General features: G+C 49.4%; 4 protein-coding genes across 5 annotated transcripts; 2 read left to right on the forward strand and 2 right to left on the reverse strand.

Annotated features, from left to right (window-relative positions):
* Positions 1 to 9,981: 9,981 nt before the first annotated feature.
* On the reverse strand, positions 9,982 to 15,436 carry inka2 (inka box actin regulator 2). The gene is given in 3 exon segments (XM_007899444.2): positions 9,982 to 10,341; positions 10,344 to 11,211; positions 15,206 to 15,436. Coding segments are annotated over 3 exon segments (1,161 nt in total). The 5' UTR covers positions 15,257 to 15,436; the 3' UTR covers positions 9,982 to 10,099.
* A 2,930-nt stretch (positions 15,437 to 18,366) lies between these two features.
* Positions 18,367 to 25,045, forward strand: ddx20 (DEAD (Asp-Glu-Ala-Asp) box polypeptide 20). Its single transcript, XM_042342228.1, has 11 exons — positions 18,367 to 18,580; positions 19,316 to 19,410; positions 19,657 to 19,825; positions 20,036 to 20,150; positions 20,489 to 20,631; positions 21,150 to 21,288; positions 21,677 to 21,735; positions 22,085 to 22,167; positions 22,770 to 22,875; positions 22,985 to 23,086; positions 23,609 to 25,045. Exons 1-11 carry the CDS (start codon positions 18,385 to 18,387, stop codon positions 24,913 to 24,915), a joined length of 2,514 nt encoding a protein of 837 aa, XP_042198162.1. The 5' UTR covers positions 18,367 to 18,384; the 3' UTR covers positions 24,916 to 25,045.
* A 1,151-nt stretch (positions 25,046 to 26,196) lies between these two features.
* LOC121850445 (gonadotropin-releasing hormone receptor-like) lies at positions 26,197 to 28,155 on the forward strand. The gene is made up of 2 exons (XM_042342237.1): positions 26,197 to 27,282; positions 28,012 to 28,155. The coding sequence occupies exons 1-2, from the start codon at positions 26,197 to 26,199 to the stop codon at positions 28,153 to 28,155; spliced, it is 1,230 nt and encodes a 409-aa protein (XP_042198171.1).
* Positions 28,156 to 36,221: 8,066 nt separating this feature from the next.
* Positions 36,222 to 70,521, reverse strand: kcnd3 (potassium voltage-gated channel, Shal-related subfamily, member 3). Of its 2 annotated transcripts, none has more exons than XM_042342137.1 (8): positions 70,404 to 70,521; positions 66,746 to 67,938; positions 40,965 to 41,127; positions 40,253 to 40,354; positions 39,712 to 39,810; positions 38,570 to 38,629; positions 37,874 to 38,118; positions 36,222 to 36,423 (listed from the first exon to the last, which is right to left on the reverse strand). In XM_042342137.1, the coding sequence occupies exons 2-8, from the start codon at positions 67,855 to 67,857 to the stop codon at positions 36,222 to 36,224; spliced, it is 1,983 nt and encodes a 660-aa protein (XP_042198071.1). In that variant the 5' UTR covers positions 67,858 to 67,938; positions 70,404 to 70,521. The 2 variants fall into 2 exon arrangements, with proteins under 2 accessions (XP_042198071.1, XP_042198070.1); XM_042342136.1 differs by lacking the exon at positions 70,404 to 70,521 and adding an exon at positions 69,336 to 69,411.
* Positions 70,522 to 118,494: the final 47,973 nt, after the last annotated feature.

The raw sequence follows: 118,494 nt of genomic DNA on the forward strand, positions 1-118,494 counted from the left end.
ATCATTATTATTTTTTTAAGGGATTATTACCCCCGGAAAGTGAAGTGCCAATCAATTAGAACCCAGGTCCACTCGCTTGCGAGGCTTCTGCCCTTGTCTTGGCCAGATAAATTGTTCATTTAAAGCTGTTGTGATGTATTGCTGTGTGGTGTGCCTCATTTCCCCCCCCCTCCCCCCGAGACTTAAAATAATTTAGCCGGAAACGAGGACAGGATCAGTCTTCCGTCAGTACTCGGGTGTTGCCGGTAGGTGGCGAAGTTCCATAGCAGTAATAATAATGCAGTGGCTTCATTCGCTCAGTGGAGGGCGAGCACATTGATTTCCAGGGATCTATCTCGCACTACGGTATTTTTATAGCATCTGCACTACAAATGATGCCCCGCAGCCAATCTGCAGCGGTGGGTCCTGTTAAGCGCTTCGAGACGTCTCAACAGCGTGATAAGGTGTGGGCTGTACCAACGTAAAGCGTTAGTTTGTTGACCCTTCTCTTCGACAACGCCTTCCGTCAACCCCCTACCCCCTACCCCTGCCCCCCACCACCTCCTGATCCCAACCCCACCCCCCACCCCAACAATAAACGTGGCCACAACGACTTGTGCTCCCACGGCCAGCGGCCCTCGCGCAGGGCAGCGTCCCAGAGCCCTCGCCAGTGGCGGAGCACGGCACCGAGCCTTGGGGCGAGGAAGGTCTTGGGTGCGATCTAAAGATGGCGGAAAGAAGGGGCAAGACGGAGGGATAGAGGGAGTGCGTTTCCAGAGTTTTGTGCAGGTCACTCACTCACTCACTCACTCACTCACTCACTCACTCACTCACTCTCTTGCTTGGTCTCATATCGAGCAAAAGCATCTCTAACACGTTGCCTGACTGAGCCAAACTGATTTAGACTAATCCAGCTGCGGTTCTGGGACTGTACAGATAAATTAATTGGACGCTAACTGAGCAGAAAATGTAACAAATTATATTTTTCCCTCCACTGGCAACCTGACACTTTGATATGAGCGCAGGAGTAATCTTGCTATTAAAAACATCAAAGGGATTTAAATTTGAAGCGTGTGGAGGGGGGGAAGGAAGGGGAGGACGTGTCATTGTAAATTAGCTGATGTTTTTTAAAGACCAGACCAGATCCATTGGCTGAAGATTTAGCCTCACTGTCGAGACTTACTGGGAATGTGAAGGATTTTATTGGAATGAAAGCGGAATTGATGCCAATTCAATTCCCCTCGGTACGGTACGTGGAAGCTTTTGTTAGTGTCTGAGCCGCTCCAGGGAAAAGGGATATGGGCTGTTCAAGACCCGTGCGAGAGGATTAGGTTTCACGAGCAGAAGGTTTGACTGCGGATACTGATACTGGTGTGTGGCTCTCTGCACTGTTCTGCACTGGGAGAAGACTCCCAATCTCCAAGTCGTTGCGGAATTAGTTCATTGGCGTTAGGGACAATAATAATAATAATAATAATAATCCTTGCATTTGCCTTATCACGTCATTGAGACGTGGAGTGACTGTGTGACTGGGTGCCATTGCTGCCATTGGTCTCAGGCTGGGATGGGGGTGTGGGGGGGTAATCGCCAGGGTTCCTGCGCCTGAGATTTGGGGACGATTCGCCCCTTTCCTGGGTTGGAGAAGTGAATTGAAGTGGGGGGTGGGGTGGGGGGGGGAGAGTAGATCTTTTCCTCTCCAGGACGCGAACTTGTGCGGAGGGCGATTCATAAATGGAAGTTGTTGAGTCCAGTGTGTCACGAGTAAGAATGTTACAGAAAAGAGGGGGACAGGAGGGGTGGGTTATATCCACAGTTTTCGCCCGAAATAATAATAATATACGGTCATCTCACTTCACAGTATATTCTGTGATCGCTTTGAGGATGTGATCAAATACAAGGATTGCTATTGTGTCTAACTTTAAAATTGAATGTCATGGGAGTAAGTCAGTCACCCGCGAGAGGGTGCAGTTCCACGCAGACTGACCTGACTGATCCTGTGTGTGACAGAGCAGCAGCTGGGCTGGGATGAAGAGCAAGTTCAGGATCCATCCCAGGCTGTACAGCTTTACACAGGAGGGAATAGAATAAGCAGCTGTTACGCGTTGCCAGGCCACTGGACTCGTTTAGGTAAACCGCTCGATGCCGTAATGGAGAGGAGATCGAACGGGATCGAAGGGTCTTGTGATATTAATAATCCTTTGCGGAGAAATTCATTTGATAATAGTGATTTGTCACGTCTCCCGAGACATCGCAAAACACTCGCAGAATAGACTGCAAATTTAATTAATTGACTTGTGTATTTTTGGGGGCGAAACGCGGCAACCAATTGCGCACAGCAGTGTCGCACAATTTTTTTTGAAGGGATTATTATTGCCCCTGAAAAACATCCCCCCAATTTGACTAACAACCAGGTTCCTACTGACTGCTGTAAGCAGAGGCGTGTGTGTGGAGTAAGGAAACTTGCCTAAGGTTTCGCCCCGACCGGAAATCGAACCCGGGTCCTCTCACTTGTGAGGCGAGGGCTCTAACCCCTGAGCTACAGCGCTCCACAAAGGTTTCAAATGCTGAGAGTTTTCCTGAGGACACTCAGTGTTATCTCAGCCTCCTGGTCCCTAGTCTGCCCAGCTCTCGATTCATGTGCTAAGTATCTCACTTTGGTGTTCGTTATAATGCACATTTCTGTGTGATTTGCACGTCTGTGTGTGTGTGTGTGTGAGAGTGGGGAGGAAAAACAACTCATTTCTAATCTCATGAATACCTGGAGAGTTAAGAGTTGAGCATCAAACCCCCGAAAAACAGCGAAGCAGCAAAAGAGACGCGGAGAAAATAGACCGAACTATTCTCTGGGGAGCGTCAGCTGGTGGGTGGTGTTTCTCACTTATAATGAGCGAACCACAATCGTATGCATTTCGTAAAACCTGCTAAAGTTCTCTCGCAACAGCGCACTGTCTCTGCAGCGTTCAGCCTTCGTCTCTTCTCTGAATTGCTGCGCTGCCGCATTTCGCTCACAAAAGCCACAGTCGCTCCACTTTACAGTGTATCCCGTGAAGTGCTTTGAGACGTCTCAACGACGTGATCAGGCGCTGTGTCAAATCCAGGATTATTATTGTTAATCGGCATCAAACTACGCCATTGTGAAACGCTCTGAGATGCTTCCCCGTGTGAAGGGTCCTACATACGCACAAGTTGCATTCACTGCAGGATGGCTTGTCTTGTTTGCTACTGTGCTGAGTGTGCGTGTGCGTGTGTCAATGCTGAGGCTGAGGCTTTTAACCGCTCTCAGCTTGCGGTGTTTCAAGGAAGTTGCTGACAGTAATTCACGCTCTACTCCTCTGCCTGTCAGGCACGATCTGCGTGCAGTTTCTCAGCGCAGGCCATGAGCGAAGGGAAGGGCGGGGGGAAAAAAATTCAGCTTAAAGTCTGGGCAGGCGACAAATGCTGAGCGGTTGAAATGGCTTAAGTGCGGCTCTGAGTAACATTAAAAGCCTCAGCACATGTGTGAACGCACACGTACACAGCACACACACAGCGCACACACATACACATATACACAGCACACACACATATAGCACACACACACACAGCACAGGAGTTGGCGATGTGCCAGTCTCTGCCTCTCTCAAGCACTAAGCACAGAGAGGCTGGTGCTAAGGGGCAGACGGGGCAACTGTTTGAGGCTGGCATGTAGGGGTGTCTGGTGCGCGGCAGCTGATCAGACTTCATCTCCGACATTTCCAATTCCCAAAATAAAATGTCTTTGAGACGTCTCAAAGCGCTTCACAGGTTACACTGTAAAGTGAATTCACTGTATATTTTGTGGGCGAAATATGGCAGCCAATTGCGCACAGCAGTGTCTTACGTCGCTTTGACATGAAAGTCACTGTGTCAAATGTGAGGATTATTATCTATACCATCTCTTCCCCTCCATCCTCTCTACCCCCCACCCCCACCACTCACCCACCCCTTTCCTCGACTCCAGAACATGAGTCTTCAAACAGACAGCTGAATGCTGAGAAGCAGCTGAGTTTGGGGAGTGGAGAGAGGGGCAGAGATCAATCCGGGCTGCTCGTGAACCTCAAATGACTGAGCTGCGCAGAGGTTTCTGGAGGTCGGGGTCACCTCTGATCTCTGCCCTTTGTGTGACTGAATGACCAAGTCAGAGCTATTTTGAGATGGGCTGGGATGGGGGATGGTGGGGGGGGACCCTGTGGGAGGTCCCGAATTTCTTGCCGGCTCACTGTGTGGGGTGGGATGTGGGGGAGTCTAACATGCGGTGATTTCTAGCAGGATTCCTTCATAAGAAAACCAGAAGTCTGTGCGTCACACCTGCTCTGTAAAAGCGTTGGGAGATGGAACCGAATGGCCTCTTTCTGTGCTGTAAGATTCCGGGAGTTAAAGCATTGAATCATAGAATATTACAGCACAGAAGGAGGCCATTCGGCCCATGGCCTCGCGGGTTCTCGCGGGTCATTGGGAGGTGCTCCTGATTACTGGCAGGAATTCCTTTTCCATCACCCACCACACACAGACACACACACACACACAACTTTGCATGACTTTGATTCCTTATGGAAAATCCCTCATACCCAACCCCAATATTCCCATTCTCCCATTTCCCAAGGTTTTTCCTGCATCAAGCTGATTTCTCTCTGGCGAGTTTGTAGACTGTTTTCCCGAACTTTATTGTGGTGACAATAAACACCTCCCAACACTACTTGCAGGTAATTACTCTCTAGCGCAGTAATAATAATAATAATGATAATCCTTGCATTTGATACAGCGCTTTTCACGTTTTCTCGACGTCCCAAAGCGCTTCACAGAACACACTGTAAAGTGAATTGACTGTATGTTTGTGGGCGAACGCGGCAGCCAATTGCGCACAGCAATGTCCCACAAAGAGTCGTAGATTGAAAATGACCAATTTATTATTGTTTTGTGTTTTGGAGGGATTATTATTATCAGTGACTGAAGATATAGGCAAACACGACAGCCATCTTACCCACAGCAAGGTCCGGTACACGGTACCTACCAGGATCCCAGCAGTGGGGACAAGAGAAGATATTCACTCCTGTGAACACAGGCGAGATCCTTGTCTCGTTACCCGGCCTCCCAGGTTTCCCAGGAGCCGGGACAGGAAGGGATTATTTTGGGACATTCCCAAGAATCCTGAGAGGTTGGGAAACGGTATTGATGGCATCAGGAACCGGCAGTGCCCAGTGACCCTCATACCAGGCGACTCAACAGCTCAACCCTAATAATAGTCCTTGCATTTGATACGCATCGCTGAAATGTCTCAAAGCGCCTTGCGGCGTATCCCTGCCAAGTGTAGTGACTGTGTATTTATAGGCGAACGTAGAGTGCTGTAGCTCAGTGGTTAGAGCCCTCGCCTCACAAGCGAGAGGAGCCGGGTTTGATCCCCGGACGGGTCAGGGCGAAACATTGGCCAAGTTTCCTTACTCCACACACACACGCCTCTGTTTACCAGCAGTGAGTAGGAACCCGGTCATTAGTTGATTGGGGACATCACTTTTCTGTGGGTAATAATCCCTCCAAAAGAAAACATTTGGACACTCAGTCCACGACTGTTTGTGGGACACTTCTGCGCACAATTGGCTGTTGCGTTTCGCCCACAGAATATACTGTAAAGGGCATTTACGTCACATTTCTGATGGCAAATTCAGACAATGCTCTTTTGTTGCCGTTTGGCTTCAGTGCGGCTCAGGTCCTTTGTCCTGTCAGAGATTTGCACCTGATAAATGTTTCAGACTGACTACACTGGGATTAAACACGGAGTCAGCACAAATATCCCACTGCGCTCTCTCTCTCTCTCTCTCTCTGTCTGTCTGTGTCCCGGAGCTTTCACTGGCTATTCTGTACCAATGAACCATTAACCCTGTAGCTCCTGGAGCTGTGTATTTGACACAATCCACGCCTCCCTCCCTTTCCTCTCCCTCTCTCTCTCTTTTCCTTCTCTCCCTCTCTCTCACCCGCTCTTTCCCAATCCGGCCCCGGATTTTTGTTTCCCCGTTTGGGAATTTTCTCTGTTACTTATTTTAAACGTTGTTTTGCTGTGGTTTGCTTAGCGACCGAATGGTTCCTCCCAGATAATCGTTTGTCCATCAGGAGCTTGTGTGTGTGTGTGTGTGTGTGTGTGTGTGGCTGATCCCATGGATCTGATGTTAATAATAATTACAATCCCCGCACTTGGTAAAGACTGTTCTGAGTCGCTGCCGCGTGTGAGCAATGCTATAACGATGCAAGTTGTTCTTGTTGTTGTTGTTATAAGTACCTTTTCACGTTGTGGGAACGTCTCAAAAGCGCTTCGTGGGATTCACTGTAAAGTGTAGTGACTGGGCGTCGTGTAGGCAAACGAGGCGAGTTGCACTCAGACTTGTTTCAACAGCCGAGCAGTTTGCAGGGAGTCAGTCGGGGGCTGGGACGAGGTGGCTCGGAGCCCGGGCTGATATCAAAGGCCAATTACTCTGCAGCTGCTGCTCAGAGGGGGAAACGCAGCCTGAATCTGCTCAGGGAACATCGTCGGCTACAGCCACACAGTCGCAGTGACAGCCCCAGACACCCACAGCCAGCAGCTGCCGTCCTCGTCTGAGACATCTTACACTGAGTGCATTTACAGTGACAGCAAGTCTGTCCACAATACCTCTCTCTCTCCCTCTCTCTCGCGCGCACTCTCTCTCTTTCTCTTTCAGTCTCTTTCTCTCGGGGTCTCTGTCTCTCGTCTCTCTTGTCTGTATCTCCCTCTCTTTCTCTCCTCTCTCTGGGTCCCACCCTCTTGTTTGTCTCTCTCTGTCTCTTGGACTCTCTCTTTCTGTCTGTCTCTGTGACTCTCTCTTTCACTCTCTCTGTTTCCTTCTCTCCCTCAGGCGAGCTGGACCCCTCCCTCCATGTTGACCCATCCCACGTACAAACACCTTAAATATGGAATTAATTATTTCAGTGAAGCATTGAAGGGAACAACGGGGAGGATTCCAGCCGAGATATAATTAATTTTGAGCGTGACTGACATTTTCTTCTAATTAATAATGTCTGCCGTTAGTTACCCTGAGGAGAGCGTTCAATCTGATGAAATCCAAGTCTCTCTCTTCATCAGCAGGTGTGAAATCTAAATCCTGCATCTCTGACTGTGCGGAGACTAAAGCCACATCTCCCTGACATCCGTCTCCTCAAATATTCAGTCAGGAGAAAGCAAGAACAAACGAGGTTCCTGTTAGAAAATAATATCTGGGGGAGACAGTGTGTAGTTTGGGGCGCGACATGTCAAGCGACTGTCAGGATGGTGGAAAGCCATCAAGATGGACCTCGGTCTTCAGGCGCCAAATTCTTATGTCCTTAATAATTTAGGGACATAAATTTCACACAGCAGCGTCCCCACAAACAGCCATGGACTGAGGGACCAAATTATTATTATTATTATCCTCGGAAAGTGATCCACCAATCAACTAACAACCGGGTTCCTACTCACTACTGGGTCTGTGTGTGTGTGTGTGGAGTAAGGAAACTTGCCCAACATTTCTCCCTGACCTGCCCGGGAATCGAAACGCAGATACTCTGGCTTGTGAGGCGAGGGCTCCACCCACTACACTACGGGAGTCCACGAATGGACGAACATTTGACGGGTGACAATGAAGGTGCTACAGTGGTCCTGGGCTCGGGCTTTAATTGGGTTTCCCGCGGAGCGCTTTTAGTCAGACGCCGATCAGCCCGTCTGTCTCCGACCTGCAACTTGACACTGAGTCTCCACAGCACCTCCCGGGAAAGCCAGCCCCAGCCATTCTGACACTGCGTTTATTAAAAGCAAATAATTACTGCAATGTCAGTGTGAGATTAATTGGAGGATTTTACTGGGGACAGACTCTGACATCTCACAGCCATCTCACACACACGCGCACACACGCACACACGCACACACACACGCGGACACACACACAGCTCCCCATCCCTGTGTAAGGACCGACCCGTTGTCCATCTTATTGCTGGTCAGACTCAAGGTTATTCATCACATGAGGCCACAGTAGGTTATTGATGGGGGTGGGAGATGGGGGGGTGGGAGAGGTGTTGCAACTGACCAAATTATTATTATTATTATTATCATTTTGAATTGATTATTATCCCAGGAAAGCGATCTGCCAATCGACTAACAACCGGGTTCCTATTTACTGCTCAGTAAACAAGAGGCGAGTGTGTGTGGAGTAAGGAAAGGTTTCGACCTGTCCCGTCGCAGCCGGGAATCAAACCTGGGTCCTCTCGCTTGTGAGGTGAGGGCTCTAACACTGAGCTCCAGGGTTTGCTGTCGACTGGAGGAGGCAGCTGTCGGGGTGATGAGTGGGGGCTCGAGTCCCTCCTGGGGGGGGAGAGAGAGGGGCCAGTTGGCTTTCTCCGCCGGAGCTCCATCAAAGCGTAAAGTGAGCAGTGGAGATGACAGCTGGGGGAAGTGGAGTTAAAGAGGCATGTGGTGTGGATTGTCTTACACTGAAGCTCCGCAGTTGAGCAGTCAGAACCCCCCCTCCCAACTCTTCCCCCCGTCACTCCACACAGTAAATATATCCCTGACCCCTGACTGTGGGGGAGGAGGAAGGGTCCAGGTCACTGGTCACTCGTGGTTTGAGTTTGGTCCAGAACGGAGTTCAGGGGTTTTGCTCTCAAATGGTTACGGCCGTTGGGATATCTTTCCTTTGTCCAACCAGTGAGGTGAAGTGCTCAATAACCATCATCGTAACAATAATCATAATGATAATAATCCTTGCATTTGATACGGCGTCTTATCATGCCTTTGAGGCATCTCAAAGCGCTACACTGACAAGTGTAGTGACTGTATATTTGGAGGGCGAACCGCCCACACATCCAATGGTCTTAATAAAAATAATATTAAACCTATTATTGATAATCATAATAATGATCATAATAATAATAATGCTGGTGACTAGGTGCCACTAAGGCTTGGATGGTTGAAACTTGTAGAGTGTAGGAGGAAGGAAAGAGTGAGGAAGGGAGGGAGGGAGGTGAGGAGTCCTGTAGAGTGTAGGAGTGATTCAGAATCCTTTAAGTCCTGGGAAAGAATGAGTTAAAGGAGGAGGTGAGTTTTGACGACAAAGAATAGAGGTCGAGAGGAATCGATGGCGTGTTCGGGAGAAACGAGTGGAAAATTCCAGGGCCGTAGGAATTGTTGCCACAAACAAGTCAGTCACCTGTTGGTTGAACAAAACAGGGCAGTGTTAGCCAGAGACAGCCACAGGAAAAGGCGAGAGAGGGAGGGAGAAAGATGGGGAGAAGGAGAGAAGAGGGAGAAAGATGGGGAGAAGGAGAGAAAGAGAGAGAGGGAGAGGGAGGGAGCATCCCATTCCCTTTGAGCTGGATTTGAAGATAGGACCTGATGTTTTAGCTTCAGTGACCTTATCGCTCAGTCCTTCTCATTCTAGGCAAAGTCAAGTGGTTGTATGACTGAGGTGTCAATCAAGTCCACCCCCCACCCAGTCTCCTGTCCCCCCTTGATAGCAATTGCCTGGGAGGCTCCTTGGGACCTTTCAGTCTTTGTATCAAAATGTAAGGATTTTTATTCACAAAAAAAACCCAAAACGAATGTCAAAAGAACGTTTTCTTATTTACAAATGAGACCTTGTCTCACTGTGACACAGTGACATTTATTCACGTTGACGTTCCTCACTCCTCATACACAACAACTCAACACCAGGGTGGAAACACTTCACCACTGAACACTTCACAACACAACTACAGACGTCTAAAACACCCCCAAACTCTTCACAAATTGTTCCTCGTTGTATTTACAGTCAAACAATGACATTGACGCACCTTTTGCGCCTAAGAAAAAAAACTGTAGCATTGAATTGCCAACTCGAACCGACACAATGGGATCATTTCCAACGACCGGTACATTATATAGAGAGCCTTTAGTCACTTGTTTAGACCAAGGTAACCCTGGTATTGTGCACATGTGTGTGGGTTAATCCCATTCTAGTGTGTGTGTGTGTGTGTGCGGAGGGGAGGGGAAGTGTGTGGAGTGGGGAGAGAGGGGAGGGAGTCACTGGACAATGAAAGAGAAATTAAGTGCATAAAAAAAAAGAGTTTGAGCCTTTGCCTGTGACTGTCACACCCAGACCACAGTGCTGTAGTCAAAGGAAGAACGTTTGACATCAATGGGCGACATCAATTTGTCTGCGCACTCGATGGGCTGAAGTTTCTGGTCTGGTCCTGACGTCCTGCCGCAGCCGAGGATCTCAGCCCCCCGGCCTGGCTGAGCGCTGCCCCCCCTCAGGGCAAAGTAGAAAGTCATTTTGGGGACGGAAGCCTTCTTGGAACGTTTGGTGATGACGGTTCCTCCCTCCTCCCCGGCTTGTCCTTCAACAGCTTGTCCTTATCTGACCTGACGCTCCTCAAGAGCTTCTTGAAGATGTTAGTGGTCAGACTGAGCTTCTTCTGCAGATCCTGGGACCTGCTGAGGGCCGGGACAGTGTTGGCTTGTCCTGCTCTCCCACCAACACCCCCTCCTCCTCCTCCTCCTTGCTGGGAAGAGGAAGGATGTCTCTTCTCCATCTCGGGCAAGTCCAACCAGTTGCCGACCAAGTCAGCGAAGACATTGTCCCCCAGGATCAGTGGCTGTCTGGTTCTGCTTTGGGACAGCAGAGAAGAAGTCCAGTCATTGGAGTCCTCCTCCTGACCTTGGGTTGACCTGATCCTCAGACCGCTCTCCACTGGGAAGCTCCGAGTTGCGGAGGTGGGAACACGAGCCTGCGGTTCTCTGCCCAAGTCCCCCTCGGATGGAGATAGTTTATCTCTTGGAGGAATTATATAATCCTGTGAGGCCGGGGGAGTTACTAAAGGTTGGACCTCCCGAGACGATGATTGCTTGAAATACTCTCCTAACCATTCACTGATAGTCTGAGGACCTCCTGTGTTGGTCAAGTGGGTGTTGGAGTGACCGATTATGTTCCTGGGTTTCCAGCCTTGCCTCTCCAGCTTGGCTCCCATCCCCGGGCTCCTCTTGGGCTCTTGTTGGTCTCTTCCATTGCTGGATGGTTGGTGTTGGGTGATGATGGATGGAGCCTGGCTCTGGCTCTGGCTCTGGGTCTGGCTCTGGTTGTTTGAGATTTCCAGCTGCTCTAAAGCTGTCTGGACCTGGAGAAGTTTAAGTTCCTGCAGAGCTCCCATCATACAGTTCATCTGCTGCTGTAGCCCGTCACCAGCTTCTTTCATAGATTGCTGTTAATTGCACACGTTACACCATCAGTCAGTCGCTGATTATAATAATAATCCTCGCATTTGACCCAGCGCCGTATCACGTCTCCGAGACGCCTCAAAGCGCTTCACAGGACACACTGTAAGGTGGAGCGACTGTGAATTTTGTGGGCGAAACCCGGCCGCCAATTGCGCCCAGCGACGTCCCCACAAACAGCCGTGGATTGAGTGACCAAATTATTATTTTTTGAAGAGTTTGTAGAAGACTGTAGCTACTCATTTCACTTAATAACCTGCTCTTTGAACTGTCCCCGGCCATGCGCTGGGCTCTGCACATTACTTTACACCCTGAAAAAATATACTGCCCCATATTGTACAGCAAATATTTTACTTTGAAAACACAAATAACAGCATGAATATTATTATTATTATTTTAGAAAAGAGGGATGCTGACAAGCTGAATGCAAATTATAATAAATAATGATAATAATCCTTGCATTTGATACAGCGCCTTATCGTGCCTTCGAGACGTCTCAAAGCGCTTCACGGAATATACTGTCAAGTGAATCGACTGTATTTTTGGAGCGAAATTCATCTGATAATTCCTCTCGGTTTTTCTTCAATCAAATAATTATCTGGTGTGTTAAAAAAGCATATTTATTGCTTATACAGTAATCGATATGGACTCAATACGGTAACATCAAATAAACCTTTCAGGCATTGCAAAATAAATACACACACACACACACACAAAATCAGACCACAACAACAGCTCCATCCCTCTCCCCTCCCGCCCCCAGTTATAATCTTACCTTTGTTTTAATGACAATAGAATTCTGCTCTAAACATTATTTTTTTTTGCTCCTCGGTGTTATTTAAAAGAAATCTTTCCCTCCCCCTGTTAGAGCTTCCACACAAATGTGCTGCAGATTGGCGACAAAGGAACACCCATCAAATAAGCGACTCCAATGAGCTGCTCAGACACGAGCTGTGGATTTTAATGAGATGGTGTGACTGACAACTCATGTCTTACCCATCAAAGGGGGTGGGTGTGGGGGGGGGGGGGGGGTGTGGTGGGGGGGGGGGGGTGGGGTGTGGGGGGGGTGGGGTAGGGGGGTGTGTGGGGGGGGGTGGGGTGGGGGTGTGTGTGGGGGGTGTGGGGTGGGGGGTGTGGTGGTGGGGGGGTTGTGTGTGTGGGGGGGGGTGTGGTGGGGTGGGTGGGTGTGGGGGGGGTGTGGTGGGGGGGGTGTGTGGGTGGGGGGGGGGGGGTGGTGTGGGGGGTGTGTGGGGGGGGGTGTGGTGGTGGGGGGGTGTGGTGGGGTGTGTGTGTGTGTGTGGGGGGGTGGGACTGAATTCACTTCATCCCAAACCCAAACCATTTGGAACAAGAGGGACAAACCCCCCCCACCCCCACACCCCCCCCCACCCCCCACCCCCCCACACCCCCCCAATCCACTCACGATAGCCCTTTAATAAGCATTAACACTGCACCAGGACTGGGACAGCGCTGCGCCGCTCTGTCAGAGACTGACTGAGGATATGGACCGGAATGAGCTGATGATTTCTTATTTATCAGAGCGGCACTGCCCGCGGTGTGCAACTCACTGCGCTGTCGGTGTACATTGAGGTTGGAATCAGCTGTCACTCACTCTCACACTCACTCACACTCACTCACTCACTCTCACACTCACACTCACTCACACACTCACACTCACTCACTCTCACACTCACTCACACTCACTCTCTCACACTCACACTCACTCACACACTCACACTCACTCTCACACTCACTCTCACTCACACTCACTCTCACTCTCACTCACTCACACTCACTCACTCACACACTCACTCACTCTCACACTCACACTCACTCACACTCACTCACTCACTCTCACACTCACTCACACTCACTCTCTCACACTCACTCACACTCACTCACTCACACACTCACACTCACTCACACACTCACACACACTCACTCACACACTCACACTCACTCACTCACACTCACTCTCACACTCACTCACACACTCACTCACACACTCTCACACTCACTCACACACTCACTCACTCTCACACTCACACTCTCTCACACTCACTCTCACACTCACTCACTCACACTCACTCACACTCACTCACTCTCACACTCACTCACACACTCACACTCACTCACACACTCACTCACTCACATACTCACACACTCACACTCACACACACACACACACACACAGACACACACACTCACAGACACACTCACACACACACACACTCACTCACACACACACTCACCCTCACACACACACTCACACACACACAGAGGGTGTATATCAAATAGACTGTATGCATTGTGTATGAGTGTATATGAGAGTAAGTGCACAGTATATAAAGGGAGAGTGTGTGAGAGAGAGTGTGAGGGTATGTATGTGTGTGTGTGTGTATGTATGTGTGTGTGTGTGTGTGTGTGTATGTATGTGTGTGTGTGTGTGTGTGTATGTATGTGTGTGTGTATGTATGTGTGTGTATGTGTCAGTATGTATGTGTGTGTGTGTATGTATGTGTATGTGTGTGTATGTATGTGTATGTATGTATGTGTGTGTGTGTGTGTATGTATGTGTGTGTGTGTATGTATGTGTGTGTGTGTGGGACGGGGGGTGTGAGGATGTGTATTAAGAGGAGAGAATGTTTGTGGGGTTTCTGTGCTGAAGCGGTTCTGGTGTCTTTGGTATCTTTTGTTCAGACTTTACTGAACTGTGTAAAGGCACTGATTATTAACACGTTTCTGCACTCACAGACAATGCACTCAACCGGACAGCAAACTCTGGGCTATTTATATCATTTATATTCACATCCCTCAGAGGAAACACAGCGCAACTGTGATTATACTCTGTGTGTGTGGGGGGGGGGCATGTATGTTTGTGTGAGTATGTGTGTGTGGGGGGGGGGGGCATGTATGTTTGTGTGAGTATGTGTGTGTGTGTGTGGGGGGGGCATGTATGTTTGTGTGTGTGTATGTGTGTGTGTGGGGGTGTGGGGGGCATGTATGTTTGTGTGTGTGTATGTGTGTGTGTGTGTGGGGGCATGTATGTTTGTGTGTGTATGTGTGTGTGTGTGGGGGGGCATGTATGTTTGTGTGTGTGTATGTGTGTGTGTGTGTGGGGGGGCATGTATGTTTGTGTGTGTATGTGTGTGTGGTGTGTGTTTGTAGTGTATGTGGTGTATGTAGTATGTGCCCTTTATGTTTTGCATTGACTGATGTTAATAAGAGGTAATAAGCTTTTTTGTTGGAGGGGGAAACGGGATAAGGATAAAGTGCTCACAAGCGAATTTCTGTCATCACAAGCGATTCGCAAACGTGTTCGGTGGGGAGGTGGGGGGTGCGGGGGGAGAGCAAATGATGCAAAAAGGCTCGGCTGGAGGGGAGTGAAAAACAAATGTGAATTTTATTTCTTTTTTAAATTTTTCAAAAAAGATTAAAATATAAGATTTTTCCCAATTTGAGTCACTCACAGATACACACACACACTCTCCCCTTTATATATAACGTGTGTGTGTGTGTGTGTATTTGGTGCAAAAAAAAACTCCCCCTAAAAACACATCACTTTGCTCGGAAATGCCCCCTCTTCCCCCCCCTCCACACACACACACACACCCATTGAACTTGGAAAGTGATTGATTAAATAAAAAAAGATAAAGGAATAATAATAAAACTTTTTTTTTATTCAAATAAACCAATCTCTCCCCCACCCACTCCTCCACACACACACACACACACACACACACATAAATAGATGCAGAGAGGTTTACATGGATTTTTTCAGGAAATGCAAAAGGCTTTTTTTTTGAAATACAATAAAAATAAAATGATATAAAAACAAAATTCAAATAACACAAAGCGACACAGTCCTACCAACTCGCATTTGAAAAAAAAATACAATTTCATTTGTGAAAAAAAAATGAAGCAAAAATCAAATCAAATGACGATGCCGATGAAGGCAAAAGAAAAAAAAGTCTTACTTACCAATTCCTGCCTCAAGCGACGAAGGCTGTTGTCCATGTTCCTCCTCTCCATCACTGCGGATTGTGTCCACAGGAAAAGTTAAACCGTGTGAGTGGGTTTTAATGAGAGTGTGTGAGAGTGGGAAGGTGGGAATGGGGAGGAAATAACATGGTCCACGTGTACATGTGCCAGACTGTGGGGATGGAGTGAGTGTGAGTGAGTGAGGGAGTGTGAGTCAGGGTGAAGAGGGCTGGAGTCCTGACATCCAATGAGCAGCTCTCCTCTCTTAGCCCGAGTTATGAATAGAAACAGCCTGAGATCAAATTTCCTTACCCTCAGCATTGTCCTATTGATTCCCTTTTCCCCTCAGATATTTCCTCTCTGTTTTATCCTTCTGATGCCTTTCCCCTCCCTCCGGGCGGTAATGCGATCCGTCTCCTTCTGGGGTTTATTTTATTTTTTTTTAAAAGAAAAAGACATTTTTTTTTCTAACTTTCCAGGACCACTTTTTGATCGCCTGTCCGTTTGCCGTTCCAGTGCTCGGTCGGGCGAGGGAGGTGAAATGTTTAATGGAGCGCGGGTTGTAAGGCTTTTGTGGTTTGCTTTGACGCAAGTCGTCTTCGTGTTATAATGTGCTTTTGGATCACGACCGAACGACTTTCCTCTTTCGACCGTGCTTACAGTCACCTCCATCTCTCTCCCTGGCTCGGCATCAAGCTCCACTACTGTTAAGCGCTCCTAGACCCTGCCCCGTGTGAAGGGCACTGTGTAAATACAAGTTGTCACAAGATCCCATCTTTTTTTTGTGTGCCAAAGCATCCTCGAAATTTCTTTGGGGTATAAATAAAAATGCCAACTCGTGACATTTCACATGAATGGCACATTACATCTTGACGGTGGGTCTCAGCGTAATTGAAAACATTTTAATAATAAATGAAGCCATGTAAACATCCCAGCTTCTTTAAGCATGAAGAAAACAGAGAGCAGGGAAAAGTCACTCAGCGCACTACACCCACTCCTCGCCCACACCACATAGGTCATCAGTCACTGCGCCCGTTCTATCTCTTGGGAAGATGTCCTTATCCCAAAATGTGATCCAAAATACTAACTCCAAAATAGTCTTCCTCTAGCCCCAAATCTCACGCCCGAATTGGCTGTTGCGTTCGCCTGCAAAACACAGTCACTACACGTTACAGCATATCCTCTTCGGAGCTTCTTTGAGACATTGTGATGACGTGACAAGGCGCTACATCAGATACAAGGATTATTGTTAGGATTATTATCCCGACTTCCCCAATTGCTTATTGACTATTGAGGACTTTTGCGTGAATTAGTATGAAGGAAATTATCACAATTTTGCTCGCAAAACTGTTCCGAAGACTTGGCACTGTCCTCTTGTGGCCAATTCAGGTTTAGCAGCAACATCAAAGCTTACTCTGAAACACAGAATTGGGTTTGAGGCAGAGAACTTCAGTGCAGGACATAATATCAGGTTTAGGCTAGATTGGAAACAGCAGGGAGCTGTGTTGTGATACCCCTACAGTTAAAAAATAATAGTAATTTGGTCACTCAATCCACGACTGTTTGTTGGACGTCGCTGTGTGGAATTGGCTGCTGCGTTTCGCCCACAAAATACACAGTCAATTCACCTTACAGTAAATTCAGTGAAGCGTTTTGAAATACCTTGAAGATGTGTAAGATGCTGTATCAAATGCAAGGATTATTATTATAACAACATCTTGTACTTATATAACATGGGACTTTTAGTATCGGCTAATGTTTCTAGCTGCTTTATGGAGTGGAAAGACATTGCCTACAGCAAAGCAGGAGAGAAAATGCCAGCAATCATTAAGGTGATTTGATGGGCACAGAAACAGAACACAGATATACTTTATATCTGGCTGAAATAGAATATTCTTGAGCAATGTGTTAAAAGAAAATGTAATAATAATAGTCCTTGCATTTGTTATAACGCCTCATCACGTCTTCGAGATGCTTCACAGAATTCACTGTAAAGTGAATTGACTGTATATTTTGTGGGCAAAATACCCAGAAGATATGTTAAAACGCAGAAAGAAAGGGAGACAGAGAGAGAAGGAGATTGATAGACTGATCCACAGAAGAGAAAGATTTATCATCCAGCGACACTGTGCCAGTTACCAAACACATTCCTGACATTAAAATGATTCCTGCGTGCTATGCTGCCACACCTCACTGGTCCGATAATGAACCGCGCGTCAAACCAGACGATTATTGATTGAGCTTTGTGTGTGATAATGGGCAGAGCCGCCGGTCTTCAAACTCTTATGACGAATGAATTCTCTGTTCGGCAAAGGAATCATATCAGCCCTTGAAATGGGAGAATAAATCACCCCATTCATCACGCAAATGGACACCTCGCAAATTCTAGGTAACCCATCACTTTTTCTCTGCATGTCTGGTTAGCCTCTGACCTGTGTCGTTATCGACAAGGCAAATACGCACAAGAGCGTGTAATAAAGCATCCTCTCGGCTGAGTTGCAGATTCATCCCAGGGAGATGTGAAGAGACTGCTCATTGTGCTTCACTCGCACAGAACTCTGGGTGTCACTTGAGGCATTTTATAATAATACTACTAATAATAATCTTTACATTTGATACAGTGCCTTATCACATCTTTGAGACGTCGCCAAGCGCTTCACGGAATATACTGTCAAGTGAATTTGTCGGTGTACTTTCTGGGCAAAATCTCTATCCACATAATAATAATAATAATAGCAATCGTCGCATTCGATATAGCGCATTTCACCAAAGTGGGCAAACAAAACTGCGTCTTCAAAACCAAACAGGCAAGTGGTTTCGGGCTTGTGGCTGCACAGTGTCTCGGCCTCGGGGTAGAGATGCAGGATGCTCCCCTGGACCAGGTCTCGTCACCATGGTAACTGTAGCCCCCCCCTCTCCCTCCCTCCCTCCCGTTATCCTCTCGCGAGAACCTGCCGGGCTGTCCGCGATTTCGTCTCGAAGCGGCTCCTTTACCAAGATGGCGCCCGTCTAAAGCTGCGCGCAGGGAGCCGGAGCTCCTTCAGCAAGATGGCGCCCGGGAACCTCTTTACCAAAATGGCGCGGACCTCCGGCCGAAGCTCCTTTGCCAAGATGGCGCCCGGCGCCTATATAATGCTGCGCGCGCGCGCGTGCGCGGGCTTTGAAGCGCCTTTACCAAGATGGCGCTGGCCACCCGCAAGGCCGCTCACCGCATCGACGAGAGGCCTCGCACCGGGGATGTGCTGCTGAGCGAGAGCGTGGACTTCGCGGCCCTGCTCCTGTCGCAGCCCGTGCTGGGGGGGCTGCGGGACGCCGGGTTCGAGCGGCCGTCGCCCATCCAACTCAAGGCCATCCCCCTGGGGAGGTGCGGGCTAGGTGAGGCCGAGGCCTGAGGCCTAGCGGGTATCTGTGTGCTGGAGCCGAGCATCTCCCCCCCGCCCCCCCCCCATTAGGCCCCTCGTCTCGGGGGAGCGACATGTGTCACCCCAGACCCTGTTACTGGAGATCCCTGTTGTGTTGGGTGTGAGGAGGTGTGGGGGGGGTTTGGGGGTCGATGACTGTGTTTGTTTCTCGTGGTGACCCCGAGTCTGGTTTTATTTTACGATGTTATTGTCTTTTCGTTCCTTTTATTTTGTGGCCGAGCTCAGGGCCGCGGCAGCGAACTCGTCCCCCCCCCCCTCCTCCCCGCCCCCACCCCCCAAAAAAATACCCAATTTTGTCAAGTCAGTCGCTGCCCCTTCGGGCCCAAGCGTTTCGAAACTCAAGCCCCCACCTGTCGGTCCCGCTCAGCCGGACTCCCGAGGACCTCCTGGTGCGCTTTGGAAAAATCTCCCGCCTGTCCCGACTGAGAGTCTATCGGTCGGTCACTTCGCGGTCTGTTTGTGGGGATAATTCACAGCTGCGCTCGTGCGAGTTCGCTGTTCTTTTTTACAGCGAGGATTCCCTATTAAAAGCCATCGCGGTTGCCTCCACCCACCCCCCCCACCACCCCGTCCTCGCCCACCCCCTGACCCCGGGCTGGAAGCTGTACTTGCGGGGAAGTTGCGGTTGGATCGGGTGGACAAGACGGTGCTCGGCTGTAGTTTCTTACGCATTCAAATCTCTCCTCAGATCTGATCGTGCAGGCGAAATCTGGGACTGGGAAAACCTGTGTGTTTTCAGCCATTGCCCTGGACTCGCTCATTCTAGAAAACCCAGCAACGCAGGTTAGTTTCAGCAACAGCTGTCTCTTTGGCATTCATTTGTTGTCATTTTTTTGTTCTTGGGTTTGTCGTGTTTGTTATGTGAGAGCAAACGACTGCAAAGCAAAGCAAGAACAACAACAAGAACAACAACAAGTGCCCTGTGCAAACCCTGTGCAGTTTTCTCCCTGATCTCGACCCACTCCTCTTTCAGCTTTGGTTTCTGGTCGTTGGTGCTGTTGCTGCGTTAGTGACTTGTGTCTCTTGCAGGTCCTGGTCCTCGCCCCAACCCGAGAAATCGCCGTGCAGATCCATTCCGTCATTACTGCCATCGGCATAAAAATCGAGGGACTGGAGTGCCATGTGTTTATCGGGGGGACGCCGCTAACCCTGGACAAAATGCGCTTGAAGAAATGCCACATTGCTGTGGGGTCCCCGGGTAAGTGGAGCGAAAAGGGGCTTAGAATCAAACGCAAGAAAGACTTTCCAACAAAAACCCATTGAGAAAACCAGATTTGCTCATGTTCAGGAGGTCACCGACCTCCAGGTCCTAAAGGTGGGGGTTCAAGCTCTGCTTCTGTGCTTTGAGTTCACATCTAAGTTGATCCACCAATTTAATTCTCTCTTTCTCTCTCTCTCTCTCTCACAGGTAGGATCAAGCAGCTGATTGAGATCGGTTACCTGCTGACGGCTGGCATCCGCCTGTTTGTACTGGACGAAGCGGACAAACTGCTGGAGGAGGGCAGCTTCCAGGAGCAGATCAAGTGAGTCTCGCCCTGGAGCAATCCGTGTCCTAGCACCACCTACAGCAGCATCTGAATCGAGTCGAACTTGCTCAAAATTTCATTCCACTGAATTAAACTGCCCCATAAAACTGCCATCACACTGTGTGCTCATTGGCAGTGCTGGTGAGAAGGACTAAAACACAGAATCAATTCACTTTACAATATATCCTGTGAAGCGCTTTGAGACGTCTCAACGATGTGTTAAGGCGCTGTAGTCTTTCTAAATATACACATAGAAAGTCCAGCATATAAACTACACGTCAATTCAATGGGTCTTTCTTGCATTTGATTTTAAGCCGCTTTTCTTTTCGCTTCAGTTGGATTTACTCCTCGTTGCCTGTGAACAAACAGATGTTGGCCTTGTCAGCCACGTACCCTGAGTGTCTGGCCCAGCATTTAACCAGGTACATGAGGGATCCTACTTTCATCCGCCTCAATCCGACTGATCCAGCCCTTATAGGTGAGTTCATACCCGCCTGGCAATCATGTGGTGTTTAAACAACAAAAACTTGCAGGGAGCGCTTAACAGTGGGGGAGCCTGACACTGAGCCGGGGGGAGGTGACCGCAAGCTCGGTAGAAGAGGAAGGTCTTCAGGGGTGACCTGAAGATGGGGAGGGAGGGGGCAAGGCAGAGGGAATGAGCGAGAGTGTTCCAGACTTTCAGGGCATAGCAGCAGAACACTCAAACTAGAGAATATAGTTTGCTTTGCACGTAGCAGAAGATTGTGAACAATTGGACTACAGTGAAAGGAGCAAGAGATGGGGGGGTGGCTGATTGGTCTTTAGGGAGGCAAAACTTTGGGGAAAGAGTCCCAGGAGACTGAGGTATTGGGTAAAGGTTTGATGTCCAGCTCAGGGAATGGGAACAGACAGAGTGAGACATAGTCTTTAAACCCCAGTCAGACGAGGTAGGTACTTGGGAGAGCTTTGCGAATGGGTCGGAGCGAGAGACAGTGATGCTCTTCATTTTTCTGACAGGCTTGAAGCAGTTTTACAAGATTGTAAATTCCTATCCACTTCCCCACAAGATCTTTGAGGAGAAAGTGCAACATTTACTGGAACTGTTCAGCAAAGTCCCCTTCAACCAGGCATTGGTCTTCTCCAATCTGCACAGCAGGTACCAGTCGGTGTGCTTCGTGTTGCTGTCTGCACGCACTTCCCGTGAGGTTGGGATAGAAACAAAACTACATTTTTATAACTTTAATGCCATTGAAATGTCTCGCAGTGCTTCACAGTAAGTGCTGTTAATTAGGTGAACGCAGCAGCTGTTTGGCGCCCACAGCAAGGTCCCACACACACTACACACACCGTGAGGAGTGAGGATTGTGTGGCCACTGGGAGAAACTCTTCCTCCTTTTCCGATAGTGTCTTAGAATATTCGCCAACATTTATTCTTTTTAATATTATTGATTTTTTAAAAACAATCTCTGATTACAGTGTTTTTGAGTTTGTTTAGTAAATGTATCGGAATTGCTTGAGACGAGAGTGAATTCCTGTTTCCGCAGAGCCCAGCACCTGGCAGACATTCTCACCTCCAAAGGCCTCCCCGCTGTCTGTATCTCAGGTACGTACACATCCCTCTCTGTGTGCTGCCCTGTCGGGGTTAGTAACGTTGGTTACTTGAACGCAACTGAACAAGGGTTCACGATTTAAAGAGAGTATACACCGTCACTGTTTTACAGTGAATTCGTGTGAAACGCATCAGGTCCCTACGTGTGAAAGGCTCTATCATTATTTACGCGTTTCGCCACCAAAATACACACTTTACAGCGTATCCTGTGAAACGCTTTGTGCCGTCTACAACACGGTGATAAGGCGCTATGACCAGATACACGGATTATTATTATCTGTAATTTTACACAATTTTATTCTCTGTCCTTTTGATCCCTGACCTGAGTTTCCCGCTCCCTCAGGCAGCATGAACCAGAACCAAAGGCTTGAAGCCATGGCCAAACTCAAGCAGTTCCAGTGCCGAGTGCTCATCTCCACCGACCTGGTGAGTTTATCTTCCTGCGCTCCCACTATCCCGGCCGAGCTCGGTGGGCAAACCTTTACTTGTCCTGACCCCGCGCCCGAGTTAGCTAAGTCTGTGCTTCCCCCCCCCACCCCCACGCACCCCACCCTCCACTCCCCCACCAATCCCTTGCTTTTCATTGGTTGCTGAGTTTCCCCGACACAACACACAGTCGGTCCACTTTACAGCGTATCCTGTGAAGCGCTTTGAGACGTCTCAACGACGTGATCAGGCGCCGTGTCAGATGCCGGGATTATTATTATTATTTAGCTGCAGCTCCTAGTTGGGGGGGCGGGGGGGGCGGTTGGTGACAAAGGACACTCTCGTCCCTCTAGTGGTAACACTTCGCTATTGCAACTTATTGTGCACGGATCTGTTCCCGCGTAATCAACGCAGTGTTGGGGCGGGTGTCTGGGGGCTGTGGCTGAGGCCGTAGCCGTCTGCTGCCACTTTTACCTACAAAAGATTCGCAGTCGCTGCCCCTGACGGCAATTACTGCGTCAAGACATTCCGATCCCGCATCGTGCAGGGATTAAGGCGCAGGTGCACGTTGTTGTGTCTGTTCTGACCTGTGTCTCGTTCAGACGTCCAGAGGAATCGACGCAGAAAAGGTGAACTTGGTAATCAACCTGGACATCCCTCAGGACTGGGAGACGTACATGCACAGGATTGGGAGAGCCGGCCGCTTCGGTAACTTAACACTTGTCTTTTAAATCTAAATCCTGTTCCCCCAACAGCTTTGCTTCCCTTCCCCAGTCCTCTTGCACTCTATAAGAACTTGGCCTTGATCTCTGTGCAGGTACACACGGTCTGGCTGTGACTTACTGCTGCCGTGGGGAGGAGGAGAACGAATTGGGGCTGATCGCCCAGCGTTGCTGCCTCCAGCTCGTGCGTTTGCCAGGTCAGTGACGGCGGACGTGAATTATAGTGCCGTCTCCGGCATGAGATAGTTACATACAGCACCGATCAACCGTAGGGAAGGGGAGAGAGAGAGAGACACATGTTCACACAAGGACAGACATGCACTTACACCTGAACCTGATATTGCCAACGTGTCCTTGTCCCAATAGTGTAGATGGCGCCTTATTACACAGTTGAGGCTTCTCAAAGCGCTTCACAGAATATACTGGTGAATTAATTGACTGTATATTTTGGGGCGAAATAGATATTCAGGATTTCTATATGGATTTAAAAACGAGTCGTCACCAAACCAAAGCCAGACAATAAATAACCTGAATATTCATCAATCCTTGTCTGCAGAGAGAGAGAGAGAGATGGACAGGGATGGGAAGTCACTGCACATTAGGGGGTGTGTCCCCCCCCCCCCACAAATGAAAGCTGTGCCGGGGGGTGGGTTAGGGAAGGATTCTGTTTGGTCCATGTTCCGCTGCCTTTTTCACCGTTGTTCTTGTGTGCGCATCAGATCCCATTCCCTCGGGATTATTGGACGAGGCGATGGATTGGGACACGGAGATGTTGAAGGTGCCGAGCGGGGAGGGTTTGCCGGGCGCTGACGCCTCGGGGTTCGCTCTTGCCAAGGCCGAGCCCGCTTTGCCGGTGAAGCACCGCGAGTCGCCCGTGGGGCGTCCTCAACCCAACAGCAGCACCAGCACCGCGGCCAAACCTCCAGCCAAGTGGCCCCCAAGACCCAGGAAGGTGCCGGCAGCCGAGGCCGGGAGGGGACGGCGACAGGCGGGAGCTCTCGTCCCCGATCACATCCGGGAGAAAGTGGGGAGCGCTCTGGCCGCGAGGGGCCTGGTGAGCGGGGGGCGATCCCGACCGGAGGCGGGGGAGTTGTCCCAGATCTCGGCGGAGGAAAGGGCAGCTCTGCAGGAAGCCCTGCCCAAGGTCCCGCCCCTCACCGCCTTCAAAATGGCTGCCAGCCGCAGGGGGAGGGAGGAGAGCTTCATCGAGATCGTGGAGGATTACGAGCGCTTCCTGCGGGAGCGGATCCAGCGGCCGGTGGAACTGGTCAAGCAGTGGAGGGGCCCGGGCCGGGGGGGCGAGACCGAGGAGGGGGAGGTGGAGATCCTGGAGCTGATGGGCCGGGAGGAGAATGAGGCCTTGTTTCTGAGCCGCGGCGACGCCCTGAGGCTCTACGCCCCCCGCAAGCGGGTGAGACCCCAGGGGTCCGGCTGTGACCCTTCCAGTGACTCCGAGTCCGACTCCGCGAGCAGCCGGTCCAGCGGGCGAGAGGCGTCGCCCGAGGAGGAGGAGGAGGAGACTCCGCCAATTCCACCTGCTCCCAGCCAGCGGCAGCTCACAGCCAAGCTGAGGCCCGGGAAGGCCGGCGTTGCTGGGAGACCCAGCCGGGAGCCCCCTCCCTGTGCCCCTCCCCCTCCCCGTACCCCACCCCCTGCCCCCGCTCGGCTCAGAGCCGCCGAGGAGAGCAGGGGCGACACCCGGTCTCCCCCCGACTCCCTCTCAGAGCCTCGTGGCGAGGGAGCCGAGGGCGAGGGGTCCCTGCGCGGGGGCCGGAAAACCAGGAGCGAAGGCTGGGCCGGAGCGGAGATTCCCGGGGCCGAGCGGCACAGGCAGCGACCGGCGCCCGGTCCTCACAGCGACCGGCACCAGCGGCCGCCCACGGGCCGGGGGGGGCACAGCGAGTACTGGAGAAGCTATTACCAGGCCTGGCACCAGCACTGCACGGGCTCGAGAGCAGCCAGCGACGGATGGCTCAGAGCCTATCAGATGAACTCGGTGTATCTGACTGAGCTGCTCAAGCCCTGACGTCGGTTGTCTGACGTGTGGGGGAGGAGGGGGTGGGGTGGGGGGGGGGGGATCAGGGAAAGAGCGTGAATTCTCTTTTTTTTGTTCATTTCGAGATAAACTGTTGCAATAAAAGATCCGATGTCTTTCATGTCTTTCTCTGCCCTCGCTAAGAATCTCGACCACCTCTTCGGCCTTCGGACACCCCTTCCCTTCCCCCTTTACCCCCCCCCTCCCCACCTTCCACCCCCCCCACCCCCACCCCCAAGCTCAGTGTCAAGCTACTTTACTCTAAAGCGGTCTGTTGACTGCTACCCACGCGAAGGGTGCTATGTAAATGCAAGTAGTTTGAGGTGTGGTCCATGGAATGAGACGTTTCAACCAGCACCGAAGAGCAACGTCACACACACACACGTGCGTACACACGCACACGCAACCACACACGCGAGCTAACCCAAATTATCGCATGTTTTAATTTCATTCTGGCTTGAAAAGAGATGCTTTTGTTTTGCAGTTTGGTTATTTCTGACCACCCTTCGACCCTCCCGGTCCTTACTGCCCGCCCGGCCGCCCACTTAGGCGTTGTTCAACAGCTACCCGGCTTGAGGGGCGCTTTGCCAAAAAATATCGACCCCAATTAATCAGGAATAAAATTAACAATGATATTAATAATCCTTGCGTGTGAGATAGCGGCTTATCGCATCATTAAGATGCCTCAAAGTGCTTCACAGAACATGCTGTGAAGTGGAGTGACTGGCTTGGGAGCGGAATGCGGCGGCAATTGCACACAGCAGTGTCTGTCCCACACGCCGTGATGGAGTGAGTGACTGAATTAGACGGCAAATCATTTTGCTTCCGAGATTTGTCAGAAGGGAGGGGCTGTTACGCCACTCCACACTGAATATTAAGGACCTGTGATTTTTTTCCTTACCCTCCCTCTTCTCTCCCAACCTCCCCCCCCCCCCGCCACACACACACACACGGTTTCTTTAACTCCTCCAATGTCAGTGTGTGTTCAGATTTCCACGCTTCACTAGCCAGTAGCTATCTCCTGCGGAGGAAGAGAAGAGGGAAGGGTTAAAGTTGCTCTGTGAGCGATCATTACAGAGAGTAAGTGGTTACGTGACTGAGTGAGTGAGCTCTCGGCAACGAGAGGAAGGAGAGAAATGTAGCGTTCAGCATCAGAACGCTTTCACCCAGCGAATCTCGGGCGGGAACAGGACTAGGGGGAGAGAGTGTGTGTGAGAGCGGCCAGAGAGCGAGAGAGAGAGAGAGATCAGGTCCGGGACTCAACTCGGAATGATGGACCACATGGATTTATTCCCTAACAACAACACCGCCCCTGAAGTTTATATTCCTCTTCGAGCGGCGATCCTGGCAGGGAACAGCCTGGTGCTGGCCTGCACGTTTGCTGTCGGTGTCTTTGGCAACGCGGTGGTGGGTTGGGTGGTCTACAGCAACAGGCACCTGCAGACCCCGTACAACGCCCTGCTCCTCAACCTGGCCGCCAATGACCTGCTCAAGTGCCTGCTGGACATCCCCCTGTTCCTGGTGGCCAGCGTGTGGGGCAACAGCAGAGCTGACCTGGGGGAAGCCCTGTGTCTTGCACAGCCTTTCACTTACTCTCTCAGTAGCTGTGTCCAACTGCTTACCTTGGTGGTGATCAGTGTTGAGCGCTACCAAGCCATCGCCTTTCCTTTCCAAATGGCCAAGAGGAGGCTGAGGGTCAAGGTGTGGATCCCCATTGTGTGGTCCCTGGGACTGGCCTTGTCCACCTTGTCCGTGACCTGCACCAAGAGGACTCCGGTGTACGTGAGGTGCAGGCATCTCCCCATCGACCCTCACAGCTACTTCGATCCCTTCGGCTCCTATATCCTGATGCCTGTTTGGGTGGCCAGCTTGAGTCTTATCGTCGGCCATTACCTGAGGATCTATGGGCTGGTGAGACAGCACAGGAATAAGGTGTTTGACTGTGGCATCATGCCCTCTTTGCCATCACCCAAGGAGCAAGATGGGCCGGGGGCGGCCTGGCAAATAGTGAGTGATCGACACGTCAAGGCAGCCACTCGTGGGGTGATGCAACTGCCAGCCAACCGCAGCCAACTGCTCCAGCTGGAGAGAGAGACCGTGTCGGGTCTGGAGAAGCCCCAGTCTCCCTCGCTGGATGGCTGCCTGCCCTTGTCCCCCCAGGCTGGCCCATCGGACCCTCCTGACATAGTGGGCGCCGTGTGCCTCATCACGGCCAGGTCTCGAGAGAACGCCAGGAAGAGGGTTGAAGGAAAACTAGGCAAACGGTTTGGCTACATTATCCTGACCTTTCTGATCTTCTGGGTCCCCCTCATCACCATTTTACTCTTGAACGTGTTCCTGCAGAATGACTTTTCTTTGGTAAGTTCTCAGCCCGACTAGTGACCAGTTATCCATGTCCAGTGTGTCCACAAAGTCCTGTTACACCCACCCACACATACCCTGACCAACACCTGAAACATGTGAAAGAATGTGTTAATACTTAATTGTATTCAGTACAAGTGTTCAGAGGATTGGTGTGTGTGTGTGTGAGCGGCATTCATCATAATAATTATAATCCTTGAATTTAATACAGCGCCTGATCCCTCGTTCCCTCTCTCTCGCTCACGCTCTCCCTCCCTCCCTCATTGTGGATGAAGCATCTTCGAGACGTCTCAAAGCGCTTCACAGAATATATACTGTAAAGTGAATTAACTGTATATTTCGTGGGCGAAACACGGCAGCCAATTGCGCACAGCAGCGTTAAAACAGCCGCGGATTGAGTGACCAAATTATTATTTTTGTTAAATTAGTAATTTTTTGTTGAGAGGGATTATTCATGTATGGTTCCTGGTCTGAACCATCGGAACAGTCAGAGAGAGGGAGGGGAGATCGAACCTGTTTGCATTCTCTTCGAGGAAACATTTGCGTTCGAGGGAAGGTTCGGTTGCTATGGGAATGAAAGAAAGCTTCAAAATAAAGGCGAGAGAGAGAGAAAGAGAGAGAAGGCGAGAGAGAAAAAGAGAGAGAGAGAAAGAAAAGCCTCTTGTAATGTAGTGGCAGGAGATCTCTGCTCTAACAGAACCCTTTGTTTCTCTTCTTCCCTTCCAGGACCCGTTGCTCTTGGAGTTGGAGACTTTGGCCGTGGCCCTGACCTGTGTCCCTGCGGCTGTCAATCCCTTCGTTTACACGGTGGTCAACCAGCATTTTCACGCTGAGATCCAGCAAATTGTCACCAGGGTCAGACAGCACTGACGGGGACTGTTCAGCCGAGTCTGAGCTCCACTGCAATGGGAATCCTCTCACCCTCCCTTCCCCCCTCCCTCCCATCCCTCCCTCCAATCCCTTCTTCCCCCTCTCTCTCCCTCCCTCCCTCCAATCCCTCTCGCCTCGCTCCCTCTCTCCCTTCACGTTCACCCTCAAACTACACTCAAGTGCCTCTTACTGTAAAGGGCGTCTGCATTACCTAACGCTCTGTACCATTGGCTGTCACACACAGGACAGCGCTTGATCTGCTGACTGTCATATGAAGGGCACACGCACACGCACATGGACTATATGTTGTGTGAGCTCACAGTCCACGCTGACGCTCGAGTGTGTATGTGCGTGTGGTGTGTATGTTCGCGCGTGTGTGGGGAAGGACATGGACGCTGCAGTGTCTGAGGTGCCTTCCTTCTTCGCCCACAAAACACACAGTCACTACACTTTACGGTATATCCCGTGAAGCGCTTTGAGACGTCTGAGGACGTGATAAGGCGCCCTATCAAATGCAAGGGTTATTATTATGTTATTATGAGGCGTTAACCCCAGATACCGTCTCGACAGTGTGTGTGTGTGTGTGGAACATACCTGTGACGCTGCTGGAAAAGAGAAGAGAGTTTCTCCCAGTGTTCTGGACAGCATTCCGTGGGGCAAATTCCCGGCTCTCGTTTATCTGCAAAAAAACAATCACTGACGAGAGAAATTTCGATCAGGCGCGCTGAAGCCGTTCGATGTTGAGGTGCAATAAAAAATACCATAAGTTTATTTTTCATTTCTTCGTGAGATGAATTTATTGCGTCGCATTTTTTACACTCGAAGTCCGTTCCGTGAAGCGCTTTGAGACGTCTCAGTTATGTGATCGGGCCCTATGTCGAATGCAAGTATTAACATTATTATTAATATTAGCGCCTTATTCAAAATGCTTCACAGAATATACTGTAAAGTGAAGTGACTGTATATTTCGTGGGGAAATGCTGAGTAGACAGAGGCGTGTGTGCGGAGTAAGGAAACCTGCCAAACCTTTTGCCCTCCTGGGGAATCAAACCCAGTCCTCTCGCTTGCGAGGCGATTGCTCTAACCACTGAGCTACAGGACGCCACATAACCCTGTAACCGTGAATTAGGGCAAAGTAAAGTGGCCTTTGCTTTTCACCGCGAGATTCTGCAATTCTGTTTATATAACGAAATGTGGGGCAGAGCTGTTTTACTGTAATGAAAGCTGGTTATGTTCCAGATATTAGATATAACAGCCTATAATTACTCATGGATTCTAACACAATTTTTTTTTTAACGTGCGGTTTCTTGTGATAAAAAAAATCTTTTGGGAGCTGGTGGTGGTGGTGGGGGGGGGAGGTGGAGGGGAGACGAGGGAGGGGGGCAAAAAGCACCATCTGGTTGCTGCGTTTGAATTGACGTCTATACATAGCCTTCCCCCTCCCACTCCTGGGAGGGGGGGGGTCTGACTGTCTGCTTGACACACCTGTCACTCGCAGGGCTTCGAGCAAACACAACCCACGCACCTCGTCCACCGATTACTTTTGACGATCAAGTGGGGAAATGACAAATACGGATCTGAACCATTCAGAGCCTCTTGTTGTTGGCCCTGAACACGTTGCCAGCTCTGTGGGAGTCTGGTTCCAGTCTGTTGCTGGGTTCCGCCCGGTATAGAGTATCTGGGGCACTGTTTGCCTACGCAAAAGCCTTTTTGGAGGCAGAGAGGGAAGGAGGGAAGAGGGAGAGGGTTTCTCTCTCTCTCTCTCTCTCCGGTATCCTGACCGACAATCTTCCAGATAAAATTGGTCGTTCACTCAATGGCTGAGAGCGGGATGTTGCTGTGCATCGGCTGCCCACGTTTCGCCCACACAAACCGCACAGTCACCGCAGTTTACAGTTCAAGCCTCGAAGACGTGATAAGGCGCTGTATCAAATGCAAGGATTATTATTATTATTATTATAAATTGACAGATTCGGAGCAGCTTTGTGCTGGGGTGTGGGTTGAGATTGTGTTCCACAGCATCCCCTAACAGCCAACACTTAAACTGGGCTAAATTGAAGAAATGCTCACCTCTCCATTAAATCATCCGGGTTGCTCACTCCGCTGTCTAGCGTTTGAGCCAGAATATGTTTGTAAATATGTGTTGATTTAATTATAATCGTATTGTATTAATTATAATGGCACCAAGAACGTAAGCACTATTCGTTTAATTTATTACCGATGCAAACGGTTAGTCCATCTTCTCGTAACATTGATTTGTTACATGAGTTAACATGAGTTAATGTCCAATCATGTCCCAGGAATGTTATTAATTGAATCATTTTAATTAAACTTCTTTCACAGTATTATTAATAAAGCTTCCGTTCTATTGTGTTAACGTGTATTTATTGATGATATTTCTAAGGTACGTTTATAACATGTTATGTATGTCTATTTATGAAGCACATCTATTTAATTACACATCATTCAATTAAATTAATGGGAACTCAAGCCAGTGACTTGATTATGTTCCACTGCCTCATTATAATTAAATGCAGTTCAGTGTGTGTCTAGTAGAGGACCTGGTAATGAGGGTGATGAGATCAGCTCGTGTCCTCACTGCCTCTCGAGTGGGTCAGAAAGGACAACAGTGATGGGAGGCAGTCAACTCGCGCTGTTATCGAGAGGTTCTGACACCAAAACCAGGGATGCCTGGAACTGGTTGGGAACTGAAACCGACCCTGTGAGGGGAGGACGGTCGGGCGGACGTTCTTGAGCAATGCGATCAGATGGGCCGAAGGGCCTTCTTCAGAACCAACCTTGTTGTCTTGCGAAGAGAATGAAATGGCATCATTCAGGACATGGCACAGGCTAGAGGGAGAGAGAGAGAGAGAGAGAGGGCAGGAGAGAGTCTGTAAACCAACGACAACTTGCATTTAGTGAGCGCCTTTCGTGCTGAAGCAACTCCTTAGAAGTGCTGTAATAAATAATAATCTTTGCCTTTGATACAGTGCCTTATCAGGTCTTAATGACGACTAAAAGCGCCTCAAAGGATACACTGGAAAGTGAATTGACTGTATTTTGTGGGCGAAACGCGGCAGCCAATTGCGCACAGAGGCGTCCCACAAGGCTTACGAGGCGAGTGCTCTAACCACTGCTCTACAGATCTCCTCTATACCATGGGGTTAGCACTGGAGGGTGGCTGGACATGGACATGTACATCTCAAAGATGTGATAAGCCGCTATATCAAATCCATTAGAATCCATTAGCATTTACAGCACAGAAACAGGCCATTCGGCCCGACTGGTCTAGGCCAGTGTTTGTGCTCAGATGAGCCTCCTCCTGCCCTTCCTCAACTAAGCCTTTAAGCATAACCTTCTGTTCCTTTCTCCCTCATGTACCTCTCCAGCTTCCCCTTAAATATACACATAAATGCAAGGATTATTATTTATTATTATAGACACCGACTGTGGTGAAAGGTGACAGGATGATGGCCGACAAGCCTTGGTCTTTACTGGGCTTTAACGTTCCATCCTCACCTCACAAAGCTGATTGCTATGAGGAATCGCCCTTTCAAAGAGGCGGAATCACCCCAAGAAGGTTAATCAGCCATTAAATGCCTGATTTGAATCATGACACAAAGTTCACCAGAGTAATCAGCAATCAATGGTCCTCTCTGGCTGACTCGTTTACTATGTGATATTTACATAATTCACTAAAAACAGCACATAGGTTCAGAGAATCGGAGAATCTTCCGGCACAAAAGGAGGCCATTCGGCCCTTGGTGCCTGTGCCGGCTCTTTGAAAGAGCTCGCAACGAGTCCCACTCCCCCGCCTGCTCTTACCCCATATCCCTGCACATTTTTCCTTTTTAAGTCCCTGTCCAATTCCCTTTTGAAAGGGTATTTAGTAGGTACTTAAAATCTGGGTTTTAAACACTGAAATGACGCAGTGAGTGTGTGGGAGTGAGTGTGTGAGTGAGTGAGTGTGTGAGAGTGAGTGTGTGAATGTGCGTGTGTGAGTGTGTGTGAGAGTGAGTGTGTGTGAATGTGTGTGTGAGTGAGTGAGTGGTGTGTGTGGAGGAGGGAGGGGGAGAGATGGGGTATCCCTTCCCGCTCGAGTTTGTAGGTATTCCGAAGACATTTGCGTGAGGACTCAGGATATCTCAGGACGATCCTGAAACCATTTGCCAAACGAGGAAAAGTGTGCAGGGCTATGGGGTGAGAGTGGGCGGGGGGTGGGGAGTGGGACTCGTTGGTAGCACTTTCAAAGAGAGCCGACACAGGCACGAGGGGTCAAATGGCCTCCTTCTGTGCTGTAAGATTCCATGTTTTTGAATTCTATGTTTCCCGGCGCCTCGGGACGTCCTCCCGACCTGAAAGACGCCGTACAAATGTAATTTGGTTGTTGCTGCTGTTGCTTTGCAGTAACTCTGCCCCTGTTGACACAGTACACGGCGAGCAATGTGAGCTCCCCCTCGGCATCCTGTTAATTCCTGCTCTTGAAGCCACCATCAGCAGGCTGACCTTGCCTTGTCCTACTTCACGCACTGCAATTATCTTCCTTTCCACAGGTACTTTACCTTGAAGTGCCCAATAGACAACAGTGAAAGACCATGCTGTGATGCCACATTCATCCGGTAGAGGGTGCGGCGGAGCCAGCAGAGCCCCGTCGCACCCTCCACACCCAACCTCCCCCCAAGACATTAACTCTGCAAATGAACAATAATAATAATTATCCTGGCCATTTGATACAGGATTTTATCACGTCTTCGAGACGCCTCAAAGGGCTCCACAGAATAGACTGTAAAGCGAATTCATTGACTATTTCTGTGGGCGGAACACGGCAAAGATTTTCGGGTTTTGATTGGCAGAGATTCTCACTTCAACCGGGATTTCTCGTTTAGGAACCTGGGAGCTTCACTGCAACGCGATTTATTTTCAATCTATACTCCACAAGAACATCGACCCACTCCTAATTCCCCCAACTCCCCGTATCTCTGCCAATTTAATCCAATTCTGTTCAAAGTGCTCTCGAAGTAGAAATAGCACCACGGAATCTTAAAGCTCAGAGGGAGGCCATTCGGCCCATCATGATTGATCTACCAACCAGTCCCACCCCCAGTCTTACCTGATAGCCCTGCACAATTTTTCCTTTTTAAGCACCTGTCCAATTCCCTGGAATCTGCTTCCACCCTTTCAGACAGTGCGTTCCAGACCATAGCAACTCTCCGTATATCTTTTTTTACCTTCGTCTGGTCTCCCCTCTGGTTCGTTTGCCGAGCATCTTAAATCTGTGTCCGCTGGTTACCGCCCGCAAAATATACACTCAAGTCAATTTACAGTGTATCCTGTGAAGCGCTTTGAAATGTCTCGAAGACGTGATGAGGCGCTGTATAAAATACAAGGATTATTATGATTATTACCGACCCACACACCCACCAGAGTAAAACCGTCTCTCTTCCTGTCCAAATGAAGGAGCGAGTTTTGCACATTGATGGCGTGTGAATTTCACCCAATAGTGTGAAACTCCCCCCTGTCCCCCCGAGGAGCCAGGCCGGGCTGTGCTGTCATCAGCAGTGAGCGTGTGTTGTTGCGAGCAATTGGTCCAGTGTTTGGCTGTCGGTGAATTAATCCCAGTGGCCACCAGGTGACGGGCTAGACCATGAGTTGATGACGAGACGTACTTACAGTTCAGTTTGCGGCTCCTTCAGTAACAAGTCTCTGCTTCACTTTAACGCCAAGTCCTCTCACAATCTCCAAATCGCTTCAACAGGTCTGCTATCGCGATGATCAAACAGGCAGCACCAACTGTCTGGAGTTTACGCAATTCTCACAGAAATCTCCCTCCGACACAGGCACAATCACAAGATTGGTTCAGATGAATAATAATAATAATAATAATAATAGTAATAAATTACATTTGTCTAGCGCCTTCACATCGGGAGGAAATCCCAAGGTGCTGGAAGAAGACTCTTTGCCTCATCTGATCTCATCCCTGCAGAATCCCCACCTGACCATCCACCCATCGCAGCATCGAGCAGTTTCTTAAATGAGTCTCATGTTCCGGCTTCAGTCGCCCGCCCTTCCAGGCAACGTGTTTCAGCTGTTAACTACTCTCTTTCTCTGCGGAAAGAAATACTTCCTGGTTTCTGTTCCTCACACCTATGGACATGTGACCTGGACACAGGGGAACAGCAGGAGGCCATTCAGCCCCTCGAGCCTGTTCTGTAAAATCATAACCTCTTGTCCCGTTGTCTTGGTTGCACTTGACAGGACAGTATTGTCCGGGTTTATTTTCTCAATCCCGTTGACCATCTCAAGAACCGGTGCCTCAATAACCGTAACAAACAGGTACTTATGACACTCTGTGACATTGAAAATATCTGACTACTATGAGGTTTATTAAGCTCTCTGAGTGCAGTGTGAATACAGAGACGTTCTGACACATGATAATACAAGTGTAGGCACTTTTCCAAATGCCGCTTTTCCCCGTTGAGTTGCCATCAGGTGGAACTCAGAATGTCCTTTCTCCACCCTTTCCCAGCCCGGGGTCCCTCCCAGCGGGAGAAGATCCCGTTAATTCATCAGGAAAAATAATAAATAAACGACGGAAGTTAATAAAGTAACGAACGAACGAACGAAGGAACGAAATAAAAAGAAAAAACACGGTTAAAACGCACAAAGTTCAGAGTAAAATCACAGGACGCGAAGCGGTGCTATCTCAAGTCTAGGCACATTTCACAGATAAATGGTACAATAACGTGGGGGTGTTGGCCGTCGTCGTGTTCAAATACAGGGACTGTGCACGTCAGCCCGTCAGCGCAGTGTTCAGCGGGTGCAGTCATAGAAGCAGAGGCATTACACTGAGCCACAGCCTCCCAACATCTGGTCATGTTCAAGGGGGAAACACGGGAGTCGGAGAGGGCGGGGGAGGGAGGGGGGGAGGGAGAGAGAGAGAGAGCGAGAGAGTGTGGAGGAGGGGGGAGGGAGAGGGTGTGGAGGAGGGGGAGGAGGGGAGAGGGAGGGAAAGGGGGAAGGAGACGGGGGGAGAATAATGAAGACAGGTTTTAGGGTGTCACGGGGGAAGGGAGGGGAGGGGCAGGGTGTAGGGCTGTCAAAGTGGTGGGTGGTGGGTGGTGGAGGGGATTGAGGGGGGGGGGTAGGGGTGTTAAGGAGGGGCAGAGCATGTAAAACAAAACCCAGTCTCAGAATGAAGCTCAAGCCACTGTCTGTTCGTCCGTCCGTTAAATAAAAGGCAGCGGAGATGCCCCCGCTTCCCCCGAGGGGCGGAGAGTGTAACACCCCCTCTTTCCCCCTCCCCTCCCCCCCACCCCCACTTCCCCGTGTAACGAGCTAAAAGCAAACGTGTTCGAAAATCACATGACGATAACATGTTGCGTGTGGGGACTTTTTTATCCCCCCTGTGCGTGTGCGTGTGTTTCTTTTTCCGTTAAAAAATATTCTTCCAGCGAAGAAACTATCAAGTGCTCCTTCCTCTTCTCTTCTTCTCTCTCTTCTCCTCTCTCTCTCTCTCTCTCTCTCTCCATTGGCAGATCTTCAGTTCAACATAAAATATTATCCTTCACTGAGAGAGACGTCGCTGCTGGAGTGGGTCACTGTCAAGCCCTCCCCCCCCACCCCATGTTTGGTCCTGTCTTTGAGTGGTGGTGGTGGGGGGAGTGGTGGTGGGGGAGTGGCAGGTTGTGGTTTGTGTGGGGGGGTTGGGGGGGGTTGGGGGACGGCTATTTTTACCGTCTCAGTCATCGGTCGAGACTGACGGATCCTCGAATGATCTCAACGTTGGGTCTCGACGGAGTAAAAAATGGAGGAGGAATATAGTGGAGAAAAGGGTATCGTTTGTCGTTCGTTCTCCCCTCACCCCCACCCCCAGTCGCTCACCTCCATCGCCTGGGGCACAGTCCCTATGCTCTCGCCCCCACACTCACCCCACCCCCACCACCCCACCCCGATCAATTAACCAATCGATCAATCGTTCAATCGATCGCCCGCAGAACGGAACAGACCAGTACAGACCCCTTCATCGCCTTCCCACGTGACTGTGGGCACCGGCTAATCGGTTGGTCTCACAACGCGGAGACCTTGACCACGTTGCATGTGGCGATGATGGACGGCTGTCCCGGGCCGAGCGGGCGGGGTCCTCCCTCTGGGGCGGGGCCGGGGCCCTGCGGGGTGGGCATGGCCATGCTGACGATCGCGGTGGTGACCTGCGAACTCCTGCAGTTTGTCCGCGACCCATCGTCTGGTTTGTCGTTCAGGCTCGACTGGCTGGGAACAGAGAGTAACACACCCTCAGCGTGACACAGCAATAACAGTAATTATAACAACAATAGTAACAATAACAGTAATAATAAAAATAATAGTAATAACAATAATAGCAATAATTGTAATAAAAATAGTAATAGTAACAATAGTAATAGCAGTAATAGTAATCCTTGCATTTGAGACAGCGCCTTATCACAGCGCTGAGACGTCTCAAAGCGCTTCACAGAATATACTTTAAAGTGTAGTGACTGTGTGTTTTGTGGGCAAAACGCGGCAGCCAATTGTGCACAGCAGTGTCCCCACAAACAGCTGGGGTTGAGTGGTCAAATTTATTTTAAAGGGATTATTACCCCCAGAAAGTGATCCACCAATCGACAGACAACCGGGTTCCGACTGACTGCTGGTAAACAGAGGCGTGTGTGTGTGTCTGTGTGTGTCTGTATGTGTGTGTGTGTGTGTGTGTGTCTGTGTGTGTGTGTCTGCGTGTGTCTGTGTGTCTGTGTGTGTGTGTGTGGAGAGGAGAGTAAGGGAACTTGCCTAAGGTCTCGCCCTGTCCTGCCCGGGAATCGAATCCGCTTGTGACACTCGGTGAGGGCACTACCCCCTGAGCTACGGGGGAATCCGCGCTATATTTTAGAAAGATAAGGGGTCGGGGAGTTGTCAGAAGGGATAAGGATCGCGGAGCTGTCACCGTGGGGAGAGCTCAGTCAGTGCATTAGCTGAACAGCACAATACTCATTAATGTTTGATGTTTCCTCGTTAATAATTGGCAGCACAGTTACTCTGCACCAAACACCCATAATTGTTCATTAACTGCACAATGCCAATGGTTGGTGGTGTGGGGGGGGTGTTGGTGGTGGGGGGGGTGTTGGTGGTGTGGGGGGCTGTTGGTGGTGTGGGGGGGGGTTGGTGGTGTGAGGGTGGTGTTGGTGGTGTGGGGGGGTGTTGGTGGTGGGGGGGGTGTTGGTGGTGTGGGGGGGTGTTGGTGGTGTGGGGGGGTGTTGGTGGTGTGGGGGGGTGTTGGTGGTGTGGGGGGGTGTTGGTGGTGTGGGGGGGTGTTGGTGGTGGTGGATGGTGGGGGTGGGGGCGCAGGAGGGAATCAGGTTAAATGATCATCTCAAATATTAACTTATCAATATTTTATTAACAACATTAACAATTTCCCGTGAGCCAAACCGTCGCCGGATCTGTTTGTTCCACCATTTGGTGTTCTCTGTCATGGGGGGCGGGGGGGGGGGGCGGTTGGTGAGGTGGGGGGATGGGGGGAGGATGACCATAGGTACGGTTTGCGGAGGAGGGTCTTGAGATGGGTCTTGAAAGGAGGCAAGAGAGGGGGGGGGGTGCGCGTGTTTGTGCGGTTGTATGTGTGTGTGTGTGTGGTTGTGTGTGTGTGTGCGCGCGGTTGTGTGTGTGTGCGCCTGTGTTTGTGTGCGCTGGTGTGTGCGCGTGTTACCTGGTGATGGAGGAGGCCTGTTCCCCGATGTGGATGGTGCTGAGCTCCTGCATGCTGTGTAGATGGGCCGTGCACACACTGGCATTGGGCAGGTGGGACGTTCTCTTGTTGCCCCGGCGGCTACAGCAGACGCTGCCCTGCGCGGACCCCGAGGACATGGACGGGCTTCGGGACGTGGGGCAGTTCCTCAGCGATCCCTCGAGGCAGTTCCCCTCCAACGTCTGATCGTCCCCGAACTCGTGGTTCTGAGGAGGAAAGAAAATACCAATAATAATCCTCGCACTTGACACAGCGTCTCATCGCGGCTTCCAGACCTCTCAAAGCTCTTCACGGCATATACTGAGAAGTGTAGTGACTGTGCGTTTTGCCGGCGAAACGCGGCAGCCAATTGTGCCCACGAACAGCCGTGGGTTGAAGTGAACAATTTTTTTTTTTTCCGTGGGGGAAGGGATTATTAGCCCCTGAAAGCGATCAGTCAATCAACTAACAACCAGGTTTCTACTCATCGCTGAGTAAGCAGAGGAGTGAGGAGTAAGGAAACTCGCCCGACGTGCAGACACACACCAGCGCACTGACCCAGACACGCGCACGCACACGCACACACACACACAACTACATATACGCACACACACACAGCATATACACACACGCACGCACACACACGCAGAGTCAGCTCGTAAAGAAAGAGGGAAATACCTTAATGGAGCTTGACGTTCGAATGGTTAAGAGCGGATCATCCAAGAGGTAAGCCAATCCCTGAAAGAAACGGCGAAATACACTTACAGAAAAACGACGACGACGACTGCCGTTGACAAAGCAACTTCACCCGGAATAACATCCCTCTGGTACAGACGGGCAGACGGGAGCTCGGGGGAGTTTGAGTGAAATTAACGTGCGCTTAGTACCAAAAGCTAATTTAATTTAGAGCGCTCGCCTCGCAAGCGAGAGGACCCGGGTTCGATTGCCGGGCAGAGCAAAACATTAGGCAGATTTCCTTACCCCCCCCCACCCCCCCCACACACACACACACGCCCCTGTGAAGCGCTTTGAGATGTCTCAAAGACGTGATAAGGAGCTGTATTAAACGCCAGGATTATTATTATTATTATAAAGCTTCCACTCTCAGTCGCAGAGAGCCCTGACTTCCCTGTCTGCCCTGCTTTTAATATCTTACAAAAACCTAAGAATAGAAGATAATAAACTGAATCAGGAACCATTTAGTCAGGGAGGGAAGGGCCCTTCTCCCTTGAGAACATTTCCAGGCCATTTTATAGCAGCTCTGAAATTCTTTGTTCAGAGAAAACAGACCTTAATAGGCTTGAGGGAGAGAGAAAACAGCCTCACACAGGAAATTGTTGGTCCTCGTGAAATAAAGAGGTCAAAGCACCTGATGATCAACGTCGTATTTTTGCGGTTGAAACTTTTTTATAATAATAATAATCCTTTCATCCGATACAGCACCTGATCACTTTGTTGAGACGTCACGAAGCGCTTCGCAGGATGTAATGTAACGTGGAGTGACTGTGTGTACTTCGCGGGCGAAAGGCGGGCAGCCAATTGTGCCCAGCGCCGTCCCCACAAACACTGGTGGGTTGAGTGATCAAATTATTATTATTTTTGGAGGGATTATTACCCCCCTGGAAAAGCGATCCGCCAATCAACTAACAACCGGGTTCCTACTTACAGCTCGATAAACAGAGGCGTGTGTGTGTGTGCGTGTGTGCGTGTGTGTGTGTGCGTGTGTGTGTGTGCGTGCGTGTGTGCGCGTGGAGTGAGGAAACCTGCCTAAGGTTTTACCCGGCCGGCCGGGAATCGAACCCGGGTCCTCAGGGACGTACCGTGGTTCTTTCTAAGCAGTGCAGTAAGTGGTGGTGTTGTCTGGCGATGTTGGAGCCCGGCTTGTTCATGTTCTGCTGCTGTTCCTTATCACCGCAATCCTGCAGCCGCGAGAAGGAAAAATCAAATCCCGTTCGTTCATTCGTTCAACGGCCCCGAGGACGATTCCTCTTTATTTTATGAATTCAATTAAAATAAATTTCGCGGGAGCCCCTTCCCCCACCTCCTCCCCCCCACCGCCCCCCCACCACCACCCCCACCAACCCCCACCCCACCACAGATTAATCATTAGAATCCTCGCCATCGTCACGGTACTCGAGACGTCTGCAAGCTCTAGCACAGGGTTTACTGTCAAGCCGTAGTGACCGAGTGTTGTGTAGGTTAAGCCAATTTGCACGCAGACAGGACCTCGGTTTAACGTTTCACCCGAAAAGGACGGCAGCTCTGACATCACAGCGCTCTCCCCCCAGCACTGAACTGGAACGTCAACCGAGACTGAGAGGCGAGGGAGGGAGGGAGACCAAAGCGTAAAGGAGAACTCACCGTGAGGTCCAGTGCCTCGTTCATCAGGCCGTTGCGTTTGACCTGTAGGTAGGCATTAGAGTTGCCGGTCTTTGCTATCTTGATGCGGGCCAACCTGGCTTTCTGGGGTCAAAAAATGAAAGACCTTCCCTTTAATAATAATAATAATAATAATCCTTGTATTTGACCCGGCGCCTTATCGTGCCGTCGAGACGTCTCAAAGCGCTTCACAGGATACACCGTAAAGTGTAGTGACTAAGCGGCAGCCAATTGTGCCCAGCGATGTCCCACAAACAGCCGTGGATTGAGGGACCAATTTCTATCTGGGGGATTGTTGGCCAGGACACCGGAGAGAGAGAGAGAGAGAGAGAGAGAAAGAAACTCCTTTCTCTTTTCAAACAGTCCAAGAGATCTTTAATGTCCACCTGAACAGGCAGACAGGACCTCTGACAATGCAGCACTGCCCCCCAGCACTGCACTGGGCTAAGAGCAGGTAGAATTCGAGCTCTCACGTCTCTGAGGCCGGGATAGGATCAGGAGGAGGCCATTCAGCCCCTTGAGCCTGTTCCGCCACTCTTTTAGACCATGACTGATCTGTACCTTACCCGCCTTTGCCCCATAATTCCCTGATCCCCTGAGCTGACAAACATCTCTCCACCTCAGGCTGGACAATGTGAATGGATAACCCTCAGGGCCCCTTGGAGCAAGTGACCGGGCAGTGACGGAGACTCACCTTCTGTGCCCGACGTTTATCTGCCCGTTGGTTCTGATGGTAAATGCGGCTGAAGTTGGAGACGATGACGGGGACGGGAAGAGCGATCACCAGGACCCCACTCAGCGAGCAGATAGACCCGAAGATCTTACCAGCGATGGTCTTAGGTACCATATCCCCATAGCTGGGAGAGTGAGAGGGGACATCAACATCATCATCATCATAATCCTTACAGTTGATATAGCGCCTTATCACGGAACCGAACCCAGGTCCCCTCCAACCAATACGCTGCAGGACCCCATAATAATAATTTCGCCCACAAAACACGCAGTCACTTCACTTTACGGTACGTTCTGCGAAGCGCTTTGAAACATCTCAAAGACATAATAAGGATATACTGTAAAGCGCGGGAGGGAGGGAGGGAGGGAGGGAGGGGGGGGGAGAGGGAGGGAGGGATGGAGGGAGGGGGGAGGTGACCGAAAGTACGATCAAAAAGGAAGGTCTTTAAGGGGGGGAATTTGAAAGTGGGAGGGGAGGGGGCAAGGCAAGGCGGTGGGATTGAGGGAGAGAGTTCCGGACTTTCGGGGCGTAGGGGCTGAAACCTGGTGCAGGTGAAACCGTCAACAACCCGTCTTCTGGGCTCTAGGAATCGTGATACAACACCGATTGAATACTGAGCAGCCAGTAATGAGTCACCGTGACTCTAATCCTCCATGCAATTCAATTAACCTTTACACACAGCAGCGGTTGGGAGCCAGTAGGGGGGAGAGAGGGTGAGGGGGAGGGGGGGGGGGTGGGGAGAGCGGAGTTGGGGGGGGGGAGAAATGATTCTCGGCCCCTCACACTCACACACACATACACAGGAAAAAAATAACTACTTCAAAACAAATTCTGTCATCAATTACTCAGAGGCTCCCTCCCTCCCCTCCTCCCCGCGCCCCCACTCGAAATCCCACCAGGTCTTAGTCAACCTGTCAGACTATTCCGCCCACAAAACACACAGCCACTCCACTTTGCAGTGTATCCTGTCAAGCGCTTTGAGAGAGACGTATCGACAAAGTGATTAGGCGCGTATCTAATGCTTGGATTATTATTATTAATATTATTATTATTATTATTATTATTATTATTATTATTGAGTGAGGAACGGGAGGTTGGATAAAGTCAGAGAGAGAAAAAAAAACCTAAGCGGAGGAACGGCAAGCACTTTCCTTCACAAAGACCAGTATAGTCCCTGTAAATCTAATCAAAGCCGACACGAAAGCTGGTAAATATTAACCAGATTACAGACCTCGGATCCTGACATTGTGAACACTTGACATTTGGATGAACAGGCGCAGGGGAAAAAAAGGTCATCACTAAATCCTCGCGAGTTGCTGGGCGATGAGAATTTGCATATTAATAAGGAAATTATTATGCAAATATCCAAATTATCTCCACTTTCGCTTCATTTGTCGGCTTCGTTCCCTCTCTCTCTCTCTCGCTCTCTCTCAAGACTGTGTCCGTCACAGTGTATCACAGTCAAAGAGTAGCCGAGACATCAACTTGGCTTTAAGTCGAGATGGTGAGAGAGACTTGGAGTCAGGCGCTCTGAGACGCTACCCCACGTGAGGAATGCTATGTAAGTGTGAGCTGTTGTTGTTGCTGTTGACGATGAACCCATTAGAATCATCCTCGTAATCGATGCAGCGCCTTGTCCACATTGTTGAAGGCGTCTCACAGGGCTTCACGGGATAGACTGCAAAGTATTTAGTGGCTATAACGCGGCAGCCAATTAACTGCGCGCAAGAGTGTCCCACAAACAGTCGTGAAATTGAGCGACCAAATTATTATTTTGTTTCTTTTTTTTCTTTTTCTTTTTCTTTTACCCCCGGAAAAGCCATCCGCCAATTGGGTTCCTACGTACTGCTGGGTAAACGGAGTACGTGTGGGCGTGTGAGCGGGGAGTAAGGAAACTTGCCTAAGGTTGCTCCCTGTTCCGGCCGGGAATCAAACCCGGGTCCTCTGGCTGGTGAGGCGAGGGCTCCAACCACTGAGCTACTTGGACGTATTGACTGGTGGGGGTCGTGGTGAGAGCCTAAGGGCTGCGTTCATTTACCAACACAACCAATTCCTCATTTCACGCCAGCTTCACCAGGGCGGCCATTGGCGTAACAGACTTAACAACAAAGTATTTTAAGAAACTCAATAGCAAACAATCTCGGGTCCTGGCGGGAGGCCAAACCCTCCTTTCAATTCACTTAAATGTTGACCCTTCGCCTCAATCACCATCTTTCCAAGAACCGTTGGGACACGTACCAGGAAACGTCTGGCTTCTCGGTACAGGGAGCGCGGAGGGTGAGGATTAGCCTCAGCCCTGGTCGTTGGTGGGGTGGGGGGGAGGTGGGGATCAGCAGAGAGCACAGATGGGCAGAGAGCTAACTCCACGTTTCACCCCACTTCATTCGCCCTTGTGTCGCTCGGGACATTTCAAAGGCCGGACGGTGTGCTCACCTGAACAGCGGAGGCGTTGGGGAGTGGGGTTCGATTCCCGGGCGGGCGGGGGCGAAATGTTGGTCAAGTTTCCTTACCCCACACGGGGGTGGGATGGGGTGGGGTGGGGTGGAGTTCCAGGGGGGATGCGTGTGTTTTGTGCAGCTGTAACTCGAGCAGAAGTGGGCTGCTAAAGTAGGCCAGGCTGTCTGGCGAGCGAGTGAGTGAGCGAGAGAGAGAGAGAAAGGGAGAGAGCATCAGGCAATTCTCCTGGGTTCAGGCTGTGTCCTACATCCTGTGCCGCTGCCTGGTAAGTGACTGTGTTATCCACGCATTGCAGATCTACATGCAGGTCACAGGAGGCAGGTTAGACTGAGAGGAGACACTGTCAGAAGCCCCCGCTCTCCAAACACAGAGAGAGAGAGAGAAAAAGCCAGAGCAAGAGAGAGAGAGAGAGATAAAGAGAGAGAGAGAGAGAGGAGGGGGTAGGGGGTGGGGGGAGCTTGTCCATAACTAGGGGGGTACAATCGCGGACAACACGCACTGACACAGGAGACCAGTTCGATGAGAAAATACTACTAGTAATAATCCTTGTGTTTGCCCCGGGATCTTGTCTTTTAATTACACTGACGTTAATTCCCCCCCCACCCCACCCGCCCCCCGAAACAGTAACTCAAACCCCCCCACCCGGCTCTACTCTAGCCTCCTCGCTATTTATCCCTCTCAATAGAGTCCGGCACCATCAGGACTGGCTCCGCACACAGAGCAAAGTGCTCCTTCTGTACGAGGCAGGTACTGATAGATGCTCCACCAGCCCAAGCCCCGTGCCCTGTGTCTCTGACTCTCCTCACTCCCCTCGACCAAGCTGCCTGGCATCTAACCTCCCGCACTCCCTCCCCAACGCTCGCCCAGGGTTACCCGCTTGGGGTGTCGGCCTGGCTCTGGGGCTCAGTCGGTCGCGCTCTCGCCCCCTCCCTCATCGGGACTTTTAAACTCACACAGTCAAGGCTGATGGCTCTACGCCGTCCGAGACGCAACCTGTTAAAAGGGTGCTATGTAAATCCAAGTTGTTGTTGTTGTCATCGTCGTCGTGCTATGACTCTTTCGAACCTCCTCTTTAATTCAACGCTTCACAGAACGTGAGAAGTGGAGTGACTGTGATTTGTGGGCGAAATCTTAACCGTTGGGTGTCCCAAACGGAAGGGGGGGGGAGGTCATGGAGAGGGACGGGGGTTTAAAGGAAGTTTGAGAGAACTATTCACAACAGAACACGTCACAGTCTCAGAGTAAGTCAGGCCCTACATTAATCCCTAAATACTATCTCCCTCAAGTTAAATACCTGACCTTTCCCCTTTAATCAGTCTCCTGAAAGACCCTCATCATCTCCATGTCAAGAAAAGGAATTCAAGGGGATCTTGTCTTTTAATTACACTGACGTTAATCCCTCTCCCTCAGACTCGGAAATAATTTGTTTCCCTGCTTAATGAGAATCAGTATTCATGAAGTAAGTCTTCCATTCAGAAACCCCCGGGTCTGAGTGGAATTTAGAGAGAGAGAGAGAGAGACTGAGACAAAGAGAGTAACTGCAAGGGAGACACACTGAGGCTGAGACACAGACACTGGGAGTGGGTGGGTGGGGGTGGAGGGTAGGGGGAGTGGGGTTGGAATAAAGAGGGGTGGCGGGTAAGGGAGTGGGAGATGTGGGCCAAAGGCACGATCAAAGAGGTAGGACTTGAGATGTTCCTCTCGCAGTGTCTGACCCCAGCAGTGTGCAGGGCTCCCAGGCGCTATCCTGTGTGACGGGCGCAGCTGCTGCTGCTGCTGTTGTTGAATTAAAGCTCCCGTCTTTAAAATCTGGAACGCTCTCCCTCTATCCCTCCCTCCGCCTTCCTTCCACATCTTCATATCACGCCTGAAGACCTCCCTCTTCCACCAGTGCCTACGGTCACCCCTCCCTCCCTCCCAGCTTGGCATCTTGCTCCGCCACTGTCAAGCGCTCTGGGACGCTGTCCTGTGTGAGGGGGCGCAGTATAAATGCACGCTGTTGTCGCTGTTGCTGTGATGATCTGGCTGTTGTGGACCTTCTGGCTATCGGTGCTTGGGTCAGGTTTATTCCCCGCGATTGGGTACCCGGTCACAGTTACCATGTTGATGGCCAGCGCACTGTGATTATCGGTTCCCTTGGTGGGGGGGTGGCGGTTGCGGGGAGGGAAATTCCTTCCCTTTAGACCCCGATGTCTCTCTGCACTCAAAACATCTCACATCCCATTCTCTCGCTTTAGTTCGAACCAGAACAACAAATTCCATTTATGTAATGTAACGCCTCTCACGTCGGGAGGACGTCCCCGGGCACTTAAGGGAGGCAGCAAAGCCAAGAGGAGATTTTGGGGCCAAATTTGTTGTCCGGCTCTCGGAAATAAATATATACGCTCTGTCTGACTGCCATCTCTAAGTGATGCCATAACTCTGGGGACAGGGGTATGGGGGGAGGGGGGGGGAAGAGAGGGATAAGAGACTCAAAGAGACTTAATAAAAGAGTCATAATAATAATAATAATAATCCTTGCATTTGATACAGGACCTTATCACATCTTCGAGACGTCTCAAAGCGCTTCACAGGATACATTGACAAGTGCACTGACTGGGTACAAAAAGAAAGTGTGTGGAGGGGGGTTGGGGGGGGGGGGTGAGGGGGAGAGCGTTTGCGTAATTATTTGTATCCCACTCTCCATCCTTTGTTTAAACATTAATCAGAAAATAATGAAGCATCGCATTCCAATTACAGCACTGATGTACTGCAATCTGCAAAGTTAACTGTTCACACCTCAGAGCTGCTCTGTGGCTAAAGGTCCACAGTGTGGACTTCTCCTCGTTGTAACCGCAGGGTTTGATCTTTAGTGTTCAGTAGCTTTCAGCTGACAGTGCAGTCTGACTCTCCCGCGCTGTGCTGGGGTGGGGGGGGGGGCCGGGGTGGGGCGGGAGGGGGGGGGGGGGCGGGGGGGGAGAGAGCACTGCATTGTCGGAAGGAATGAGACGTTAAAACTGAGCTTCTTTCCTCAAGTGCCCGTTCAGGAGGACATTAAAATCCTGCTACTTGAAAAGAGAAACGAGTTTCTCTCTTTCTCTCTCTCTCTCTCTCTCTCTCGCTCTGTTTCTCTCTGTCTCTCTCTCTCGCTCCCGGCGTTCCTGTCCGACAATCTCCCGAATAAAATCATCACTCGCTTTCGTGGCTTGTTTTGTGGGTCACGTTTCTGGGCGCAAATTGGCTGCCGCGTCTGGCTACGAAATACGGAGTCACTGCACTTTCCCACAGCGTAGCCCAGTGGTCAGCACTTTGAGATGTCCCAAATGTAAGGATTAATATAGTCATTAGGACTCTGTTGCTGACCTAAGCACTGACTGTTGGTCGGTCACTTGGCTTCCTGAACAGAGACCAAAATAAAGATTGAGATGAGATTGAGGTCAGGCTGTTTATCATCCTCAGGAAACGAAAGCCTGTCATTTCATTACATCCTCTTCCAATCATTTTTGGGTGATTAGTTCATCCGTAAAGTCATATTGTTACAGGGGTCGGAGGGCTTTGCTTCAGTTCCTCACTTACTTACTTACTTACACTTAAGTAGGATGTGAAGGTTAAGGTCCCACCAGTGTTGCCAGGGCACAAAAAACACAGCCAAGCCCACAGCAACTGGGCTCAGAGAAGGAGCAAATGTCACAGGAAAGATTTAGCTTTTATATACACACACAATAATAATAATAATAATCCTTGCATTCGATAAAGCGCCGATTCTCACCCCCAAATATACAGTCAATTGACTTTACAGTATATTCTGTGTTGAGAAGTTTTGATGACGTGATAAGGCGCTATATCAAATACAAGGATTATTATTATTATTATTTACTTAATCTCCCGTTCGAGGCAGTGCAACTGGTGATCAGAGTCTGAACACAGTCGAGGAAAGTGGGGTTTGGGTTGAGTAGAAGAGAAATACTTTAAACTTTTATTTTATGAGCTGCTGGAAACCCAAGGTTAATTAAAGGGTTTAATATTTATGGCGTAAATCGGGGACAGAGAATGGAAGGCCGACCGTTCCAGAGTTTTAATTAGGCGAAGCTTTTAATCATTCACTTAATTAAAATACATTTAAAGCCAATTCATTTCTGCCGGTGAGATCAATAATGGCTTTATAGGAGACTGGGGAAGAAAAATTCTATTCTCTTGAAAGCCAGCGCTGTTTCCTTAGCCAGATTCACACAGTAACGTGTTCCGATTGTTTAAACAGGAAAAGCACAAGTCATGTCAGGGTCTAATTTCCTCCACGTTCCTCCTTCAAAACAACACATGCTCTGGGCTCCCCCCAAGCCTTGGCTCTTGACTAATACTTTCTGGAAATAGGTAAACAGGAAGTTTTCCTCGAGGGAGAGAGAGAGAGAGAGAGAGAGAGAGAGAGAGCATTCCATTCCAACAATCTGTCTCTAGGATTTCTACGTGTAGGTGGGATGCCTGGAATTCTCAGTTTGTTTGGATGTTCCTTAAGCAACGTTGATGGGTTTCCGCATGTGTCAGACCCCCCACCAAAACAAAATTCCCTTCTCACTCACCCCTCTGTTCCCTTCTCCCTCGTCTCCCCCACAAAACACACAGTCACGACACTTTACAGTGTAACCTGTGAAGCGCTTTGAGACATCTCGAAGACGTGATCAGGCGGATTGTTATTATTATGGCTTCCAGACTTTGATACTCACAACCCTCCCCTCGTATCAGACACAACGTCCTCTGAGATGGCGGAGGAGGATGTGAAAGTCACGACTGATTACTATTCCGTCCCCGAGCCCGGCTGAAGAGCAGGAAACACGAGATGGGCAATTGATCTGAACTATTGTCCTGCATGACACAAGATCTGTGCGTCTCTCTCTCGCCAATGTCTGACGAGTTTGGCTCTCAGCTGCCGAGTGGACGGATGAATCCAACTGCGAACGTCCATCAGATTAGCCCTGCACCTTTGTTGGGGATGTAATTTTAATAGGCAGAGCCAAGAGCGTCCACTGAAAACCTACTCAGACTGCTGAGCTGCCCATTTCCTCTGCCAAGATATCACAGGCCCTTCTTTGTTCGGGAGATGGAAGAGTTAACAAGCTCGTCCGGGAATCAAAAACTTAATTAAAACTATCAGGAGGAGGGTGTGTATGTGTGTGCGTGCGTGTGTAGTGGGTGTGTGACACTGTATGTGTGTGTGTGTGTGTGTGAGAGAGAGTTTCCTAAGCTGTGTGTATATCGTACACAGTTTTGCGTTCAGCCCGGTGCTCCAGAGAGTTGTTGTCGTTGGCTCAGTCGGTTACACTCCCGGCTCCCAGCCCCACCACCGGTAGTCGGGCCTTCAGCCTCTCTGCCCCCATCCTTTGGGAACCTCATCCCACAGCCCCTTTGCCTTCCTCCCTCCCTTCAAGGCTTTCCTATTTTTCCTCCATCAATAATAATAATCCTTGCATTTGGTCCTGCGCCTCATCGCGTCGTTGAGACGTCTCTAAGCGCCTCACACTGTCTAGTGAATGGACGGCATCCCATTATCAGCAGAGGGAAAATGGTCGTGAATTTACAACACCAACAACAACTTGCATTTACCCAGCGACCCCTCAGGCAGCGTCCCAGTCGGTTTGACGGTGGGGGAGGTGACCGGAGGCCACGGGGCGAAGAGGAAGGTCTTCAGGCGTGACCTGAAGATGGGGAAGGAGGGGGTTAAGGCGGAGGGACAGAGAGGAATAGAGTGTTCCAGAGTTTCGGGGCGTAGTGGCTGAAAGCGCGGCCGCGATGGTGGAAAGGAGGGCACGAGGGATGAGCAGGAGCACAGAGTCTCTCGAGGAGCCGTTTGGATCTTAAAACAACAAGTGTGTGTGTGTGTGTGTGGGGGTGGGGTGGGGTGGTGGGGTGGGGAGGTGTCTGATCCCAAAAGCACAGTAAAGCACTTCAAAGAGAGGTGTCAATAATTGATGGAGTGCACAAAGCCAAGCTCGCTGGCAAAATAACTGGCAGATCACTTTCACAAGTGATTTGCTTACAGTGCACTGACAGATGAGGCTGAACTGATGGACAGACTCTGGGTCGGAGACCAGAGAGGCAAACAACAGCTAACTCCCAGCCTGGAACACAGTCAGGTTTGCCCACACAGTCTCTCTGCCTACGACGGAAAAAAAGGCTCAACTTGCAAGACGGCAGAAACAATAACAATAACAAGAACAGCAACAACAACAACAAGAGCGACGACAACGACGGCGACAACACCAACAACAACAACGTCTCAGTCTTGGGGAACAAAGCTTCCTGATGTTAAGCTTGAACCTCAAAAACCTTCTGAACTGGGAGGTGAGAGCGTTATTGGCTGAGCCGGGCTGATCGATCTGAAATATTAAAGCAAAAATGGTCTCTCAGGCTGAGACTTTCAGGGTCTCAGGAGGATGGGGTGGGGGGCAGGGAGAGCAGAAACACTGACTGGCCCCGAGACCTCAGCTAAACCCACAGCTTGAACTATGTTTTGACTCATTTCTTCCCGGAAAGCAAAACGGATTTCACTTAAGTCCAAATCCGTGGATACAAGGGATTTCAGCTTCAGTCAGCTCAGCGCTCTCCAGAAAGTACAACTGAAAGTGCCTCTGATGGTTTATTATATGATTGTATTATTGTTTTCAGTGCAGAAATAATAATAATAGTAATAATAATCCTTACATTTGATACAGCACCTTATCGAGCCATCTCAAAGCGCTTCATAGAATATACTTAGTGAATTGACTGTGTATTTTGTGGGTGAAACGCGGCAACCAATTGCGCACAGCAGTGTCCCCACAAACAGCCGTGGATTGAGTGACCAAATTATTATTTCTTTTAATCTATTTTTGTTATGAAGGGATTATTACCCCCCGGAGGGAAAGCAATCCGCCAATCGACTAACAACCATGTTCCTACTTACTGCTAAGTACAGAGAGGTGTGTGCGTGGAGTAAGGAAACTCGCCCAACATTTCGCCCTGACCCAGGAATCGAACCCAAGTCCACTCGCTTGCGAGGCGACGGCTCCAGCCACTGAACTACAGGACCAGTTATAAAGGACTCCTCGGGTTTGACCAACTGTGGGGATAATGCGTCTAACGTCTCATTTGTTCTGGTTTTGGGGAAATCTAATTCCTGCCGCGCTGGCGATTAACAGACATGACCTGACCATTAACTGTGTGCATAAGGTGTGCTATAAATAGCCATCTGCCGGTCCCCTGGGTGAGGTGAGTGGGGGAAGGGGGAGGTTAACAACGAGGTTAGCATCTGTTGAGAGCCTCTGACAGGACCACGCTGTCTGCTGGCAGGAGCATCATCATCATCATGGCTCTCAGCCATGGGGCTGAAGATGATGCCATTGGCCGCCATATTGCCATGGAGATGGTTGCCACGGTGACATCATCACATCCCAGCACTGGTGGGTACCACACGTCAAACTCCTTACAGCCACGGGAGCGAGATTGGAGAGAGAGAGCGAGAGAGAGAGAGAGAGAGAGAGAGAGAGGGGGGACACTGGTTGCTGGGTAACCACCTCAAAAAAAAATAATAATAATAATAATTTGGTCACTTAATCCACGGCAGTTTGTGGGGACTCTGCTGTGCACAATTGGCTGCCGCGTTTCGCCCGCAAGAGATACGGTCAGTTCCCTTCACAGTATATTCTGTGAAGCGCTTTGAGACGTCTCGAAGATGCTTCATCCACAGTCAGGGAGGGAGGGAGAGAGTGAGCGAGAGAGAGGGAACGAGGGAGGCGGGGGATGTGCAAGGGTGGGGAGCGAGTGAGAGAGAGAGAACGAGGGAGGGAAGGAGGGAGTAAAGGAATGTGGGAGGTGGGGAGCGAGGGAGGGAGGTGGGGCGTGAGCGAGGGTTAATGAGCACTCAGTTAGATTCAGTTAGACAATGAACAGTCAGTCTTCAGAGCTGATGAATCAGAGTATCATCATCGCTGGCTTCTTAGTCATGCTGTTAAGTACTCAGGGCTAATAGAACACGGCTCCCTTCTTACCCAGCTCCTCCGACCCCCTCAATCAATAGAAAAACATTCAACGTTAAAAGGAAAATTACGACTTGAGTCAAGAGCGTCTCTTAATTGTCTGATGAGATAGTAATACATGCACTTCACCACTGACCCTGCTCATCACTGCGCATCCCTGGCGATGGGGTGTCAGCACTGATCGTAGGAACATAGGAACAGGAGGAGGCCATTCAGCCCCTCGAGCCTGATCCGCCCTTCTATAAGATCATGGACGATCTGACCCCCATCGCCTTTGCGAAGCGCTTTGAGACGTTATTCCTAATATAAATGCAAGTTGCTGTTATTGTCATTGTACCACGGCTTCCTCCTGCTCCTATCATCCCAATCCTGAAGGATTATTTTGTTTTTATTGTGCCGAGAAAAACGCAAAGCACTGAGTTTATAACTTAACAGGAACTCCAGCAGAGAAGCTCACATGAGCTGGGCTTTACTGTGAAGGCGTGTGAGTGCGTGGAGGTCTTATCTATTATTCATCCGTGCTTTTTATACGTGAAGGGAAATTAATTCTATCGTTGACATTCAGAGCAGCTTTACTGCAACGCATTCTCTTTCAATATCCTCAACTCTCCCATTTTACCTCCTACTTGAGTTTTTGCTCCTTTCATCCACCCTTCAGTTGTGCTGACCTGAGAGACAGATTTATGAGTTTTGGTATCACACGTTTAATAGCTGACAATTCATTCACATCTGCGGCTCTGTGATTTGTGTGCGCTCTTGCCTCGGCGTCACCTCCCGTGCCGGTTACAATACACGTTGGATCAAAGCAGAATGCTTCTCTTTTCTGGCGTTACTGCGCGATTCACCCACAAAACCCACAGTCAATTCGCTTTGCAGTGTGTCCTGCGAAGCGCTTTGAGACGTCTCGAATTTGCGGAATTTCTATCCCCCACTCTCTCCCTCCCTCCCTCCCTCCCCTCTCTCTCTTTTCCCTCTTGGCCTTCTCCCTCCTTATTGCTGGAATGTTATCGAGGAGAGAGAGAGAGAGAGAGAGAATGAGTCTCAGCGGGTACCATTTGATCGCTGAGCTCTGATTTCAGATGTGAGATTGAGTGTTGATCATCACCAGTACAGCCTGGAGTTCACTAGTCCGGGGCCTAAGTAGATAATTTGTGGTTTTCATTATCATTGTCTATGAATAACAAGCGGCAGCTGAACATCGCAGAGCCGTCAGGAGAAATAATAACCATATTTGCACAATTTTACTTTAATCTTATAGAATAATATTTCGCTTTGATTTACAGCCGTTTATTAGAAAACGCAAGGATGATCATAAGCTAAAGCTATTTACCCCTAAAATTCATATTGAAGAATGTAATAAAAGCCTAACTGGCTTAGCGATAATCAGTGATTAATCTTTATAGAGTCTTTAAACGGAGCCGAGCTTTAAAACACGTGGAAACGGTTGTGTGTGTGTGTTTGTCGGACGCACAGGAACGCTTGCCAGTCTCTCCGTGTTCAACCTCCACACAAGCTACTCAGATCCCCAAGCCTCCAGTGGGGGAGCGAGCCCCAGCACAGACACGATGGGGATTAGTATCATTATTATTTTTTAAACCTATTATTATTTTGAAGGGATTATTACCCCCTGGAAAAGTGATCCGCCAATCAACCAACAACCGGGTTCCTACCAATTGCTGGGTGAACAGAAGCGCGTTCTCTGAAGCGTAAGGAAACTTGCCCAATGTTTCGCCCGGCCTGACTCGGCCGGGAATCGAACCCAGGTTCCTCTCGAGCGCTCTGTCCACCAGGACTCCGTGGAGCCGATGAACAGGGTTTGCGTTTGAATGGCTTTGAATGTCAACCTGCGATGAGCGGGGTCTCGGAGAAGCATGACGGAGAGCAGCGATGGCTTGCGTGTCACTCTCAATGTTACTGCTGCGAGCGATCGAGTCAGCCCTCAAAACCCGTCTCACTCTCCTCTCCTCTCCTCTCCTCACAGCTCCTCAGTCTGTGTCCTTCCAATTTTAGGATTTCATTATTATTAGTATCGCCTGCGGAAGGCATCAGTGAAACATGGGCAGAAATAGCTCGCGGGAGAGACAGCTAACACATGATAATTGAGAGTTCCCATCGCTGGGGCAGGTCCTCGGAGCAGGAACACCAGCTGTGACCGTACAAAGGAACCCGGTGTTTAATACCAGCAAGGCGCCACCTCCAGCGTACGTCTCACCGTGTGACTTTTGTTACTTTTTTTTGCTTGGAGTCGGGGCTGACGCTCCATCGCAGTGTTGGGGTAGATGGGGGGGAGACATTTAATTTGATCCAGTGCCTCATCACGTCTTTGAGACATGTCAAAGTGCTTCACGGGGTATACTGTAAAGTGGAGTGACTGTGTATTGTGTGGGCGAAAGGCGGCAGCCAACTGCGCACAGCGACGTCCCCACAAACAGTCGTGGGTTTGATTGACCAAATTATTATCATTATATTGGGGTGCGGGGGGTGAGGGAGCGTTGCATTGGCAGAGTCACCGTGCTTGAGATGAGACGTTAAACCGAGTTCCCCTCCGTGCCCTGTCCAGGTGACAGCGCTCCCTTCTCTGACAACTGGAGGGTGGAATGTTAGGCAAGTTTCCTTGTATAGCTATACACACAGTCCTGTAGCTCAGTGGTTAGAGCCCTCGCCTCACGAGCGAGAGGACCTGGGGTTTGATTCCCGGGCGGGGCGAGATGTTGGGCGAGTTTCCTTCCTCCCCGCCCCTGTTTACCAGCAGTAATTAGGAATCTGGTTGTTAGTCGATTGGTGGATCGCTTTTCCAGGGGGTAATAATCCCTTAAAAAAACAATAATAATGTGGTCACTCAATCCACGGCTGTTTGAGGGACGTCGCTGGGCGCAATCGGCTGCCCCGTTTCGCCCACAGAATACGCAGTCACCCCACTTTGCAGTCTATTCTGTGAAGCCCCTTCGAAACGTCTCGAAGATGCGACGATAAGGCGCCGTATCGAAAGCGAGGATTATTATCATTACGGTTATTATAACGGTCTTACAGCTCCGAGCCAAAGCAAGCTGTTGGATGTAATATGTATGCGCCAGGCACTTGCCACACTGCGAGGCGGGTTATTGATCTGTGGGCAGATCGCAATAGACAGCTTTTAATTACTCAGTGAGAGACGACAGAAAGCAGACAGATGACGACCTAGTTTCCAGCATCAAAAGCACTTCTCTACCTGGAGGCAGCCGGCGCTGTGCGGGGCAGAGACTTCCTCGGCCTCAGCCTTGAAACGTGCCGAGGAGCCGTTAACTCCTTCTCCGCCTCCCAACCTCCCGCTGAGGCCGAGCCTCACACGGGGACGAGAGAGAGAGAGAGACTTTCTCTTTAAGGCATCGCAGTTTCACCAACAAAATGTATTATGGATCGGCGGATAGCTCTTCCCGGTGGGTGGGGGGGTGCAGGGGTGTGGGGTGATAATCCCTTCGAAAAAATGTTTCTTTTCGACAATATTAATTTGGTCACTCACTCAATCCACGGCTGTTTGTGGGGACGGCTGCTGCCGCATTCCGCTCGAAAAATAACACAGTCACTACACTTTACAGTATGCCCTGTGAAGCGCTTTGAGGCACCTCGAAGACGCAGCGGATTATTATTCTTATTATTCCTATTTCGCCGAGAGCAGGGCTTTCAATGTTTAAATCTTTGTGAAAGTCTGGAGTTTAACACACAAAACCAACATCAAACACAACAGATAGCGAGCGATAACCCTGATTATCTGTGCGAGCAGCGTGATTTGGGCTATTGAATGTTTCGCTTCTCATTATTTCTGACACTTCAAAGTCACTGTTTCATTTGTTCCGCGATCTGAATATTCTATTCCTGGAATTGTCGCAGAATCTAAATGAACATGAAACAGACCTCGAACCTCCCCCTACTCCGGCTCTCTACGGAGATATGCCCTCACATTATAGACGTCAAACCAGGTTCCTTCTGCCCCGTTCAGCTGGTCGTTGAGGATCACGTGATCGCAAGATCACTTATTGACAATTACTACATGACCCGGGTTAGATTCCCGGGCGGGACAGGACAGGGCCAAACCTCAGGCAAGTTTCCTTACTCCACACGCCTCTGTTTACCTCGCAGTGAGTAGGAACCCGACGAGACCTCGGTTTCAACGTCTCATCTGAAGGACGGAGTCTCTGACAACACAACACTCTCCCCAGCGCGGCGACAACAACAACAACAACTTGCATTTACAATGGCACCCCCTCACACAGGGTAGCGACCCAGAACTGTTGGGGGAAAAACATACACGAAGCAGTTGCTTAATTTTCAGGTTGAGTTGTGTGTGTGCGAATGTGCGAGTGCGTGAGTGAGATAGTGACAGATGAGGAAGGGAGGACTTATTTTGTTCCTCTGTAAAAAGGGAGGACTTATTTTGTTCCTCTGTAAAGAGATGTTCTCTGAAGGCTTGTGGTCAAAGGCGGTGTTAAAATTGGGACAGACCTGGACAGGTGCGATGTGAGGAAGAGCTCCCTGCTGTACTCGGAACGTGCTTTAATGAACATCTTGTCTCACGCCATGCGCCAATTGTTGTGCCAATTAGTGGGAGCGTTTGCGAGCGGCTGTGCGTGTGAAGCCGTGACCAGTGGGAATTGGGTGTCAGTTCACCTGTCTGCTCAATGTCTGAGCCAGACTTCATGTCCAGGATTCATTGGAATCTCACAACACAGAAGGAGGCCATTCGGCCCATCGTGCCTGTGCCAGCTCTTCGAAAAAGCTACCAACGCGTCCCACTCCCCCGCCCGCTCTTACCCCACAGCCCTGCACATTTTTCCTTTTCAAGGACCTATCCAATTCCCTTTTGAAAGGGCGCAGACACATAGAACTCACGCACACGCACACACACACACACAGTACATACACACACACTGCACACACACAACACCCAGAGCATGCACATATGCAAACACACACACACACAGCGTGCGCACACACACACACACGGGCGCACACACCTCACACGCACAAGGTAAAAGGAAATCCCAAAAGGAATCTACAATTTGCCGCTTCTCGCAGTAATGAAAAGACGGCTAAGAAACTGGGATTTAACTATGGCGTTGCCATGGTTTCCCACTAAATATAGCCCTGGGTTCGGAGCTGATCCTCAGATAATACTTAGACAGCACCCCCGGAGCTTTCTGAGCTCTGGTGGAGATCGTTATTGTGTTTTACCTTGTCTCTGTTTTAGCTCTGGCTCCTGTATTATCTGCGGTCGCTGGGTTACACTGGCTCTGTACACTGGCCACATGCCCGACACTCACCACCACTTATCTGGAACTCCATCCCCCAGTGCCTTCGCCGCTTCCTCCCTTTCCTCCTTCAAGGCCGGTCTCAAGACCTTTCTCTTTGACCGAGCCTTCAGCTCCCCTCTCGACTCTCTACCCCCTCCTCGCTCCCTCCCTTCCCTCCCCTCCCCCTGACCATTTCCCCCCTCCTCGCTCCCTCCCTTCCCTCCCCTCACCCTGACCATTTCCCCCCAATGCTCGGGTCCCGACCTAACTGTCCAGCGCCTTGGGACGTCCTCCTGACGTGAAAGGCGCTCTATAAATGCAATCTTGTTGTTGTAGGAGCAGGAGGAGGCCATTCAGCCCCTCGAGCCTGTTCCACCATTCTATAAGACCATGGCCTGATCTGTACCTCAACTCCTATTACCTTCCTTGCTCCCATGTCCCTTGATGCCCTGACCTAACGAGTATAGCAGGAACCTTTAACAGACAGATTTGGCACCGATGCGTTGTTGGGGGACCTTAAAGCTGGGAGTGCTTTACATCTCAGGTCACTCCGTGCTTCAATGGGACAAGAGGGCGTTTCAGCCTGAACCTCCTCATGGGGGGCAACGTGCCTTGGAGCAGGTTAGTGAATTCCCGGTGTGTGGGCTCCAGGAAACAGGAGCCAATACTGTGCCCAGCAACGACCCGAACGCAAACAGCCGGGAAGTGAACGATCTGGGGAACTGTTGGTCGGGGGAAACTCCCTTCTCTGTTCAAATAGCGACGCGAGATCTTTAACATCAACGTGGCCAGGGACACAGACAGGGTGTGGCTCATCTGAAAGTCAGCATCTCTGGCAATGCAACAACAACAACAACAAAACTACATTTATAGAGCGCCGTTCACGTCGGGAGGACGTCCCAAAGCGCTGGATGCTGCACTGTCTACCCCCTCCCCCCCCCCCCCAGCACTGTACTGGAGCATCAGTTTCACCCACATAATACAGTCACTCCACTTTACAGTGTAGTTCTGTGAAGCGCTTGGAGACGTCTCGAAGACGCAATCAGGCGTCGTATCAAAATGTGGGAATTATTATTATTGAACCCACAACCTCCTGGCTCAGAGGCGAGAGCACGACTGACTGACTGACTGACTGACTGAGCCAGGCTGAGACGAGTGCAGTCAGTAACAGAGCCCCAGGAGATGTTCGACAAGGCGTGAAGACGTACAAACGATACAGGAAACAGGTTCTTTTCACTGCCCACAAGCCAACACGTCCGCACCAACCTCAGCTGAAGATTCCCCAACAAAGCACCGGTTCCAAGTCAGTCTCTTAAAGATCCTGACCTTTAAACAAATCGTTGGCTCCAACGGAGAAGAAATCAAAAAACAATTATATTGTGTATCTGCTTCTAATTTTCTTTCTGGCAGCCAGACTCCCTTCCTGCGCTTGCTCCCCAACCCCCCCCCCCGCCATCCACCACCACCCACAGACTCCCAACCCCCCCACTGCCCGGACTCCCCCACCCACATCCCTGCCAGCAGGCACCCGCCAAGCAACACCCTGTGGGAATGGCTGAGGTCAGGACGCTGGCACTCATTTCATAAACAGCCGAATGCTGTGACAGGAGGATATTCTGGATCAGATGATAATAATAACAATAATAATAATGTGCAATTGGCTGCTGCGTTTCGCCCACAAAATACTCGGTCACTACACTTTACAGCATGTCCTGTGAGAAGGGCAAGGATTACTATTATAATTGTTATTATAAATTGACGTTTAGACGTCCATTGGGCTGATGTTCCCATGACAGAGCCATCGACCCTGCCTTTCAGGAAAAATATACAATGTCAACCAGAGACTCGGTGTTTGGAAACCATCACCCTATGTCGCTGCAGAAGCTACCGTGTTTGAGACCCACAGCTGTCACTGTGCTAAGTGTGTGTGTGGAGATGTGATGGCTGTGCCGCACACAGAGAGATAGAGAGAGGACCCATTAAAGATGCTTCGCTATTATCTATAATGTTTTCCTCGTTTGGCTAATGTGGTCTCTGAAGCTTTCACCTGTTAATAAGAAGCAGTGAAAACTGCGCTGCCAATTACTGTTTACTGTCTGTATTAATTCACGGGAGCACGTGGCTACTTACTCTAACCAGTCTTGGCTCAGTCGCTCGTTCAGAATTCAGATGACTGCACACTGCTGATCAGAACATCAACTCCATCCAAGGCTTTGGGGGCGGGCGAGGGGGCATGAGGAGAGGGAGGGGTGGGAGGGGGTCGGGTGGGGTAAAACAAAGAGGGACCATTGGGGGAACCATTTTTTTCTTTTTGGCCAGCCGGGTGTCTAACACGCGCAGAACCCATCACCATGCTTAACAGTCTCCAAACCAAACTTTCCACGCATCCCACCTGAATCCAGAACAAAAGGCATCATCTTAAAATTGGAGCCGGGCCATTTAGGAGTGAAATCAGGGTCAGTTTTTCACCCAAAGGCGAGTGGGAATCTGGAACTCTCTCCCTCCCCCAAAAGGCTGTGGATTATGGCTGGATCCATTCATATTTTTAAGACTCAGGTGGATGGATGTTTTTTTAGGTCGAGGATCAAGGGATATGGGGCAAAGGCAGATAATTGGTGTTGAGTGAAGTCCTGCAGCTCAGTGGTTAGAGCACTGACCTGGATTCGATTCCCGGCAGAGGGCGAAACCTTGGGCAAGTTTCCTTACTCCACACGCCTGATAATAATCCCTCAAGAAAAAAAATAATAAACAGGTTCCATGACTGTTTGGGGGACGCTGCTGTGCGCAATTGGCTGCCGCGTTTTGCCCACAAATATACAGTCAATTCACATTACAGTCTATTCTGTGAAGCGCTTTGAGACGTTGAGAAGATGTGAAAAGCGTTATATCAAATGCCATTATTATTATTATTATTATTATGTACAAATTAGCCACGATCTAATAGAGTGGAGAAACAGGGTCAAGGGACTGAATGGCCTCCTCCTGTTTATATGTAATCCTAATGCATTGGGAATCAGCTCTCAGTCGTGGGTTCAAAGCCAGACAAGTCCCAGCAAGTGACAGACTCCTTACCCTCCAATGCAGTCGCCAAAACCTGTGTGAAGGGTAAGAGCCTTGTGACAGAATGGCTCAGGAGCTTGTGCTCTGACTTCTGGGTCAGAGGTTTGTGGGTTCAAGCCCCAATTGGGGAACTTGGCCTGATTATTTATTAAGTCACGTCACTACATCAAATTAATGTCCTCCCTCAGAAGCTTCAAGTTTCATAAAAGACCCGTTTTAATTTGAAAAAGAAATCAAGTTGTTAAATTTGCGCTATTTCTTAATGGATTTTGTAATTAAGAAATCCGGTCTCAACTCGAGGGAACCCCACCAACCGGCTCTGGAAACAGACAGTGTCGGAGTGAGCGAGCGAGCGAGCGAGCCTGCATGGCAACGGCGCTTACTGATGAGTTTCTTAATTAAGAAATTCCATTAGGAAATACCGCAAAATTGCCACAATGCTATCTGATTGCCGGGTCTAAATCGGTAGGGCTCACGGACACAACAACTCTAATGTCCCTGGCAATGGGTCAGCAATTGGTCGTTTTTTTTTTAATGAGTAAAACCGTAATTAAGAACTCGAATTCACTGCGGGACAAGTCATCAGGTCCGAGAGGGACTGAGCCTCCGAGGGTCCAAAACACATCCCACCTTTGAAGAAGCTTCAGACAACAGAAAAGGGCAAGGCGAGTTACTTTGAAGCCTAGGGCTTGTAATACACAAGCAAACTCAGCGGCTGATCTGTACCCGCCTGCGCAGCACTGGCAGAGATCAATCCGTTTCTGGAGGAGGCAGGAATAACGTCTGGGACACTGCGGGAATTCCCTGCTCCAGAAAATCATCGGTCGGGAAGCACAACGAATCCACTCGAATCCAGGCAGCGGCGCAGATGGGACGTAAGAACGTAAGGCGAAAGAAGAACGAGGTCCACCCAGTTCACCTTCCACCGTCCTGGCGGTCGCTTCCCATGACGTGTCCCGAACTATACACTGTACGTCTCTCCCAGACATTATTTTCTAGCAGAAACCTAACGAATTTGTTCTTGAAACAATTGACACTTCCTGCTCCCAGCGTCTGTCTGTCTGTCTGTCTGTCTGTCTGTCTGTCTGTCTGTCTGTCTGTCTGTCTGTCTGTCTGTCTGTCTGTCTGTCTGTCTGTCTGTCTGTCTGTCTGTCTGTCTGTCTGTCTGTCTGTCTGTCTCCCTCCCTCCCTAAGGAGCCTGTTCCATAAGTTTACCGCTCGCTCACTGAAGTCGTGTCTCTGCAGATTTGTTCTGACTTCAGTCTAATGATCCCGCAACCGTTCCATGTGAGAAATACTCAGAAGCACCCCACTGATATCCAGAGAGCTTTATCACTAGCACCAGTATCAGTGGGTTTCACCCTCTTTCTCACGAGATCTAATCTGCGGCATTTCTTAACCGGTTCCTTAATAAGAAATGCGTGTCCGCCCGCTCTCTAAAACGTCCAAAGCTTTGCTGCATTTTATGCTTCATAAAATTGGATATTTGCCACGTTCCATATTAAAAAAAAACGACTTTACGAAACGGTGAGAATTTTTTTTTGGGGGTGAGGGGAGGGGGTTGGGGTTTGAAACAAAAACAGCCGGTTCAGGAGGACTGAGAGTTTCCTGGACCTGCCGGGAGTTCTGAGGGTGTCACGTTAACACCTTTAAGCTTCGTTCTTTCCAATTCAGAGGATCTTTGATATCTTTTGAATCGCCTTCGAGTCACTGAACATCTAACATTGGGCTGACGACAGCACAAGAGAGATCATTTGACATCAGCGCAGACACGCTTATTAACTGAGACGTCACCGTCAACGGCTCACGTTAATTAAGCTCTTCTTCGCACTCATCAGTAGCTTCAAAGCCACTGAGGTCACAGAGCCCCAACAACAAGACCAAAGTGGTGAGTAAACTGCCTGCACTTTGTCAAACCCCCTTTGTCCAATTTGTATTGATGAGGTTGGCGAGTGGGTGGTCGGTTAAGTCAGGCAGTGAGATTTAATGATCGGCTTATCACAAATTCAGGGTAAACCTGGTTGCTTCGCTAGCGATTTGCTCAATGATTCTTCCGTCATCAATTTACACATTTCGCCCACAAAATGTGCAGTCACTACGCTCTACAGTGCATCCTGTGAAGCACTTTGAGACGTCTCGAAGACGTAATAAGGCGCTGTATCAAATGCAAGGATTATAATTATTATTATTATTATTAACTGTGCAGGAGTGATGAGTGTGAACTCTGGGTTTGGTTGCTGGCAGCTGACAGTTTGCACACTTTCTCTCGGTGTATTTCCACTTGAAAAGGAGAGCGATTATCGATCGAACTTCTGAACCAGACTCTCTTGACTGACCTTACCTCTCCTGCCAGCCTGGCTTTTAAGGGAGATAGTTATACCTTAGGACATTGCGCAAGTGTGTGTGTGTGTGTGTTCGGCATCGTTTTGCACTGGGGGCGAGAGTAGAAAGTTACGGCTGTACACACAGAATGAATCTCCCACCCTCACGCCTACAAACAGCCGTGGATTGAGTGACCAAATTAATATTTTTCTTTCTTTTAAGGGATTATTACCCCCGGACCTGCCAGTCGACTAACAACCGGGTTCTTACTTACCGCCGTGTGTGTGGAGTAAGGAAATTTGACCAACGTTTCGCCCTGACTGGGAATGGAACCCAGGTCCTCTCGCTGGTGAGGCGAATGCTCTAACTACTGAGCTGCAGGACTCAGTGGAAGGATACATCGCTGTGTCCTACATTTAACCCAGGCTATTCCTGACTTATGTATATATATATATATGTACCTTGCGTTTGATACAGTACATTGTCATATCACTGTGACGTCTCAAGGATTTTACTGTGACTGTGTGCTTTGTAGGTGAATGCTGCAACGGACAATTTGCACACAGTGCGACGTCCCCACAATCAGCCAAGACGTAAATGAACGATTTTTATCCAAAGGCACCCTGCAGTCGCTCGCTAAAGTTAGAAAAACCCTCCACTCCCAGGGCAGACAGCGCTCGGCTGCTCTGTGAGAGAGACAGAGAGAGAGAGACAGGGAGAGAGAGAGAGAGAGAGAGAGAGAGAGAGGGGCAGAGAGAGAGAGTATTTTACTCCATTTGTTCAAATAATTAAACGTTTTCCCTTGGATTCACAGAAGCATCCCATTGACAATGCCTTCACTACCCGTGTGGAATTAAAAAGTCTTTAGTGTAACCTCCAGACACTTATTGATTAGTAATTGCTTGTCCATTATTGTATTAACAATAGCCCCAGATTGTCAGCTATTTTATTTTAATGAAAGGATAGCAAAGGCAGCCAGTGAACTAATGATAATGATTACAATTGATACAGCGCCTATAACCTTGAAATACCTCAAAGAGCTTAACGGAGAATTGCTGTCAAGTGTGGTAACTGTCTATACATCGGCAGTTTACATGAAGCAGACTTTAGTCAGATGGAAAGTACACAATGCACACGGCCAGGAATCTCTCCTAATGCAATTAGATCAGATTCTCTGAATATCTATCAATGTCGAAGATAAGTGTAAGGGAGACCGAGAGACACACAGAGAGATACAGCAGGAGGGAGACTGACACGGAGAGAGAGACACAGAGAGAGACACAGACAGCCCCCACTATTTACTCAGCGCTGATCAATCCTAATACGCATAGTTTTCAATGTGCTTATATCTTTGCACAATTCTTATCAATTTTAGCAATAGACCTGTCAATTTATAATAAAAAAAATCCTATTAGCGCTGTGGTGACCTGTGCCATAGAAGGGATATTTGTGAGATCATACCCGCCATTGCCCAGATGACTGTTTGTGGGGACGTCGTTGGGCGCAATTGGCTGCTGTGTTTCGCCCACAAAATACACAGTCACTCCATTTTACAGCGTAGCCCGTGAAGCGCTTTGAGACGTCTCAACGATGTGATAAGGCGCTGTATCAAAACCCAGGATTATTATTATTATCATAAAAGTTTCTTTAGAGCAAGCCCGAACCTCATATATTGCTTTCCCTTTCTGTTGGGGTCGAAAATGCAACATTTAACAGTTTTCTTGACAAGAGAACCTGCGATTATCAAATCTCTAAGACCGGTAATGGACTGAGGAAATGAGAAGCCAATTATATTTGACTGTGTGCGCCCTACCTCGGCAGGTAGGCAAATAAAATGTCATGTCAAAACAGCTGTGTGCAAATTTGCTCCGTTACAATTGATGTGTGTTTAAAGGTGAAGAGAATGTAGTATCTAAAGTCAAATGTTGCTTCAGGTTTTTTTTTAAATAGATTTCAGTTATCAAAGTGTAATGTCACTTCCCTAATGTTGGAGACGGAATAGACAGTTCCAATCTCGGGGGATGGATTGCCCTGGCGAAGAAATATAATGTTAGAGGGATTGAAAGGGTTTAGAATGATAATAGACGACTTATCAAACGCATGAGCGGACAGACTGATTTTAAAATATTAATCAACGCCATTGTTTTTCTTCCTGTTCGGCTTTGCTGTTAGATTTTCAAATGAAGCTGTAATAAAATACTAAAAAGAGAATCGCTGTTCTCTCAGACAAGGCGAAGGCCGTGACTGCCGAGAAATAGCTATAATCCTTACATTCCAGAGGATGTCCTCAAGGGCTTGGCAGGGTTTTACTGGAGATGTAAAGCTGCCCTGTGCTATGTAGGCAAATACAGCAGCCAATTTGCGTACAGCGATGTCCTACAAACAACCATGATAGATTCTCATTACCTTCCCTCCCCCCCAACAGCAACACACATCGTCCATCCTGCCAATGAAAGACCTTGGCCATGTCCTTTGGCTAACGATATCAACAGATTGCTTTCTACCATTTGTGCCTGTTATTGTGTGTGTGCGTGTGTGTGCGCATCCCCAGCACTGCAAAAGAGTACCAGATAACAACAACAACAACAATAATAACCCCTACATTTGACGTAGGAGCCCCTGTCACACCTGGGAGGAAGTCTCAGATCGCTTCTCAAGATCCACTCTACGGTACAGACTGCTGTGAAGCACTTTGAGACGTCTCAAAGACGTGATAAGCCGCGATAGCAAACGCAAGGATCATTATTATTATTGTTGTTGTTGTTGTTGTTGGTGTTGGTGTTGGCTTCAGGTCACCAGGTGCTTTGTCAAAAAGTGCTCAGAGTAATGCGGTCGCTGTCCTCAGTGCTGAAAGGCATCTCTGTCAGCAACTGAACCCAGAGCATGACATTCAGCCCCTGGACAGCGCCTTCCTCATCGCCCCCCGCACAGTTACTAACAATATTAATGCCTCATCGCGTCTTAGCGACGTCTCAAAGCGCGTCACAGAATACACTGTAAAGTGTAGTGACTGGATATTTTGTGGGCAGCCAATTATGCACAGCAGTGCAGTGGGGGTGGGGGGGGGGGGGGGGGGGGGTTGTTGAGGGGGGCAAGAGAGAGAGAGAGAGAGAAACTTGCTCCTCACACATCCCTGCACACCACCAGAGCTTTAGCCCAGGATATTTGACAAACACTTATTTGTCTCTGAGCAGCGTTTATCTGTCAGCTTATATAGACGGTCTGTCCCTCCCTGGGTAAAATATAAATAAATCACTGCTTTTTATTGCAGGGAGACTTGGAGCTTTATTGCTCTTTGATAGACCGTTGAAAAACAGGAGGGAAGACACACACACACACACAATTCCCCGTTGCCCTCTCTGATTTCCTTTTCGGGGGTTTAATGAAATAGGAGCGTTCAAACAGAATCACTCTGAACTTGGCGAGCTGTCCAGCGTACTTTCTACTTAGTGCTTCGGGGCGCCAGGCAGCACCAGACTGTGGCACTGTTGGGAGAGTAAGGCAGGGAATTTGGGGGAACTGGGGACATTTGCACCCGGAAACGGGGTGTAGATTTGTCCCTGGCCTAGGGACATAGGAACACGAGGAGGCCGTTCATCCCCTCGAGCCTGTGTCGCCATTCTATTAGATAATAATAATCCTCGCATTCGATACAGCGCCTTATCATGTTGTCGAGACGTCTCAAAGTGCTTCACAGGATACACTGTAAAGTGAATAGACCATATTTTTGTAGGCGAAACAAATCATGGCTGATCTGTACCTCAACTCCAATTACCCACCCCTGCCCCATATCCCTCGATACCCTGATCTAACAAACACCTACGCATCTCAGTCGGATGGTCCCTGAGGTATACTTCCAATTTCACTTCTTGTAAAGATTTATAACTGCTTCATTTCGCCACACGACAACACAAAGCTTAAGCTACACTCGATTCCTGGAGTTTGTTTTACAGTATATATTATACAGATAACAATATACATGAAAGAAGCTGATTTCTAAGAACACAATCAAGTGATGCCTCGTACGCTGGCGATTTGCAGGGAACTTGAAGCCGGGGTTTAATTAGTCAATTTCACACCCTCTACATTGCTAAACGCCAAACAGCTCCCACTCTCTTTACCATCCGTCTCTCTCATTCTCTCTATCATTGTTCGCTCTCTGTATCTCTGCTCTCTCTCTCTCTCTCTGTGACATTGTTCCCCCTCTCTCTCGCGCTCTCTGTAACATCCATCTCTCTCATTCTATCGTTTTTCTCTCTCTGTATCTTTGCACTCATTTTCTCTCTCTCTCTCTCTCTCTTTCTCTCTCTCTCATAGCTCTCTCTAATCTATCATTGCTCTCTCTGTACCATTCCTCTCTTTCTCTCTCTGTATCAATGTTGATGGTTTGGCTTTGGCTGTTACTCTTACTCCAGAAACTCTGAGGACATGTGTGCGTTTCCTCTCTCAAACCCAATGAGCCAAGAGTTTGTGTCATCAACTTGGGATGGGAGGGTGATGGCAATGGTGGTGGGAGGGAGAGAAGGGGAGGGAGAGAGGGGGCGAGGGAGAGAAGTGGGGAAAAGGGGAGCAGGGGAGAGAAGGGAAGAGAGGGGAACGGGTGGGGAGGGGGGGAAGAGGGAGAGCGGGGAAGCCTGTAACCACTTACCCCAGAGTTGTCATGGTGACGATGGTGTACCAGAAGGAGGCGGGGATGCTGGTGAACTTGCTGTGGGTGGAGCCCTTTTCGGCGTAAAACATGACGGTGGCGAAGATGATGATGGCCATGGTGAGGGAGAAGAGCAGGAAGCCCAGCTCGGAGGCACAGCTCTTGAGGGTGTAGCCCAGGATCCTCAGGCCTTGGGAGTGACGCGAGAACTTGAAGATCCTGAAGACCCTGAAGACCCTGAGGGTGACAAAGGCCCCGCTGACGTCCTCGTTGTTGGTCATGACCAACCCAATGTAGTAGGGCATGATGGCCACCACGTCAATGATGCTCATCACGCTCCTCATGAACCTGTAGCGACTGGGGGCGGCGAAGAATCGGAGCAGGTACTCCACCGTGAAGATCATGACACAAGCCGTGTCCAGGCAGAAGAAAGCTACCGAGTACCTCTCGCCGCAGGGCAAGTCCCTGACGCTTCCGGGGTCGTTGCCGCAGGGTACCGTCTCCACCACGTTGGTGATTACCGACACGGCGATGAAGAAACCGGTGACGTAGTAGAAGACCAGCGCCATGGTGCTGGTGTGCGGGTTCTCGAAAGCCCTCCACATGGTCTGGCGGAAGGTTCTGGAGGGCAGGGCGCCCTCGCCCCCATTCTCATTGTCGCTGTCGTCCATCAGCCGTTCGGCGTTCTCCCGCCTACGGTCCTTGTATTCCTCGTAACAGCAGTCGCCGATGATCTCGGGGATAATACCAAAGAACGAGAGTTCCTCGTCGTAGGCCGAGATGCACTCGTGCCGCGGGTAGTGGAGTTTGCCAGTCCTGTAGAAGTTCAGCACGTTCCTGAAGATGTCAGGGTCTCGGTCGAAGAAATACTCTTTGCTCTCGTCGTTGAAGAAGAACTCTTTCTCTGTGCTGCCCAGCAGGGTGTCCGGAAACCTCTCCAGGGTGTTCCTCCAGGTCTGGAAGCGTCTCCCGCTCACGTTGAGGACCAACAACTCGTCCTGTTTCTTGTGCTTGTCCCCTGGGGCCAGAGGCATGGGGCAGTTAGCGACTGGCATCCATCCAATGGCTGCTGCCCTGGCAAAGGGGAGCCAAGCAGCTACTCCACCCGCCATGTTCACACCACTGCCCGCTCCAACACCTGGAGACAGATCGGCTACTTATTCACAACCCCTTCCCTCGCCATCAGCCGCCATCTAGGAGCAGAACAACCACAATATTATTATTATTATTATTGATGGACTATTATTAATTATAGACGATTATTTATAGAGTAATTATTATTCTTATTATTTAGAGATTATTTGTAGATTATTTATAAATGATTGTATTTAGATTATTATTATTATTTATACAGAACAAACCATTGGCTACCAACTCAACTCAGGGGGTTGGGGGTGGGAGAGACAGAGGGGAGAGGAGGGTAAAACCTTATTTAATTTATTACAGATTTGATCGATCACATCCTTCAATAGAGAGGAATTGAGAGGAGAGAGAGAACAAGAGAGGGAAGGAGAGAGAGAACGAGAGAGGGAAGGAGAGAGAGAGAATGAGAGAGGGAATGAGAGAGGGAAGGAGAGAGGGAATGAGAGAGGGAAGGAGAGCGAGAATGAAAGAGGGAAGGAGAGAGAAAGAACGAGAGAAGGAAGGAGAGAGAGAGAACGAGAGAGGGAAGGAGAAAGAGAAAGAGAGAAGGAAGGAGAGAGAGAGAACGAGAGAGGGAAGGAGAAAGAGAAAGAAAGAGAGAGGGAAGGAGAAAGAGAGAGAATGAGAGAGGGAAGGAGAGCGAGAATGAGAAAGGGAAGGAGAGAGAGATCGAGAGAGGGAAGGAGAGAGAGAGAATGAGAGAGGGAAGGAGAGAGAGAACAAGAGAGGGAAGGAGAGAGAGAGAAAGAGAGAGGGAAGGAGAGAGAGAGAATGAGAGAGGGAAGAAGAGAGAGAGAACGAAAGAGGGAAGAGTGAGAGAATGAGAGAGGGAAGGAGAGAGAGAGAGAGAACGAGAGAGGGAAGGAGAGAGAGAGGGAAGGAGAGAGAGAGAGAGAACGAGAGAGGGAAGGAGAGAGAGGGGGAAGGAGAGAGGGAAGGAGAGAGAGGGGGAACGAGAGAGGGAAGGAGAGAGAGGGGGAAGGAGAGAAAGAAAGAGAGAGGGAAGGAGGGGAGAGAGAGAAGGAGAGAGAGAGGGGGAAGGAGAGAAAGAAAGGAGAGAGGGGAGAGAGAGAGCAGGAAGGAGAGATGGGGATGGGGAGAGAGAGGGGGGAGGAGAGGGGAGTAAAAAGTTAACTCATTTATTACAGACTCTGTGAAGACCGTTCAATTTGGGGCGAAATAAAATGTCTCCTTTAAATAATATGAATTCAACAACAACAACAACAACAACACTCCCCGACATTTGACACAGCGTCTGATCAGGTCTCAGAGGCGTCTCAAAGCGCTTCACTGGATACACTGTAAAGTGAATTGACTGTATATCTCTGGTTAATTGCCGGGATCTGTGTTTTTTTTACACAACTATGAATATCTCTCTCTCTCTCTCTCTCTCTATATATATATAAAATTATACCAATCTAATGGATTCTTGTGGCGATCTATTTACCTTTCACTGCTGGTGCTCTGAAAACGCGCACATTATTGCGGACAGCACCAAAACAGCCACCCAGCGGGAGGGATAATCACTGAGAGCGTTGAGAGCGAAAAAATAAGGCAGGAAAATGCGCGTTAAGGGCTGAGATTTAGCGAAGTGTGTGTGAGGGGGAGAGGGGGAGAGAGAGGGGGAGAGGGGGAGAGAGAGAGAGACCACACACACCATTACACCAGAGACACTCACACACAGTGAGTGAGTGAGTGAGTGACAGGTAACATACTGTGAGATGATGGATTGGGAGGATAACTACTGTACACAAATACAGACACATTCACCTCCACCCCCCCCCCCCCCACACACACTCTCACACCCCCACACACTCTCTCCCCCCCCACACACACTCTCCCCCCCCCACACACTCTCTCCCCCCCCCACACTCTCTCCCCCCCACACACACTCTCTTCCCCCCCCCAACACACTCTCTCCCCCCCCACTCTCTCCCCCCACACACACTCTCTCCACACCCCCCCCCAACACACTCTCTCCACCCCCCACACTTTCTCCCCCCCAACACACTCTCTCCCCCCCAACACACTCTCTCTCCACCCCCACACTCTCCTCCCCCCCACACACTCTCCCCCCCACACACTCTCCCCCCGCTCTCTCTCCCCCCACACTCTCTCCCCCCCACACACTCTCTCCCCACACACACACTCACCCCACACACTCTCCCAACATACACACCCCCACTCTCCCCCCCCAACACCCCCACTCTCCCCCCCACTCCCCCCCCCACCCCCACTCCCCACTTCCCCCCACCACTCCCCCACACCCCACTCTCCCCCCCCAACACCCCACTCTCCCCCCCACTCCCCCACTCTCCCCCCCCCACCCCCCACTTCCCCCACCACTTCCCCACTCCCCCACTCTCCCCCCCACTCCCCCCACTCTCCCCCCCCCCACCCCGTGCCCAGTGGCACCTGTTACAGGGTCTCTGTATCAGCAAAGTAGAGAAACTTTGTGTTGTGACGATCAGATTGTGGGGTCTCCACTGACCCCCGAACCCCAAACCCCACTTACCTCTCAGCCACAGGGGAGAGGGGCGAGAACCCGACACGGTGTTGGCAATGGATCAACGGTATTTCCTTCTGAAGGACAGTCCAAGAAAAGCCTCTCCCCCTTCCCCCCACCCACCCCCTCCCCATCCAACAGCCCCAGCCCCGGGTCTCACCCCCCAGGGCGGGGTGAAGTGACTGTGGGCACAGTGTCTGGGGTCGCGGTCAGAGCTCCGCTACTCCCTCTCTCTGTGTCTCTCTCTGTGTCTCTCTCTCTGTCTCTCTCTCAGTCTCTCTCTGTGTCTCTCTCTCTTCTTTCTTTCTTCCTTCTCTCTCTCTCTCTCTCTGTATCTCAGACTCACTGATCACTTGGTTTGCGGATAAGGAAGAAGAGAATTTTTTTTACAGCCTTTTTTATTGTTGAAAGCTCTCACTCTCTCTCTCTCTCTCTGACTGACTTCCCCTCTGTCACTCTCTGTGGCTCTCACTCACACTCTCTCTCAGTCTGTCTGTCTGTCTCTCTGTCTGTCTGTCTGTCTCCGTCTCTCTGTCTATCTGTCTGTCTGTCTGTCTCCGTCTCTCTGTCTCTCTGTCTGTCTCTGTCTCTCTGTCTGTCTCAGTCTCTCTGTCTGTCTGTCTCAGTCTCTCTGTCTGTCTGTCTGTCTGTCTCCGTCTCTCTGTCTGTCTGTCTCCGTCTCTCTGTCTATCTGTCTGTCTCTCTGTCTGTCTCTCTGTCTGTCTCTGTCTCTCTGTCTGTCTCAGTCTCTCTGTCTGTCTCTCTGTCTGTCTCAGTCTCTCTGTCTGTCTCTCTGTCTGTCTCAGTCTCTCTGTCTGTCTCTCTGTCTGTCTCAGTCTCTCTGTCTGTGTCTCACACCCTCTCTGGTCACTTTTCTGGTGGTATATGAGCTGATGGTGAAATCGTTCTCTGACTTCCTCTCCTCCTCTCTCAGTGGTACAGAGTGCGATGTGATGTGATGTCCGTCTATACCACCGTCAGCCTCACTGGGCTACACCGACAGAGGCGTGTGAGAGGGAGATGGGGGGAGAGAAAGAAAGAGAGAAGAGGAGAGAGAAAGGGGGGGAAGAGAGAAAGAAAGAGAAGGGAGGAGAGAGAAAGGTGGTGAGGGGGGAGAGATGGGGGGCAGAGAGAGGAAGGCAGATAGACACAGAGGAGTGGGTGAGTGGGGAGGAAGGGAGAGGGGAGAGAGAGAGAGGAAGAGAAGAGGTTCTTTTTAAAGCCCCACCTGTAGCTGCTGACAGTGAAGGTCCCTCACACACACACACACACCAGACACAAGAGGGAAAGAGAGAGAGAGGGAGGGAGGGAGGGAAAGAGAGAGGAACAAATCTACAGACACAACAGGTAGAGTGAGGATCACAGACTAAACATCAGAGACTGGTACTGACACCTGTTATTACACTCTGTTCACACAGCAGTAAGTAGGAGTCTAGTTGCCTCCGATCACTCGCCTCGGAAGCGAGAGGACCCGGGATTTGATTCCCGGCCGTTCGGGCGGGACAGGACATGGCGAAACCTTAGTTAAGTTTCCTCACTCCTCCCACACGCCTCTGGTTACCAGCAGTCAGTAGGAACCCGGTTGTTAGTCGATTGGCGGATCTCTCTCCCGGGGGTAATAATACACTCAAAAAAATATAATGCGGTCAGTCAGTCCACGGCTGTTTGTGGGGACATCGCTGTGCGCAATTGGCTGTCGTGTTTCACCCACAAAATATACATTCAATTCACTTTACGGTATATCCTGTGAAGCGCTTGGAGATGTCTCGAAGACGTGATAAGGCGCTGTATCAAATGCAATGATTATTATTATTGTTGTTGTTGACTGTTGGTTGGACAGAAGCACTGAAACCCGGTTAGAGACGTGTTCAGGAGACAGATGCCACAATTCTCCATTTACACAGCAATTCTAACTGTTAACCTTGAGCTGTGATGTCTTCTCAATTGAAGTCGTGCGTGTACGTGTGTGTGTGTGTGTGTGTGTGTGTGTGTGTTCGTATTTTTTTCAGGGGGTGGACAACAAGAAGAGAGAGAGAGAGAGACAGCATTTATCCCAACCCACACTCTGGGCTCCCCCCACCCCACCCCAAGGCTTGGCTCTCACCAACCTGCGCCTAATACTCTCCGGAATTAGGTAACCAGGGTGCGTCCCTCCAGGGAGAGAGAGAGAGAGAGAGAGAGAGAGAGAGAGCGCATTCCAACAATCCATCTCCGGAGTTTCCATGTGTAGGTGGGACACATGGAAATCTCAGCTTGGTTTGGAGACTCTATTTATCTCTCTCTTTCCCCCCTCTCTCTTTCCCCCTTCTCTCTTTCCCTCATCTCACTCCTCCTCCTCTCTCCCACTTCTCTCTCTCTCCATCTGTAAGGATCATTATTATTATTATTATTATTCTTTTAATCCCAGTTTGGTGAAAACCTCTCGAGCATCTGTCAAAGGCATTTAAACGTGAACTGCACTGCGGAAGCAGATTTATTCTGTAATGAAAGGTTTATTATTTTTAACCTTGACTTGAGACAAACCAACCCTGAAGTATTGCAATCAGGCAACGCATGAAGCTAATAATAATAATAATAATAATAATAACCTTTACATCCGATATAGGGTCTTTCATGGCGTCTTCATCTGAAGGATGGCACCTCCAACAACAACACAACAACAAATTGCATTTACACAGCGTCTTTTACATCAGAAGATGTCCCAAGGCGCTGGATAGTGAAGGGCTGATGTGTTTCGCTCGCAAAATATGCAGTCAATTCACTTTGCAGTGCATCGTGTGAAGCGCTTTGAGACGTCTCGAAGGCGCAATAAGGCGCCGTGTCAAATGCCAGGATTATTATTGTTATCATTTATTTTTTATTATTTAAAAATTTATTTTTTATCACGTTTCCTCTGGCTGTGATCGCCGTCTCATTCCCCGACCACCTGATGATCCTTGTGTTTCAGGGAATCGGTCCATATTCCTCCTTACTTACGCTGTGCTGACAGGGAATATTTCCCGAGCTCAGAGAGAGCGAGAGACAGAGAGAGGAGGGGAGAGATCCCAGAGGAAAATCCTGTCCAGAAGGATGCGGTGAAAGGAAAACATCAAAAAAGCTGATAATAATAATCCGTTTTAACTGGAAGATTGCTGAGCAGAATGATTGAAATAGGAGCAGAGATAGATGGACAAGAGAGGTTTAACTGGGGCACTGATATGAGCTGACATTTAACAGGCAATGTAAATAAATCAAAGGCTCCTTGCAATGTCTCACACCAGCTGCAGAGTGTGAGTGTGTGAATGTGTCTGTGTGTGAGTGTATGTGAGAGTCACTCCACTTTACCGGATACGCCGTGAAGCGCTTTGAGACGTCTCAACGACGTGATCAGGCGCTGCATCAACTAATAAGAATAATAAGCCTTGCACTTGATATAGTGCCTCACCACGTCTTCAATGTACAAGCGGGTTCCTACTTCCTGCTGGTAAACAGAGGCGTGTGTGTGTGTCTGTGTGTGTGCATCTGCGTATGTGTGTGTGTCTGCGTGTGTGTGTGTGTCTGTCTGTGTGTGTGTCTGTCTGCGTGTGTGTCTGTGTGTGTGTGTGTGGAGGAAGGAAACTTGCCCAACGTTTCACCCTGACTCGCCCGGGAATCGAACCCGGGTCCTCTACCCACTGAGCTACAGGATTCCACGCAAGGATTATTATTGCTATATGATTATCATTATTATTGTGTGTGTGAGTTGCTATTTAATTTCCTCCTACTTTTAATTAAGAGCAGGTCACCCTCTCTTGAGGGCAGCCACATTGGTGGAAGACGTCTCAAGTTCAAGACCATCTAAGACGCTTACTTGCTTTCTCCGCTCTCCCTCTACAGATTTTAATTACAAAGGCAGTGATTTATCCTAATAAGCCATTTGATAGAACTCTCAGGGAAGACATACATCAAAGCACCTGCATTGTTTATTCTCAGCGTCATCTTTTGGTCAGATAAACAGTTTGAAACCCTCGGTATGTGTGTGTATGCGTGTGTGTGTGTACGTGTGTGTATGCGTGTGTGTGTGTGTACGTGTGTGTATGCGTGTGTGTACGTGTGTGTATGCGTGTGTGTGTGTACGTGTGTGTGGCTCTTATGAGTTTTATTTAAGATCTCCAAGGTTCCGACTTCACAGAAAGCCTCAGAGACTCACGCCTGGGAATAAGGAACGCGTTTAAAAATAGCAGATAACATCCAAATGTAGTTCCACATTACCCTGGAGTAACCTCCTTTACAGACCGAGCGATTTTAAGACCGAGCTATTTTTAAACTTCAAGCTGGAGAGATAGCATGCAGCTGCTTGTTATTCACTACAAACGCAACAGATTAATCAATTCTTAAAGGCTGTGGGGTTATTTCTTCGGAGAATAAACAGTGAAAGATTATTGCCTCGGGACGTTAATCCGTTTGTTAATTTGATCCTCACAAAAAAGCCGTGAGATCAGGATTATCAGTGGGAAGACTTGAAAAGGAATATTTACACAGAATCAGGGACCCTTTTGCTATTGAAACCAAGATGGCAAGAACATTTAAAGGTTTTTTTTTGGGGGGGTGGAGTGGTGGTGTCTGACACACGTGCGGAAACCCATCACCGTTGCTTAAGAGTCTCCAAACCCGACTGAGAATTCCCTGCCTTCCACCTACACATGGAAATCCCTGAGATAGATTGTTGGAATGGAGTGCGCTCTCTCTCGCTCTCTCTCCCTGGAGGGACACATCCTGTTTATAATAATAATAATAATAATCCTTGCATTTGATATAGCGCTTTTCACGTCGGGAGGACGTCCCAAAGCGCTTCACAGAACACACTGTAAAGTGAATTGACTGTATATTTGTGGGCGAACGCGGCCGCCAATTGCGCACAGCAATGTCCCACAAACAGTCGTAGATTGAAAATGATCAATTTAGTATTGTTTTTGGTTTTGGAGGGAATATTATTAGGCTCTGTGTGGAGTAAGGAAACCTGCCCGAGGTTTGGCCCTCTGCCTGGAATTGAACTCAGGTCTCTCACTTGCAAAGCGAGTGCTCTAACCACTGAGCTACAGGACTCCACGATTACCTAACTAGTATTAGGTGCATCTTAGCGAGAGCCAAGGCTTGTGGGGGGGGAGCCCAGCGTGTGCTTTGGGGGTAACTGCTGGAGACTAACCAGTTAGATCTATGGCCGTCTCACGTCCTCTCCAGGCTAACACCTTGGATACAGTTATCTCTGGGTAACTCAGCCACAGTAACGCCCCATTCGCCTGGACAAAGGGCTGTCATTTTCAGTGCGATCATTCACCGCTCTCACAGCCTAAGCACACCCCACTCCTTTCCTCTCCGCAATTTACTTAATCATCAATCCCTTCAGTGTGTAATTACATTGGGGCTATTTTTAACACAATTATGAATTATGGGGACATTTTTCAGCGTTAAATAATAATTGGCGTTCATTGGGCCGGGTGCCAAAGGGCTTCGGAGATCACTGGGAGTGAAATTTGCTTTCTCGGAACTTAATATTAAATAAAGACTGAAAACCAAACACTTTGCAGCCCTCGTCAACAGCTCAGGGGTCTGCAATGACTGTGACAATCACACAGCTGTCCATTTGGAGCTTTGCCAATTACCTTGGCTTCCCATTATTAACTCCCTTATTGATCTAAACAGATAATTTCAACACCTAATCTGTCCTGCGAGGGACCGTGTCAAACCTTGCTTCAAAGTTAAAGTATTGATTACCTATCAGCTCCTTCTAATTTACCATTTCCTGATCCCCTGTGAAAACATCCCGATTCTCAGTCGGGCCTGACTTACTCTATTTTTCTTTGGCCAGCCGGGTGTCCACACACTCAGAAACCCATCACCGTTGCTTAAGAGTCTCCAAATGCAAACTGAGAGTTCCAGGCATCGCACCTACACATGGAAATCCCAGAGATAGATTGTTGGAATGGAATGCGCTCTCTCTCTCTCTCACTCTCTCTCCCTGGATTCTGCTTAACCTAATTGCAGAAAGTATTAGGCGCAGGTTGGCAACAACCAGGGCTTCAAAAGAAAATGTGGTCACTCAATCCACGACCTTGTGTGGGGACCCTGCTCTGTGCAATTGGCTGCCGCGTTTCGCCCACAAAACACACAGTCACTCCACTTTACAATATACCCTGTGAAGTGCTTTGAGACGTCTCAACGACGTGATGAGGCTCTGTGTCAAATGCCAGGATTATTATTATTACAATATTCGGAAGCACAACATTTTGAGGACAAACTAGTGCTATTGGCTCAGATTAAGTGGAATTTCAACGCTCAGGAGTTTGTGTTGCAAAGGACAATGAAGGAACATAAACAGGTCTGGTCTGATCTGATAAGGGTCAATGATTTCCTCTTCACCTCCCAACATTGATTGGGCTCCATCAACAATGTGGGGGGTGGAGAGCGGGCAAAAGACACAGTTTGACCACTTCAAACAAAACCATGAATAAACAGCCCATTAGATTTGAGTCCGAGAGCCTCTCCTCTCCTCTCCTCCGTCTCGCAGGATATTTTCAGCCTTGAAGAGTGAGCGAGAGGCACAATCGATTCGCTGAGAGTTGCTTGGCTTCTCTGTTTTGCCTGTGGGTCTCTCTTCACCACACGGTCCATCTCTCACTGTGCTTTAATACCTTAGCCCTCTGTGAAAATCACAGCCTGTGTGTGGGTGCGCGCGCGTGTTTTTTCCTAAGAAGTTAAAACCCAGTTGTATTCAGACATCAATACAGCACAGGGAAACCAAAATAATTAAACATCAGAGATTCAGAAGTGTGCTTTGCTGTGCCAGGGCCTGGGAGCAAACAACAGGACTGTTATGATAATAATAATCCTTGTATTTGATATCGCGCCTCATCACGCCATTGAGACGTCTCAAAGCGCTTCACAGAAGAGGATCCACTGTGTTGTTTTGTGGATTGTCTATCAATGTGGAATAGAAATGCGGAGTCCGGCTTCCGGCATTTCCCAACGAGGGAATTTGAGCAAAACTCAGACCCTTTCCCCGATGTGATCCCGTGGGAACGCCAGTCTGACATGATCGAGAAACACAGGAGGAGGGCACTCAGCCCACCTAGCCTGTTCCCCGGTTGATTGGATCACCGCAGATCTTTCAATCTCTTTTTCTAACCTTGTCTCCTCATTTCTCCATCCCCTCACGTCCAAGAGACTATTGACAATCCTATTTATACCCAATCGAGAAAGAGAGAGAGAGAAAACAAGAATGAGCAAGTGAGAGAGAGTGAGGGAATGAGAGGGGAGAGAGAGGGAGAGAACAAGAGAATGAGAGCGAGAGAATAGAATGGTAGAATGAGAGGGAGGGAGAGAATGAGAAAGAGAACGAGAGAGAGAGAGAGAGAGAGAGAGAAAGCGAACAAAAATGAGCGAGTGAGAGACAGCGAGACAGAGGGTGAAAGAGTGAGAGAGAGAGGGAGAGAGGGAGAGAGAGAGCGGGAGAACAAGAGAACGGGAATGAGCGACAGAGAGAGAGAGAGAGAGAGGAAATGGATTATTATTAGAGATCACAATGTTCCTTTTCATCCCGACCATCCCTCGGCTCAGCGTCAATTCTCAATCTCTGCAAATGTTTGACATTGATCACAGGTTAAGAAAGAGGAAAAGGGGGCGAGGAGCGGGGAGAGGGGCTAAGGGGGGAGGGGGGAGGAGGGGGAGATCTAGTTTTACACCAAATTGGTCTAGTTCACACAAGCCTCAGCTCTGGGCTCCATCACTCTGTTGTTCACCCCCTCTCTCGCTCTCTCTCGCTCTCTTTCCCATTCTTGTTCTCGCTGTCTCTCTGTCTCTCTTTCTCTTGTTCTCACTCTCTCTCATCCTGGACGGAGAGAGAGAGAGAGAGAGAGAAAACTCAGGAAGGAGGTTTGTGGTTAATTCATGAGGACGGGGGCTTTGAGACCGTGAACCAAAAAGGCCATTACAAGGGTTAAAGAGAACCTTGTTCCTGTACCTGCGTACCTCTGACTCGCTCACACTCTGTGCTCATAGCAACACACAACAGGGTCTTGCGAGCGAGCAGGGCTGGGGGTGGGGGGGGTGGTGGCTGAGATGTCCTTAATTATTCAACAGCTAAGGCTTACCGATTTGCGACTCCAAACGGCTGCATATACTGTACGTTCTTTGCCTCATACGTCATCAGATTTATTGGGCTTCGATATTCCGTCCAGGGTCAAGCTCAGCCTGGCTCAGTCGCTTGCGCTCTCCTCCTTTGGGCCAGAAGATCATGGGAAAATAATAATCCTCGCATTTGATACAGCGCCTCATCACGTCTGCGAGACGTCTCAAAGCGCTTCGCAGAATATACCGTAAAGTGAATCGACTGTATATTTTTGTCGGCAAAACGCGGCAGCCAATTGCGCACAGCGACGTCCCCACAACAGTCGTGGAATTGAGTGAGCAAATTATTATTATTATTATTATTTTATAACCCCTGGAAAGTGATCTGCCAATCAACTAACAGCCGGGTTCCTGCTCACTGCTGGGTAAACTGGTGCGTTGGAGTAAGGAAACTCGCCCAGCGATTCGCCTTGTCCCAGGTATCGAACTCAAGTCCTCTCACTTTGGAGGTGAGCGCATTAACCACTGAGCTACAGGGCTCCTCAAGCCTCCACCTTTCCTTACCCCCCACCCTCCCATATTGAGACCCGAGATGACAGTCCAGGCTGATGTTCCAGTGTGGTGTTGGGGGGGATGGAGGGCAAGAGCCACTGCTTTTAGAATCCTGATTAGCAACACCGCAAACACTGCAATTCTCAGGGACAGGAATAAGATAATTAAAGACTTGGGATGTGTGTTAATAAGCGTTGGTGATAATTAACACATCACGGGCCGCTCTTTCGCACCTCTGTGCATTGGTTTTTCTGCTCTATTTGTGTGACTAAAAACCCTAACAGTCCAGGATAAAAGCTAATATATTCTGGGCACCAACACAAGCACCAACAAACCATCCCCTGGTTGGCATTTGATAAGGGAGCAAACACGCCATTAAATTGCAACTGCTACCAAAGGCAGATGTCCACACGTTTGATGGAGACCATCAAGTAGCTCTGCCCCAGCTCCCCTGATACTCCGCTGACTGATTGTCTCATATGGTGTGTTACCGAGCCAGACAACCTGCGCTGCGGAGTTAATCTCTATCACACACACGCACACCCCCCTCTCAGCCTGACTGTCCAGTGCTGTCTGGGTGGGGGGAGTGTTGCATTGTCAGAAGTGCCTTCTTTTTGGTTGAGTCTTGTAGTGTAGCGGTTAGCGTCCTCGCCTCGCGAGCGAGAGGACCCGGGTTCGATTCCCGGGTGGAGCAAAACCTTAGGCAAGTTTCCTTACTCCGCACACACACACACACACACAATCCACGACTGTTTGTGGGGACGCCTCTGTGCGCAATTGGCTGTCGTGTTTCGCCCACAAAATATAGTGTCAATTCACGTTATAGTGTATCCTGTGAAGCGCTTTGAGACGTCTCAACGATGTGATAAGGCCTTGTATCAAACGCCAGGACTATTATCATTATTATTATTAATATTATTATTATTTGATACAGGACCCAGGTCGGTGACTATTAAATTCCTTCACAACAACAACAAATTACATTTGCAATAATAACCCTTGCGTTTGACACAGGGCCTTATCACATCCTTCGGGACGTCTCAAAGCGCTTCACAGGATACACTGTAAAGTGGAGCGACTGCGTATTTTCTGCTGCACCTTTTAAGTCGGGAGGACGTCCCAAAGCGCTGGTACAGTGAAGGAATGGGCTCCTGACACAGCAGCTAGTTGGCTGTCTGAGGTCCGCTCTCTCTCCCTCGCGCGCTCTCTCTCTGTGTGATCCAGCACCCAAAGGGTTCAACAGCCGTGTGTGCCGAGGTGATTTGCATCACGAAACACTTTCAGGCTATTTTTAGAGACAGACAATGTGGCCAGAATGTGAATGAGGAGGTTTTTCTCCCGCCGGCAGGCCAGATTAATCAGGATTTAGATGAAGCCTTTTCTCAGTGATTAACGGCAGCACAGAACAAACTCGGGCTGTTTCTTTCTCTCTTCCCTCCCCCATTATCATCGTCACCACAAACAGACACCAGAACCGTGAACAAAACGTGCTCGAGGCCAACTCTAGGGATAAACCACTTCATTCTGTGTAAACTGAGAGCAGTGTTCATCCACATCCATTTTATGGGTTTCGCCCATAAAATACAGTCAATTCACGTTACAGTGTATCCTATGAAGCGCTTTGAGACATCTCGAATGCAAGGATTATTATCATTATTATTATTATTATTATTATTATTATTATTTAGGTGCAAGTTGTTGTTGTTGTTGATGATGAGGCTTTACGTCCTGTGACTGTGGAGTCTCGACGTCCCATCTCGCTCGCCCCAGCCTCTCGCTGCATCGCAGCTAATAACAAGGGGAATTGTAAAGCAGTTAATAGCTTGTACATAAATGTTCTGCTCCACCGAAAGGGATAATAGCGTTCGGGAAACGAGAGTGAAAATGGTCAGCGAGGCAGGTTTCAGCTGGGAATCAGTAACATGTTACCTGACAACAAACCCGGCTGGGACTGCGTGTAATCACAAACACTCTTCAGCAACAAACGCAGAGAGCGTGTAAGGTTAATAGGCGGACATGTGAGGACTGTTTATTCACTCTGTACTCGCTCGGTAGAAGTCCTGCAGCTCAGGGGTCAGAGCCCTCGCATCGCGAGCGAGAGGACCCAGGTTCGATTCCCGGGCCGGTCAGGGCGAAACGTTGGGCAAGTTTCCTTACTCCACACACACACACACACACACACGCGCACATAGACAGACACACACACACAGACACACACACACACACGTTCTTCAAGGTGAGAAAGCATAGCCAGCCAACGGGGCAATTTTATCACAGTTTGAGGTGTCACCGAATTCTATGGCAACACCGACAATGTGAATTCTATCTCCCCCCTCCTCTCCCCTCTCTCCCCAGGCAGAGAGAGGGAGCGAAGGAGAGAGAGACAGAGAGACAGAGAGAGAGGAAGAGAGCGATCCCAGTGTATCCCAGGAAAGGCTCCCCGCCCTCTCCTGGACCCGTCACCACCTGGTGAAAATGCTTTGGAAAGAAATAAACAGTAATAAATGTTAATGGATGCAAGACTGTAAATATTTATGGATCCAATTTCCACCCGGGCTGTAAGTACACACCGAAGGTTTATCATCAAATGAGAACAAACATTTTTGGACGCGGTTGTTAACCACTGCGCTCTCCATCTTCTCTGTAACTGGATCTTTATTGATCCTCTCAACTCTCCTCTCTTCTCCCTCCCTTGGGGGTGAGGGCTCTGACCACTGAGCTACAGGGACTCCCTGGGTTAAAACCCCAGTTAGAAATCACCGTCTTGTGGAACCCACCACCATAGCCTCGGGCCCTATTGAGCGTTACAACAACAGCAAGATTTCATTTATAGAGCGCCTTTCATGTCGGGAGAATGTCCCAAGGCGCTGGACAGTTGGGTCGGGACCCGAGCAGTGGGGAAATGGTCAGGGTGAGGGGAGGGAAGGGAGGGAGCGAGGAGGGGGGAGATGGTCAGGGTGAGGGGAGGGAAGGGAGGGAGCGAGGAGGGGGTAGATGGTCAGGGTGAGGGGAGGGAAGGGAGGGAGCGAGGAGGGGGTAGAGAGTCGAGAGTGGAGCTGAAGGTCGAAGAGAAAGGCCTTGAGACCGGCCTTGAAGGAGGAGAGGGAGGAAGCGGAGAAGGCACTGAGGGATGGAGTTCCAGAGCCTCGGGGCTGAGAGGCTGAAGGCCACCGATGGTGGGGCGGTTGGGGCGGGGGATGTGGAGCAGACCGGAGCCAGAGGAACGGAGGGTACGGGCAGGTAAGTAGGGGGATAGCAGGTCAGAGAGGTAGGAGGGAGCGAGGCCGTGAATGGCCTTGTAGGTGAGGATGAGGATCTTGAATTCGATCCTCTGGGGGATGGGAAGCCAGTGGAGGCGAGCGAGGGCGAGGGTGGGAGTGAGGGTGAGGGCGAGGGTGAGGGCGAGGGTGGGAGTGATGTGGTCTTGGTGTCTGGTGCGGGACAGTACACGAGCTGCAGAGTTCTGGATGACCTGCAGTGTGGAGGGAGGGCCGGGAAGGCCGACGAGAGAGAGTTCCCGTAGTCCAGCCTTGAGGTGATAAAGGTGTGGACCAGAGTTTCAGCCGCGTGAGGGGTGAGGTAGTGCCGTAGTCTGGCGATATTCCGGAGGTGATGGAAGACGGTGCCAGTTGTGGCGCGAATATGAGGAAGAAGTTACTCACTTAGCTCAGCTGTTGGTCTATTTCGGGGCTTGGTATCATCTGACACTCATCTCCCTGAGCGCTACACTGGTTTGCTAATTTCCTGTACAGCCCAATGGTTAATTATTTAACATACGAGAGTGTTAATTACACGCAAATTAGAGAAATCTTTGAGCAGGATAGACTCTCGCTTCGCTCTCCAACATCACTGTGACTCGCTCCACCAGCTCCTATCTCCTGCGCGGATTAATCCCCAAATTTGAAACCCTGAAGCCCGGGAGGCTTCCCACTCGGCTCCCGATAACTCAACAGTCCAACGCCCCAACTGAGGAGAAAAGGGGCGATATAGGAGTGAAAGATCTGCCGTTCTTTTGATAATCTGGAGTGGAGATCCCTGTAGCACTAGTGGTTAGAGCGCTCGCCTCGCAAGCGAGAGGACCCGGGTTCGATTCCCCGGGCAGGCGAAACCTTAGGCAAGTTTCCTTCCTCCACACCCACGCCTCCGTTTAATGATAGCAATAATAATTAATAATAATAATCCTTGCATTTGATACAGCGCCTTATCACGACTTCGAGACGTCTCAAAGAGCTTCACGGAGTATACCGTAAAGTTTAGTGACTGTATATTTTGTGGGTGAAACGCGGCAGCCAATTGCACACAGTGGCGTCCCACAAACAGCCGTGGATTGGAGTGACCAAATTATTTTTTTATAAGGGATTATTACACCCTGGAAAAGCGATCCGCCAATTGACTAACGATAAGGTCCCGCCTTACTGCTGGGAAAACTGAGGCGTGTGGCGTAAGGAACCCGGATTAATCACTATTATTATAATCACTGCATAAATAGAGGAAATGTGGACTCAGGTGGAATTTCCGCTCAACCATCAGTAATTTAGCCCCTGTGGCGTTTGTTACTCTGTAGAGTTTGCTGTAATGTACAACGTTTAAATTCCATTCCAATGCAGGTTATTTAAACTGTGAACAACTTCACACCAGCCATCCTATGACTGTGATTATTACAGTATAAGCAGCCGACATATAAAACAATTTCCCCTCATGTTAAGTGGTTCCCGCCATTGAATTATAATTTTTTTGCCGAAAACAACTTTTAGTTTCGCTGTCGATGTTTCAATGTGTCGGCTCAGCTCAGTTGGTGACGCTTTTTGTTTCTGGGTGAGAAGGTTATAATAATCCTGGCATTTGTTATAGCGCCTTATCACGTCTTCGAGACGTCTCAAGGCGCTTCACAGGATGCACTGTGAAGTGAAGTGACTGTATATTTTTGTGGGCAAAACGCGGCAGCCAATTGCGCGCAGCAGCGTCCCCACAAACAGTCTTGGATTGAGTGACCAAATTATTATTTTATTTATTAGCGATCTGACAATCAACTAACAACCAGGTTCCTACTGCCTGCTGGTAAACAGAGGCGTGGGGAGTAAGTAACCCAGTGTGTGTGTGTGTGTGTGGTGTGTCTATGTGTCTATGTGTGTGTGGAGTATGGAAACTTGCCCAATGTTTCACCCTGACCCACCCGGGAATCAAACCCGGGTCCTCTCGCTTGCGAGACGAGGGCTCTAACCACTGAGTTGAGCCAAGAGTTACAGGGGTGGGAATGAAAGGGTGAGAGAGAGACCGACTGACTTGAGCCAAACTGACCAAAACTGAAGCAAAAAGAGAGAAAAAGGAGGCGAGTGGCATTAGGAACTCTGCGCTGGGCTGAGCGAGGGATCGGACTGTACGACTCTGACACTGATGTGAGTCGGTAACATAAGCTGCTCGGAGGCTTTCGTCTCAGGAGGTGTGGGGACCGGGAGCTCAGACGGCAGCTCTGTCCTTTTAAGTGTTATTTACAACGTGTCACCTTTCACTGCGAGAAAATCACACCGCACTGTGGGAAAATCTGCCAAGTGCCACTGTGTGAGTGTATGTTTGTCTGAGTGTGTCTGTGTGTCTGTGTGTGTGTCTGTCTGAGTGTGTCTGTGTGTCCGTGTATGTCTGTGTCTGAGTGTGGCTGTGTGTGTGTGTGTGTGTGTCTGTGTGTGATTGAGTTACCAAATTATTATTATTATTATTTTTATAATTAATGCAGATGTAAGTGACAGCGAATTCACCCATCTCTCAGTCCCAGAGTGCCGAGATCCATAGACTTTCTCCCTCAGAATTACTCATCCACATTAATCCCTCTCGCTCAGTCACGGGTTGTTTTGTTGAATTGTTGATCTTTCTTTTATTAATTTTCGTGGTTTAATGCTGTAAACGAGGGTTTTTTTTTATTACTGCAATTGAATCTGTTGGGTGTTTTGTTGTATGTCTTGGACTGCGGCAGAGAAACAGGTGGTTTTCACAGGGAGAAGAGAATCAAATCTCCTTATGCTGCGTTACTGACATTTAATGAGGTTCCAGAGAAATGCTTTCTAAACTCGTTCGCTCTCTCACTCTCTCTCTCTCTCTCGCTCTCGCCCTCTCAAACACAGCAGCGAGATCTCACAAACAGCCACTGCTTGTCAACACAAAACACACAGTCACTCCACTTTACAGTATATTCTGTGAAGCGCTTTGAGTTGTCTCAAAGACGTGATGAGGTGCGATATCAAATGCAAGGATTATTATTATTATTAGACACACAGACTCCAGCGTCAGTGTGTGTTTGAGTGAGTGACTGTCACTCACTCAAACACGCGCACTGACACTCACGCACTGACACAGTCACTCACGCTCACACTGTTACTCACACTCACACACACTCACACACACACAATACACACTGACACTCACACACACACATACACACTAATACTTACACAGACACTGTCACTGTCACTCACATACTGACACTGTCACTCACACACACTGTCACTCTCACTCACACACAAACACGAGCTGTGTGATTGACGCTCAGGGCTGTAGTGTCAGGGCTCAGACGGCTATGTTGTCAGACAAGCTGTTTCATCAAATTAACCCGGGAGATGGTTGTGCAACACTCTCTGGCTGATGTTAATATTTTATTTACAGTTCTGTGGCTAAATTAAAGGTACAAACGGCTTTGACGTGGACAGAATAATGAAATAATTAATTATGCATCGGGTTTGTTTTTCACAAAGGGCAGCGTGCTCAGACAGACAGACAGACAGACAGACGTCAATCACCCTGAGTCAGTTACACTCACTGTCATTCACGTTAACCACGAACCTCGAGAGACGACACCTCCGACAAAGACGGCAGCACTCCCCCCTCCTCCCCCCAGCACTACATTGGAACGACAGCCTAGACTGTGAGCTCAAAAGTCCCACCCTGGGGTGTGAGCACATCAAAACCTTCTGATCCAAGAGGTGGAGTCCTGTAGCTCAGTGGTTAGAGCCCTCGCCTCGCAAGCGAGAGGATCCGGGTTCGATTTCCCGGGCGGGTCAGAGCGAAACATTGGGCAAGTTTCCATACCCCACACACACACATAGACACACACACACACACACACACACACACTGGGTTACTTACTCCACACGCCTCTGTTCACCAACAGGCAGTAGGAACCTGGTTGTTAGTTGATTGTCAGATCGCTTTTCTGGGGGTAATAAGCCCTTCAAAAAAATAATAATAATTTGGTCACTCAATCCAAGACTGTTTGTGGGGACGCTGCTGTGCGCAATTGGCCTCCGCGTTTTGCCCACAAAACACACAGTCAATTCACTTTACAATACATTCTGTGAAGCGCTTTGAGACATCTCGAAGGCGCGATAAGGCGCTTTATCAAATGCCAGGATTATTATTATTATTAAACCTTCTGAATCAAGAGATGAGAGTGAGAGTGACTGAGCCGGGCTGAACGTCCTATTGTGGTGAATAAATAAACTATTTACTGAAAACCTTTTGCCCTTGGATCGGAAATTTCTTTGGACGGTTTCCCTTATATATAAAAAAAAATTAATAGAAGCGACAGGTTTATAATGTTCGAGCCTCCACCTGTTTGCTGGCTCCTTGAAGACCGGAATCTAAATTAAAATGCTAAAGACCTCGACTGTGCAAACCCACCAAGGTCTTTGAGCAAAGATAATGACCAAAGAAAAACACATGTCAACTGATATTTTCCTCAGGCTGTGAAATTGCCCTCATTCTATTCCTGGCTGTGAACATCTACAAGTGTCAACATTAGAGAAAGACATCGCCAGGGCATGAGGTATGATTAGTAACAGCGTTCGCAAGTCATCTACTCCTGAATTAATCACTCCTCGGTCATGTTTAGTCATTAAAACTGGTGACATATGTGTGTGTGTGTGTGTGTGTGTGGGTATGTGTATGTGTGTGTATATGTATATATGTGTGTGTGTGGGGGTATGTGTATGTGTGTGTGTATGTATGTGTGTATGTGTGTACATTTGTACAGCGCCTTGGGACGTCCCCCCGACGTGAAAGGCACTATACAAACATAGTTTGTTGTTGTGGTTGTGTGTGTGTGGTTGTGTGTGTGTGTGTGTGTGTGTGTGTGTGTACCCCCGTATCTCGTTGTGGGGAGAGTAAAAAAAACACGGTCACTCAATCCACGAGTGTTTGTGGGGACGCTATTAGCTGCCGTGTTTCACCCACAAAACACACAGTCACTCCACTTTACAGTATATTCTGTGAAGCGCTTTGAGACGTTTCAACAACGTGGGAATGAGCTACATCAAATGCCAGGATTATTATTATTATTATTATTATTATGGATGTGGAGTGCACCTGGATGGCAGATGGCTCGTGTTCCTACCTGCAGGACAGGAGGCTGTAGGTTCAAGCCCCAGGTGGGGGAACTTTGCGCTCACCGTCTGAGGCTGACAATGTAGATGCTATCATTCGGATGAGACGTTAAACCTGAGATGTTTGTGTCTTTTCAGGCAGACGTTAAAAGAACCTGTGATCCCATCTGGAAAAAAAGAGGGGAGTTTCTCTCTTCTCTTCTCTCTCTCTCTCTCTCTCTCTCTCTCTCTCGGTGTCCTGGCCAACAGTCTCCCAGGTAAAATGGATCATTCACAGCACACTGCAGTCTGTGGCAACATGCTGTGCACAAAACGGCCCATCTGCCCACAAGCACAGCCACAACGATTGACAGCAAAGAGATTTCTCTCTCCTTCAGTATTCTGTTATTACCGGAGTTCTCCCGGCTCCTGAGTCTGTGTGTCTCTGTTTCTCAGCTCCTCCTCTCTCGGCTAACCCTCACCCAGGAATCTCTTGTTCGTTCCCTTGTACTTCAACAATAATAATCCTTGCATTTGATCCAGTGCCTTATCACGTCTCCGAGACGTCTCAAAGCGCTTCACAGGATACGCTGTAAAGCGAATTGACCGTATCTTTTGTGGGCAAAACGCGGCAGCCAATTGTGTACAGCAGCGTCCCCACAAACAGCTGTGGATTGAGTCACCAAATTATTATTATTATTTTCTTTTGAAGCGATCCACCAATCGACTAACAACCGGGTTTCTGCTTACTGCTGATAAACAGAGACGTGCGCGTGTGTGTGTGTGTGTGTGCGCGCGTGCGTGTGTGTGGAGTAAGTAAACTTGCCTAACTTGCCTGGAAATCGAACCTGGGTCCTCTCGCTTTGCGAAGCGAGTGCTCTAACCACTGAGCTCTGGGTCTCCACTCTCAGAGCAGCTATCAAACTGCGCAGGGTTTGTGTGTTTTGGCCCTGCAGTCAGGGAGGGACGTACTGTATCTCGCTGGGATCGAGGGGGGAATGCGCGATGAGGCCAGAAAGTGCACAGAAGGAGGGGAAAGCACCGACGTACGGAACGAGGCGAGTTCGCTTCCAAACGCTTGTGTACAATTTATGGTGCCACTGATTCGCCTTAAATTATTTAGCCTCTTGAGGGAGGTTCAACCAAACCCACGTACAACCACCTCGGCTCAGCTGGGCTCCGACGTCTCTCTCTCTCTCTCTCTCTCGCTCTCTCTCACTCGGCAGATCATCAGTGCGGAGCCTCAGGACACATTCGTCTAACATTGCGAGCTGCATTATTCAGTAGCCAGAGCAGGAATGCAATCGCTACCCATCCCAACGGAACTCAGTGTCGCACTCTCTCTCGCTTGGTGCCTCTGTGTGTACTTGTCCTTATAAGAGGAAGGACCTGATGTGTTTATCACACCGACAACATCATTATTAGGTGTAGCGACTGGGGCTGCTGACAGTCATTTTGTGCACACAGCAGCAAGGTCCCCCCCCACCCCTCACACACACACACACACACACACACGCACACACAGCCCACAGGTGAATGATTAATGCTAAGAACATAAGAATTTGCTGGCAAAGAAAACCGAGGTCCATCCAGTTCACCTTCCACCATCCTGGCAGTCGCTGGACATGTCGTGTCCCCAAATTATATCCTGAGATATTAATAATAATAATCCTTGGCATTTGATAAAGCGCCTCATCACATCTTTGAAACGTCTCAAAGAGCTTCACAGGACACACTGCAAAGTGCAGTGACTGTGTATTTTGTGAGCAAAACCCGGTAGTCAATTGTGTACAGCAGCGTCCCCACAAACAGTGGTGGATTGAGTGACCAAATTATTATTATTTTTTTTTGATGGGATTATTACCCCCCGGAAAAGCGATCCCCCAATCTTCTAACAACCTGCTTCCTACTCACTGCAATACTGTATATCTCTGGGTCTGTTCAGTTTATGGGGGGAGAAACTGGAAGATCTAGTGTAAGTGATAGTTGAACAATCTCCTCCGAACCTTTCCCCGTATCTGTTGAAATCCTATTCACAGCTAAACTAATTTCCTCAATTACATTGCTATCTTGCACCAGTGCATCTCGGATGCTCCTATTCATTATGAATCAAGTGGTTGGGAGGCATGCATATTGCATGGGGTGACATTAATAGGAATGAGGGCTCACTGCGACCGGGTGCTCAGAAACTTGGCTCGTCCTCCAATACACGTTTTTTTTTTTTAATTGCAATTTGATACATAAAACATTTGCTCTTTATATAGTAACTGGATTGATGGCATGTGGAGATTTGGGCTGACAGGCCCCTACAGGTGGCTTCTGCTGGTTTTATTGGGCCAACTACAAGGCAGCTGTTACCACATGATCCACACACGGACATCACACTGCACTGTCCACATTCCCAACGGCCCAAACCCATTCCCGTTTCCCTCCTGCGTTGCAGAATTACTATGAGATGAAGCTCCCACGGTCCGGGACCTGAACCTGCCTGACATTTATTGGTGTTTGTCAGACTCGGGCATCAATTGCACCGATGAAACAATGGGGATTTTCTTGCTCAGAATACAAACAAGACTTGACTAACTTCCCGAGCTTGCCGGTGGTGGGCGGAAGGCAGTGCGTTCTGGAGCCCTGATCACTTCTGTGTGAAATATGAATTTGTGCTGAGTGTTTCCTGAGGGTGTTGGTTAGGACTTGGCTGACGTGCTGAGAGAATGAATGATTGAATAGGCCGTGGGCCAGAGATTTAAAGATTGATGGTTGCTATCAGCCATTATTAGACTGGTTGATTGCGGACTGTTGCTGATTCAGAGAGGGCCTCCTCCTTCCTTGGTGAATTAAGACAGAAGTTTTCAAGGTTTAATTATTGGAGTCCCTGTAGCTCAGTGGTTAGAGCGCTCGCCTCGCAAGCGAGAGGACCCGGGTTCGATTCCTGGGCAGAACAGGTCGAAACGTTGGGCAAGTTTCCTTACTCCACACACACACACACACACACGCTTCTGTTTACCAGCAGTAAGTGGGAATCCGGTTGTTAGCCGATTGGCGGATCGCTTTTCCAGGGGTAATAATCCCTGAAAAAAACCCTAAATAAATACATAGTAATACTTTGGTCACTCAATCCACGGCTGTTTGCGGGAACGCTGCTGTGCGCAATTGGCTGTTGCGTTTCGCCCACAAAATATACAGTCAATTCACTTTACAGTATAGTCTGTGAAGCGCTTTGAGACGTCTCAAAGACGTGATGAGGCGCTGTATCAAATGCAATGACTATTATTATTGCTATCGTTATAGAGCCTGCGTGGTGAATGAAGAGCAGAGTTTTCAAGGTTCGATGATTGTCTCTGAGAATCTAATCCTCGGCTTGTGGTGGACACGTGGCCGGGCAAGACAAGGATTAGATTTCCAGACTCAGTCTGTCTGAGTCTCTCTTTATAATGTTCTAATTCACATGAGGTGAAGCAGCCAGCCAGAAAGCAGGTTATTACCGCTGCTGTTGTGCTTTTCCAGCAATATATATATATATTTAATGGGAACGTTATTAAATATTAGTACAGCGAGCTACTGAGGAGATGTTTAAAATCGGACCTTCACAAGTCAGGCAGGGCTCGGCTCGGCTCGGCTCGGCTCGGCTCGGCTCGTCACAGAATAAAGACTTACACATTTTGACACAGTGCCTTATCTTGCACAGTGGGCTGCCGCGTTTCGCCCACAAAACACACAGTCACTATGCTTTACAGTATGTTCGGTCAAGCGCTTTGAGACGTCTCGAAGGCGCGATAAGGCGCTGTGTCGAACGTTGGATGGGTGGGGTGGGAGGGGTTGGGTGGGGGTGGTTGGGTGGAGTGGGAGGGGTTGGGTGGGGGCGGATGGGTGGGGAAGGCAATAATAATAATAATCCTTGCATTTGATTTAACGTCTTATCACCGCCCTTGTGACGTCTCAAAGCGCTTCACAGAATTTATATTGTAAAGTGGATTGACTGTGTATTTTGTGGGCGAAACGCAGCAGCCAATTACGAACAGCAGCGTCCCTCCCCCACAAACCATCGTGGGTCGAGTGATCACATTATTATATAATGAAGAAACCAGTTAAGAAATGGCGCAAATCAGACCCTTTCAAGAAATCTGAAGAATTCCTCCTCGTGTGTGCGATTGGGGAAGAAAAACAGCTCGTGGCTCCCTGTTATAAATGTGGCGAGGAGTTGTAAAAATCAATAGGCACAATCTGTAGACGGAGGGAAGAAGCTATTTACTCCCAGAACAACACGCGAGGGGTGATTGGCTTTACTTGTCTCCGCTCAGCAATGTGTTCTGTTACTAATGGCCAGGATAACTGGCCTTGGGAATGTACTTGTCCTGTCGGGTCACAAGTATTACGCTCCCTCTCTCTCTCTCTCTCTCTCTCTCTCACCGTAGTGTCGCAATAATCCCTTCCAAGAAGAATACTACTACTAATAATAATAGTAATAACTTGGTCCCTCGATCCATCAACTGTTTGGGGGCACTGCTGTGCGCAATTGGCTGCCGCACACTCTCGGCTCCCCCCAGGCCATGGCTCTTGCCGACCTACGACAACAGTCAATTCACTTTACTGTGTCTCCTGTTATTATTATTATTATTATTATTATTATTGTACTGTTAAGCATGGTGATGGGTTTGCCGCATGTGCCAGACCAAAATAAATCTGTCCTTATCGGTGTCCTAATACCCCACAGTCCGTGTACAAGGAAATCACCTAAACTTTCTGCTTGTTTTTCTTGCTAATGATCTGAAATTTATCGCCTCTGGTTACTGACTCGCCAAAAGGCAGCCACGAGCTCCACTGCTGAACTCAGTGAGCTGTAGTAATGAGACGGGCGCTGCGTTTGGAATGAGAAGTGCACGTCCTGTTTAAATGGCCTGTGTAAATGGTCTGTCAGGGCTTAAAGACAGCGCAGAGGCCTCGCTGTGTAATGTTGTGCTTAAGGAGCGTAATGTGGGTTTTGACAAAGCCGTTCTGATTAGTTGGCAGCCATTCCTGGGCCGTCCGGGTGAAAAGAAGAGGATTTAGATAGTTTGCGCCCTCACTCTTCAGTTTAAACCCTCTCAACAGGGCCTGGCATGAGAGTCAGGCAATAATGTCAGTCAGTCAGTCAGTCAGTCGCAGACTTCACCATTTTGCCTTCGTGCAGTCCCTGTAGCTCAGCGGTTAGAGCCCTCTCCTCGCGGGCGAGAGGACCCGGGTGTGATTCCCGGCCGGGAGGGGACAAAACCTTTTCCCGCATGTGTCAGACACCCGGCTGACCCCCCCCCCCAGCAAAAAATCCGCCTAACTGTAGTTGAGGTACCGATCAGCCGTGATCAAACAGAACAGTGAAACAGGCTCGAGGGGCTGAATGGCCTAGTCCTGTTCCTCGGTTCCTACGTTTCCTAATCCGCTCTCCTCGCTCCCTGTGTGCGTGAGAGAGAGAGAGAGAGAGAGAGTATCTCAGTGTCAGGCTCCACGTTACTTGTGAATAAGTAACAAGTAGGCAGACTATTTTGCCCCCATCTGCTCCTGACTGCTTGGCTTGGCGTGGCTTGGCTTGGCTTGGGTAACGTGTGGCTTGCGTGTGGCTTGCGTGTGGCTAAGTGACACCTGGTGTGTATGTTAAAGGTTAGAGGCAGTGATTCACACCGTCTGGCTCTGAGCAGCGATGCTCTTGTACCTGTGAAAGGTGGAAGCCAATGAATGATTCACTCGTGTGCTGTGACTTGGTGACATGTGTGCGTCTCTCTGTCAATTCCTGTTGCTGTGTGTCGCTCAGCGGGAAACTCGGAGCACATCTCCCACCGCGTCTTAACCCTTAGTGTGCCAACAGCCTCACAGGGGACTGAATCTGCTACAAGGTCCATCTAGTCCGCTTGACATGTCGTGTCCCAAAGTATACACTGTCTCCCCAGCACAACACAGCACAGCTCAGCACAGCACAGCACAGCACAGCACAACACAACACAGCACAGCACAGCACAGCACAGCACAACACAGCACAGCACAACACAACACAACACAGCACAGCACAGCACAACACAGCCCAACACAGCACAACACAGCACAGCACAGCACAGCACAGCACAGCACAACACAGCACAGCACAACACAACACAACACAACACAGCACAGCACAGCACAACACAGCACACCACAGCACAACACAACACAACACAGCACAGCACAACACAGCACAGCACAGCACAGCACAGCACAACACAGCACAGCACAGCACAGCACAGCACAACACAACACAGCACAGCACAGCACAGCACAGCACAGCACAACACAACACAACACAGCACAGCACAACACAACACAACACAGCACAGCACAACACAACACAGCACAACACAGCACAGCACAGCACAACACAACACAACACAGCACAGCACAACAGAGCACAGCACAGCACAGCACTACACAGCACAGCACAGCACAGCACAACACAGCACAGCACAACACAGCACAGCACAGCACAACACAGCACAGCACAGCACAGCACAACACAACACAACACAGCACAGCACAACACAGCACAACACAGCACAGCACAGCACAGCACAACACAACACAACACAGCACAACACAGCACAGCACAGCACAGCACAGCATAACACAACACACCACAGCACAACACAACACAACACAGATTGAAAGTAGGAGATTATTCAAAAGCAAAATAATCATGAGACTTTGGGGAGAGAGAGTTGAGGAGAGAGCGCGGGGGCAAAACAGAGGTTTGTGATTATGCAAATAAAGTCTAATTAAATTTACAGGATTTACTGCATCCAGATGAACTGTCGGGCGTCCCGTTCTGTAACTCAACATTGCCCTCGGAGTGGCTCAGTGCAATTACATGCCCCTGAATAAATATCACAGTTGATTTTTTTTCTTTTAGTGAGGTTCGAACTCAACCCTGAAAGTTAATAATATAGCCCGGAGGAGCGGGCAACGGGAGAAGACATTGCCTCTTCAAAGGCATTTGGAAAAACACTATTAACATCATAATTGTCATCAATAATAATAATAATGATAATTCTTGCATTTGACTCAGCGCCTTGCTCCGCCACTGTCAAGCCCTCTGGGATGCTACCCTGTGTGAGGTGAGGAACGCCGTGTAAATGCAAGCTGTTGTTGTTGGTTCCTGGCTTTATCCCATCGTTGAGACGTCTCAAAGCGCTTCGGAAACCATACCGCAAAGTGGATTGACTGTGTCTTGCGGGCGAAACGCGACAGCCAATTGCGCACAGCAGCGTCCCCACAAACAGTCTTGGACTGAGTGACCAACTTTGTTTTGGGGAGGGATTATTACCCCCGGAAAGAGATCCGCCAATCGACTAACAACCAGGTTCCTACTGACTGCTGGTAAACAGAGGCGTGTGTGTGGAGTAAGGAAACTTGCCTAAGGTTTCCCCCAGCCCGGCCCGGCCGGGAATCAAACCCGGGTGCTCTGGCTCGCTTTATTCACGTTGAGAATACTATTGATGACTTTCCTTCTCTGTGCTCAGGGTTAAGAGTTGGGGCTGTTGGAAGACTGTTACCGTGTCCTCAATTACTTTCCTTCGACTGGCCGTGAGGTTGTGCAGGCGTGTGTGGAGGCGTGTGGAGGCGTGTGGAGAGGGTCATTAGTGGAACAAACGAGTCGGGGAAAGGACATCATTCAGACCACAGAGTGACACCAGCTCCCTTCCCCATTGTGTCAGGCAAGAACCCATTAAAAGTTTATGATCTCCCAATTAAATCAGATTGAAGCTATTTCACAGCGTCTCAATCATCAGCCAAACCCTGGGCACTGTCTGTCTTTGGAGAGTTAGTAAACGCCAGTACAATTGCTGATTTATCCACTAATGTTTCCTCCTAATCTCCACAATCTTGGCCGTGCCTTCAGCCACTATCCCCCCCCCCCGCGCCCGCCCGCCCCCCCTCCCCCCCCGGAGCTCTGGAACTCTCTCCCTCAATCCCGCCGCCTCCACCTCGTCTCGCAGGCGTCTCAAAGCGCTTCACAGGATACACTGTCAAGTGGAGTGACTGTGTGTTTTGTGGGCGAAGCAGAATGCAGCAGCGCCCAGCGACGTCCCACAGACAGCCGGTGATTGAGAGAAGGAAAGTAAGAAAGTTTGGGGGCGTAAAAACAGCGAGAAATTAACTGAACCTTTTTTTTTGAATAACGGTGAAATATGTTCTCATCCCCAACCAGACAGACACAGGAGCAGATGTAAATCACTTTGTTGCTCAAAGCTGCTCTGCTTCATATACATCGCAGCCGTGTTACAGTGATGGATATTTCAGCTGCAAAAGAAAAATCATTACCGTTTCGGGTAATTTTGACTTCGGAATCTTAGCTTCCAGCAGTCTGGGATTCGAGTCGTAAATATTAATGGTGTAAAAGCTCAGTGTAAAAGCTCTGCAAAAGCAACTCCGTCCCCGAGAATTCTGTCTCACCGCGTTTCAGCCCCATCCCTGTGGTTCCCGGGTTTGTTCAGAGAAAGAAACGTAGACAGTTACAGAACAGTTAACTGCTAAATAAATAGTTAACTGCGAACTTCCCGCACCAAACTCCAGACACGGCCGTCACCTTAGGCCCTCACCCCCTCACCCCTCTGGCTCCCTGACTCCCTTTGGATGAGACATTAAACCTCGCTTCCCGTCTGTGCCCTGTTTAGGTGGACGTTAAAGATCTCCCGCGGGGCTATTTGAAGGGAGTTTATCTCTCTGTCTCTCTCTGTCTTCTGGTGTCTGGCCGACAAATCCTGCCTGATAAAAATAATCGTCTCTCACTCAGCGACTGTTTGTGTGGGACGCTGCTGTGTGCAATTGGCTGCCGAGTTTCGCCCACAAAATACACAGTCAATTCACTTTACAGTGTATCCTGTGAAGCGCTTTGAGACGTCTCGAAGACGGGATAAGGCGCTGTATCAAATAAAGGCATTATTATTATTATTATTATTATAATAAACGGACACAGACAATTTATTGCGAGCTCTGTGGCAGTTTGTTGCCCAACAGAAGAAGACATAATTTGCAAATGGTGCAGATAAATCTGTCTGTGAACAAACAGAAGCTGCTCCTGTCTTTGAGTTGATGAAATATTGTGATGATTGTAATAAACAAGGCGGGCGGAGGGGGCGGAAGGGAGCGGCGGGGGGGGGGGGGATTCGGGATGTGTGGAGCCCAGGGATTTGTTTGTATTCAATCTCCTCGTTACCAAACAGCCTCTCGTACTTGCTTCAGTTCTTCCGTTAGGTACGTCTCGCTGATGAATTGAAACTTTCCTTCATCATAAATCATTAAAGTGGCCCCAGACAGTGATTGATATCCTCAGAAAAGCTCCTATTTAAATATTGTGCAAATGGAGATGGTTGTGGAGATGGGGGGGGTGGATGGTGGGGGGGGGGGGTGGGGGGGTGGTGGAATGGGTAGCCAAGCTCTCCCCCTCCCCTCTCCACCGTAACTCAGGAACACTCTCCCTCTCTCCCTCTGCCGTCCATCCCCTTCTTTCCCCATCTTCAGGTCACGCCTGAAGACCTTCCCCATAGAACATGCCCACAGTCACCTTCTCCCCCCCCACCACCCTGTTCGGTGTCGTGCTCCGCCACTGTCAAGCGCTCTGGGACACTCCCCTGAGTGAGGGGGCGCGGTGTAAATGCAAGTTGTTGTTGTTGTTGTTGTTGTTGCCGTCGTTGTCATTTCTATTAATTTCACCGGTTTTGAAGTGTTTAGCCACTTCCTTTATCCCGGCTTTTACCTGGAGCCAAAAACCATCCAGAATCCGCACACAGACCCCTAAAACCGAGCGTTAAATATTATCCTATTGTATGGTCGCTCGGCGAGGGGGAAAGATCGCTCCCCCCCCACCCCACCCCCTACCCCCCACTTTAACCCCCTACTCTGTCCACTCAGTTGCTTTTGAAGCCACTATTCCTCCAACCGAGCGATGTGATCAGAGAGAGAGACAGCAAGAGAAAAACAGCACGGAAACAAAGGGTTAATAGCGTTTGCGGCCCTTCCTATTCTTGCGATTTACAAGGACATAGTTTAGATGGCGGGGGGTGGGGTGGGGGTGGCGGGGGAGGTAAGAGAGAGTGTTGGTACGACGACACCATTCACGCCTTAAAAATAACGTCAAAAGACCTTTCAAATTGGGACCAACAACCAATAAAAAAAAAAGTCTGTACGTCTCCAGCTCTGAGCTCACAGTTAAACAAAGAGAAAGAAAGTCACCGAGGATTCATGCTTTATTATTACAACAGTCTGTGTATGATTTATAAATACTCTATCCACTCAGTTGCTTTTGAAGCCACTATTCCCCCAACCGAGCGATGTGATCAGAGAGAGAGCCCTTGTGCGGAGACAGCAAGAGAGTGAGATAGAGAGACAGACAGACAGACAGACACAGAGACAGACAGAGAACAGAGACACAGACAGAGAGCCAGACAGCCGGGAGTGGTGGGGGTGAAACCATTACTTTCTCAGCCTCTGCTCACAGCGAAGTCTTCAGAATCAGAATCCGGAGTCGCTATGACAACTGTAAAAGCTGATTTTTCTTTTAAATGCGCTTTGTGAGGAGCAATGCCTTCTCCCCTCCCCCCGTCCCCCTCCTCTCCCCGACCAGCCATCCTCCAGCCCTCGCCTCCCTCTCGCCCCCACCCCGAGACCAAAAACAATACCCAAAGTAACCCCAAACCCCTTCTCTCCCCACAACACACATTGCCTGAGGTCAGACATTTTCACCAAATCATTCCCACCCCTCACACTCACTCACACACTCACACCACACACGCACACACACCACACGCACACACACCACACGCACACACTCACACGCACACACACACACTCACACGCACACACACGCACACACACCACACGCACACACTCACACGCACACACACACCACACACGCACATCACTGCTGCAGTTTATTCCTTTACGCCTCTAGTTTATCCTTAGATACCTCAGCGCTCCGAGACACTACCACACGTGAAGAGAGCGATGTAACCGCGGGCCGCTGGGGTAGTCATTACCGTGTCACACGCGGGGAGGCTGAGACAACAACATTACATTGATACAGTGCCTTTCACCTGCACCTTCAAGGAGACCTGTAGCTCAGTGGTTAGAGCCCTCGCCTCGCAAGCGAGAGGACCCGGGTTCGATTCCCGGGCGGGGAGAAACCTTAGACAAGTTTCCTCACTCCCCCCACACGCCTCTGTTCACAGCAGTCAGTAGGAACCCGGTTGTGAGTCGATTGGGGGATCGCTTTCCCGGGGGTAATAATCCCTCCCCCCAAAAATAAATAATTTGGTCGCTCAGCCCCACGGCTGTTTGTGGAGACGCTGCTGTGCGCAATTGGCCGCCGCGTTTCACCCACAAAATACACAGTCACTGCGAAGTGCTTTGAGACGTCTCAAGGGCGCGATGAGGCGCGGTATCAAAGATAAGGATTAGTATTATTGTTGGGATAAGAATCAAAGTCCACATCGAAACCCTTGTCTCGAGGAGGGAGGGGGGGAGGTGGAGGGAGTTGGGGGGAGGGAGAGCGAGGGGGAGAAGCACTAGTCTCCTGTCTTTTATCCTCGGAGCCTTTGCTCAGCCCCGTGTGGTGCAGATGATGATGTAAGTGATTACAGGCTGGAGCCTGGCCTGGATGGAGTAAGACACCTGGGATGTAGCGCGGTGTGAAATTGCCCGGCTAAAGCTCTAATGTGCTGTGAGATGGGTCCATTTTGCTGTCACTGGGAGGCGAGGCCGTGTCTGACCACAGCTGGCAATGTACTGCCTGGGAAATGACTCCCACTCTCTCTCTCTCTCTCTCTCTCAGTGCTAACACTCTCTCTCTCTCTCTCTCTGCGGCTCATTGATATTCCGTAGCCCTCGCTCCTCGTTCCAGCTCGATCCGTTATTACTATTATTATTATTATTATTATTATTATTCCTGCCCCCGTCTGACAGCCCGGATCGGACACTCGCCCTCTAGTTTCTGGGGTCAGCACTGTAACGTTTAACCCCTCGTGTCAAGGCTTCGAGCTCACGGTCTGGGCTGAGGCTTTGGGGGGGAGGGGAGGGGGGGGGGAAGGTCGCACTGACAGAGGTGCCGTCTTCCCAAAGTAGACGTTAAAAACCGAGGGTCCCGTTCGTGCCTGATCTTACCCTCCCCTCCTCGGGCACCAGCCTGCTTCACATCCCCTCCAACCCACCCACTCACCCTCTCACCCACCCAACCACCCCCTCCATCAGCAGCCGGGCCTTCAGCCTATCTTATCTGCTGCCCCCACTCCCTGGAACTTGACCCCACAGTCCAGCAGCCTCCCACCCCTTTCCTCACCTCCTTCAAGCTCCAGCTCAAGACCTTTCTCCTTGACCGGGCGTTGGGTCAACACCTCCCTGATGGGTTCGGCTGGTCACACAGTGACACGGGGAGGGTTTTGGTTGGTTTTCCAGACGCCTGTTGATCTCGCGGCTGGGTGAAGGATGGCTATTGATTTATCTCTGAGCTGCTCATTCATCCATATCCTGTTTGGCCTGTGTTCCTTTCTCTCTCTAACAGTTGAATTAATGAACTCATTACAACGTCGCAAGGTGTGCTCAGCGCAATTTAATGGCCCATCAATCCTGGCCGCCCAGCAAAGGGAAACAGAGCACGGAGTCACACCGAACATTTTACAGCACGGTCCACCCGCACAACACAGTCACTACACTTTACGGTAACCCTCCCCCCCTCCCCCACTTCCCCTACCCAACCCGGGAAGCACTTTGGGATGTCCTCGTGGTGTGAAGGGGCGCCATGTGGAACAGACCCCCTCAGGGAGACGGACGGTGGAAGCAGAAAGTGTTGATTCTCTCCAGGACATATTAGAAAGATTTCTGTTAGGAAATAATTTCAGGATAACTTGGTCGCTCAATCCACAACTGTTGGTGTGACGTCGCTGTGCGCTATTGGCTGCCGCATTTCGCCCACAAAACACGCAGTCAAAAAAAGAAATTTGGGGCCCAAAGGAGGAATATATCAGTCACGACATTGGGTTAAACCTTCTGCTCCCATTACATTCGCCTATAAAAACACACAGTCACTACACTTTACAGTGTATCCTGGGAAGATACAGGCCTCGAGAAGCCTCAAAGCGCTTCGCAGGAAAAAACTGTAAAGTGGAGTGACTGTGTATTTTGCGGGCGACTGTTGGTGGTGGTTGTTGTTGTTGTTGCTGTTTCACCGCGTCAAAGGACAAAGAGTTGGTTCAGTGAGTGTCAGGAGTAACCATCTGAGCTGCCTGTGGTCGCTGTGAGACCCCGGTGAGGAGTGAGGTGGGGGGGGGGGGTGGTTATTGGTGTCCCCCTGGCTCGGGCCAGCTGTCAGCTATCTCCCCGTGTGTCAGTGTCTCTGGCAGGCGTGATGCCTTACACTGTGACATCTCATCACACGACCCCGATGGGGAAAGAAGATTTGGCTCTGGCTCCCCAGGGAGCTCTCGGCTGCCGGCTTCTTGGCCCGAGTAATTTGCTGGTCTCGGAGTTGTTCTGTCTCCTTGCCAAGCTTCAGCGACAGACTCTGTGCTTTCCTGTTTCTCCCTCTGTCTCGCTCTCTCTCACACACACACACACCCATTCTCACACGCAGTCACTGTGTGTCAGCCTGGCTCAGTGGGTAGCGCTCTCGCTCTCACTTCTGAGTCAGAAGATTGCGGGTTTAAACCCCCGCATTGGGGCTGGGAATCACACAGTCTATAAACTGATGCTCCAATGCAGCGCTGGGGGAGGTAGGGAGGGGGGGAGGTGGGGAGGGAGGGAGCCGATAGGCTGATACCGTGTTAATTGGTTAATTGCTAAGTAGCCTCAATGTGTCAGCGATTGTGCGTTGTCGTGTCACGTACCAAGTTGCGCGTCTAAAAACGAGACGATGGATTTTGACGGAGGTTTGCAACTCGGGTCCCATTTGGGAGTGTCAGTGACTAACCCTGACTCCTCTCCAGCGCCTCTCACCTCGGGAGGACGTCTCAGAGCACTTCCCGGGATTGACAGTAAAAGTGTAGTGACTGTGTCTTGTTGGCGAGGGGACTGTGGCTGATGGTTGCGGCCTCGGGTAGACGCTGGGAGGTTGGGGAGACTGATCGAAACCCTGCCCTACTTACGGCGTCGGCACAACCTCCACAATCTCTAAATCCCTTAAAGCCCAAATTGATATTTAAGCCCCAAAAGGATTTAATTGTTGAAAGTCAACAGCGACTTTGCTTTGTCGCGTCTGCGCTGCTCTCTGTCGGTCAATCACGTGGCCAAAGCCTCCGGCAACGAGAGCTCGGGGCAACATACTGGCTCGCCGGCGCCCCCTGGCGACCACCGCGCGCTGGACACGTGTCCGCTTGCCGTCGGGCACGCACCAACACGCGACGCACACGCAAACCCACATAACCACGCCAGGGAGACGCACAGCGAGTGGATTGACGGACCCCAAGTCCTGAATTGCACGACTTTATACACACAGGGAGAGGGAGAGAGAGAGAAAGAGAAACTTCCTTCTCTCTTCGAATCGCGCCGCGGGATCTTTAACGTACGTCTGAACAGGCAGACGGGGAACTTGGTTTAAACGTCTCACTTGAAGGGCGGAGTCTCTGACACCGCAACACCCCCACCCCACTCCCGTCCTCCCCCAGCGCTGCACTGGGGTGGGGCGTCAGCTTAGACTATGATTCCAAGTCCTGACGAGGGGTCTTGAACCCCAAAAAAACTTTGACTCAGAGGCAAGAGAGACATTACATTGCAAGTTCTTCTCTTCTTCCACACGTTTCCCCCCTCTCCCCCCAAAAAGCCCAGGATCGCTGCGGCCATTAATCCCCCCCCACTCCTCATTGTCAGGGAGCAGTTAGCCACCCCCACCCCCCACTTCCCCGGCTCAGATAGACTAAAGCCCACAAGGTCTCACAGGCACAGTAGGAGTTGATTGAATTCTCCTCCGATCAATCCAACCGCACACAGAGCACCCGACAGCCATTAGTGGTTAGTTAACCTGAGCTCGACGATGTAACTCAACAATAAATATTTCCTCTGCAACCGTGTTCAGGAAATTGACGTCAATATTTGTTACTCAACAACTCGCGTAGTGAGCGCTGAACTACACCCCATGGACCTCGACAAGCACTGGCTCCCTCACTCGCACACTCACTCGCCCACTCGCAGTGAGTCTGTCTGTCTGTCTGTCTGTCTGTTTTTCCTTCCTTCCTTAGGCAAGTTTGGTCACTCCCCACACACGTCTCTGTTTACCGAACAGTAAGTAGGAACCCAGCTGTTAGTCGATAGGCAGATCGCTGTTCCAGGGGTAATAATCCCTTCAAAAAAAAGATTATTATTAACATCTCCAATTGTATGTTTATCTTGCGTTTAACAAAAGCGGGTTGACCCCACTTGTCTCGCCAGCTCTCTGAACACCATTTAACATCGCGAGAGGCACTGGGGAAATGCTACAAAGACATATTGCCTTAGTATATACATAATATAGATATAAAAAAAGTTATTAAAACAAAATAAATTGTAATTTTCCAAAAAAACAGGAGCTACTGGAGGCTCATTACAACTGAAACTGTTGTCAGGAGACGAGACATTAGTCCATTAATTAGAGAATGTCTAATTATAATGTTTTGATTATCCCGAAGCATCATCTCCAGAGCATTGTTAATTATCAGTTTGTATCAACTATTAGATGATTTCTTTTTATAGGCTCCGTCTCGCACAGTAAAACACTTTGTCTTTAACAAACACAGGAGGAAGATTTGCTCCATTTGCCTAACTCATTCTTCTCACACTTAAAAAATGAAGGGGTGATGGGGGAGAGAAATAATAATAATAACATTTGCATTTGGTACCGCGCCATATCACGCCGTCGAGACGTCTCAAAGCGCTTCACAGGATACGCTGTAAAGGTAGTGACTGTGTATTTTGTGGGCGAAACCCGGCAGCCAGGTTGCGCCCAGCGACGTCCCCACAAACAGTCGTGGATTGAGCGACCAAATTATTATTGTTTATTATTTTTTTTGGAGGGGTTATATTCCCTGGAAACGCGATCCACCAATCGACTAACAACCGGCTCCCCATTTACTGTTTGGTAAACAGAGGGATGTGTGTGGAGTAAGGAAACTTGCCCTGACCCAGAAATCGAACCTCTGGCTTGTGAGGCGACGGCTCTAACCACTGAGCTACAGGATTCTACCAAAGTAACTGACAGGCATCTGTCTCTCTGAGTTTGCTGAATGCTACCCATTAACATCTCTTCGACGTGCAATTATAAGCCGCGAGATAACTAACAAAATCGCTCATCAAATCCTCTCGTTAATCACAATATTGTGACATTCCTGGTGTAGGAACGGCAGGGAAGTTTCCCAACTAAACAGGGAAAGAGTGGGAAACTGCAGGGAGGAGCTTTCTGGGTTATTATTGATGATGATAATAATAATAAAATAATAGTTATTAAACTTGCCCAATGTTTGGCCCTGCCCAGGAATTAAACCCAGGTCCTTGCGATGAGTTTGTGAGACCAAACTAAATATCCCACAGAGAAACACTCAGAAATCCAAAGGGCAACAAGTCACCGACTCCATTGATGTGATTTGGACACTGTTGATTACTGGAAATGTCAAAATTCTTTCCTTTCGAGGCTGAGTCAGACACAAATAGATCTGTTGCTCCCCGAACCCACTCGACTGTAAGTCTCTTCCTTTTCAAGCTCCATCTCATCTCTGAGGTGTCAAAGTTCTCTCCCCACTGTGTCTATGATTGTGTTCACTCCCCCACTGGAGCTCTCTACTGCAACCCCCACCCACGCACTGTGGCCATGTTACTCTAACCCAATTACTGGACCTCCAGTGTGAGACAAACCTTTGGGCCTCTGTATTTATGTCTTGATGTGCGTGTTGCAGACTTAACTCATTGGATTTATTTTGTGGTCGATATGAAACTGAATTCATGTTCCCACAGCTGCAGTTCCTATTTATTTCTAATTACAGATTGTTACTTGTGGGGCAGAATCGTTTCCCCAGACCTCCGCCTCACATTACTCTGGGTATTAATAATTCACTGGGAAGCAACTACATTTATTACCATTATTACGCAAGGGTAACAGGGGGAATTACTGTGGTTCAAGCAAAGAAACTGAATCCATTAACCATCCTGACTCTGCAGTTTGGTGTGTCGTTCCAGAGCATTCTGTCCGACTGTCCGACTGTCCGACTGTCCGACTGTCCGACTGTCCGACTGTCCGACAGACAGACAGACAGACAGACAGACAGACAGACAGACAGACAGACAGACAGACAGACAGATAGATAGATAGATAGATAGATAGATAGATAGATAGATAGATAGATAGATAGATAGGGGAAAAGGAGGCGAATGAGGAACTGCTTTTCTGTGGGAAACTTTTAACACCAAGCTTCGGGGGAGTGGACGGTTCTGGCCCAGACAGAAAGTCCACTTTACAAGTAAATCTATACGACTGTTTGTGGGACGTCGCTGGGCACAATTGGCTGCCAAGTTTCGACCGCAAAATATACAGTCACCACACTTTACAGGATGGTCTGTAATCCCCCACTCCCACCTTCCCCCCACCATCGCCGTAACGAGCTGAAACACCTTCAGTGACAGCCCCACTGGGCTCGGCAGTAACTATCTACAAAGGCAGGCTGAAGGTCGGTGGTTAATGTGCCGTTGTGTTGTTAACAGAATCACATGCGCTGAAGCCTCTATAAATAGGCTCCCGGCAAACAGGGAGGTTAGTGACAGTCGGGTCGTGTGTGTAAGGCCATCACTAGTGAAGGTAAATACGGGTAATGTGAAACTCCAAACCTGTGACCAGGGATTTCTTGGATTTCTTAATTATTATTATTATTATTCAGGGAGAATAATAATAATAATAATAGTCCTTGTTTTTTGACACAGCACCTTATCACGTCTTCGAGACGTCTCAAAGTGCTTCAAAGGATACGCTGTAAAGTGGATTGAGTGTATATTTTGTGGGCGAAACATGGCATCCAAATTGTGCCCATCGACGTCCCCTCAAACAGTCGTGGATTAAACATATATAATATAGTATAGAGAGAAAGAAATCAGACATATATATAGAGAGGGAGAGAGACACACACACTCACATAGAGAGAGAGGAAGACACGTACACATATAGAGAAGGGGGAAAGGGGGAGCTGATCACAGGTGCGATGGGGATTTAAAGGTAGAGTGGGGGGGGGGCGATCGGACCGTGGGCGGGTGAGGGGAGTGGGGTGGGGGTGGGGGAGTTGAAGCCGAGATCAGGGGACGCAGTGTGTGAAAGCTCGCTGGGCTGAACAGCGATGGTGATTAGAGAGGTGTCAGGGCTCTCATGGGTTATTACCGATGGGTTTCCCACCTGTGGCTGGAGACGTCGACTGTAAACCCTGTGTTTGTGATGAGGTTAGATTTGCCCCCAGTGCTCCCACACATCCATTACGTTCTAATAGGTATAAAGGCTGACGTTGTATTGAGTCAGTCTGGCGAGGCTCTGGGTGACAGGTCTGTCTCTAAGCGATGTGACCAGAGTCACAGACAGCCAGGAAGCTCCCAACTGTTCCTAATGAGATTCCCCCAGCTTTCTCCACACACACACACACACACACTACAGGAGTCCCTGTAGCTCAGTGGTTAGAGCACTCGCCTCGCAAGCGAGACACCTGGGTTCGATTCCCGGCCCGGGCGAAAGCTTAGGCAAGTTTACTTTACTCCACACACACACATGCCTCTGTTTACCCAGCAGTAAATGGGACCCATTTGTTAGTCGATTGGTGGACAAGGTGTTACAGGATTGCAAACTGTCACCGTTCATCTCATCCATGAACAGAGAGAGCGAGAGTCAAGACACCCCGCACAGGCTGACGGGGGGGTTAGCGAGCAAGAACCCAGCCACAGAGCAACAGGTTTGTTTCGGTTCCTCTGCCCGGCTCAGAGCAGTGATAATATAATAATAATAATCCTGGCATTTGATACAGTGCCTTATCATGTCTTCGAGACGTCTCAAAGCTCTTTACGCCAACAAATATACGGTCAATTAACTTTACAGTCTATTCTGTGAAGCGCTTTGAGACATCTAGAAGACGTGAAAAGCGCTATATCAAATGTAAGGATTATTAGATTATATTATTTACAGGATAGACTGTAAAGTGAATTGACTGGATGTTTGTGGGCGAAAAGCGGCAGCCAATTGCGCACAGCAGCGTCCCACAAACAGCCGTGGTTTCAATGGCGAAATTGCTATTATTATTTTTTCTTGAAGGGATTATTACCCCCAGAAAAGCGATCGGTCAATTGACTAACGAGCGGGTTCCTACTGACTGCTGGTAAACAGAGGCGTGTGGGTACGTGTGTCTGTGTGTGTGTGTGTGTGTGTGTCTCTGTGGTGTGCGTGTGTGTCGAGTAAGGAAATAGCCTAATGTTTTGCTCTGCCCGGGAACCGAATCCAGGTCCTCTCGCTTGCGAGGCGAGCCTGTCAACCAATACGCTCCACAAGTACTCCACAAGTAGTAGTCTTTGAGGCCTGCTCTCACTGCTCAGAACCTCACACACTCACACACCAGAAAGGCATTGACTAACCTTGAGTGCCTGGCTTATCCAGATGAATGGATATTGATGACTTTTGCTTTGTCCCCGGCCTCCTCCGCTGACAATGACGACCTCATTGATGTGGCTGTGACATTGCCTGTTCCTCTGCCTTCGCTGTGTCCTGGTGTCCCTCTCCAAACCTGATTTATTGATCCAGTTAATGCACAGATTAATGGCTTTGTGATTTGCAGCCAGTGTTCTGCAGAATAACACCCCCTTTGCCCCCCATCTCCCCTTCCCTCCCCACCTCACGCACACACACCCACACACGCACCATGGACCTCACGGCCTCCTTCACTCTGAGATTCACTCTGAGATTCTGTAGCTTGGTGGTTAGATCGCCTTATCACGTCTTCTAAACGTCTCAAAGCTCTTCACAGAATATACTGTAAAGTGCAGTCACTGTGTGTTTTGTGGGCGAAACGCGGCAGGCAATTGCGCACAGCAGCGTCCCCACAAACAGCCGTGGATTGAGTGACCAAATTATTATTATTTTTATTAAGGGATTATTACCCCCGGAAAGTGATCTGCCAATCGACTACCAGCCGGGTTCCTACTGACTGCTGGTAAACAGAGGCGTGTGTGTGGAGTGAGGAAACTGGCCTAAGGTTTCGCCCTGTCCTGTTCCGCCCGCCCGGCCGGGAATCGAACCCGGGTCCTCTCGCTTGCGAGGCGAGGGCTCTAACCACTGAGCTACAGGGACTCCAGTTTTATTTGGACTGGAGATTGTCTCTGACTGTTTGTTGTGTGTCACACAGTTCGGATGTGTCTCTAAAATGCCCCAGAGGCTGAGATGCACAGACTCGGGTCATTTCAAAGGGACTGACTGGTGCAGTGGGTTAGAAACTCCTAACTAGGGTTGTTCGATTTGCGACACGCTGTGAATCTTTACAAGCCTTATGGGCTAGAGCTCTCTCAGGCAAGGATTCACTCAAGGACAAATACTGGTTAGAGGGAGAGAGAGAGAGAGAGAGAGAAGGAAGAGAATGAGAACGAAGAGAACTACTAGCTGCTACTGTAACTAACATTTTATATAATAATGTAATATATAATCCTGGCATTTGATACAGCGCCTGATCACGTCTTCGAGACGTCTCAAAGCGCTTCACAGGATACACTGAAAAGTGGAGTGACTGGATATTTTGTGGGTGAAACGCAGCAGCCAATTGCGCACAGCAGCGTCCCCACAAACAGTTGTCGACTGAGTGACCAATTTATTATTATTTATTTGAAAAGATTTTTTTGAAGAGTTAATTACCCCCGGAAAGAGAACCACCACTCGACTGACAACCGGGTTCCTACTGACTGCTGGCAAACAGAGGCGTGTGTGTGGAGTAAGGAAACTTGCCTGAGATTTTGTCCTGCCCAGGAATTGACGCCAAGTCCTCTCGAGTGCTCTAACCACTGAGCTACCGGACTCCACAACCATAGTCAGGTTCCCCTTAAAGATTTATGCCAAAGTCCAGGATCATTCAAAGCTGTTTAAGTGCTTTATTTGGGGGGATTTACACTTAATCCTAGATTACTGAGCCAGACCGAAGTCTTTATCCTGTGCGAGGTTGATAGCTCCTGATTCTATCAATCTGTTATTATTATTCCCATCTGCCCTCGCGAACACCTCTGTTATCTCCTGATTGCCGGTGACCGCAAGGGACAGTGAGAGCCATCCTGCTCCAGACCCAGGCACCATCGCTGGGTGTCTCAGAGCGGTATTTCGCCCACAAAATATTTCAGCGACTTGTGATGTCCTCCCGACGTGGAGGGAGCGATACGACTGTGATTTTGTACAGTTTGTAAAACACAGTCAATTCACTTTACGGCGTATCCCGTGAAGCGCTTTGAGACGTCTCGAAGACGCGATAAGGCGCTGTATCAAATGCCAGGATTATTATTATTATTAGGGCTTTGGCTTACAGTGATAACAGGAGCTGCGTGAGGTGGGGTGGGATGGGGTGGAGTGGGGTGGGGTGGGGAGAATTCCTACCCCCGGTGACTGGTCAGGTGAAATCTTAACCTGAGCTTGAAATTCCTTCACGGAGTTCGCTGGCAAAACGTGTCTGTTTGCTGGCAGAAGATTTACAATGCACTTAACATCCAGCGTCTTCACAGACTGATGCACGTCCCGGGGGGGGAATTGTGTAATTTATGTTAATGTGTTTTGGAGAGCGACTTAGCAATATGGCTTCAATTAATTTCGGTGGATTCCAGGACAAGTTTACTGACGCCTTTAAGTTGAGGACAGGAGTGACGGCTGTGGTCTCACAAGCCAGCCCGGCCGCGCGTCAGCAGATAGCACTCTCGCCTCAGAGTCAGAAGGTTGCGAGTTCCAGCCCCCACTTCGTTACTTGAAACCCATAAGGTCTATTAGCTGACACAACAATGCACCAACTATAATAATAATTATTATTATAATTATTATTATTATTATTCTGGTGGAGTCCTGCACCTCAGGGGTCAGAGCCCTCACCTCGCATGTGAGAGGAACCGGGTTTGATTCCCGGGCGGGTCAGAGCGAAACGTTGGGCAAGTTTCCTTACTCCCCACACACACACACGCACACGCACATGCTCGCCTCTGGTTACCAGCAGTCAGTATAAACCCAGTTGTTAGTCGATTGGCGGATCGCTTTTCTGGAGGTAATAATCCCTTCAGAACAGCAACAAAAAAAATCAATACATAATAATAATTTAGTCGCTCAACCCACGGCTGTTTGTGGGGACGCTGCTGTGCGCAATTGGCTGCCGCGTTTCGCCCACAAAAACACACAGTCACCAGACTTTGCAGTGTGTTCTGGAACCCACGACTGTCTCCTCCGTAGGAAGGAGTGATAGCGACTGGGTCAAACTGCCGGCTAAAGCGGACTGCAGCTGATAGAGAGTCGGTGGTGGTGGTGGTGGTGGCGGTTGTGTTATTCAAAGCTCGCTGAGACCGTTAACTATTGGCGCATCCCATCCATCTGCTTGTGGCTGTGGTGAGAACGGCAGCGACTGAGTGGGAATACTGATTGGCTGCTTCCCCAGATGTCCTGTCGACCAGCAAGAACAACACCCACACAACAGGGCTGAGCACAGCTCCCCGCCACGCACTCCGCACTCGGTAACATTACATTACAATTAGGGGAATTAATCATTCTCGTTGTCTGAGAAATAAATAGCGTCAGAGAGACAGAGAGAGAGGAGGAAAAGGGAGACGGAGAGAGAAAGGAATAGAGAAGGAAAGAAGGGAGGAAGGAAGGCAGGGGGGAGGGAGTGAGAGAGATGGCAAGGAAGCTAGGAATAGTGTCGTGGATTCACCCAATCCCACGACTGTTTGTGGGGACGTCGTTGGGCGCAATTGGCTGCCGTGTTTCGCCCACAAAACACCCAGTCACTACACTTTTTTATCTCGAAGACGTGATAAAGTGCTAGATCAAATGCAAGGATTATTATAATAATAATAATAATCCCTCCAAAACCAAAAACAATAATAAATTGGTCATTTTCAATCCCCGACTGTTTGTGGGACATTGCTGTGCGCCATTGGCTGCTGCGTTCGCCCACAAACATACAGTCAATTCACTTTACAGTGTGTTCTGTGAAGCGCTTTGGGACGTCCTCCCGACGTGAAAAGCGCTATATCAAATGCAAGGATTATTATTATTATTATTATTAAAGGGAGGAAGAGAGAGCAGAGGAAAGGGAGAGAATGATTCCTCCCCGACTCTCCCCACGGGGTTCGGGGTCGGTGGAATCTGACTGTAAATAAATAAATAAATTCCTTGTGAAACAAATTCCTGAAATGAGAGGCATTTACGCAGCGGTTCAGAGTCGGGCAGAGAGCGAGAGCGAGAGCAGGAGCCTGTGTGACAGAGACCGGGAGCTTATGGCATGTGCTGTGTACTGTGTACTGTGCGATGGACGGACAGAAGGACAATCTATTTAATATTCACAGCAGGTTCCGGCCATGAGATGAGCTGATCTATTTATAACAAGTTTCATCTCTGGTCTGGCTCGGAGCTGGAACCAGATCTTATCGAGAGATAGATATGGCTTTGTAGCTTAGATCTGTAGCTCAGTGGTCAGAGCACTCGCCTCGCAAGCGAGAGGACCTGGGTTCGATTCCCGTGTGGGTCAGGGCGAAACCTTAGGCAAGTCTCCTTACTCCAAACATGCACCACACACACACACACACACACACACGCCTCTGGTTACCAGCAGCGAGTAGGAACCTGGTTGTAAGTCGATTGGCGGATTGCTCTTCTGGGGGTAATAATCCCTTCTAAATAAATGAATAAATAAATAAGTTGGTCGCTCTATCCACGACTGTTTGTGGGACTCTGCTGTGTGCAATTGGCTGCCGCGTTTCGCCCACAAAACATTCACTCAGTTCACTGTATAGTATAATTTGTGAAGCGCTTTGAGACGTCTCGAAGGTGTGATAAGGCGGTGCATCAAATGCAAGGATTATTATTATAATAAACTAACGATCTGATTAACTCATTAACTCACTAACTCGCCCAAACAGATACCAGTGATCCATCATGATTACTCCAACTCTCGAGTGAGTGAGTGAGTGAGAGAGAGCGAACGAGCCCACGAGAGCACATCAGAATGAAGAGATGAACGGCGCTATACCTCTGGCACGAGTCAAAGTGAAGCGTTTGGACCGAACGTGATTCAGAGAAGAGACAGTGGAGGGAGTCAGGGCCCGAGCTCAAAGCCAGAATAACAGGAGAAATGTGCGAGGACTGATAGGGATTTCTTCCAAACTAATCCTTCACGGATTAAGCCAACCTTTCATCCCTTCTCTCTCCACTTTGTTAACTCTTCACGGAGTAACTGGCTTTGATTCGGGGCTAATTTGAGGCAGGGATGAACCTCGGCCACCCTATTGTAGTGATCTGTCCTGTTTGTGTTCCGCGGCTGACAAAGAGGAGCTGCGACTGCACTGGTCACAGCTCCGCGATTCAGCCACAAGTTTCACATCCATAGAAATCGCTCCCAATAATAATCCAACGCCTCAACTTGCAGTTACATCGGGAGCACGTCCCAAGGCGCTGGACACTGAGGGGTTTGGACCCGAGTTCAATGATAATAATAATAATAATAATCCTGGCATCTCACCCGGCGCCTCATCACGGGTTGAGACGTCTCAAAGCGCTTCACAGCACACACTGTAAAGCGTAGTGACTGCCACCTATTGTGTGGGTGAAACGTGGCAGCTAATTGCGCCCGGCAGGTGTCCCACAAACAGCGGTGGATTTACAGCGGCCGTTTTCTTTTGAGTGGAGGGAATTATTACCCCCTGGAAAGCGATGGACTAACAAGCGGGTTCTTACTGACTGCTGGGTAAACAGAGGCGGGCGGGCGGGCGCGGAGTAAGGAAACTTGCCTAAGGTTTGGCGACCTTGGTGGGCACACACACACACACACGCACACACACACACACACACGCACATACACGCACACACACACAGACACACACACACACACACGCACACACACACACGCACACAGACACACACACACACACACACACGCACACACACACTCAGGTACATGTAGGAGAGGAGACCATGTGCCCGCGAAAATTGCGAGCTCTGCGAAGTGGCGGCCTCCACTCTGACAGCCGGAGTCACACCAGCAAGGACACCGCTCTCCGTCCCTATTGTCTGAATGTCCTTCGCCATAAGCCGCCCTGTTTGATACCCTTTGTCTCCGGCTGACTGGCACACACACGCACACACGCGCACACACGCACACGCACGCACACGCACGCACTCGCTCTCACAGCTACTGCCGCTGAGGCTCTGCCCAACACTCTTAATATTTCATTTCATTTTATTTCATTTCATTTCATTTCATTTCATTCAAAGCACGTCACTGTGCCCTTCCCCCGACCCCGGCCGTCAACAACATACACCGTGTACACATCCACTCACACACGCGCACATCATGCACGTATTCACACGCGCAGACGCACACGCACGTGCATCATGTACATATTCACTCATACGCACGCAGCACTCTCACACATTACACACATACGCACAGACACACACACACACTATGTACGTATTTATTCAACACACACTCACACACACTCACACACATAACGCACATGTTCACGCGCGCACACACACGTGCAGTGTGCTCACGCGCACACACGCTCGCACTCTCATACAGACACACGCACCTCTCTCTCACACAGACACACACACACTCTCTCTCACACAGACACACACACATGTGCGCTGGTAAAAATAGCCTCGCAATACAGCTCGTTTCCTTCAATTCCCAGTGTAATTTAACATTGTTAGCTGCATCTGTTCCTCAGCCGCACTTGTACCCTATCCCCGCGTGTGATTGATTTGCCTGCAATCCCAGAGGCGCTCTCTCTCTATCTCTCTCTCTCTCTCTTGTCCCCCTCCCTCTCCCTCTCCCCCTCTGTCTCTGACTCGCTCCCCCTCTCACACTCGCCAACTTTAGCAAATGATTATTAACGAGGACCGGAGGGAAAGTGAACCACTGCCTTTGTCTTTCTCCTTCGCTCTGAGCTCCAGCGAGCCTCTGTCCTCACTGACTGACCGGGCTGGGGCGGTGCCACCTTCCAGCCCTACGCCGCCCAAATCAAACCCTCTCAAAAGCGCTTCCCCGGGGCATTCGCTGTCGAGTGTAGTGACTGTGCGTTTCCAGGCAAGCGGGGCACTCGCTGTTACTCTCAGTGAAATGTCTCACAGATCACATCAAATCCATTTTGGGCTTCAAGAGGGAACTAGAGAGATGCCTTAATAAGAGTCAGCGACAGGGGGGAAAGGGCAGGTAAGTGGGACTGTAAGGATTGCTCTTGAGGGAGAGGCACAGACACGATGGGCGGAATGACTTTCTTCTTGTGTCGCAAATCTCTGTGTTTCTACCATTGTACAAACAGCCCATGAAGTGAATGACCAATTTATGATAATAATAATAATAATAATCCTTGCATTGGATACAGGGCCTTATCACGTCTTCGAGACGTGTCACAGCGCTTCACAGAATATACTGGAAAGCGGAGTGACTGTGTATTTTGTGGGCAATCTGCAAATAAGGAACCCCAATACTGGGGAAACTCCCCATTTGGATCTGGAGCCACAGGTTTGACTCTGAAGTCTCGGTACCACAGCACCATCTACAGCATTTACTGTGAACTAGGAGCAATAATAATAATAACAACAATAATAATAATCCTGGCATTTGACACAGCGCCTTATCACGTCTTCGAGATGTCTCAAAGCGCTTCACAGGATACTCTGAAAAGTGGAGTGACTGGATATTGTGGGTGAAACACGGCAGCCGATCGCGCACAGCAGCGTTCCCACAAACAGTCGTGGATTGAGTGACCAAATTATTATTATTGTTTTAAACCAAAGTCAGTCAGGAACCTCGGTGTCTGTTTGACCCTCAACTGTCTTTTCTTCCCCACATCCAAGCCATGACCCGCTCGGCCTTCCCTCACCTCCGTAACATCTCCCGACTCCGCCACTACCTCACCCCTCAGGCGCTGAAACTCTTGTTCATGCCTTCATCACCTCTAGGCTCGAGTATGCAAACTCGCTGCGTGTCGGCCTTCCCAACCCCTCCCTCCACAGCTGTAGATAATCCAGAACTCTGCAGCCCGTGTCCTCTCCCGCACCAAACTCCCCCAGTGACCCCATCTCCCCCACTCTCGCCCGACTCCATTGGCTCTCTATCCTTCAGAGGATCCAATTCAAGATCCTGGTCCTCACATACAAAGCTCTCCATAGCTTCAACCCACCCTACCTCTGCGACCTCCTAACCCCCTACCAACCCGCCTGCTCCCTCCGCTCAGCCGGCTCTGGCTGCTCCACGTCCCCCGACCCACACGCCCCACCATTGGCGGGAGAGCCTTCAGCCACTCTGCCCCAACCTCTGGAACTCCATCCCCCAATCTCTCCGCCTCGCCCCCTCCTTAGCCTCCTTCAAGTCCCTCCTCAAGACCCACCTCTTCGACCGTGCCATCGGCCACCTCCCTTCCCCTCCCCTCCCTTAACCCCCCCCAACCCCAGCTCGGGTCTGAAATGCTGTACACTGTCAGCGCCTTGGGATGTCCTCCCGACGTGAAAGGCGCTATACACATGGAATCTTGTTGTTGTTGTTGTAGTAAACTTAGGGATATTAAGTAATGACTCTCTAGCAGTGAGATACAAGCTGGAATCTATACAGAATAATGCCCCCTCTCTCGCCCCCTCCCCGTCTGGAATCTGGATGCACTGTCTATGGGGAGCTGGGGGCGTGGGGGGTGGCATTGAGGTTGCAATAGGGAGTGAAAGAGTCCGTCCAGTTTCACTTTAGCGCCTCAATAAAGATGCAGAACTTTAATATTGATCACAATCAGACGAGACAGACACCAAACTCGTTTCCACGTCGCCTGGTGAAGCCGCAAAGCAAAGCTTCCTGCAGGAGCTGGGTCTGGGTACGTGTTGGAGTTATTGATATTCAGAGTCTTGTTAGTATTACAAGCTCATTAATGACAGCTTTGCTCTGTGTCTCGTTCAAGCCTCCCTCACAATGTGCATCAGATCAATTGCCACCTCAGATGGCTTATTTGCCGCTGTTCTTGCGAACAAATCTAAATGAAATCCTGCCTGGTTTGTACAACGCCCAAAATAATATCATAATACAGTATCCAATATCCTTTAATACTGTGGAGGATTTCTGAAAGCGCTTCACAGGATTCACTGTAAAATACCAGACTGAGACCCTGAGACTGAGACACTGTATGTTTTTTTTATGGGGGTCAGCCAGGTGGGTGTCTGACACACGTGGAAACCCATCACCGTTGCTTAAAAGTCTGAGAATTCCAGGTCTCCCACCTACACAAGGAAATCCCAGATAGATTATTGGAATGGAATGCGCTCTCTCTCTCTCTCTCTCCCTGGAGGGACGTATCTTGTTTACCTAATTCCGGAACGTATCAGGCGCAGGTTGGCGAGAGCCAAGGCTTGGGGGGGAGCCCAGAGTGTGTGTTGGGGTAACTGCTGGGGTCTAACCGGCTAAACCCACACAGCTTGGCCATTGAGAGCGCTGTCTAGCCGAGCTTTCCCGCTGCTTGTCCAGCTCGGACCACCCCACCCTTTAAGGCTTTGGCTCGCAGGGTTATCGGGAGCTGAGGGGGGAATGACGCATAGACTCCCAGACTGTGTGATATTGAGACACTGTGTGAGACTGAGACACAGTGTCAGGTGGTGTCAGTATTAATAGTCACATCAGATTATTGGTGTTCTTCAGTAACTGTGACAGAAGCTGTTTAACACAATGTGAAAGAATTCCTGGCAGTGGCTCAAACCAATGAGACAATCCGGTTCCAGAGAAAGTGATAATTCAAACCCACTCTGACTGGTTTGATGTCTGGCCCAGGATTATTATACTCATATAGCAAAGGAACAAGCCTTGCCAGTCTGCCATGAGAATTCATTACATTTATATCCTCGCTCTTTTATTGAGGGATCGCATTTCTTCCCACTGTCTGTCTGGCTGTTTAACTCTTACACTCACTCACTCCCGACAATCTCACCCAACACCCCCCCATTCCCCCAGACACACACGCCCTCCCATGGCATCTCTCTGTCTCTCTCCCTCCCTGTCTTTCCCTCTCTGTCTCTGTCTCTCTCGACTGCCCTCCTGGCAGTTGCTTGACATGTCGTGTCCCAAACTATATACTGTACCCCCAGATATTATTTTCTCTCTCTCTCACAGTCTCTCTCTGCCTCTCCCCTCACTCATTCAGTCTCTCCGTCTGTCTCTCTATCAGTCTCTCCTTGTCTGTGTCTGCCTCTCTCATTCCCTCTATCTCTCACAGTCTTTCTCTCTTCACCCCATGGAAGTGGGTGTTACGTGGGAGGGGGGGAGAGAGGGGGGGCTGTTGGGGGGAATAGCTCTGAACTAAAGCAGCTGAACAAATGTCCCGTTTAAATATTTAATGTTCTATTTCAAAAAAAAGTCAAGATGTTTTATTGTGTGAATGTGGAATCTTACATTACGTGATATTAAAGCTGTTTTATTACCGGTGCGATTGAGGTGATGTATTATTTCCTGTGAAACCTGCTTCTGATTTCACTAAATTAAGGGAATACATCAAACGCAAGATTCACGACCAAAGGGCTTTGAGAGGCAGATCAGGTCGGAGACGATGTTAGAAGAACATATTTCCTTAGAGACCAACCCATCGAAACATCTCAAACAGCTTTACAGTAACTACAACAGCAACATATTAATAATAATAATGATAATAATAACCCTGGCATTTGATACAGCGCCTTATTATGTCGTTGAGACGTCTCAAAGCGCTTCGCAGAATGTACTGTAAAGAGTAGTGACTGTGTGTTTTTATAGGCGAATGGGAGCAGAAAGTTTAACCCAATGTCGTGACTGATATATTCCTCCTTTGGGCCCCAGATTCTTCTTTTTATAAAGAAAACGACTTACGTAACAGTGTGAGGAGGAATAGCTGTCACTTTCGCTACATGACAAGATGTGGCACTTGACAGTAATTACTTGTGAAGCACGTTTGAAGTCGTAAAGTTCCATAAAATGAATTGAGTTGGTTTTAATGAGAGAGATAACAAACCCATCTAAATAATGGAGATGTTTCTTTCTCTAATGAAACAGTTCTGCAAGATCATCAAATGAATGGTTCTGGGGGTTTATTATAGCAAAATGCAATTGGAAAACCCATTGAAATGATGAGCCTCGCTGTCTTGAACAGCCAAACAGGTTGTAAATTCCAGGAAATAAATAGATTAATGTCTTTACACTCAGATACATACAAAGGCACATGAAGCCCGACACTGAGCCAGACTGACAGACAGACAGACAGACATGCACACACACACAGGCAAGCACAGAGCTGGGCAGACATACAGAGACACACACGCGCGCGCACACAGACATATAGCCAGTCACAGAGAGCCCGATAAGAGACACAGACACATGCGTTCACACGCAGACACATGCACAGAGTCAGGCAGATAGAGAGAGAGAGAGAGACACACACACACACACACACACACACGTGCTTCGTCAGCAAACACGGCTGCCAATTTGCACTCAGCAAAGTCCCCCAAACAGCCATGAAGAGGGCGTCGTGGGATCTTTTAACGTCCGCCCGAAACGCAGCACAGACGGGAGTCGGATTTAACGTCTGATCCAAAGCACGGCGTCTCTGACAATGCCGTGCTCCCCCCCCCCACCCCCCACCCCCGCCCCCGCCCTGGAACACCAGCTCGAAATCCCTCCCAGACTCCTGACATGACACGGTGGGGGATGTGGGGGATGGGGTGAGAGTTTTTCAAACTTTGCCAGGATTTAGTGGTTTAATCTGAGGACTGTCTGGCCCGCGGGGCAGAGAGTGTTATAATTTTATTCTGCAAAGTAATCATTCTGACATTTCCTAATTCCTTTAAAATAATTTCGCACTGAACCAAGACAAGGCGCATAGTTGTTCAACTTCCATTTACAAAG

The sequence above is a fragment of the Callorhinchus milii genome, unplaced genomic scaffold (genome assembly GCF_018977255.1).
Source record: "Callorhinchus milii isolate IMCB2004 unplaced genomic scaffold, IMCB_Cmil_1.0 Scaffold19, whole genome shotgun sequence".
Taxonomy (NCBI): domain Eukaryota; kingdom Metazoa; phylum Chordata; class Chondrichthyes; order Chimaeriformes; family Callorhinchidae; genus Callorhinchus; species Callorhinchus milii.

Excerpts from the sequence above, each read along its gene's own strand:
- ddx20 (XM_042342228.1), top strand. The coding sequence starts at position 18,385 with ATGGCGCTGGCCACCCGCAAGGCCGCTCACCGCATCGACGAGAGGCCT. Across the intron at positions 20,151-20,488 it reads AGCTTCCAGGAGCAGATCAA|TTGGATTTACTCCTCGTTGC; the intron begins GTGAGTCTCGCC and ends TTTTCGCTTCAG. Across the intron at positions 22,876-22,984 it reads TGGGAGAGCCGGCCGCTTCG|GTACACACGGTCTGGCTGTG; the intron begins GTAACTTAACAC and ends ATCTCTGTGCAG.
- LOC121850445 (XM_042342237.1), top strand. The coding sequence starts at position 26,197 with ATGGACCACATGGATTTATTCCCTAACAACAACACCGCCCCTGAAGTT. Across the intron at positions 27,283-28,011 it reads TGCAGAATGACTTTTCTTTG|GACCCGTTGCTCTTGGAGTT; the intron begins GTAAGTTCTCAG and ends CTTCCCTTCCAG.
- kcnd3 (XM_042342137.1), bottom strand. The coding sequence starts at position 67,857 with ATGGCGGGTGGAGTAGCTGCTTGGCTCCCCTTTGCCAGGGCAGCAGCC. Across the intron at positions 41,128-66,745 it reads GTCACCATGACAACTCTGGG|CTATGGGGATATGGTACCTA; the intron begins GTAAGTGGTTAC and ends TCACTCTCCCAG. Across the intron at positions 36,424-37,873 it reads CAGGCCTCCTCCATCACCAG|CCAGTCGAGCCTGAACGACA; the intron begins GTAACACGCGCA and ends CTCTGTTCCCAG.